The sequence below is a fragment of the Dipodomys merriami genome, unplaced genomic scaffold (genome assembly GCF_024711535.1).
Source record: "Dipodomys merriami isolate MVZ:Mamm:240054 unplaced genomic scaffold, mDipMer1.0.p SCAF_22, whole genome shotgun sequence".
In the NCBI taxonomy this organism is placed as follows: Eukaryota; Metazoa; Chordata; class Mammalia; order Rodentia; family Heteromyidae; genus Dipodomys; species Dipodomys merriami.
The window spans coordinates 15,551,200-15,661,756 of NW_027203604.1; the positions used below are offsets into that span (position 1 = coordinate 15,551,200).

The 110,557-nt window shown below is 48.5% G+C and overlaps 1 protein-coding gene across 1 annotated transcript; it reads right to left on the reverse strand.

Moving 5' to 3' along the window:
- Positions 1–3,637: 3,637 nt before the first annotated feature.
- On the reverse strand, positions 3,638–79,841 carry Gna12 (G protein subunit alpha 12). The gene is made up of 4 exons (XM_070033452.1): positions 79,412–79,841; positions 35,403–35,618; positions 9,359–9,409; positions 3,638–6,526 (listed from the first exon to the last, which is right to left on the reverse strand). The coding sequence occupies exons 1-4, from the start codon at positions 79,712–79,714 to the stop codon at positions 5,957–5,959; spliced, it is 1,140 nt and encodes a 379-aa protein (XP_069889553.1). The 5' UTR covers positions 79,715–79,841; the 3' UTR covers positions 3,638–5,956.
- Between the last annotated feature and the right edge of the window lie 30,716 nt (positions 79,842–110,557).

Here is a 110,557-nt window from a genome sequence, read left to right on the forward strand (position 1 = left end):
TCATGGTGGCAGGCCAGCTGCTGTGCATGTCCCATGGGCAGGGATGGGGGTGTGGGCCTCGGAGGCCGGGCAGGCCCTCCTGGTAAGCTCCCCTCAAGCCCTGGGTCCAACTGGCACCCCCGCTTCTGAAAACTCTGTTCTTCCTGCGCTGCTGTCATTCTGTGGTGGGACATGTATGGGGGTGGGGATCAGTTGTTTGCCCCAGTGCAAGCCCTGTGCCTCTTTGCACCCCATTCTCTGGGCTCCCCAGGGAATGTCTTGGGGAACTGCTTCTTCACCCCCTTTCTGATGTTGGCAGGAAGTGCCTGGTCTCAGCCTGGAGCCACCAGAGTTTCCTCAGCCAGGCACGGAGGCTTCAATGCTACCTGTGGGGATCAGTTCCCAGTTTTGGAGATTCAGAGGCAGAACTGGTTCTTTTATTATTTTGTGTATGTGGTACTGAGAAATCAAGCCCAGGGCCTCATGCATTCTAGGCAAGCATTCTACCACTCAGCTACATTCCCAGCCCTGGGTCTTCTGATTTTTACAAACAAAATTTTGTTTTTTGGTGCCTGGACTGGGGCTTGAACTCAGGGCCTTGTGCTCTTGTTTATTGTTTCCTGCTCATGGCTGGTGCATTATCACCTGAACCAGCCCCCCATTCCAGCATTTTGCTAGTTATCATGGATCTGTCTGCCTAGGCTAGCTTCAAACCATGATCTGTAGATCTCAGCCTCCTGAGTCGTTAGAATTATAGGTGTGAGCTACTGGCACCCCATAGCTGGAACCCACCAGTCTGGTCCCTGTGGGGCTTTGCTTTCAGGGGAACCCAAAGAAATAGCAAACTCATAGCCTCAGGACAATGGGCTGTTAAACACTGCCTCGTGCTGGCGGCCACCAAGCCCGCCTCCTCATAGAGAGCTGCTGGGAGGGCTGCAGGCGGCCGATAGCTATGGCTGACGCCTCTTTCTGGTCCGGCATCCACAGCATCACCTGATCTACCAGAGCCCAAAAATAACCAACGTTTATTTTTGAGCCTGGCTTCCTGGATAAGAGGCAAAGGAAAACAAGCTTAAGTCGGGTTTGTTTTGAAAAGCTATTTCCAAGAACTGGCTGGGGGTCACGTTCCGTTCAGCCCCGCCCTGCCTCCAGTGTTCCCCATGATGGGGAGATGATGGGGGACTGGGGGCCCGGCTGTATGAGGCAGATTCCTACAGGGCCCCCAACAGCCTGGCAAGTCCAACCTCATGCCCTCTCCATATAGACCCCCAGCTTGCAACAAACCATCCAGAAAGGAAATGGACCAAGCTGGGTATGGTGGTGCACTCCTGTAATCCCAGCTACTCGGGAGATGGCAATCAGGAGAGCCCAGGTAAAGTTAGAGATCTCATCTCAAGCAATAAATTGGGTACAGGTTCACACCTATCATCCCAGCTAAGCATGAGACATAAATTGGAGGATCACTGTCCAGGTGAGCCGAGGCAAAAAAACCCTAATTGAAAAATAACTAAAAAGAACTACAGTGTGTGTGTGTGTGTGTGTGACTCAAGTGGTAGAGCACCTGCTTAGAAAGCTTGAAGCTCTGAGTTCAACTTCTGTACTGCCAAGAAAAAAAAATTCTTTTCTGAGGTGAGACCAGGCTTCAGTCACTTCCTGTACCCCTTTGGGAGTGACCCGTGGGGTTTTCTGGTCCCATTGGGGCCTCTAGTGGCCAAGTTGGGTAGTACAGGAGCAGTGGCATCCTGCCTCTGACAGGTCAAAGTGAAGGCTGCTGGGGCTGGCAGGAGCCACTGGGGTGTGAACACAGCTGTCTGTTGCACCCACCTTCCTGTCCTACTCACCCCCACAGTGGTTTTCTGTGGGGCTCTTGAAAGCGCTCATAGACCCCACATCGGAGTGACGCCTGCAGTCAAGGGAGGGTCCTAGGCAGGGCTCCCCAACTGCAGCAAACGCACAGCACCTGCCCAAGACAGGCCTCTGCCTCACCACATGAGCACCATACAGGCAGCTTTCAATAGTCGAGCTCGTACCGTTGGTGGCACCTACCTGTAATCCCAGTATTCGGGAAGCTGAGGCAGGAGGATCAGGAGTTTGAAGCCAGCCTGGGCTACACACTGAGGCATTGTCAAAAAGCATATATATAAGAAAAAAATTGGCCAGGTGCTGGTTGCTCACACCTGTAATCCTAGCTACTCAGAGGCTGAGATCTAAAGATCTTGGTTCAAAGCCAGCCTGGACAGGAAAGTTCATGAAACTCCAATAAACCACCAGAAAACTGGAGTGGCACTATGGCACAAGTGGTAGAGCGCTAGCCTTGAGCTGAAGAGCTGAGGGACAGCGCCCAGACCCAGAGTTCAAGCCCCATGATTGCACTCCCCCCACCCCCCGAAAAAAAATCAATTTCAATCAAGTGAAATTATCTAAATGTAGGCATCTCCTGAATTTGATTTTGATAGAATACATTGTTATTTAATTTTCCTAGAATGCTTAAATATTAATTTTCATTCTCAAACCAAATTAAGGAAAAAGTCATGGATTTTTTTTTTTACTGTAATGCTTAAAATATTGTATTTTCATTCTCAAGATGAATGCCACAAACCAAATTAAGGAAAAATCCATGGAGGAAGAGGTCCACTGAAAACAGATCCATCCGTGAGCTTATCAGTAGGCCTTCCTGTTTGGAAGGTCAGGTTCCTTCCTCTTTGAGTCTGCTCACCCGGGGCTGTCCAGCTCCATGTGGGGCAGGCTTCCGTGCGAGGCCCTGCTTCTTGGCCCTGCTGGCCCCAGAGAAGGGCCTGCTCTGAGCAGCTGCCTCTATGCACCGGTGGACAGGGTGGGAGCTGTCTTGCATGGCCAGCCATGGGGGCGCAGCCTCTACTGGATGCCTCCATGGCCCACCTCTCTGAGGCAGCTTTTGAGGTAGCAACAGGGTTCCCTTCCTCCAGACTGACTTCTGGTTTTCCAGGGGCAAGATGAAAGCTTTCTTGAACAAAAAGTAAAAGCTAAGTGGGGCATCAGTAGCTCATGCTTGTAAATCCTAGCTACTCAAGAGGCTGAGATCTGAGGATTAAAGGTTCGAAGCCAGACTGGGCAGGAAAGTCTATGAAATTCTTATCTCTACCTAAAATTAACTACCCTAAAAGTTGAAAGTAGAAAAAAAATTAGTTTCTTGTTGTTGGTTATGGGCCTTGAAGTGCATTCCTGGGCCTGGGTGCTGTCCCTGAGGTCTTCAGCTCAAGGCGAGCACTCTACCACTTGAGCCATAGCACCACTTCTGGTTTGCTGGTGGTTAACTGAAGAGTCTCCTGGATGTTCCTGCCTGGGCTGGCTTTGAACTGTGATCTTTAGATCTCAGCCTACTGAGTAGCTAGGATTACAGGCGTGAGCCACCGGCGCCGGCATTAGTGTTGGCATTAAATGATGAATGATAAAGAAAACCCAAAGATTTATTTCAACCAACATCCAGAGATGGAAGGTTCTAGAGCCCTTGAGCCAGCCCCTGAAGTCCAGGCTAACATTTGCCAGGTAGAGGAGTGTGCTGGGATCAGCTTCCAGCCTCTGTCCTTGTGAGAACCTTTGTCCTACCACACCCACCTCCCCAGGACTGGGGTATGTCCCGGACCCCCCAAGACAGTCAACCGGAACTCACCAGCGTGTTTGAATATTATTATTATTTTGAACTTGGAGTTAAAACAACCTGACTCATTTTTCTTTTATCAAAGAAGTAGGAAAGTTACAGGAATAGGAACTCTAGAGATCTCTATAAATTATATTACAGAGCTAGGACGCAAAATCTTTGAAATAATTTCTCTACAAACAGAGGAGTTAAAAGTCTAGTTCCGTAACAAACCTCCATGCAGTTCTCAGTTTGAAAGAGTGTAAGGATGAGGAAGAGGTCTTATTTCGAGGAAGTTTATTGTTACACTTTTTGCAATAGAGGCACCCCCCCACCCCGCTTCTCCAACATCACAATAAAAAACAACAACAACAGAGTAACAGTGAAATAAAATAAAAATACAAAAGCCTAAGGCTGAGGAGAAAGGGCTACGATCTATGTGGGGCGAGCTGTAAAGGGTGTTGGCCTAGGTGGTGACAGTTCCCTTCTGCACGGACAATGCTTCTGAGTTCAGGGTTGGGTGTGTCTCAGGACATGGGACAGGGGCCACGCAGGCCCAGCTGTTGGGGCTGTGTCCAGAGGCTGAGCTCAGGACGGGCCTCACCGTTCACCTACCATCTGCTAAGCGGTAGCTGTGCAGCACCCTCAGGAGCATCTGGGTTCGAGAGACTGCCAGAGAGCCAGGGCTCTCGCTCCCTGGCATGGACAGCCCCCACGTCCTTCCAGCAACCTCCAACAGAGCCAGGCAGGCCTGCCCTCAAGGTGGAGGAATAACTGGGCTCATGTTCTTCACCCTAACAGACACTGGGCGAGGAACCTACACTGTGGGCCAGGCTCTGTCCATCCCCGTGCACCCCCTCCAAGAACCCTGGGCAACTTACGTCCTCTGAACCTGGGCCTAGCCACATCCCTTGCACTTGTAACAGCTAGAGGAAACCAGAAGCAGCCAGAGAGGAGTGAAATCACACAGATCCGCGCGCGCGCGGGCCTCAAGCAGGATGCTCCACTGTTTCCTAGTATGCGGCGTGGCCACCAGGCCTGCTCAGAGCCCGCCACCACATTTAGCAACTGCCACGGATTCACGTTTGCCTGCTTGCTGGGGTCAGGTGGGTTAGGTGCAGTATGGCCGGCACAGCCTGGGGAAGCCACCCACACTGTGCTTTGCGGTGTGGAGTCACTGGGGAAAGAGCTAGGCCCTGCACCAGGCTTCTATGGAATGCAGTGTGGCACCTGTGTGCCCTCTGGGCTGGTGGGCATAGACGCAAGCTGAGCTTAGCCAGGCACAGCCTCACTCTGAGCAGGGGCCTGATGGCGCTCCCTCGCCCTGGGTGTGCCACGGGGGTGGGGCAGTCGACCGCAGTCAGGCTTAGGAAATTGGGGAGCAGCTGTGTAAGGCGTTGGTGGGGGGGGACAGTGTGCAGATACTGGGATTTCTCTGGGCTTTTTGGCCACTTGAAAGGCCAGCTGCCAGGGACTCCCTGGGCAGCTGTGGCATGAGGAGTTTGGGGGTGCCTGTGCCAGCTACTCTAGCCCCTGTTTTTCCCCAATGAGGTCGAGGGGCATCTGTAAGGCCACTTGGGTTTTCAGCTTTGCCACTGGGGGAGAAGGATCGAGGAGGAAAAGCACCATGGCAGTAGGCATGGGGACAGACTGACAGCTGCAGCCAGCAGCCACCCTGTCCCTGGTGTCACTGGGCGTGCTGGTGTCACTGGGCATGCTGGTGTCACTGGGCATGCTGGTGTCACTGGGCGTGCTGGTGTCACTGGGCATGCTGGTGTCACTGGGCATGCTGGTGTCACTGGGCATGCTGGTGTCACTGGGCATGCTGGTGTCACTGGGCATGCTGGTGTCACTGGGCATGCTGGTGTCACTGGGCATGCTGGTGTCACTGGGCATGCTGGTGAGGCGGACAAGGCAGGTGCAGGACCCCTACCCTGTCGCCCACAGCGGGGAGTGGGGCCGGTAGGGCCCCTCGGGCACTGGTGTGAAGTGAAAGGCAGCACGGCACGCTCACTCTGGAGGGCGGCGCGGGCACTGGGCTGAGCAGCCCGGGTTCCTCTCAAGCTGTCGAGGCGGCGCTTCGGGGTTGGTGTGCCAGGCCAAGGGGTGTGCGCGCACTCTGTCACTAGAGCGTGTGCGCGCCCCTGCCCTGATGACACGGTGTCAGGAAGGGAGCAGGTGCCTGTGAGAAGCAAGCTAGCTGTTACCAGGTGCTACAGGCTGGAGTTTCAGTAGTTTTGCCGGGCCCCAGATTCAGTAGCTCACGTGACACGACAGTTGCCGGGTCCTGCTGCCCCTGGCTCTCCGGCACGGCCGGGGCGCGGGGTGAGGCCGCGCGGGCAGCACGGCTCCCGCCCCGTCTCACTGCAGCATGATGTCCTTCAGGTTCTCCTGCAGGATGGTGTCCTTCACAGCGTGGAAGACGAAGCGGATGTTCTCCGTGTCGATGGCAGTGGTGAAGTGGTGGAAGAGCGGCTTGCTGCGGTTGCGCCGTTTCCGGTCGAAGCACTGGACCAGGAAGCGCTGCACGTCCTCCAGCCGGTGCGGGTCACCCTGGAAGTCGGGGAAGTGCTTCTGGATGCTCACGCTCCGCACCTTCTCCACCAGCAGGTCCATCTTGTTGAGGAAGAGGATGATGGAGACGTTGAAGAACAGCTTGTTGTTCACGATGGTCTCAAAGATGTTCATGGACTCCACCAGGCGGTTGGTGCGCCGGTCCTCCATAAGCACCTGGTCAAACTCACTGGACGACACCATGAACAGGATGGAGGTGATGCCGTCAAAACACTGGAACCACTTCTGGCGCTGGGACCGCTGCCCACCCACGTCCACCATCTTGAAGGGGATCTTCTTAATGACGAAGTCATGCTCCACGATGCCCTTGGTGGCCTTCCGGGCCAGCAGGATGTCCTGCTTACTGGGGAAGTAGTTCTGGAAAACACAGGGTGAGGGAGGAAGGGCAGGGAGATGGAAGGGGCAGAGGGCAGAGGCCAGGGCAGAGGGAAAGGTGAGAAAAGGTTTGGTTCAACTCTTCCAGGAACTTGAGCCAAATATCCAAAGCAAACTTTGCTTATAGAACTATGCCTTTACCATGACGCAAACAGGAACACTGAGTTCCCTGTTCCCATGGCTGGGCCACGGGGGACCAGGGTCCCTGCTGTCGGTCTCCATGTGAACTCTCACCATTTCTCTTCTGCAGAGGAAATTTGCCCTCCTGCTTGCTACTCTATAGAAAATGTTCTAACTTCCAGGGCCTTACCTTACCTCATACGAAGCTAACTTAGGGTTTGCAATGCTATTTAAACCTAATATGAAATATTTAGTATGTTGGTATTGGAATACTTTTTTATTTTGTTGTTGTTGTTGGTCATAGGGCTTGAACTCTGGGCCTGGGGGCTGTCCCTTAGCTCTTCAGCTCAAAGTAAGTACTCTACCACTTGCGCCACAGTGTCACTTCCAGTTTTCTGGTGGTTAATTGGAGATAAGTCTCACAGACTTTCCTGCCTGGGCTGGCTTTGAACTGTGATCCTCAGATCTCAGCCTCCTAAGTAGGAATACAGGTGTGAGCCATGGGTGCCCAGATGAAATACTTTTTTCTTTTGATGCTGGGAATGGAACTAGGGCCTCCTGTGTGCTAATGACTGAGCCAGGTCCCGGCACTTGGGGAACTCTCAGAGGCTTCCACGACACAAAGTAATCCCAGCTCTCCAGCCACTGTGGTCAGGCTCTGCAAAGTCACCACTGATGCCAGCACTCAACAGAACCTCCCACAGCAATCCAGCCAAACACCAGGGGGACGGAGAGGGGGGAGGGGATGTGGCCTAATGGGCTGGAGCCTGAGGGACATCTCCACCACATTAACAGCCAGGTCTAGACTATGACACCTGATAGCATAAAGGCTTAGTTACTTCAGTCCATCAATGAGGAGAAGGAAAAAGACAGGAGAAACTCACAAATTCAAAGCAGTTTAAGTGACATGGACCAACTGCAGCTTTTGGACCTTATTAGGATATTGATATAAATTCTTAGTACTTTTTTTTGTTGTTGTTGGTCATGGGGCTTGAACCCTGGGCCTGGGTGCTTCCCCTGAGCTCTTATCTCCAGGCTAGTGTTCTATCACTTGAGCTACAGTGCCACTTCTGGTTTTCTGGTGGTTAATTGGAGATAGGAGTCTCACGGACTTTCCTTCCCAGGCTGGCTTTGAACCCTGATCCTCAGATCTCAGCCTTCTGAGTAGCTAGGATTACAGATGTGATACTGGGGTTTGAACACTGCTAGGTAGGCCTCTGCCACTTGATCACTGTTACTGGTTTGTTTTTTTTTAAAGTCAACAAGAAAATATGAGGGCTAGGTGCCGGTGGCATAAGCCTGTAATCCTAGATACCCAGGAGGCTGAGATCTGAGGATCGAAGTTCAAAGCCAGCCCAGGCAGGAAAGTTCATGAGACTCTTATCTCCAATAAACCACCAGAAAACTGGAAGTGGTGCTGTGGCTCAAGTGGCAGAACACTAGCCTTGAGCTGAAGAGCTGAGGGACAGTAACCAGGCCCAGAGTTCAAGCCCCATGACCGACCAAAAAAAAGGAGAAAAGAAAATATGAGGGCTGGAAAGGTGGCTTAGTGCTAGAGTGCTTGCCTTGATGCACGAAGCTCTGGGTTCGATTCCTCAGTACCACATAAACAGAAAAAGCCAGAAGCTGCACTGTGGCTCAAGTGGTAAAGCGCTAGCCTGAGCAAAAATAGGCTCAGGGCAGTGCTCAGGCTCTGAGTTCAAGCCCCAGGACTGGCAAAAAAAAAAAAAAAGAAAAAGAAAAAGAAAAAATGAGGCCATCAAGTAAACTCTTACAAGCAAATGAACATGCTTGTCACTAAGGCACAGTGGCAAATTTCTCAAGAACACACAGGTATTCTGGTTGTGATCTTCAGAGTCTTATCTTCCAAAGATCCACACTAAACGATGGCTATTTTTGTTGTTACTCTTTTTTCTTTTGGTCAGTTGTGGGTCTTGAATTCTGGGCCTGGGCACTGTCCCTGAGCCCTTCAGATCTACCACTTGAACCACAGTGTTACTTCCAGTTTTCTGGAATTAAACATTAGGGTCTCATGGACTTTCTTTCCTGGGCTGGCTTTGAACCACAATCCCTGAGCCCTTCAGATCTACCACTTGAACCACAGTGTTACTTCCAGTTTTCTGGAATTAAACATTAGGGTCTCATGGACTTTCTTTCCTGGGCTGGCTTTGAACCACAATCCTTAGATCTCAGCCTCCTGAGTAGCTAGGATTACAGGTGTACGCCACCAGTGCCTGGCTACTTTTGTTTTTTTAAGACAGGATCTTGCTATGTAGTCCATGTTGGCCTCACACCCTCCATTTTCTTGCCTCAGCCTCCCATGAGCTGGGATGATAGGCATGTGCCACCATGCTTGGCTGTTAAAATATGGTTGATTAGAGGCTGTGGTGAGGGTTGTGTTCCTGGGTGAGGGTGTGGGTAGTCACTGCTGTATGTGGGGTGTCCTTTTGTACAGGCTTGAATTTCCACAGGAACAATTGCAGGAAATCCTCCTCTGACTACAGAACACCTCCATGCCTTCATGGTGGCATGTCTTCCCCATGCTCACAATGGAATCCAGACCCCGGCAGACACCCGACAGAACAGGACGCTCACAGTGATGTGATGGGACCCGGTGGAGCATGTGTGTAGCAGGGGCCCAACACCACAACTTCCCGTCTCTGAAGGCTGAGAGTGGGGGCGGGTCTTACTCACCAGTTGGCCAATCCGGTCCAAGTTGTCCAGGAAGTACTTCACAGACTCACCCTGTGAGAAGACATTTAGAACTCAGTCTTCATAGAAAGAAGAAAATGAAGTAAGAACAGCAGTGTGAATGCAAACTGGAAAGCAGGGTGAAAAGTACGGAGTAGACAGGTCTTTTTTTTTTTTTTTTTTTTTTTGCTGGTCCCGGGGCTTGAACTCAGGGCCTGGGGACTGTCCCTGAGATCCTTTTGCTTAAGGCTAGCACTCTACCACTTGAGCCACAGCTCCACTCCAATTTTTTCTGAATAGTTTATGGGAGATAAAAGTCTCAGGGACTTTTCTGCCTGGGCTGGCTTTGAACTTTGATCCTTAGATCTCAGCTTCCTGAATAGCTAGGATTATAGGTGTGAGCCACCAATGCCCAGTGGATGCATCATTTTTGACAGTAATGGGGTTTGAACTCAGAGCTTTGTGTTTTCCAGGCAAGTATTCCAGAACTTGAGCTATGCCCTATCCCTTCTCACTGTCCAGCCTGGATCATATGATTCTCCTAGTTATGCTTCCTGCGTGGCGGGGATGTCAGATGCATACCACTATACCCAGCTACTGGCTGGGATGGGGGTCTCATCAACTTGCTGCCTGGGCTGGCCTTGAATTCTGACTCTCCTGCTCTGCTGCCTGAGCAGCGGGAATCACAGGTGTGAGCCACGTCTGGCAACACTAGGTTTTTGGCCAGATTACAGCCTATGACTTCCTAAGGAAATGATGAGGGAAGGCAGCAGCCAGCAGCCCCAACTTGGTGTCTCTCTGTTCTGGGAGGCCCAGAGAAGAGCTTCAGGGCAGAATGGAAGCCATGGTCTTGGTTTACGGCATGGGACACAAAGCCCCGTTCAGGCACTGATGATGAATACAAGCCTCTTCATGGTGTGTGAAGTCTGCTCTGGAGTCTGACTTGAGATGGCAGAGGCACTGGGCTGGGGGGTGGTGTCGGGGAAACCCTCACTTCTGGGCAACGGGCTTCATGCAAGCCAGCTGGCTGTAGATGCCACCCTTCCATGCCAGGAGGTCTGGATGCTGAGACAGCTGAGCCTGGCCTCTCGCTGCACCCGTCACCCTGCTCTGCTGCACCCACCCCTCTCCAGGCACAGACAGGAAGCAGCTGGGCGGTGAGGTGCTCTGGGTGGCCCACAGCACACCTGACTTTGCAAGCCCCACTTTGCTGTCCTTGTCTACCTCCTGCCTCTCACCCAGGCCCCAGAAGGCATCCGCAGAGCTCTGAAGAGTCCAGACATGGTCCCTGACACATACTCCCTGAGGCGGCTGGTCACAGGGAATGGGAAAGCCTCAGGATACCAGAAGGGGAACTGTATACTCCTCCAGAGTGGTTCATCCCTCACTGGTGGAGGCTTTACTTCTTTTTGTTTTTTATTGGTCATGGGGCTTGAACTCTGGGCCTGGGCACTGTCCCTCAGCTCTTCAGCTCAAGGCTAGCACTCTACCACTTGAGCCACAGTGCCACTTCCGGTTTTCTGTGGTTTATTGGAGATCAGAGTTTCATACTTTTCCTGCCTGGGCTGGCTTTGCACCTCGATCCTCAGATCTCAGCCTCCTGAGAAGCTAGGATTACAGGCGTGAGCTACCGGTAGCTGGCTGGAGGCTTTACTTTTTTGGGTGCATGCAAATTATTTGCCATCCTACGCCATTTGGCATGGCTGGTGGCCTCAACTCCTCCCAGCCAGGATGCACAGGACGGAAGGAAGAAAATCCCGCTTCACATCAGAGAAGCCTCACCTGAGCCACAGGGCTCCGCAGAGGGGCTGGAGGACAGGGTAGACAGAGCACAGACAATGTTGCTGAGGCATGTCCCAGGCTCTGAGGCCCAGCTTTGGGTTCCCTGGGGCTGGGGCAGAGCTGAGAAGTTCATGACCAGAGAATGAATGATGATGCTTCTACTGCCTGAGGTGGTGGGGCATTCATTTAATCCAGACTTGTTAAAAAGGCCAGGTTTAGCAGGGTACCAATGGCTCATGCCTGTAATCCCAGCTATTCAGAGGAGGCTAAGATCTGAGGAGAGCAGTTCAAAGCCAGCTCATGCAGTAAAGTGTGAGATTCTTTATTTCCAATAATAATAATAATAATAATAATAATAATAATAATAATAAAATCCAGAAGTGGACAGTGGTAGCAAGTGGTAGAGTGCTAGCTTGGAGCAAATGGAGCAAAAAAAGCTCTGGGAGAGCACCCAAGCCCTGCACTCCTGCATGCGTGCGTGCGTGCAAACACACACACACACACAGACCACATTTATGGCTGGGTGTGGTGGATCACTACTGTTAACACACAACTAGGGAGGTTGAGATGGTTATTGGCCAGGGGGATGTTTGTGAGACCTCATCTCAACAGAAAAAGCAGGGTATGGTAGCATGTGCCTATCATGCCAGTTATGGTGGGAAGTATTAACAGGAAGATTATGATCCAAGCCAGCCTGGACAGAAAGTGACACCCACCTGAAAAGTAACTAAAGCTAAAAAGGCTGGGGGTGAGTCTCAAGGGGTGGAGCATCTGCTTAGCAAACTTGAATTTAAATCCCAACAGTCTCAGCACTGGGAAGACTGTGTTGTGTCTCTGGCAGACATGGGGATGTTAACATGAATGAAAGGTTCCTGGTAAAAAGGAAAAACACCCCATGTGCTAAATCAATCTGAGTCCTGTCTGGATGGTTACACTGTGACAGAGCCTAACACAGCTGTGTCCCTGTGTCCAAAAAAATTGTTTCCTTTCCTTTTTGCTGGTATCAGAGTCTCATGTTTTCATTTGACTTTCTGGCTCATGGCTGGTGCTTTACACCATGAACCACAACTCCAGCACTTGCTTTTTTTTCTTAATTGTAAATGGAGTCTTTCTGACTTTTCTGCCCTGAATGGCTCAAACCATGATTCTCTGGACCTAGACTCTGCTAGTATTACAGATGTGAGCCACTAGCGCCCAGCTGAAACAGACTTTTGATTACTCCTGTTGTTTTGGAAAAGAAATCAGTCATAAACAGTAAATCAGCTTGGGCGGCTATAGGCAGCTGGGCTCCCAGTGGCCTCGGCCCACCGCCCTCACCAGCTGCTGAGCTAGCTTGGGGACTGGGAGTGGTAAAGGCGCAGTCTCAAGGACAGCAGGTTCATGGAGGGCTGTGCACCTGTGCCAGGCACAGGCAGATGAAGACCATGGTGACAGGTGGCAGGGCCTCGTCACCAGGCCGTTCACAACAATGACTGTCCTTTGGTGAGCCCTTTCTGGCAGCACCTGTCACCAGCCCCAGTGGCCACATGTCCACCCTGGGCTGGTGGCACTTTCACTGAGCACAGTGTTTTCAAGGCTCACCCAGGTCTGGACCCCTCCCAGCACTTTTCTTCTAACCAGCCCCTATGTATGAAGAGGCCCCCTGGGCACCTGTGGAGTGCTGTGGACAGCCGGGTGCAGCAAGTCTGCATATGTTACCAGTTCCTCTGGGTGCACACTGAGTGGGATGGTGAGTCATAGGGTAATTCTGTACAGCACAGGGGCCATCAAGCCATCTGCATTCCCATCCCCAGTGCCCGCGCTTTGGATTTATCCACATCCTCCTCAGAGAGGTTGTGCATGTGGCCCATAATGCAGCAGTCCTCAGAGCCCGACTTCAGCCCATCCTTCTAGGAGAATGTCATGGAGAGGGAGCACGAGGGGTTGTAACCCTGGTCATAACCACTGGCAGACGCCAACAGGCTTCACTTCTGTGAAGTGGAGCAGAAGTAACTGGATGTCAGTTACAAGACCTGGATGAACACGAGCTTCCTTGGGGTAGACGCTGTTCCCAGTGCCTGTGGCATCGCTTCCTGGCCGTCACAAACCTTGCGAAGGACGATGAAGGCCAAGATGTGGAAGCAATGGGCTCCTCGCTTGACTGCTTAGACACCCAGGTGACAGGGAGGGAACAGTATTTCATGGCGCGTGAAGCCACGGTGGGCCCAGCAGTGTGAGACCCAAGTGCTCTTCAACCAAGCTGTGGGGTTGACATGAGAGTTCACAGTCTCAGCCTGTCTTCTGTAATTGTACAGGATATGGCAAATGTTCACAGTTCACAATCGTTTTCTTTAAAAGCAAGTGATGGTTAGGTATGGTGGCTCATGCCTATGATCCCGGCTAATGAGAGGCAGAGACAGAATCAAGGTTTAAGGCCACAGTCTGGACAAAAAGTTGAGAACACCTCAGACAACAAGCTGGGTCTGGTAGTGTGCACCTGTGACCCCGGCTGTTCAGGAGGCCTGGGGAGGACTGTGGTTCAAGGCCAGCTCAGGGACAAAGCATTACATGAAAACTCACTAGAACCAAAGGGTAGGAGTTGTAGCTCTAGTGACAGAATGCATGACTCTTAAGCACAGGGCTCTGAACTCAAATCCTAGAATGGGGAGGGGAGAGAGAGAGAGAGAGACAGAGACAGAGACAGAGAGAGAGAGAGACAGACAGACAGACAGACAGACAGACACCAAAAGAGACAAAGAGAGCATGTAAGCAGAACACAGGGGAGGGCATTTAGATGCAATCCTATGGCCAGGTACCCCCTCCACTCAAGTCCCAGCCTTTCTCCCAAAGCCCAGGGGCCAGGAGGTTCTTTCAAAAGCCTGGGTTCTAGCTGGGCAGTGAGGGCTCATAAATGTAATGTCAGCTACTCAGGAGGCTGAGATCTGGAGGATTGCTGTTTTGAGGCCAGGCTTGGCAGAAAAGTCTGTGAGGCTCCATCTCCAGTGAACCAGTAAAAAGCTGGGCTGAGGGTGTGGCTCAAGTGGTAGGGCACTAGTTTAGGAAGTGTGGAAGCCTTGAGATTAGCTCTAGTGCTAAAACAACAACAAACTTCAGCCTGGCTCCCCTCACAGTGCGGGGCAGAAGCCAGGGTAGCTTTTGTCACATGACTACAAACACTTTTTTTTTTGGGTCCAGTCGTAGGGCCTGAACTCTGGGTCTGGGCACTGTCCCTCAGCTCTTCAGCTCAAGGCTAGTGCTCTACCACTTGAGCCACAGCGCCGATTCCGGCTTTTTCTGCTTATATGGTGCTGAGGAATCGAACCCAGGGCCTCCTGCATGCAAGGCAAGCACTCTATCACTGAGCCACCTTCCCAGCCTTACAAATGCATGTTAAAAGTAGAAAAGCACCTGGCAAATCCGGGGAAGGTGGGCAATGGAAGCCTATGCTTTTGGTGGGGAAAGCTGGGATATAGCAGGGAGCGAAGCAGAGGAGGAGGTGCGTGGCTGCCTGTTGTCTGCCACTCCTTCCGTTACTCATGGCTCCTGCTGGAGACAGTGAGTTATAGATCATTCAGGATTTCCAAGTAGGACAGAGGTCATTTTCTGTTTTTTGTTTTTTTTTCCAGACAGGCTGGCCTTGAATGCTCAACCTCCTGCCTGAGCTCTGCAGTGCTGGGATCACAGGCCACGTGGATGCCACCGGCATAGCAGGGAGGGCCCCGTGCCACAAGGAAGTGCTCAGGCTAATTCTGTGGCTTCTTTGGGGACCATAGCCCTGTGTCTGCAGAGCCCCGAGCTGGTCTAAGCACGGGTGTTGGCAGCACTGGTGCCACACTGGGAGGGAAGACAAGCAGGTGGCTGATGCTGCCTGGGATGAATGAAAACAGCACAGCACCTCCTCCCAGCCAGCGCTGGCCCCTCCCTCCCTCCTCGCCCAGCATTCTCCAGCCCAAGGACACCGGAAGAACATCACAGTGTCAGATCAGTGAGCAGCAGCATGGTCACCCCCGACAGACCTGTTACTGTCCTGGGAAGACCTCCTAGCCCCTAGTGCTGAGTCCTCCCTCCTTCTCCACAGGGCCTAACTTTCCCTTTTCCACTCCTAATCTGTCCTCTGGGGACCTGGCCACACTCCACCCTGCCCAGGCCCCAGACTTTGCCTTCTGGCTTCACTCTTCAGATGCCAATCCTTACCATAGCTTGGCTCAGGGCTCACTGGGATGGGGTGCCCCTGCCTGGATGTCCCCTGCAGCCGCTCTGTCCTGTCTATAGTCCTGTCTACTGGTGCCACCCCCAGAGACCATGACCCTTTTTAGGAAAGAAACTGCCCCTGTGCTGCTGCTTGGCTGTGGATGAGGACCAGCTTACTGGGCCTCAGTTCCATTTATCCGAGTGGAGTGCCACCCCAACCCACAGAGCTGTGTGCCGGATGAGAGAGGGACTGGCACTCTAGTGATAGCTATCATCACCAGAGCCAGCCGGCAGGGCAGGACAGCAAAACCAGGAGGAAACAGTTATGTGTCGATGGGAAAGAGAAAGCAGGAAGAGGCCAGGCCCGCCTCCCTCCCTCCTGGGGCTGGGCCTCCACCAGCCCCTGCTCGCTGCCATCTCTTCTATTTCTTGTTTTCCTTTTCTGACCTGGTACTGAGGATACAAGCACTCTACTACTTGAGTTGTACACTAGCCCTTTTGTTTTGGGGAGGGAGTCTAACTTTTGTGTCCCTCTGCTTCTTGAGTGAGCTGGAATTACACGTGTAGCTTCCTAGTTACTGGCTCCTTCTCCTCCCCCCCCTCCCCCCATCAGCTGACTGCAGAAGAGGGTTTCATTCTGTCACATCTATATAGGCACACAATATCCTTTGACCAGACCCTGCCTCTGTCACTTTTTAAAGAATTTCTTTATTATTATGGAAGTGATGTACAGAGGGATTACAATTCAATGATCATATTTCCTTTGAACAGTGTTTTCTGTACCCTCATTTTCTTCCATTCCTTCCCTCCTGTCTCCATCCATCAATGGCCAGTGAGCTCCAAGGCTGCACTTTTTTTACCCTTTTCCCCTCAAGTTCTGCCCCTCCCCCCACTCTCCCAAAGAAATACACGTGAATACACTATACATAAGGTAAAGAAGATAGAATCATCAAAAACGAAAAAGTCTTTTGTTTCCCTATCTTGGAGTTCATTTCATTATGTCTATTATTTTAGATAAATATGAAGAGGCATTTAGGCCTCTGTGCCTTTGTGTTTCTCTCCTAAAATTATCCTCTTTTGGTCTCACCACACGTGTGTGAATATCTAGAATCCTGCATAATTTTTCATATCCCAGTACATTTTAGATCTAACTTCTACCTATCAGAGAGAAAATGAGCCGCTTGTCTCTCTGAGCTTGGCTTACCTCACTTACCATGATTTGTTCTAGTTCTATCCATTTCCCTGCAAATGACATTATTTTATTCCTTCTAATGGGTATGTGTAACATTCCATTGTATATAGGTACCATGTTTTTGGATCCACTCATCTATTGTGGGGCATCTGGGCTACTTCCATATCTTGGTTGTTGTGAATAGTGTGGCAATAAACATGGATGTGCAGGTGTCCTTAGCATATCCTGGCTCATGAAGTTCAAGGTAGATGCCTAGGAGTAGTATGGCATTTTCCTCCCCTTTTGACTGTACATTTGAGTTTGTCTTTTATAAATTCTAAGCTGGGCACAGTAGTACTCAGGAAGCAGAATTATAGGATGGAGAGTTCAAGGCTAGCTTGGGCTACAAAGTAGGACCCTGATGTGAGCACTGGTATCACTGGAAATAAAAACCAAAAAGGCTCCTAGCTGCTGGGCACTGAGAGGGAACAAGTATGCACTGACATATTTATGTGCTTTAATCCAAACACAGCATAACGGTCCCCATTTCTGAGCTAAAGAACCCAAAGCTTAGAAAAGAACTTAGCAAAGTCAAATGCAACTAAACTCCTCAGCTCAAACTTGGGCCTTTCACAGTGCACAGGGCTTGAGAGGTGAAAGGCCTTGTTACCATCTCCACTCACAATCTCTACTTACAGGTAAGTCAACTGTACTTCCTACGAGCCAGAGGATAGTCCCAGCAGAGACAGCTGGGCCATGGATGGGGACACAGGCTACTGACTGCAAGGGGGCAGGGTATGTGGCGTCACAAGTGCCCAGGGTAGAGGCACTAAAGGGAAGGCCCGGTGACTTCCCGATTGATGCTGGCAGAGCCTTGTCCTCCTCAAAGGCTGAATGGAAGCTTGCTCAGAACCACTTCTGTCTGCAGCTGGGATGCCATGCCAGGGCAGGGAGGCCACACTGCTTCCTTGTAGAGTCCTGGTGCTGGCCCTCCGGGCTGACACAGCAGCTCATAGGCCAGCGTCCCCAGGACCACCAACTCAGCCACCCCTCTTCCCAGTACTCCCAATGTAATGCAAAAGGAAAAGACTCCTTCCTTCCTCCCTCTCCTTGGAATCCTTTCTCCACACACACACACAAAGCGGGGGAGGGGGGGGAGGAGACCTGTCCCTTTGCTAGAGAGGAGCATCAGGAGCCAGACTCAGCATGTCCTCTGAGCAGGAACCTGGCTCAGTCTCAGTGTTTTTGCTTTGCTGGCTCAGCCCAGCTCAGGAGCCATTACTCTCTTTACCAAGGGAGTCAAGGCATTGTTTGGTGGAGGCTCAGCCCCCTCCACCTGCCAACCTTACTGCTTAAGGTTCTGATACAGGTGCTGCTCTGGGCTGAGGATGGAGCTCTGATCCGTGAGTGCCAAGTGTGGGTGGACTAGACAGGCCCAGGACCTGAAGCCAGCTCAAGGCCAAGGTCTGCAAAGAGCACAACATTTCCCAGAGAGAGGTATCAAAAACAAGATCTGGATGCTGGCTTTGGTGCTTCTGGGTGCTGCTAGTTACTACTATGGGATCATGCCATTACCTCAAAACCTGGCATGCTCCCTGACTGCTCTGAAGGAGAAAAATTAAAAATGACATCAGGGGCTGGGGGTGGGGCTCCAGGGGTGGTGCACCTGCCCAGCCAGCACAAGGCTCAGCTCAAACTTAGTCAAACACAAACATTAATGAACTTCAGACTTAAAAATGACCATACAAAACACACTGGACAAGCAAAACAATGTACCAAGATCCTGGCATGCCACCATAGGAGATGACCTTGACAGGTAACAGCCCGGCAGGATCACCTGTGGAGCAGGCAAAATTCCAAGGCTGAAAGAAAGCGCTTTGCTACTCAAGTAGGATCTCAAACCTACCTCAGCCATCAAGCTTAGGGCTTGTTCCCTGTCTTTCTTGTCCCTAATGGAAAGCTGAATGAGAAGTAACATCCAGCTAGCTTTCTCAGCCCGTGTGTGTGTGTGTGTGTGTGTGTGTGTGTGTGTGTGTGTGTGTGTGTGTGTGTGTGTGTGTGTGTGTGTGTGTGTGTGTGTGTGTGTGTGTGTGTGTGTGTGTGTGTGTGTGTGTGTGTGTGTGTGTGTGTGTGTGTGTGTGTGTGTGTGTGTGTGTGGAATGCTGAGAGCTAGCCCTGAGTGTGTGTGTGTATGTGTGTGTTGGATGTGTGTGTGTGTGTGTGTGTGTTTGTGGGGGGGGAACGCTGAGAGCTAGCCCTGAATGGAACAGCATGGATGCAGACATGGAACCCAGGCTATGTGGGGGGCTCCTGACAACAACACAGGGGGTCTGCCCAGAAGCACCACCAACTACAGCCTTAGCCACCTGCAGCCTGGGCAGTGTGGATCTCCTGCACAATGGCACATTTGAAAAGGCATCAGTAAACTGCTCTGCAAAGCCACCTGTTTTCCAGTATTACAGAGAATTTTGCTTGATAGTTGTTTTTCTGTCGGCTGGTGGTAAGGCTTGAACTTAGGGCCTAAGCACTGTCCTTCAGCTTTTGTGCTCAAGGATAGCACTCTACCACTTTGAGCCACAGGGCCACTTCTGATTTTCTGGTGGTTAATTAGAGATCACAGTCTCATGGACCTTCATGCTGGGGCTGGCTTTAAACAGAGATCCTCAGATCTCAGCCTCCTACGTAGTTAGGATTACAGGTGTAAGCCACCGGCACAGAGAAGTTCTGAATATTTTAAAGCTTACTAAATGAGAACTCATAAAATCTTTGTTTCTTAAAACTCAGTTATTAGTGGGTTAGGGACAATACAATTTAAAAAAAAATCACATTTGTCCCCAAAGCTAGCCAAGTTGTTGTTGTTTTGGAATCAGGGTTTAAAGTCAGGGCTGTGAGTTTGTTAGGCTGTGCTCTACCAGATGAGCCATGCCTTCAGCCTCACAGATCCTGTTTTTTGATTAATGTTACATAAGGAAGAAAGGCAGAAAAACACACTTTACTGTAAAACGAGTAAAAATTCAAATCTTTTATTAATTAATATACTTATCTTTCATTTAAAAAGTTGTAGAGCATTCTTTTTACAAGCTAAAATAACTCTCACCCCACAAGGGGTAAAGTATGACTTAGCTGCAGCAGAAGTAAGAAAATCCTGTCCTATCCTTTCTCCTTTCTCCTCTCTCCTCTTTCTCTCTGTCTCTCTCTCTCTGTCTCTCTCTCTCTGTCTCTCTCTCTCTCTCTCTCACACACACACACACACACACACACACACACACACACACACGAGTGGGAAGCCTCAGACCTCAGACACACTCGAAGGGCCAGGGGCCAGAGGCCAGGCCACTACTGCCCGGCTCCATTCCCAGGGACATTCAGGTCTAGAGACAGAGTGGCTGGGGGGCGAGGCACTGGGGTCAGTGTGGACTTCACTGTGTCCATGGAAATGTTTTAAAAATGAGCTTAGGTGATGTTTGCACAACTTGGTAAATTTACTCAAAGTCCTTGAATTGTACATTAAAAAAAAATCACCTCAAAAGAAACAAGTTTCCATAAACCCCAGTTATTTACTGAAGACCCCCTCCCACTGAGAACTAATCACCTCCAGGCTGGTAGGTCCTGAGCAGCTCCACGCTGGCTCAGGTCTGTGATCTAGTTCAGAGGCTCAGAGCAGGAAAGCTCCAATTAGAAAGCCTGTTCCTGGCCGCTTTCCTCTTTATTAAACCACAGCTATTTACCAAGCGAGCAGCAGGAAGTGGAGTAGACCCACGTGTCAATTAGGGTCCCTAAATGGGGTGATGGGCTTGTCAGGTTCCCACTGACTGTGGGAGCAGGGCCCTCAGAACAAGGCAGGGGCAGCTTTAGCCGAAGTCCAGGGATTCCCAGAGTGGATCCCCAACTGCAGCCATGAAGCCAGGTCTGTCCCCGGAGAGGCCCAGTGCCTGGACAGCCACCTCCTACCGTGTTCCTCAGGGTTTGATTTGTCATCAAACCCCTGTGCCATGGAAGATCTCACTACTATTAAAAGGTAGAGGGAGGGGAACAAACCCAGTTTAGAATGTGCCTATGAGGAGGGGAAATCAGTGTCCTGCTGGAAATGCCCCATCTCCCAGCGCTGGGGTGGAGGACACAGCAAGGCTCAGAAGACAGAGGAGGAGGAGGAGGAGAGAGGGAGGGCCAAAGTCTCAGGGTGGGGGCTGTCTCAGAATGACTCTTGTAAATTCTGTACAAGTTTGAAAGGAAGTTAAAAAAATGAAGAATTACTACTAATGGCATTCGAGAAGCTGAGCATGAATCCGCCCCCAGGAAGGCTGTTAACAGAATTTCAAAAGGCATCAGTCACATGAGCTCTTTTTCTGCCAGACAGGGGAGGAAAGAGTCAGGGCTGTACAGGGAAAACAATTCCTCCCGAAGTGCTTTTCCCACACCAGGTCTCTAGACCTGAAAGCCCCTCCCCCAGATTTCCCCCAGGCTCCTGGGGCCACCAGGCCAGGCAGGCCTCTGCAGCAAGGCCTCCACTGGCCCTCTGCGTGACTGCAGGTTCTGCTGTGTTCAGTGTGGGACTCAGGGATCAAACAGACCCTGTCTGCAGGCCCAGATCCAGCGCTCCTGTAAATACGTCACTGGGCATGCGCAGAGTGGTCCCTCGGGACAGTGGTCCTGTCTAGAAGGCTGGAGGCCACTGCACGGGTGTCTTTCCCCTGAGACCACAGGGACCTAGTGGCAGCTGAGACTGTGGACGGAGGGTGTCTGTTGACTTGCTTGGAACACCCCCCCCCCCCCGCCCGCCCCGCGCCAGACCATCCCAGCAGCAGGAAGGTTCCACAATGACCCCAGAGGAACTCAGCTGAACCTTTCCATGGAGACTGCCCTTGGCTGCCATGTGGGCAGTGGATCTAGTCCTCTTAGGAGACAAGCACCTTAGACTTCAGAAAGTATTCTTTATGTTAAAGCTCTGCCTAGCTGAACACAGTGAGGTGGTTGGAAAAGTGAATCCGATTGCTGAGTCATGAAAAGGAAATGCTTCCTGAATAATTAGGCTCAGCCCCAGAAATCTGGACCCCAGGAAGTGAGATCACTCTTCAGAGCTCTCCCACTATTCGCTTTTTTTTTTTTTTTGGTGGATTGCTGAAGAAGAGAGTCTCACAGACTTTCCTTGCTCAGGCTAGTTTCGAACTGTGATCTCAAATTTTAGCCTCCTGAGTAGCTAGGATTATAGGCACGAGCCACCAGCCCAGCTGGCCTAGATTTTTTTTTTTTTTGTCATGGGGCTTGAACTCTGGGCCTAAGCGCTGTCCCTCAGCTCTTCTGCTCAAGGCTAGCACTCTACCACTTAAGCCACAGTGTCACTTCTGGTTTTCTGGTGGTTTATTGGAGATAAAGTTTTATGGCCTTTCCTGGATGGCTTTGAACTTAGATCCTCAGATCTCAGCCTCCTGAGTAGCTAGGATTATAGGCGTGAGCCACTGGTGCCTGGCTGGCCTAGAGTTCTTGATTGGCTTTTTTTTTTTTGATCAGTTGGTCGTGGGGCTTGAACTCTGGGCCTGGGTGCTGTCCCTGAGCTCTTTAGCTCCAGGCAAGCGCTCTACTGCTTGAGCCACAGGGCTACTTCCAGTTTTCTGCTGGCTTATTGGAGATAAGAGTCTCATGGACTTTCCTTGCCCAGGCTGGCTTTAAACTATGATCCTCAGCTCTCAGCCTCCTGAGTAGCTAGGATTACAGGCATGAGCGACTGGCACCCAACCTTGATTGGCACTTTTTGTTCACAGATCGGCACTATCACTTGAGCTATGCTTCCAGTCTGGTATTTTGCTGGTTAGAGATGGACTATTATGGACTTTTTTTTTTGCCTGGACTGGCTTTGAACTGAGATCCTCTAAGTCTCAAGCCTCGTGAGTAGCTAGGATTACATGGTGTCCAGCAAAATATCAGCAGAGCTTTCTCAGCTTGCTGTTATGAAAAACACTCTCCCAATTAAACAATATTTCCTTTACTGCCACCAACCACTGGTGATTACAAATGGACTGTCTTTGAATTTAAAAACTTCAGTGCAATCATACTGTGACTGGCTTATTCTACCTTGCATCATGCCTTCCAGGTTCAACTGTCACAGGATTCACTAGCCCTCCCTCCCTTCCTTTTCTTACTCTGAGGCATGATCTCACCATGTAGTCCAGGCTTGATTGGAATTCTCCATTCTCTTGCCTTAGCATACAAGTGCTGGGGTTATAGGGATGTGCTACAACACTCTGCTCACTCCCCCCCCCCCCGCCTTTTTTTTTTCCCCACTATATGCCAAGACTACACATATGTTGGTGGACATCTGGGTTCCTTCCACTTTTGGCTACTGGGAATAACAGTGTTGAAAACAGATGCACAAATGATTCCTGAGCTGCTAGTGCATTACCACTCTGCTCCCCTTTCCCTCTCCCTGCCATCTGATAGGTGGGAAGTACATTCTTTCTTCTTTCTTTCCCTCCTCCTCCTCCTCCTCCTCCTCCTCCTCCTCCTCCTCCCCCCCTCCCCCTCTTCTTCTTCTTTGCTGGACCTGGGGCTTTGAACTCAGGGCCTGTGCTCTGTCCCTAAGCCTCTATGCTCAAGGCTAGAGCTCTACCACTTGAACCCACAGCACCACTCCTAGCCTTTTCTTTTTCTTTTTTTTTTTTTTTTTGGGTCTGGTCCTGGGGCCTGAACTCTGGGCCTGGGTGCTGTCCCTCAGCTCTTCAGCTCAAGGCTAGTGCTCTACCACTTGAGCCACAGTGCCACTTCCAGCTTTTTTCTTTTTGCTTATGTGGTGCTGAGGAATCGAACCCAGGGCCTCAGGCATGCAAGGCAAGCGCTCTACCACTGAGCCACCCTTCTAGCCTCCAGCCTTTTCTGTTTATGTGGTCCTTCATGCATGCTTGGCAAGCACTCTACCACTAAGCCACATTCCCAGCCCCATTTCTTCACATTTTAAATCTAAGTTATTCTTCACCTTGGAGGTTGGAACCAATTTTTTTTTGCGGGTTATGTTACTTTTATAAAGTAAAATATTCATAATAAAAACTCTCAATAAAAATGGCTCATGGTGCCATGTAGATAAGATCCAACTCAAGTTACGGGTTGTTGTAGTATTGGGATGACAATAGTCATAGTAAACATAAGACATGAAGTCACTGATGCCCACAGCCTCAACATGTAACAAATAGGCCAGCAGTGTCCCAGTGTGCGCAGCACCCTAGCAGCTGGCTGTGCTCTCTGAAGTACTGCAGCACCCGAGTCACAAGGTGTGCAGCTCAACAGCCTCTGGAACACATCAAGTGCAGAAGTTCCAGCCTGAAATTTGTTTCAATGCAGGGTCATCACACTTCAGAATCATGGGAGGGCTACAGTGAGGAATATTAGCCCATCTGTATGGGTTAAGGATCATGAAGGATTTGGGGATGTCTCAGCATGGTAGAATGCAGAGCTTGTACAGAGCATGCACCAGCCTCTGGTGATTTCTCACCAGAGTAAATGGATGGAAAATAGAATCAGTAAACTGAATGATTAAGATCAAAGGAAGAGATGGATACTGGTGGCTTGTGCCATTAATCCTAGCTACTCAGAAGGCTGAGATCTGAGGATTGTGGTTCAAAGCCAGCCTAGAAATCCAAGAAATTTTTTTTGGTTGTTGTGGGATTTGAACTCAGGGCCTGGGTGCTGTCCTGAACTCTTTTGCTATCACTTTGAGCCACAATGCCACTTCTAGTTTTTGAGTAGTTAATTGGAGCTAAGGGTCTCATGGGAACTTTTCTGCCCAGGTTGGCTTTGAACCACGATCCTCAGATCTCAGCCTCCTGAGTAGCTAGGATTATAGGTGTAAGCCACTGGTGCCCTGCTCCAAAAATTATTTTTTCCAATAATGTAGCAAAAAACCAGAAGTGAAACTGTGGCTCAAGTGGTAGAGTGTTAGCCTTGAGTATAAAAGCTTGGAACAGCACCCAGGTGAGTTCAAGACTCAGTACTGGCATGGATGCATAACCTTGTGTGTGTGCACATGTACGCGCGTGCGTGTGTGTGCGCACACACACACACACACACACAATCACAGGGACACACAGGGGAGGGCAGCTCCTCCCTCTCTGGCCAGCCACAGCCGACAGGACAGGGTGTTGGGTGTCCAGGTTTAACTTAGTAGGCTCAGCCAAATTATTCTTTCTGCTTTTTACTTCACAGCCTCCCTCAGGGTGACTATCACTACCATGAGACTGGGCTGACACCATTGCCTGAGGTGTCCTGGAGACCAGGATGTAGGTCATGGCTCTGATGACTCAGGGGAAGGTAAGGGTAGTGAAGAATGAGGGGAAATCCTGTGAAAGTAAGGCTGACTGCCATCCTTTCCTTACTCAGCAGGGCTCAGGACCACTGCCCAACGTCTCAGAAAGCAGTGCAGGCCAGAGCTCTGTGCTGGCTCTATTAATAAACACAGAACAGCCTGCTTTGTGTGCATGGGAGAGCCCTGGGTACTGGACGCCCTGTGAATTATCCGGACAGCCTGTTCCTTAGCAGCAGCTTGGGAAGACAGCGCCCATTAAACTCTGCCCACAAGGCACTGGCCTGCAAATGGGTAGGTGTGGAGGGGACCCCAGGGCTTCCTTCTGTGGTCCTGCACACCAGCCAGGCCCCCCAAAGATAGGAGCCACATCCTGTAGGGTGGAGGGCTTCTCTTGGCATGAGGAAGTCTGCGCAGCTGGGCTAGGGGCGGTCCCCCGAGCTACAAGAGGCAGATGGCTGTACCACAGCAACAACCTCCTTGCTGAGACCCTGAACACAGGTGGCAGGCGAACCCTGGGAGCCGGTGGGCCACACATGGGCCTTGACAGTAGTGGAGGCTGACCCTCCACTGGGCTTTGCTTGCCTGGGGGAGGAGGGGTGGAGGAGGTTACAATGCTCAGGGTGCCATAAAAAAAATGGAATGGGGGACAGTGCCTGACTCTGGATAGCCATGGTCTAAAATGGCGGGGGGAGGGGGTAGTTCTCACACGCACACACAGAAGAGGACTCTCAAATCCCTCCCCACCAGACATGCCTGGGTCCTGCTGGGACCTGGGATGAGGAGCTGGAGGGTGCTGGGTGACAGCACCAAACCTTGCACTTCCCCACAGGCATAGGCATAGGCACAGGATCAGGGCTGGGAGCAAGGTGGCCTTAGGTTGAGGCTGTAAATACCTTGATGGCAGAGGGTGGGGGCCAGTGCTCTGTCCTATCTGGCAGAAGTGGGGAACAGCGAGAGCAGTGTTCTGTCTGCTGCAGTGTGGAGACAGCCCACAAGTTCTGCACCATGCCCCCGGCCCTGCTGGGATAGAAGGCTCCTGCTAGGTTATATAGCTGCCTGGAAGCTGGACCCACACAGTAGCTGATCCTACCACCTCAAAGGTTGAGAAGATTAGATACAGGAAGAGAATAAAGCACAGAGAATACAGGCTCATGCTTATAATCCTAGCTACTCAGGAGGCTGAGATGGAAGGATTGCAGGTTGCAGCCAGCCCTGACAGGAAAGTCCATGAGACTCTTACCTCCAATTAACCATCTCCCCGCCCCCTCCAAAAACCAAACAAACAAGTTGGAAGTAGAGCTGTTGCTCAAGTAGTAGAGAGCTAACCTTGAGCAAAAGAGCTCAGGGATAGCATCTAGACCCTGAATTCAAGCCCCAGGACCAGCACATGCATGCATGCATGCACGCGCGCACACACGCACACACGCACATACGCACACACACACACACACACACACACACACACACACACACACACACACAAAGGTGAGAGTAAAGGAATGAAAAGATGGCTCATGAAATGGGGAAGATCCACTAACAAATTTTCAGCAGCTTGACAGAGTCTTGGAGCAAGAGGTGCCACAATTTCCTAGCTCGTTGGTATCAGATGCCTGAGGGGTGATTTTGGCTCTGTCCAGAGATGGCTGGGTGATTTTGGCTCAGTCCTGGCTCCAGCTTCATTTTGGGGCTGTGGGAGACAGGCCTGGGGGACATAACTGCTCAGATGAACCACGAGGGTGGGGCCCTTACAGAAGAGGAGGCATCTGGGCTCCCTTCTTTGCTGCCTCCATGGAGGACACAGCGAGGGGTGAGGTGGACGGCCCTCTCAGGAGCCCAGCACCCAGGCTGTGGACCTGTGGTTCCCAGGGCTGAGAGAGAGGAGTTTGTGTTTTCAAGCCAGCCAGCCTGTGGTATTGTGTTATACTTGGTCAGGCTCAGACAGAACACACCAGGGGCAGGGGGTGGGGGATACTACCACTGAGGAAGTGGAAAGGGTCAACATGATCAATTCAGACTTACTTCTCGGTCTTAGATTCACAAGCAAGGAAGCACAAAGTTCATAAAAAGCTTCAAGGTATTCGTGGTGACAGTAGCAGAAATGCTCCTCAGAAGAGGAGGCCCTTCCAAGCCCTTCAGCCAGTTCTTAAATGGCAAATCACAAGTGTGTTGACTGGAGAGGCTCCTCCAGTGAGCCCAGGCCCCGGACCTGTGGTTCTCCAGGGTCTCCATGGGGCCTGCTCAACAGCGAACTCTGGTCTCCCAGAAAACTCAGCAAGAGACTTTAAAAAGAAAAAGGCGTGTCTCACCATAATTTTAAAAAAGGAAGGAAGAAAAAAGTCACAACAAGTTAATAAATCATCTGTTTCATTTGGCTTCAATACAAAATTCTCAGAAAAGCTCTTCTAAGGACAGCCAGACGGGGAAGATTGGACTTTTTCTGGATGCCTCTCTGGCTAGTAGAGTGGCTCAGCTTTCCACAGGCGGCAACCACTTGGGGCCCGCCCAGTTCCCCAGACTCCACCTCCTGGGTTCAATCCACTTTCCTCTACAGCACACTGACTGGAAGGTGCCCACTCAGGCAGCCCTGCGGCTCAGTTCTCCAAGCGCCTCACTCTGGGTCTCAGGGCTCTCCGGCAGGGAAGAAGAAGGCAGGGAATTGGGCCTCCTGTTCTCCCAGCCTAGTGTGGAGCCCACTGGGAAACCAGTGAACACATGCTCTACTCGGCGCATGTGCTGGCAGTGGCCATCACCCAGGATCCCTCATCTGGAAGGAGCCATACAGAAGCAAAAATAAAGAAACAATAATAGGGAGATAGTCCATGGCTCCCTCTTTTGCGTAAAAGGAGGGGGAGGAGGGGTGACATCTAAACCCTTTGCAATTTTTTCCTCCCTCCCTCCCTCCCTCCCTCCCTCCCTCCTTCCTTCCTTCCTCCCTCCCTCCCTCCTTTCCTTCCTTCCTTCCTTCCTTCCTTCCTTCCTTCCTTCCTTCCTTCCTCGCTCCTTCCCCCTCTCTCTTCCTTTCCTTTAGTATCATGGGGCTTGAACTCAGGGCCTGGGAACTGTCCCTGAGCAGTTTTGCTTGCCTACTACCTGAGTCACAGCACCACTTCCAATTTTCTGGTGGTAATTGGAGATAAGAGTCTCATGGACTTCAAACCTCATGCCTTCAAACCTCAATCCTCAGATCTCTGCCTCCTGAATAGCTAGAATTACACATATGAGCCACCAGTGCCTGGCTTACAATTTTCATATTAACAGCAAGAGATTTAAACCTAAGTCTACTTCAGAAATAGCACCTAAAATTAATCATTGTGATTTCAAAATTCTGATTTATACACTGACTTTTAGAATTCATTCTAAAAGGGGAGAGGGATGGAAAGAGGGAGAAAAATGAGGGCGGGAGGTAACAAGTTAGACAAGAACTGTAGGGCTGGGAAGGTTGCTCAGTGGTAGAGTGCTTGCATTGCATTCATGAGGCCCTGGGTTCGATTCCTCAGCACCACATAAGCAGAAAAACTGGGAAGTAGCACTGTTGCTCAAGCGGTAGAGAGCTAGCCTTGAGCTGAAGAGTTGAGGGACAGCGCTCAAGCCCAGAGTTCAGGCCCCACGACCAACAACAACAACAAAAGAAATGTAATCACTACCTTACTTATGTAACTGTAACCCCTCTGTACATCACCTTGACAATAATATTAAAAGAAAATAAAAGAATTCATTCTAAAAGTGTTTTCATGGCCTTTTTTGATTATAAGAGTTTGGCATGTTTTCAGAACAATAAAAACAAAACAACCAGTTACGTGGCTTAAACATACAATCCCAGCTACCCAGGAAGTATACATCAGTAGGATTGAGGTTGGAAGCCAGCCTAGGCAGACACTTAGTGAGATGTGCCCCTCCTGATCATGCTTCATCTCTACCAATATGCCAGGCATGGTGATGCTGGCTGAGGCATAAATGCAGGACTCTATTCAAAAGATAAATAAAAAGGACTGTGGTATAGAGTGATTACCCAGCAAGTGCAAGACTCTGAACCCCAATACTGCCAAAAAATTTTAAAAAGCAAGGAATTTAGAGCTAGTTGAAGTGGTGCGTATCTGTAGTCCCAGCTACTTGGGGGGCTGAGGCAGGAGACTGCTTCGGCCGAAGAGAGCAACCTGGGCAACACAAGGAGACGGTCTCTAAAACACCAAGAGAAATGATTTAGAGAAATCACACTATTATGACTGTAAACATAAACAAAAACATAAAATAAGTGTAAAATAAAAGAGAAGAACTGAGGTGGTTCATATGCACTGGGCATATAAACTCTTCTCTGTTATACCAAACAGGACCTACAGATGCCTGGTGCTCCTTGCTCTGCTTTCTTCTCCTCATCAGTCGCATTGCTAGGGGGTTGGGGCAACATTCTACCTAGTTAGCAGACTCCTCCTCCCTCCCTCCCTCCCTCCTTCCTGGTGGGGTTAGCTTGCTTATTTATTTATTTTTGTCAGTTCGGGGGCTTGAACTCAGGGCCTGGGCAATCTCCCTGAGCTCTTTTGCTCAAGGCTAGTGCTCTACCACTTTGAGTCACAATGCCACTTTCGGTTTTTGAGTGGAGTGGTTAACTAGAAATAAGAGTCTCATGGATGGGCTGGGAAGGTGGCTCAGTGGTAGAGTGCTTGCCTTGCATGCCTGAGGCCCTGGGTTTGATTCCTCAGCACCACATAAGCAGAAAAAGCCAGAAGTGGCACTGTGGCTCAAGTGGTAGAGTGCTAGCCTTGAGCTGAAGAGCTAAGGGACAGAGCACCCAGGCCCAGAGTTCAGACCCCACAACTGACCAAAAAAAAAAAAAAAAAAGAGTCTCATGGAGACTTTTCTTCCTGGGCTGGCTTTGAATTGTGATCCTCAGATCTCAGCCTTCTGAGCAGCTAGGATTTCAGGCCTGAGCCAACAGCACCCAGCTTTGCTTCTTTTTCTTTTACAATCTTACCAATAATCTCTGCATATTCACCTGTTTTCCCTTTTCAGTTCTTATTCTTGCTGTGAATTAGAAAAATATGTTAAGAGAAATGTTCGATTTATCTTATGAAACAGAAACCTGGGTGTTGGTGGTGTATACCTGTAACCTTGGTACTTGGGGAAGTGACAAGAGGATTGCCAGCCTGGGCTTTGTAAGGGGACCCCCTCCCAATAAAAAAAAAACACCTACGGGGCTGGGTAGGTGGCTCAGTGGTAGAGTGCTTGCCTTGCATTCATGAGGCCCTGGGTTCAAATCCTCAGCACCACATAAGCAGAAAAAGCTAGAAGTGGTGCTGTGGCTCAAGTGGTAGAGCTCTCGCCTTGAGCTGAAAGGCTGAGGGACAGTGCCCAGGCCCAGAATTCAGGCCCCATGACTGACAGAAAACAAACAAACAAACAAAAAAACACTCAAACAAACAAAACCCAGCAATCATGAATGTCTTGAAGTGACCTGACAGTCCCCATAAAAAGCCTTGCTCTGTCTACTAGAAGCAACCATTCTCTTGGGACTGGAAATAGCTCCGTACTTTTGTATGTGTTTTATAATCTACATGTGGATTCCTCCACAGTGTAGCTGACCATTCTAAATCTCTATGCGGCCAAATGTACAGAGGAATTCCGTGGCTCACCCTACAGACACAGTACTACTCAGGAATAGCAAGAGGGGGCAGGTGGGGCTGGGACAATATGGGAGAGAATGTTGGAAAGGTAGTATCGATCATGATACACTGTGCATATAAATTGGTATGTTGAATCCAAACCCTCTGGACAACTATTTAAAGATAATAAAGATCATAAAGATTCTCCTGTACAGCTTCCGGAAAGGCAGATAGTTTGGCTTGGCATAGTTAGTTCTCTGATCCATTTGACACTGGGTGAGAATGTGCACTTTCTGTTCGCTTCATAGGACCGTAGTATTCTATTTATCTAATTCTGTTCTGTAATAAGTTTAGTTTCAAAAAGAAATCCTAAGCTAGAGGTATGGCTCAGTGGGAAAGTGCTCATCTAATGAGCATAGGGAATTGAGTTCAAGTTTAACTATTGCAAAAAAAAAATCTTAATATTTGATGGACAAGGTGTTAGTAAACTTTTTCAGTGAAGAGCAGATTGGTTATTATTTTCAGGTTTCTGGGTCATACATAGTTGTTTCTGTTGTATATTCTTTTTTTGTCAAGCCTTTAAAAATGGAAAAGCCATTCTTAGCTTGGGAGCATACAGAAACAGGCCACAGGTCTTAAGAGTCCACGGGCCATAGCTTGCTGACCTCTGACAGGGCCAACCCTCCCACTTCAAACCGCTTCACAAGTAACGCCACAGCATTAGTCCTCAGGGAAACACAAATCAAACCATAATGAGAAAATGGAAGTAAGGCTGGAAGCTTAGATTCCTGGATTCTAAAACTTCCTATAAATTTTTGATTATCACAATAGTGTGGCACTGTGTAAGCATGGACATGAGGCCAATGGAACAGAACCCTGAGTCCAGAAATAGGCCCAAACACCATGGTCAACTGCTTTTTAGAGTTTCATTTTTGGAGGTACTGGGATTTGAATTCAGAGCCTTGTACTTATTGGGCTGGTGCTCTACTGCTGAGCCATGCCCCTGCCCTTTTTGGCACTGGTTACTTTAGAGACAGGATCTCACTTTTTGTGTGGGTACATGTGTGTGCTATTTTATACTTCCTATCATAGCTGGGATAAAAGTTATATACTACCATACCCAACTTCTTCCAATGTACTATCAGCTTAGGCTGGCATGGAACCACAATCCCCTAAATTTCCACAACCCATGTAGCTGGGATGACAAGAGTGTTCTACTGTATTCAGTTATTGGTTGAGAAGGGGTCTTATGTATATGCTTGGTTGGCCTCAAATTATGTTCCTCTCTAGTTTAGCCTCCCAAGTAGCTAAGATTGCAGATGTGAACCACTGGTACTGGTGCCAACTGCTTTTTTTAACAAGGGTGCCAAGACCTTTCAATGGAGAATGAACAGTTAAGCAAACTGCTGCATGAACACATTATCCACATGCCAAATAGGGAATAGAGTAGTCAAGAGCCAGGACAGGGAGGGGAAAGACATAGTCACATAGGGGCTGGCACTAGGGACTTGTCACTGCTCAACAGTGGGGCAGTCTGGGCAGCCCTAGTGCTGTGGGTCTGCTTTCAAGCAGCACTGAGTTAGACAACATGCCTGAGACCCCAGTTTGGACTGATGGGAACTTTCCCAGAAAAGCTGGCAAGTATGGCTGAGACCACAGACTTGCACAAGACAGCAGGGAATGCCCAGACTGACAGCAGAACAGCCAGTCTCCAGAGAGCCATACTTAGTGTTTACACGAATGCAAGTTAGAAAACATCTGCATGACACTATGGAAATGACACTGAAAAATCTGCAGACAGGTCTTGGGATAAGCACCGTGCTCACTGCCCATCAGGTTCAGACTGCATCATGGGGTACTCTGACCAGCAGGATGCTAACCATTTCCTCCAACCCAACCAGCTCAGAGTTTTATTCCCTAAGCCACCAGCAAGCTAAGCAATCAGAGGCTCATTGGTTGCTGCTTCACTGGGTGTCTCCATGCTTAGAAAGGAGGAAGGCTGCTGAGCACATGTCTCCCCTCACCCTGGCTCCTTCTCCAGATGAATCCCTCACTCAGAGCTTCATCAGCCCGCAGCTGTTTTCATATTCTCTTAAAATAGAAAAACACCTTGTGCTTTTGTTGTATGACACAGGGTATCTCTGTGGAGTCTATGCTGATCTGGAACTCAAGATCCTCCTGCCTCAGCTTCTTAAGTGCTGGGATTACAGGCCTGCTTCCTTGCCTTGCTCCCAAACATCTTTGTATCTGTTTCAATTTCCCCTGTAGTTAGATTTTTGTCATGCAAAAGTTCAAAGTGGTTTGTTGTTGTTGTTGTTTTTGTTGTTGGTTGTAGGGTTTCTGCTCACTGTTAGCACTCTACCACTTTGGGCCACAGCTCCATTTCTAGTTTCCTGCCTGGGATGGCTTTGAACCATGATCCTCAGATCTCAGCCTCCTGAGCAGTTAGGATTATAGGTGTGAGCCACTGGTGCCTGGCTCAGTGTTTTTATGATCAAAGCAATTCTTCTTTCCTTCTGGAGCTCTGGCCTTGTTTCCCATGTGGAGTGTTTCATGATCAGGCCCATTACATATCCCTTTCTGTCACTGGCTGAGAGCCTCTCTGCCTTCCAAGGGGATACTCAGGGTCTCACATCATCCAGGATCTGTGTTCATATGCTAACACTGAATTTCCCCTCTCTCCCCAGGAGTGGTTGTGAGAGGTTTGTCGGTCATGGGAGGCCAAAGCCAAAGGCCAGAGCCCAGAGCGGGACATAAGTTTCTCCCTAGCACAGGATCTAAGAATAGCACAGACCTCAGCTTCCTGCTTCTCTGTCCTCAGGCAAGAGCCACCCCATAGTGATGTGGGTGCTCTCCCCCCACTCCAGGGTTGGGCTCAGAAACCAAACAAACTCCTGACTTAGCTGCTCTTAGTTCTTGCACACTTGTCCACTCAGATACCCCCTCCCCCCCACTTACCATGTCTTTCCCAGGCACATGCCTCTAACTCTGAAGGCTCCAGTGCTCTCCTATCAAGTAGAAGACTTGGAGACTTGGTCATAGAACTCTGTAAGCACTTGTGTCCACAGCAGCAAACAAAGAACGCTGAGACTTTTCCTATTGTGAATCACATTCAAAACTGTCACCCGCATACACACGATGAAACCCAAACTAAGACGGTAATTTGGATATTTGAGCATCAGTCCATATTTGGTACAAATTCTTTGCTAATTCTCACATTTCTGGCCCATCCTGTAAGATAAACATGCAAGTAGTTGTATAGATGTGTGTGGGGGTGTAAAAGATGGGACAGACCATCTACCACAGCTACTAAGAAATCAAGAACTAATAGTGACAGAGGTAACACCTGGACAGCTCCCTAGCACTGACAGCTGACTAGCATCAATCTGTAAGGTCCCACACAATACGATGTCTCTTACAGAATATTCTCAACATGAAGAGGTCCTGAAGACAAAGGTGAACTTAACGTGGGGGGCCAGGGTGGTGTGAGGTGCTCTGGTAGACTGCTCTACATCCCAGGGGTGGACCAGACTGTGTCCACATATTAACAAATGACACATGCACGTATTGTTGGAGTGACTACTCAACAGTGGAACGCTTTTGGTAAGCCTCCAGAATTCAATTGGATGCTAGTGGCAGCCTAGACCCTTCATAGGGAAAAGCCTAAATAAACTGTCCAGGATCAGTGACTCTTAGGGGACATAAAGATTGCTGATTCTGGAGGCTGTGAAGCCAGGCAGGGCATGGCTAGAGTCTGCAGCTGTGCTGTGGCTCACACCTCCACTGCAGGGTTATAGTAAGTAGCAGTTATCTCAGCATTTCTCTCTCTCTACGGTGGAATCAGGACAACAATCTCAGTTTCTTCCTGAGATATGGATGGCCAACAGGGAGAAAAGCAATTACCGCAGGAGAGAAGGCTGACCCACACTGCCTTCCAAGTGACTGAGACATACCACATCATACACTCCTGACACAGTGCTTGGGGCAGGTCATGTGTCACTTCCATGACATGACTTCACTCTAATGACAAGAAAACACCACGCAGACCCAGCAGCGACATTCTAAGGAACATCTGGCCAATGATCTGTGAATGTCCAGGTCATGAACAGTAAGAAAAGTCCAAGCAGCTGCCTTTGAAATACAACAGGGAATCCAGGGAAGCCTGGAAGTGGTTTAAATAAGGAGCATGGTTTAATTAACAGCAATGTACCAACAGCTCCTGGTTTTGACCACTGTACTAGGGTTGGTGACGTTGTGGGGACCAGGGTAGAAACTGAACTGAAAGATGAGAAAATGAAACAACTCAGAGGAAAAAATGGGCAAAAAATATAAATAGACATTTCCCAGAAGAGAAAACACACAGTGCCAACAAACAAACTCAGGGCAATGTCAATTAAGCTACACTGATACAGTTAAGAACTGAAGTCTGGAAATGTTGACTGTTCTCCTGGAAGTCGTTTCTACTGTTGGTAGAACCATAACTGGTCCAATTATTTGGGAAATAATTTGAAGATAGACTTTCCATGACCCAGCAGTTAGACACTGAGGCACACATCCTAGAGACCCTCAAACATGAGCACCTGGAGATAAACATGATATATGACAGCTGTCTGGAAAGTAAAACATGGGGGCTGGGTGTGGTCCCTCATCCCATACATGTAATCCTGGCTACATGAGAGTGGAAAGTAGGTAGGAGGATCTCGGTCTGATGATGGCAGAGGCAGAAGTATGAGACCTTATCTGAAAAATAAACTAAATAAAAAAGGCCTGGAAAATGGAGAACCATTTGCTTCTAACTATGGAGAGGACCGCTAAGAGCTCCCAGTTCCTGGATTGCATGGGCCTTGCTCCTCAAACAGAAAAACCAATCCAGCCAGAATGAACCAGGCCTCCTCTCAAACCATTTATGTGGCCCAATTGTCCCCCACTGTGCTCCTGAGCTGGTTGGGGACTACTGGGGTGGGAGCAAATCCCGCCTGCCCGTAGGATTCTAAGGCACGGCTGAGGAAGGTGGAGAGAGGCACAAGGCTCACTCACCAGCTGGAACTCGCTGCGGCGGCTGAAGGCCTCCCTGATCCCTGAGTCCCTCCAGAGAGCGCTCAGGGCAGGCACATAGAGCTGGAAGGTGGCTGGCTCCACGGGCAGCCCCGCTTGGTTCTCAAAGGCCATCAGGAACATCCCGTGCTTTTCATTTTCAGAGTGCTGCCAAGGGATGCCAAGCTTGTCCCGCGCGTCCACGAGCACCCTGGAGCCCTGGAAGGAGAGAGAAGAGGAAGACTCGGTTGTGTTCTGATGTGACATCACACACAGGCATTCCACTCAGCCTTTTGCTCTACTCGAGCCGGGCACCAGGAGGGAACACATCATAGAAAGATGAATGCGGTGACTAGTCCTGTCACTGCTGATACTTTCAGATCTTTTCCCAGTGTAAAGCCAGCCTCCTGAGCCACAGGCAGAGGCCACCTGCAGCACAGGGTGGGGTTATGTCTGCCATGCAACATCCTGTGTGGAGTGGCAGCTGTGCCCATCAGATGGGAACTCCAAAGTCAGCAAGACAGTATCCACAAGTGTTTGGACAGCATCAGTCAACACAATGCAGAGGAAGAGGAGGGGCCTGACAAAGGGCTGGCATATACATCCTCCAGCTGGGAACACTAAGCCTGTTGCTCTTATGTCTTTTCCTGTGATCGAATCCACACGCCACTCACCTGCCTGGGTAGAGTGGACAGCTGCATGGTTTTTAGTGGCTCTTATCCTAAAAATGCCATCCCATCACCTGGGCAGGGCACAGCATCACCTCGGCTGGTAGCAGCTCGGCTGCAGCTTTGGGCCTTAAGGAGTGGTCCCATCCTCTCGCCAGACCTGGGTGATGGTGCTGTCTGGATAGAGGCCCCCTCCCAGCACTCTTGTAGGGATGCAATGACCTTGAGGTGACCTTACCTACTTCTATTCCCCCATAGGCAATGGGAGAAAATACTTGTCAGCCTCATGGCTGTCAAAGGACTCAGGTTTAGAATGCGTAAAGAACACTCAAAACCAAATAGGTCAGTTAGAAAGTGGGCAAAGAACATGAAGAGAGAATTCACAGAGAATGGAACAGCCAGCAAACATGCAGGTAAGAAGTAGTCCTGGTTCCTTTCACTCCCAGTGCACCCATTAAAATAGATAAAGGGCCAGCGGCATGGCTGGGCCACAGAGCACCTGTGTATCAAGTATGAGGCCCTAAATCCTAATCCCAGCTCCACCAAGCAAACAAACTCCAAATAAAAGAGAGTAAACACTAGCAGATAGTAAGTTAAGATAGTTCTCAGTGGCATTATGCTAAATAGAGCCATCCTTGAAAGCCACAGCTTGTTGACAGTGTTAGAATGACAATATTTTAGAGATGGGGAAAGGGATGTGAGCTCAAAGAACAGCCATTCTCATTGAGGTAGTCACACAAATCTTCACAGGATAAAGGGCAGAGAAGTCCCCTCCCCCACTGCCATCCTAATGTCCATTCCTGGGCTTTGCCACTGTACTGCTGTACTGTAATTATGTCCATCATAACTACAGGCATAACTGGAAATCCCTCAAGACTCTTTGCGACTCCCTGTGAACCTATAATTGTTTCAAAATAAAAAGGATTTAGTAAGTCAAATAGCCACCATGACAACGTGTGCCCCAACCATGTGACATGAAAAAGGAGCCACGAGAGGCCCAAGGAAAAAGTGAGAGCAGGAAGAGAGGAGGCTGGACAAAACCCTGCTTGGAGATGGGTTAGGGGAGCTTTCTGTGGTGAGTTGGTGAAAACAGGCCGCGGGGCAGGTCAGAACCCACGCAGGGATGCTGCAGTCTGAATTGGTCTTCTGCTTTCCTCCTCTCTCAGACCAACTCTGCCCCTGGGGCCTTCTTACTTCCCCTCTTTCTTAGACCCGGAAAGGAGAAAAGCAAATAAGACAGTCTCATCTCTGACATTCTAGCATGCATTGGGTAGCATTGGTGGCTTTGGGGAGGTTGCCAGCAAAGTCTCCACTCTGCCCAGGTCAGGAGGAGGACCCCTGTCATTCAGGCAGCTGTAATCCCAAGCCCAGCAAAGGGAATGCTAGTTACCTCCCTGGGGGGGGGGGCAGGCATTTCAGCCTTACCCCCTCCTCCAGCAGGACCTACCACCATCTAGCTGCAATGGGCAGCCCTGGCCATGCAATGAATAGGACAAATAAATCTGCATTTGACCTCTTCTGTCTAGTGCTGTTGCCACACACTAGGGCTTGGCTTCCCAAGCAGTGCTGGCTCACTCATGATGGAATCTATAAGCCCTGAGGAGTCCTATTTTTATCTATAAAGAGACTAAGGCAAGCTGGGCACAGTGGCTCTCACCTGTAATCCTAGCTATTCAGGAGGCTGAGATCTGAGGATTATGGTTCAAAGTCAGTCCAGGCAGGAAAGTCCCTGAGACTCTTATCTCCAATAAACAACCAGAAAACTGGAAGTGGTGCTGCAGCTCAAGTGGTAGAGTACTAGCCTTGAGCTGAAGAGCTCAGAGACAGTGCCCAGTGCCCAGACAGAGCTCTAGTCCCATGAATGACCAAAAAAAAAAAAAAAAAAAGAGAGACTAAGGCAGGGAGTCAAAATGGACTCAAGAGCCAGGAGGCCACTTAAAAAGACTTTTCCTCAGGCATGTTTGCTCAGCCTGTAATCCCAGCACTCAGAAGGCTGAGGCAGGAAGGGCTATACAGCAAGACTCTCTCAATCAACCCGCGCCACCCCCCCCTGCCCCATACACACAGCTTTTCTAACACCGCATTGAAGCAGGCCTTCCCCGGTTACAGGGGTGAACAGAGCTCACACATACATAACCATCAAGTCTAACAGTGGCTGCTTTCCCCTGCACCAGGCCACCTGAGCAAGCTGGAGCCACCCAGCTGACTGGACCCAGCCCCAAAGAAAAGACTCCTTATTTCTCTTGGTCGGAATCCAAGACAGTTTGCAAAACTGTGGGTGAACTCTGAGTCACAGCAGTTAACTTGGAGACCCATTTTCTATTCTCTTCTCCCTTTCCCTTGCAGAAAAGACTATTGAGGAGAATGTCTCTCTTTTGCCCATTTAAATTAATCGCGTCGAGAACTGCTCCCTGCCAAGTTTGTTCTGAAAATCAACACTGGGCTCTGGGGAAGCTTTGTACTTTGCCACATCTCATAAAGTTCCGGGTCCAGGCTTGTCTCCTTTTTTGGGGGGAGGGGGGAGAGCGCATGAGGGAGAGGGATGAACTCTCTGGAGCTTAGTCTTTGGCAATGCTGTGTTTAATGCAGTTCTGCAGAACTGACTGAAGAGAGCTATGAATACCTTAAAAATTTAAGATACTAGTAACAGGCATACTAAGACATCTTGCCTCTTCCAATAAAAAAAGCAGTTTGTTAATATACAAAAGCCGAGAAAATCCTAAAACTCATACACACCTTAAAAAAAAAAAAAAAAAAAGGACAGGTCTGGATGCCAGTGCTTCATGCACAAATCCTAGCTATTCTGGTTGAGAGACCAAGGATCTTGGTTTGAGGCCAATCTCAGAAGAAAACTCTGAGAGACTCCATCTCCAAAATAACCATCAAAAAGTTAGGTTGGAGGCACAGCTCAAGTGGCAGAGCTAACTAGCTAAGCAAGCAAGCAAGCAGAGCAAGTGTGGAGACTGAAGCTTCTTACTTCTTTATTCTCCAGGAAGGAAAAGCCCTGCTTCTAGCACAGTGTGAGTGAAGTCTGAATTTGTTGATAGCACACACTTTATTCAGTTGTGCAAGTACAAAAAGTCAAGCTGTTGGATGACTTCAGCTGAATACAATGTAACACTTTACACTGTTCAAAGAGCATTTTTAGGACAACTAATAAACGCAGCCATTTAAACTTGCAGTCAAAGAACAGATTCCCTGCCTAGTAAGAGTGTAGATTTTGGGGGCTTTTTGGTTTTCCTGGATGAGGACCAAATCCTGCAAATCCTGTTATCTCATTTTGAAATAGATTTTGTTAGTGATGAAAGTAAGTATTCGTAGGGTGGTCACTCCTGACTAAGTTCCCAGAATAAACACTATAGAGAAGCCAGGGCAGCGTCTTGCTGCCCTTCAGGGTGTACGGCCAGGAGAGCGCTCAGGATTCGGATGTCCACTCTAGCACGGAGTGAAATGTGGGGTTAAAACCTCACTAAGCTGAGTTGTTTGCCTCTGGCTGCCAGCCAAGGCAAAGAAATGCTGCCAGAAATGTAAACAGGATACATTTCTGTAAGTTAATGAATGCAGGGAGCCAAGACCCACAGCTCCTCTCGGTTTCTCTCTGGAACTGAAGTGTAGGGCAGAGAGAGAAAGGAGAGCTGGAGCCAGCATTGCCGGTCCCCAGGCTCCTCCCTGTTCACAATGGGACCCTGGAGGGCATCCAAGTCCAGTGGCTGGTGCCCACTGTCACTCTTCCTGGTTGCCTTCTGGGACACGGGCAGTGGTGTTCAGAACAGGCTCAGATTTCCCCAGGAAGCCACCCACACAGGTCCACCAGCAACCATGCCGGGCTGGCCCAGGGCAAAGGAAAGTGCCAGGTATTGGGAGAAGATCCAAGAGGTGGCAGGCTGGCTCCTGCGCTGAGGGGCGTACAAAACTTCTTGTTTCAGCAGCAGGAGGGGCTAGGAGAGAAACCCAGGTGCATTGTGGAGAGCTACAGGGCACAGCCATGCCGAGGGGCGGCCAGAAAATCACTGTGGGTATAAGACTTGTTTAAAGACAAGTTGAGAAGAGCTAATTTGGACTTTCTTGAGTAAGACATGGGGACAAATGAAAGTTTTGGGAAAAGGCAGGATGAGGCCAGAAATCTGGTGGGTGGGGTGAGCCAGCAAAGAAAGGGGAAACATTAAACAGGAGCTCCAGAGCACACAGGGAGTGGCGAGGCGGGTGCAGGGGTGAGTGTCTGGCAAATGTAGCTTTTGGGACAGTGGGAAATCCCAAGAAAAGATCATAGGAAACAGACAAAGCTATGGGCAAAGCTCAAGGTCTTAGCGCAGAAGAGAGGCAAAACTGTCACCATTCACTTAGACTGTCTAGAAATCAAGAGAGAAGGAGAGGGAGAGGAGGGGGAGGGAGGGAGAGAGGGAGTGGGGGAGAAGGGGAGAGGGAGGAGAGAGCAAGAGAGAGAGAGAGAGAGAGAGAGAGAGAGAAAGTCTCTGATTCATTCTAAATTCAGATTTCCAAAACTGGAAATGCAAAATTCTTACTGTTTCAGAACCCAAGACCTGAAATCACCTCTTGAAACCACATATAGGCCAAGTTTTCTGTCTTCTGTCCAGGCTTGTAACTGGTGATTGAACTCAGGCCTCCCACTTGCTAGGCAGGTGCTCACATTTTGTTCTGGCCAGCCTGCACTGCGATCCTCCTTCCTATGTCTCTTGCATAGCTAGGGTTATAGTTGTGAGCTACCACACCTGCCCTTCAGCCTCACAATTCTCTTTAAATGTTTCACTAAATATTATAAAGACAAACACTGGTATGAGGGTAAGTGAAGCCTTCCTATTAAGTCCATAAAACCTAGGAGAAATCTGAGAAGAAACAACCACTATCATTCCAGGGAGAAAAATTCTGCAAACATGGGTAACAGACTTATGTGCTAATTAAGTGTTTTCAAATTCCAGCTTGGATTCCCGCTGTGAGATCATCTGGTAGGCATTTAAAAAAACTGAAACAGAACAGGATGTAATGGGAGGTATATGAATAAACTGCAAAAAGTGATGCACAGAATGCTGCAGGTAACATAGATCTCCATATATAAAGAAAACTAAATCTTGCTGATATGAGCTAACTACATAAACTAATATGCAGGGATGTACCTGTACGTGTGCATGCATATGCTCATGCTCGCTCACACACACACACACACACACACACACACACACTCTCACACACACACATTCCAGGTTCCAATCAACAGAGTGCTTTTCCTGTGGCAGCTGCTAGGGGACTGGCCTGCCTGGTGCCAGCCAGTGGCAGCAAATGCAGCACAAGTGGCTGAGGTCCTGGGTGCACCGACTTGGGAGGAAGTAGGAAGAGTGGGAAGTTGTGAGGAAAGAGCTCCTCTGGGCCCCATCACTAGACCAGCCCATTAGTAGGGGACATGTTGGATGGCTAAGTGAGGCTGGGCCCACGACTACCACACATTTTCTACCACTGGAGAGGTGACGTAGCTGCCAAACTTGGGGCCTTGGTGTACTATGGAAAGCACATGTGCAGGAGAACAAGAGGGAGTGTGTGCACACTCACTGTACAGGACAGGAAAGGGCAGATGGAGAAATGCAAGTTAGCTCAGGGTTGGCCACAGTCTGTCTAGGCTGCTGAGGGAGTGCATCTGGGGAGGAGGCAGCAGAGGGAGAGCAGGAGGTCATGTCCTGGTGCCAGCACCTTGCACACAGCCACCAGCAGGCCTGGAGACCAGAGCCAGGTCTGAGGTGACCTTAAAGAATGTTCTTTACACATAGTAATTAAAGTCTGGAGGCATAAGATACACTGCAAGCCTGGCTAAATTAGAAATTCATGAATTTGGATCCTCCTACTTCAGTCTACTTTCCAAACAGCAAGATACTTCCATCCAGCACCCAGGAGGTGGAGAAAAGAGCTGCAAGCTTGAAGCCAGTCTGGGCTACAAGCAAGACAATGGGAAGGAAGGTGAAAAGAGGGAAGAAAGAAGAGAGGGAGGAAGGAAAGATCCAAATGAAAAACCCACTATCACACCACAAAAAAACCCACTTCCCCTCTACAGTGTTGTATAGGCAGAGTTACAATGTCCCACACTGCTTTGCCCTGGCCTTTGTCTTGAATTTGACATGAATGATTGTCTCCGATAAACCTATTTGGAGCAATGAGCTTTAAAGTCTAGAAGAAGCCAATAGCCAGGATGACAAACCAGCTTGCTCACTCTGCACTCACTGCCTCTAGAATCATGTGTGAGGGCTGGGGCATACATAGCTCAGTGAGAATGCTGGCTTACCAGGGATTAGGTCCTGGGTCTGATCTCTAGCTATACAAAACAAACAAAATTTGGTCGAAAGTTCCAAGCTGACAAGACAACAAACTAGAGAAATGTCTACAGAAGATAAAAATCACCATTGCAGAAAATAAGTCCAATGCTAAGCTGTTCTCCAAATGCACTTGCATGTGTCAGTAAATAATCAGATGAGGCAGACCCTTATGGAGCCATCACCAGCAGCATTTTCAGCAAGGTGGCGAGTTCTCAGCATAAGCAAATGCAGGAGAGCAGCCTCTTGGGTAGTTAAGGAACTGCCTCGCTGCCCTCTTAAAAACTGGCATGCTTTTGGCGATCTCTGCATTTAGGATGGGCTATGACTTGACAAAATCCTGCTCTTGGGCTCTTCACTTCCAGGGACTCAGTTCCTAATTCCTAGTATAGATAGCTAAACACAACACTTAAATTATACTTGATTAGCACTTATACAAGAGCAAAGAGCAAGTCCCTGCAATTTTCAACATCTATGTCAGAATCTGCCCATGTATTTTCTCCTCTTACCCCCACACTTCCTTCTTGAAAGCATGACCAGTGTCCAGTGACTTCTAACATTCCTCATGGCTGTGTGGTAGGCACTGACCCAGAAGTCCAGGCCTCACTCCACGGCAGCTTTGGGAAAGTGACTTCAAGACTCTCTGCAGATCTCTGTGCCTTTGGGCCTGTGACTCCCCTGCTGGCCTGGTATCAGATGGCCTCTTGCCAGGAGGCCCACAGCTGCTGAAGAGTGGCAATAAGTAATCTAGTGCATCTAGGTCTGACCTGCCTCATCCCTTGGCACCTGCCAGACACTCCCAGGCTTTGTCTTGGGTCTGGCTACCAGCCTCTCACCCGAATCACTGCAAATCTCTCATAGTTGTCTAGGGTCTATGCTTGTTCCATCCATTTCACTCTCAAAACCTGCAGCCAGGTCAGTGCTGGTCAGTTCACAGCTCTCCTTTGATCCTCCATCTGACTCAGAGCAAAAGCCCAGGCCCTTGAAAAGGCCCAAAGGTCCCCAAGACCTCATCTGTGACCACTTCCTCCCACTCCCCCATGGCATTCTCCACTATAGCCCTCACCAGCCTTCTTGTTTCTGCCTCAAGGCAGAAACTGCCCTGTACTACTCATTCTATATTTGAAAAAAAGTTAATTGTATAACAGATCCTTTTCATATATATCAAAGGTAAAACAACAACAACAAAACCCAGCCAGGCTGGGCCCCAGTGGTGCACACCTGTTATCATGGTTCAAAGCCTGGGCAGAAAATAACCAGCAATGAACCAACTAGAAGTGTGGTTCAAGTGGTACAGCACCGAAGAAACAAGCATGAAATTCTGAGCTCAAACTTCAATACTGGCAAAAAGGAGAAAAAAGAACTACTGACAACATCTACATCTGCTTTGTTGCTCCTCATAACAGATGCTTCTATGGCTACTAAATGAAGACACTTCAAAGCCATCATGGAACCTGAGGTTCACAGAAGTGACACATGCATCATTCCTGTCAGGAAGCCATCTGACAGATAGGGGAGGGTATTTCTTAGAAAGAAAACCTGCTTGAGCTATCACAGCATAATACTCTAGCCCAGGGATGGGTAGTTTGGAAACAACTGAAATTTTCTTCTTGGTTTAGAGGCCCAAGTCTGAGGCTAAAACCAGCAGGTTGATGAGAGGTGGGGGCTGGCTGCTGGTTCAGAGATGGTGCTTTCTGGCTGTTTTCATGCACTGTGGTGAGTGGAATGTGAGGGTAGATCCCAGAAGGCTTCCTGGGGGTGGTGGCACTGTGGCCACCAGGAACTTTAAAACAGGGCAGGAAGTTTGTTTATAAGAAAATAGGAATCCTACCCTCAAGGACATCACATTTGCTTTTCCTCTGTTATTGTAAGGCATGTGGATTTTTTTTTTTTTTTTTTGACTGTTGCAGGGCTTTAACTCAGGGCCTGGGAGCAGTCCTTGAACTCTTTTGCTCAAGGCTAATGCTTTACCACTTTAAGCCACAGTGCCAATTCTGTTTTTTGGATGGCTAATTGGAGATTAGAGTCTCACGGACTTTCCTGCCCGGGCTGGCTTTGAACTTCAATCCTCAGATTTCAGCCTCCTGAGTAGGCAGGATTACAGGCGTAAGCCACCAGTGCCCAGTTGTTTTTTCTTTTCTTTTGATGCTGTGAATTCATTGCAGGGCCTGGCACTCAAGACAAGTGCTCTACCACTTGAGCCACACCCCCAGATAGTTCTTTTAACTTTTGGTGTGCTTTCCAGGTAGGATTTTGTACTAACCTTGCCAGGGCTGGTTTTGGATTCCTGTTTTACTAACTTGGCCTTTGGAACAGCTGGGATTACAGGTATATACCACTCTCACTGGCTTAGATTACAGTTTTCTTAGCTTGCTTTCTTTTCCTTCTAAAGTGGCCAAAACCCAGTGTTTTGGAAAAATCAGGAGTCTTGATGTCTCTGTTCAACACTGTTCAACCAAAGCCCTCACATGCAGACACCCATCACAAACCTTCAAGGCTGTCTAGATGTTCAGAAAATTTCTACCTCTAAAGATATAGGTGGTAGACAAGTCCAGGTCTTTGACTTTTTTTTGGATGAGTCTCAAGATAAATCCATGTATACAATCAAAAGAACCTAGTGACCTTTCAAATGTAAGAGCATTCCCCAAATAGTAAGGTCACAGCTTGTTTTCTACTTCTAAGATGAAATAGTTTCAAAATGATAAATATTTATAAGCTTTCATGAGACAGAATGCTGCTTCTCAGAAAGCTGATGCTTTTAGGTTTTAAGATACTTAAAAAAATTGAGGTGCTTGAGGTGTGGCTCAAGTGGTAGAGGCCTTGAGTTCAAATCCCAGTGCTGCCAAAAAAAAAAGAAAAGAAAAGAAAAGAGGAGCACATGTCCGCAGCAGACTGCACCAGGCCCAGGGACAGAGGGCATCCTGGGGCTCAGAGGAGCTAAGCAGACATTACTGTCTCTGGAGCAAGCGGCACCGTGGAGGTAGGAACCATGGCATCACTGAACCCTATGGGGGAGAAGCAGGAAACACTGCTGTGCTGGTGAGGTCTGCTGTAGTCACTGAGGCCGCTGTCCTCTCTGCCTGTCTGAAGGGAAGCTAGGTCTCCTCCACTAGGTAGTTGAAAGCCAGAACCATCTCCAACATGGTGGAAGAATGACTCAGCAAGACCCATGGTTTCCCAGCTTCCATCCAATCACGAGCGCCTTCCACACTCACATGTGGAGATAGGGAATCCAAACAGGAGACTTGGGTAGCATGTGACCACCCCTTGACCAATCGGAGCAGGGCCTACCCTAAGAGGGAAGAGGCAAGAGATCCTACATACAATGGCCTTGGGAATTCCCCAGGAAGAGACTGACACCAGGTTCTGAGACTACTCCTTTATAAAGGAGTCCATTTTGCTGTTCCTTTTGCTTTCAAATAAACTTGCTCTGTCTGCTTTAAATACTTTCCTGTCTTTTAATTCTTTAATCAGAGGAGAAAATGCACCTGAACCCTAGATGGTAACATGTCTGTCTGCAGTGGTCCTTGTCTCTAGGCCAGGACACACTGTGATGGCTTGACATGTATGTGACATGGCTGCGCCAGGGTTGAACAAAGGAGCCACATCTCCTGGTTGTGCTAGGAAGTTTCTGCTGGCACTGGGGGTCAATAAAGCACACTGCCCTTCTCAGTGTGTAAGGTATCCTCGAGGGCCAGAATAAAGGGTGGCGGGGGGGCACCCCCTGGGCCCGCAGCCTGAGATCCAGTCTGCCCCAGGCTCCCAGGCCTTGGACGTGGACTGTGTAGCTGGAGATGCAGATCCTGGCTCTGACTAGCTGGTCTCTGTAAGCATGGAGCCAGTTCCTCAAATGAAATCTTTTCTACAGCCCACATCCCTGGAGAAGGCCAGGGACGCGAGTAAGGAGCTGGCCTCCCTGGGCCCAGGGCTCCCACACACTCAGCATGGGCTCCGGCCAGCACTACTTTCCATTGGCTGGGCTTCCTGAGCCCTGCCAGCAGTTAGCTTGAAGAATTCCAATTGCCTGGATTAAAAACAATTAGAGCCCTCTCAACTTTGTCCAAGCTCACAAGTTCAGTCAGTCCCAAAGCACGATTTTGGAGGGATTTCGTCTGCGATCCTAGGGTCTTACTGGAAGGCTTCAGTGAGGCCTGAGCTGAATGTCCAAGTTAAAACTGCCAACTGTGCAAAGACTAGCATCTCATTTCCCGTTGCTGCTTGACTTCTTTGCATGGCACAGAATTTCAGGGTAGGAAATGCAAAGGTACTGTGGTGAGTGTCCCTCCAGACATGAAGTCTGTGTATAAATAGGCCTTGTTGTTTCTCAGCTACAACTGTGTCTCCTCTGCCCAAACAGCACAGGCAATTCTGTCGTGCCTGGCCAGCCTCCTGCTAGGCTGCGTTCTCTAAGGACAGGGCTGGCAACAAGGGCAGTTCCTTCTCTAGTGCTCAAAGGCAGGGACTCTGAACCATGCCAGTGGCTTCTCATATTGTCCCCTGCTTTCTGCACTTTCAGGCTTGGGCCTCCTGTGCCTGAATGACCTAGTCACGGCCCCCTCCCAGGGCTAAGAAGGTCTCCCTGGAGAAACCTTTCTTAGGTCTGCATTCAACCATTGGCTCTTCCACCTAGCCTCGCTCTCCAAGAGATCATATTCCTCTGTTCATCTCCCAGTGCTAGGCACTGGACAGTCAGGAATGGCCTCCACCCCACCTGCATGATTAAAACTGCCCGGTGATTCCTGAACCCCCTGTCTTGTTTTGCCCACTTCTTGAAGAAACCACAATGGAGATCCTTGCCCACATGGTCCCCTGGCTCTGCTTCTCAATTCACCCACTGTGATGACTTCCCAGCTGCTCCCAGAGCCCTGAGAGACAAAGTCTTTCCTTCATGACTGTCCTGTCCATGGCAGCCTGTCTAACCACACCTCCCTGCTTATACATCCTGAGGCCACGTCATATCACCCCTTCCTCCTATCCACTGCGACCTTTTCACAAATCTAAAATAAGCCATGTGGCTTTCCACACCACTCACCGCATCTTGCTTCTAAGCAGCACGGACAGTATCTGCTTGCAACTTGGAGCAGAACCGCACATCTAAGTACACTTTCCAGAGGGGCTCCGGCCGCAGCGCACTGGGGACGTGGGCAGGGACACACAGGGCAGCACTGTCGGACGCCGTGGAGACAGTAAACAAGCTAACCTCGCATCAGACGCTGACAGACCACCAACTATGGCAAGCAATGTGAGGGTCAGCCTGGCTGAGAGCACCACATGCCACTGGACAGAATGTAAATGCAAGGCTGAGCACATCAACTTTTAAAGTAATGCATTGAAAGAGACACCATTTATATAAATACGATTTACAAGTATTTTTTTATTACAAACATGTTTTATATACATGTTTACATATAGCAAATTATATATACACACACACACACACACACAGAGGTAGGGAGAGAGAAAGACAGACAGACAGACACAGAGAGATGGCCAAGTGTAGTAGCTCATGTCTATAATCCCAGCACTGAAGAGGTGAAGTCTGAAAAATTTTAAGTTTGAGGCCAGCCTGGGTTACATAGCAAGACACTTTCTCAAAAAATAAAACCCCGCCCCTGCACTGTGTATGTACACACGTGTATACGACTGTAGTCATATATGCAGTAACAAGTATCAGCGCCATGTGAGTGGCTGCTGTGGGAGGGCACAGCAGCCAAAGCAAGAATGGCAATGAAGCTAAAGCTTGCTGGGCCTCGCTGGCCTCCTGGCCGTGCACAGGCAAGTCGGGCATGTGCCAACTCGGCCCATGCTCAGAGCAGCCGGGAGCAGCAGTTACCACCCCACTTCACAGAGGAGCAATTGAGGCTCAGGGAATGCTGAGACATGTGAGAAGCACTCTAATGACTTCCTGCCCATCTGTGGCTCGGGCCTGACGGAACGGTGAGGTGGTGTGTCTGGACCACCACTGAGCCACGGCCCAGCCAAGGCCCCACTTCTACCCCCACCCACACTCCCACTCAGTGCAGGTGCTCCTTAAAGGCACAGGCCATGGCACTGAATTTCTCTATGGAACCTTGCCAATGGCTTCCCAGCACGCTACATTTTCAATGGAAAATCCTGCCATGTCCACCACTGGCCCTTTGCTCCCAGGCACCACAGTCCCTGTTCCCTCGGCCTGTGGCTGTTAGTCTGTCCCCAGATGTCCATGTTTTGCTCAGCATCCCATCACCAGCAAACTAAGCCCTTTAAAGCCCTACATGAGCCATTTTCTCTCTCTCTCTTTTTTTTTTTTCAGTACTGGGGTTTGGACTCTGTGTTTCCTACTGCTGCCACTCAGCCACTTGAGTCTCACCTTTTCTGCTTTAGTTATTTTTCAGGTAAGGTCTTGCTTTTGGTCTGGGTGGGTTCAAACCACGATCCTCCTGTCTACACTTCCCATAGAGCTGGATTGGAGGAGCTCACCACTACACATCCCTTGTCCTGCTTTGTTTCCCTTCCCTGCACTGTTCTGACAGTGCACGTCTCCACTGACTGTTCATCTCTAACCTCCCACCCGAAGAACATACATTCCATGACAGCAAGGACAGTCTGGCTCCTACTGCCTTCCAATGCTGAGAACATAGGTGGAATGGTGGAATGAATGCCCCTTACCTAAGGCCACAGAGCTGAAGTCAACTCCAGTCCAGACCCTGGTCCCAGTACAAGGAATGGAGGAGGAAGACGTACATAAAGTAAACATTACCACTGCTAACTGTGGTAGTGAACCTTGGTATGCTCATTTCATCCCCCCTCTCCCTTTCCAGGATCTCTTATTGCTTCTCTTCCTTGTTTTCTCTGTTTTTTATCTCATGTCATGGTAAGTTCAGCACATATGAATTAGTACTGTAAAATTTTTTATGCTATGTATTGTAAAAATACTGTACAGAGACGTTACAGTTACATGAGTAAGGTAATGAGTACATTTCCTATCGCGCATCATTACCTCCTCCTTTGTTTTCCCCCACCATCCCTTCCCGCCCCTCCCCAACTCCTCCCTCCCACTCCCCCACCCTCCCAAGTTGGTCACATGTATCCTTATTTCAGCATTTTGTTATTTCCATTCCCCTCCCCAAATTAGAAAAATGTATAATACAAGATGCAGGGCACCAACATCAAATACAGTGTAAACAGGGGTTATACTGTGGGGGAAGAACATTCAAGAGAAACAAAAAATCACATTGTTAAAAACTATAGCAAGAAAGAAAAAACCACTTGTGTCCCTATCTTGGGGTTCATTTCACTTAACATCATCTTATATGGTCATATGTACATAGCTTTTGACCTTTTCTGCTTGTCCTAGATTTATACTAGTTTTTGCAAATAAGGGAAACCATGGGACCTATGCTTCTTTGGGCCTGGCATACTTCACTTAATGATTTTTTTCCAAGTCTTTCCATTTCCTAAAAAATGGGGTGATGTCACTCTTTCTGATGGAGGCATAGAATTCCATTGTGTGTGTGTGTGTATACATATACATATACATATATATATCACAATTTCTTGATCCATTTATCTACTGAGGGGCATCTGGGTTGGCTCTGAATCTTAGCTATGGTAAATAATGCTGCATGCAATAAACATAGTCGTGCTGGTAGCTTTAGTTTAGTCTTGTTTGGGTAAATGCCCAAAAGTGGGATTGCTGGGTCATAGGGGATCTCTATGTAGAGTCTTCTGAGGAACCTCCACACTGCTGCTTTCCAGAGTGGTTGAACAAGTTTACGCTCCCACCAACATTGCAGTAGGGTTCTCTTTTGGCCACATCCCCTCCAGCATCTGCTGTTATTAGTTTTCTTGATTATAGCCATTCTAACTGGGGTAAGGTGAGTACTGTAGTTTTAAATGCATCAGGACACCATCAAATTACTCTTACCCTTTCCATGCAGTTAGTGAAAATCAGTGTGTTGGCCGTGAAGAAGTACACAAAGGCGGTAGGCATGGGAGGGTAGTTCTGGGTGTCACTGACACGCACAATGGCTTCCGGCCAGCATGACGGGTCTGTGGGTTGCTGCCCAGCCTCTCACCAGCAGGTGCTGGCAGCACCCGCCAAGGGTGACAATCAACACCGTCTGTAGACATTGCTGAATGTCTCTCTGGGGAGGAACAGCACCTCGATTGAGAACCATTGGCCCAGAGACTGGACAAGCTGGTTACAGCTTGTAATGGGGAAACTACAGAACAAAATCAAAGGAAAAGCAGGGGAGGGGTGGGGACTCGACCAGCCCTGCCACAGGTTTTGGTTTTTGTCAGTTTGAACTCGGGACCTTGTGCTTGCAAGGCAGGCGCTCTACAGTTGAACCATGACCTCAGCCCTTGCTGTAGGCTTTTATCTACTTTCCTATTCATTTTCTCTGATCAGTCTCATAATGGTGCCACAGGTGGGCTCTGGGCTGTTGGGGTGTGGAGATCTCTCAAGAAGTCTGCTCAACCAAACACTACCTAGGGGTGTAGTGACAAGGTGGCCAGTCAGCTGTGCTTAACCAGGGCGATAGTGTAAGGTGATCTTGTGGTCAGAGAAGACTCCATGTGCATTACAGGTTGGGACGTGCAGGGTCATGTGCTGGCAGGAGGCCTGGGCCCCAGCCAGTGAGGAGGGGTGGCCCACTCCTACAGCTGCAAAGACCTGAATGAATATGAAGGCTGTGTCTGTCCCAGAAACACCTTCATTTCAGCCTCAAGAGACCCAGAGCATCCCACAGAGCATGCTGTGGCCAGACTTCTGATCTAGAAAATGGAGCAAACAAAACATCCTTTGAGTCTATATTGGTGGTAACTTGTTACAGCACCAAGAAAGCCTTGACATGGCAGTAGAGGTGTGTTGTCTAAAAAGTGAGACCTACAACTAATTAAAAGCAGCTCTCTTAAGTGATTTCTTGGACTCCATAATGAAAAAATAAATAGTCAAAATAAAGGGCAAAGGCTGGACACAGTGATTCATGTCTGTAATCCTGCTGAGGCAGGAGGACTGTGAGTTTGAAGCTAGTCTGAGATACAGTGAGACTCTGTCTTAAAAATAACTAAATAGCACAGAAATGGAGGGACAAAGGGTGAACAAATGCAGCAGGGGTACTCACTAGACACTATGTTGAAAATTAACTATACAATTTTTTTTTTTTTTTTGGGTCCGGTCATGGGGCCTGAACTCTGGGCCTGGGCGCTGTCCCTCAGCATTTCAGTTCAAGCCTAGCACTCTACCACTTGAGCCACAGCACCACTTCCGGCTTTTTTCTTTTTGCTAATGTGATGCTGAGGAATCGAACCCAGGGCCTCAGGCATGCAAGGCAAGCACTCTACCACTGAGCCACCTTCCCAGCCCCAATTATACAATTTTTTTTGTGGGGACTAGAGGGAAAAACTACAAGAGAATGAGGAAAGGCGGGGGGGGGGGTATTGTCCAAAAAGAAATGTACTCATTACCTGACTTATATAACTGTAACCTCTCTGTATATCACCTTTATACGAAGGAAACCAAAAGAGTAAATAAATGTAAGCAAAGAACCTGTATTGATATTTCTCCAAAGAAGATGTGAAAAGGGCCACTAAGCACATGACAAAATTGTCAATGCCATTAAGCATCAAGGAAACCAGAAAAAAAAAAAAAAAAAAAAACAGGATTGGGAGTATGACCAAATGGTAGAGTGCCAGCTGAGTAAGCAAGCTGAGATTGCTTGAACTTTGAGTTCAAGCCACATGATGGGCACATATATGTGCACACACATGCGCATGCATGCACATACATAAACAATAAAACAAAAACAAACTCCTATAGTGGCACACTCACTAGCATGGCTAGAGCCAAGTGAAGAAAAAACATGTGTGATTAGAGTACCATACATTTCTGGTGGGAACATAAGGGCTGTAGCCAGTCTGGAAAACTGTGGAGCTCCTTCAAATGATGATTGTGGAGCTACCACACGACCCAGCAATTCTGCTCCTCTGGATGCCTCTGAGGACAGTGGAAGCAGATTCATATGGTAACACGTACAAATCGTTTACAACACAGTATTCTCAACAGCCAAAGGATGCCAACAATCCAAATGTTCACTGTCCATAGCACAGACAAGCAAGATGTGGTTTACAAAATAGGATACCATTCTGCTCTATAAGGAAGATATACTTCTAACAACTTCCACTAAGTATTATAAACTCCTGTGTTGAAGGCATGGTCCCCCCAGGGCTGGGACCTTTGCCAGGTGAAATGGTGAGTGCTACTTCACACTATCTGCCATTCATTGTTTTGGGGGTGATGAAAGTGTTCTAAAATCAACTGTCATGATGGTCACACAACTCTGCAAATCCACTCAGATCCATTGAATGAATACAAACATGGGTTCTAGCTTAATAAAACTGTTATTTCTTCAGAGCTGAAATGAAGTTCCTGCCGTGATGCGAGGAAGGAAAGACAGGAAATCTGCAAGTGATCTGTTTTCCATACCGGTTGCCATCTCCTGGTCAACCAGCCCTGTGCCCTTAGAGAGATGAACTTGCCATAACCTCCTAATCACTATGGACTGACTACAGGACCTCCCCACCCCGGTACTGATGCCGTCCGTAATCGATGCTAAATGATTTCTAGTATTGGAAGCTTCAGAATTCTTGTGATGCTATGCAGAGAGCAGTCATCTTACAAAGTCAGCTAGAAAATCCAGCCACTCCAGCTGTGTCCTGAGCAGACGCCCTCCTCTCCCCTCAATGGGACACAGCAGCTCCCTGTGGCTGGAGGCCCACAGGGATGAGCAGGCGGACCAGAAAGTGCTCCCTTTGGTGGTCACTAGAGTGAGAGATGGGTGTCAGTCTCCAGCTGGCCACAGAGACATGCCCAAGCGCCCTCAGCTCCAGAGACTCAGGAATACAGAGCCGCTTCTATCACTGTATGAATGCCTCTATATAAGGAAACCTTCTTTATTTATTTAATTTTGTGCAAATCCTTCCTAACTCCCTGGGTGGCCCCAGGCAAAACAATTCACCCTGAACAATTTTCCCAATTGCCTAAGAAACTCTACTTTCTGAGCTCTCTGCTCAGGGTCCACCCCCCATGCCTCTACCTTACGTGAGAGTGAAACCCAGGAGCAGGTAAGCGATTTTCCTCCTTTGCCAGGCTGCCAGAAAAGGGTGAGGCGCCAGCCCACAAGCTAGACTCCATTCCGGCTCAGTCTTTCCACCTTTGCATTACTGAACATGGCAGGCCAGTTGTTTACGAGACTATCCATGTAAAATTTGGTTCTCAAGTTCCCTCACACTTTCTTCCTCTGCAAGTATTTATATATCCAACAAACACTTGACTGCCTCTGGTGCCAGCACTGTGCCAGGCCCAGGGACACCAGGGATTAGCCCAGGACCCTAGGACTGACATTCCGATGCCCTGCCCCAAACTATGTAAAACTCAACACACATGTAAACAAGGCTGCTTCGCATTAACACCAATGTTTCCGGACAAACCTAGCTCAGAAATGTGAGAATGAATGTGCTTAATGAGCACTTCAAATCTGTTTTAGAAGCTTTTCTTAGACTGGGGCTCAGTGGTAGATCTCTTGCCGAGCAAGCTCAAGGCCCTAGGTTCGAGTCTCAGCTCTGTAAAACTTAAGACAAAGCAATGAATGAACAAAACCAAACCCTTTTCATGTAAACCTGGCAGTTCTAAAGTGATTGGCAGAGGCAACTCTTCCTTTGAGATGTCTCCTTGGCAGGTTTGTCTGTTTCTTTGTTTGCGCCTCCTGGGCTTTGCTAGGCCAATTTCCTCAGAATTCAAAGATGTACTTGTTGGAACTAGAACCTGCAGACTGGCCAGTCACCGAGAGTGGGAGTCTGGCACATTCTCATCTCCCAAATTTGAGTAATACCTTAGGGGAGTCTTTTTCTCAAGCCCTATAAAAATCAAAGTCAGGGAGCTACAAAAGAGTTAGACAGGAGACACATTCTCAAGCACTTCACCCCCAAGGTGGCTTGCCAGAACCACTCCTGGACACCAGCTAAAGACGCACTCTGGATTTGTCACAGTCCCCTGCCCACACTGTGACCTGGCATTTACTGGAATTCAGTATGCGTGAAGAGAGTAGAGACAATAAGTGTTTTAGGGTGCTATGATTATCAGCCACCACTCTGGCCTTGAGACACTTGGTAACTATTCATACATTTTGTAAAGAAAAAAGCTGGGCTAAGCCGTGTATGGCAGCTTTGTTGTCAGGGCCCTTTCCACACTTGGGGAGCCCCATGAGCTCTCCTCCCTACTTCACACAATTCACAAACAGGGACCCATCTCTTAACTGCAAAGACAAGAACTATTTATATAAAAAAGCTACTTATCAGCTGAGTATGTTGATTCATGCCTTAACTCCAGCTACTTGAGGAAGTTGAGATCAGAAGGACCACAGTTCAAGGTCATGTCTATCAATTAAAAAAATAAAAAAGTTGGGCAGGCCAGCGTGCGCTTCATCTCAGTGACACTGAAGTATAACTAGGAGGATCATCATCCCAGCTGGGCCAGAAGAAAAGCAAGATCCTATTTGAAAAATAAGTAGAGGAAAAAGGGCTGGGAGTGGCCTAAATGTAGATCACCTGCCTAGCAAGTGCAAGGCTCTGAGTTCAATTCCTGGTACTGCGTGGAGGTGGTAGAAAAAGAGAGGCTACATATCTATGTGAAGCACTGATAGCATAACTGTAACCCCTTTGTATATCACCTTTATAATAACAATAAAAAATTACAAAAAAAACCCACAACTGATAGCAGTACGCCCAACTGCCCCCCAACACTACAGCTTGGGCAAACTCACATTCAGAACCTTCTGATGATGTACCTAAATCTGGGCAGGTAACAGAATAGAGTGTGGGAAGCCCTTAGAGACTCTTACACCTATCCTCCGTGTTTCAGCCTTGCTAATAGTAAACTTCTGCAGATTTAGGAAAATAAAGCTGTTTTGGAAGAGGCCAGGCATGATCAGGCCAGGTGAGAAGAAACTCAATCAGTGCCCAGGAAGGGTCTATGGCAAGCTGAGTGGAGAAAACCAAGACGCCATCCTGAGCATCAAAGGGGCCTGGATCCCAGCTGGCTACACAAACAACATGAACAAAGGAAGCAAGATTTAAAAAGCACAGACTAGACATGAATATCTATAAAGGGCAATGGAGTAATACCAGGGCAAAATCACTTAGAGAGCCAAAGTCATGTAATTTTTCATGGTGTATAAAGGTAACAGAAGTAGATGAAGGCTGGAATGGAGCCCTCATCCAACACTGGCCCCAGCCTATCCTCTAAGGATGTCCACTGGGAAACAAATGCACACAGAAAAGAGATGAGGTACCCCCTCTTCCCTCTTCCCAAGTTGCCCCCCAGACCCCAGCAGCCAGAAAGCAGGTACCTTGCTTAAGGCCCAGGTAATGTTTTTGGCAGAAAACAGCCATAGGGAGATGGTCTGAGAAAATATGTGAGGGCTGGTGTACACAGGACAGCAGGGAAGACACAGAGGGGATCAACCTACAGAATGGTGCTGTAGAAAGGGGCTGTAAACAACTAAGACAGCTGAATGAGACTTTCACACTGCCAGAATGTCTGCAAGATGATAATAACAGAACTCTAAAGTCACTGAAGAATTCCATTTCTTTGGTATCTGAGTCCTCAAGTTGCCACTCTGTCTCGGGTAGATAGACGATGGATGGATGGATAACAGATACAGGTAGATAGATGGGTAAGGATCATGTTTTCATAAACAGGAAGGAGTCTTAACAGAAGCAGAACAAAACAAGCATATAAGAAAGTTGCAACACCATTAGGGAAAAACAAATCACAACCATGTGGCTGTAATACAAAGCAGACAACAGCAAGTGTTGGCAAGGATGTGGACACCTTGGGACACTCCTGCAGCACAAATGTGAAATGGAGCAGCTGTTTCGAAGACAGCCTGGCATATCCTCAAATGTTAAACACAGTTAGCCAAGCTTTGGCAGGTTACTCTTAAGACATGAGATACAGTTAAATGCCCCCCTTCCAAAGGCCCAGTTATTGGAGGTTGGGTCCTCAGGCTGTGGTGCTGGTGGCGGTGGGTCTTAAGAGATGGCTCAGGTGAGGTGTGCCCTGGAAGGAAACTGTGGGGCCCAGTCCCTTCTTCTCTTTTTCACTTCCCAGCCAAGAGAGGGGCAGCTTTGTCCCACCATATGCTCCCAACATGTCATGCAACTTACCACAGGCCTAAAGGTAATCTGGTTAAAAGATCATGGATGGAAACCTCCAAACACAAGCCATTACCAACCTTTCTTCTTTATAAAGTGATCATCCTAATCATTTGTAATAGTAATGGAAAGCGACTAACTGTATATACCCAATGAAATGAAAGCATCTGTTCATACAAAATAGCATCTATGCACGAATATTCCTTACAGCATTATTCATAATAGTCACAGTGGAAATCACTCAATGGTCCATCAATGGATAAACAAAATGTGGCAAAGCTATCCAATGGGAATACCATTTGGTTATAAAAAGAAGTGAGGAATGGATACATGCTACAATGCAAATAGACTCTACACACATGCTAAAGAGATCAGGAAGACTACAAGCCCCAAACAAGGAGAAACATTTCTCCATGTCATGTCTAAAATACATAATAAGCTCTCAAAATTAAACAATAAATAGGAAAAAGATCTGAATAGGCAATTCATTGAAGAAGACTTATAGATGGTAAATAAACATATGAAGAAATGCTCAGTGTCCTATGTTTTCAGGACATTTCACATTGGATTATATTAAACAATGAAGTTGGGCATGGTGCCATATGCCAGTGCTTCAAGTTATTTGTGAACCTGAGGAAGATCACAAATGTGAGACCTAAATGAGCAACCTAACAAGACCCTCTCTCAAAATAAAATTAAAGAGAGACTTGGGAGCATGGTTCAAGTGGTAGAGCCCTTGTCTTGCATGGGAGAGGCACTGGGTTCAAATCCCAGTACTGCCTAAGAAAATGAAAAAGGATGAGGATCATAGTAGAGTGCTTTACACGAGTGAGATTCTGGGTTTGATCTCCAGCAAGGGAAAAAGAAAAAGAAAGAAGAGAAAACCAACAAGAATGAGATGTACCACTATATGCCTATTAGAATGGTAAAATCTAAAACTGACAGAAATTAAAGAAACTAAACAACATGAAAGTTAAATGCTGATTGGGACATGGAGCATCAAGAGCTCCTGATGAAACTAAGCATATTCTTTCTTTGGATTCCACAGTATGCTCCAAGTAAGACAAAACTCTGTCTTGTCTGTACTAAAACTTGGACACAAGTGTTTATATCAGGCTTATCTGTAAGTGCCCAAACTTGAAAGCAACCAAGATGTTCTTCAGCAGGTAAATGAAAATGGTCCCATGTAAAGCTATTTATGATTCAGAGATAAGAAGAAATAATTAGGTTGGGCACATGGCTTATACCTGTATTCTTGGCTACGCAGGAAGCAAAGACTGGAAAGATTGGGGTTTGAGGCCAGCCCAGGAAAAAAAAGAGAAGGTCCATCTCAAACAAAGCTGTGTGTAGTGGTGTATATCTGCCATCCCAGTTATGTGGAAGCGTTAAGCAGAAGGAACCACAAACATAAGACCCTATTTGAAAAATAAAATAAAAAGGGCTAGAGATGTGACTCAAGGGACAGAGCACATAGCAGAGCAAGTTCAAACCCAGTAGAACCAAAACAAACCAAAAAAAAAAAAAAAAAGAAGAAAGAAAAGAAAAGAATAACCAAATCAGGAAATAAAGAGGAAACTGAATTATATATGGGAAGTGAAAGCCGCAATCATGGGAAAGGGTCTATATCTTATCTTCCGGAAAAGGTCAACTCAGGAGACAGTAAAGGCTCAGCCATTTACCAAGAGCAGGAGTGGGCGATGGCCAGTTGGGAGAGGGTACTTGGGGGAGGGGGGAGTGGCCAGGTAGAGCACAGCAGGTGTGTGTTTTAGAGCTATGGAATTTCCACACAGCACAGCCACACCAGCAAATTGAGTTCCAACAGAGCAAGTTACGGTCCTCTGCAGTGGCTTGCTGATGACAAGCATCACACACACTGCAGATGTTACTAGAAGGGAAATGGCCAGGCAGGGACAGGGAATGTGGGATCTTGGGCAAGCTACCAAGAACTAAGACAAGTTTCCAATTAAAAAAAATGCTGAAGATGTTGTGGTCTGCTTGGCAAATATTTACACATTCTGGAAATATTCAAGATTACAAAAACTCTAAAGCAAGACTCAAACCAGGAATTAAGTTAAGACACCTATAATTTAAAATGAAAATTTCCGGGTAACTGCAGAAGAACTGCTGTGGGGGAAAGGGCAGGGTTTTTTTTGTTGTTGTTGTTTGTTTATTTGTTTGTTTTACGGTATTAGAAACTGAAGCCAGAGCCTGCAGCTTGCTAAGCAAGGGTTCTACCTCAGAAGACATACCAGAGTTCTTTTGTTTTTATTTTGCTTTTGCCTGTTTTGCCCCCAGTGGCCTCCAATACATGATTCTCCTGCCTACAACCTCTAGAGTAGCTGGGATTAAAGCAGTATACTACCACTCCCAACTTGGAGAAAAAGTTTTGACCACTAGGAATAGTTCAATAATATTCCTAGGGGGTTCATACCATAAAATTGCTGTCATTAATGCATTAATGCAGTTTTCATTATTGAAAATGTGTTTTAGCTAGCCACTGGTGGCTCATGTCTGTAATTCTAGCTACTCAAAAGGCCAAGATCTAAGGATCAAGGTTCACAGTTTGCCCAGGCAGAAAAGTCCATGAGACTCTATTTCTAATTAACCAGCAAAAACTTGGACTAGAGGCATGGCTCAAGGATAGAGCACCAGCTGTAAGTGAACACCTCAGTGAAAGTGAGGCCCTTGAGTTAAGCCAGGTATTTGCACAAAAGGGTAAGAGCAAGAGTGAGAGAATATATTAAAAAAAAAATCACAAGTCCTAGTTGGGTGCTGGTGGCTCACATCTGTAAACTTAGCTTAGAAGGCTGAGATTTGAGGATCGTGATTCAAAGCAAATTCTGTGAGATTCCTATCTCCAATAAACTACTCAAGCCATAATTAAAGGTATAGCTCAAGTGTTAGAGCACTAGCCTTGAGCAAAAGAGCTCAGAGACAGCAACTGGCAAGACAGTTACTGGCACCCCTCCCCCAATACACCCACCCACTCACACCCCCTCCTGCCCCCATAAGTCCTGTGGGGTAAACGCCTGCAATCCCAGCTACCCAAGAGTTGGAGGCAGGAGGATTTCAAGTTCTAGGCCAGTCTGGGCTCTACAGTGAGTCCCTACCTCAATAAACAAATAAAATGAGTAGATCTATATAACTGTACAGCAGCAGACATAAACACTTTCTAGGTATGGTTACATGCACACATACAAGAGGATTGTAGTACTTGAGCCACTGTACACAGGTGTGTCCATGAGTGTGTATGGGACCTGCATGATGTCCTCCATGAGGCTGGGTGTGGCCCCGCTCACTAGTGGTAGTCACCCACTATGCTGGGGTGAAAAACTCTTGCAGGAAGCATCAAGGCCCTTCACACTCTCTCATGCCTTGAGGATGGAACCTGCACAGCTCAGCAGTCCACTCTCATCAAGTCCCCACAGGAAAAATCATCAGGAAGAGCTGGCTCTCCATTTGTTATCTGAAACAGAAGCCTAGCTGTCTCTTGCCTGACCAGTGAGGCTGCCACTGTTGACACACAGGGACTTGTGTGAGCAGGGGCTGAGAACTGTGCAGATGCACTTGAGGCAGTGTGGGAGACATAGGGTACCTCACCATGCATCCGTGATGCAGCTGGTAGGAAGGCAGGGCTGTTCACACTGGGTAACGCTACAGGGGTGTGGGGTTAACAGCAGGAAGAGAACAGCATACAGTAATGCTCTGCTCAGAGGGGCACTTTGTGGGCAGCTGTACCCCTTCGCCCACTGCCCATCAGCCTGTCTGCCACAGTGAGGTACAAAGTGCAGAGACTGGCACGTCATTGCCTAGAAGTCTATTTCCACTGAGAGAGAGGTGAGGCGGGGCAGCCTTTAGCAAGCAAAGGCAACTCCTGGCCCTGGGGGAGCGGGGTGGGTCTCAGGACAGTGACGTCAGGTGTATACTCAGCCTGAAGTCCAGCTGTTCTGCAGACCCTACCTCCACAGCCCACAGGGTGGATCAATCGTCATGAGGAGGGGACACGCCCCCTCCCAGCCTCATTTCCTGTCTCTGGCCTTCCCTGACAGCTCTCTGTGCCTGATGTCTGGTTGGTCCCTGGCCTGGTGGGCTCTGTACAGCCATGAGCTGTCTTCTGCGTTCCCAGTGGTGTCTGTACAATGAAAGGTGCACTTGGCAATCTACCTCTGCCCTAGTTTGCCTTTCACTCTGCTCTGCTTTTCAACTCTTTGGTGTGCTATTTTTACCATAAACCCTCTTCTGTACCCCCTACCCCTCTCTACTCCTCTAGTTGCCCTGTGGTTTATTTTTAACTTTCCTGTGCTTAGCTGTCCAGCACTCCTCTCTTTTCAGAAGTGCTGTCCCTTGCTTGCTCATGCCATGTCCATGTCCACGTCCTGTGTTCAGGGAAGAGCTGGTATGTGACACACAGTGCTAGGTTCAACTAGCGCTCAGGAAGGAGGCAAGGAGAGCTAGGCCTGGGAAGAACCCAGGATGTGTGGGACCCTCCTCACCACCGGATACCTCCCTAGGCCTGAGTGGGGGCCAGGCCCCGGGCTCTGCACATGGCTATGTGCTCTGACGTCAGCTGGCTCTCGGCCCCTGCCAACACCCCTTGCTTCTCCAGTCTTTCCCTGGGCTTTTAGTCCAGATCCCTGCATGTGCTTCCGCTTGGACCAGAGGTCACCAGGGAGAGGGTTCAGGAGGGCGCTGACACTCTGCTTGGTCTCAGTGTTCATGTTCAGACCACTCTGGGTTTTCTTCCGTTGTTCCCAAGATTACAATGTGGCAGTAAAACCAGAGTCAGATAGACAGAGATAAAAATATGGGTTTTCTATCACAGAGCTGGCTTGCCAGCACAGGTGGGCGCCCACAAGTGAGGCAGCCCTAGGAAGAAATGAGACCACATAAAACACGTGTGGTGGTGCACACCTGCAATCCTAGAACTCAGGAGGATGACACAGAAGGATCATGAGTTCAGAATTAGCCTGGGCTAAATAGTGAGACCCTGTCTCAAAAAGAAGAGCTGGCACAGTGGGTCAAGACTGTAATCTTAGCTAGTTGGAGGGCAGAGATATATAGGGGTGGTCTCAGTCGGAGGTCATTAGAAGTTTGTGAGATCTTGTCCTAGCTAGACTAGCTGCAGTAGTGCAGGCAAGATGGGTAAGCACAAACAAGAAGACTTCAGGGCCAGCCTAGCCTGGACACAAAGTGAGACCCTACCTTGAAAATACCTAAGGCCTTGGCCTGGAAGTGTAGCTCAGGGATAGAGTGCCTGCTCCTCAAGTGTGAGGCACTGAGTTCAATCCCCTGTACCTCCAAGGCAGAAGGAGGGGAGGGAGGGAGGGAGCAGGGATGGACAAATACATGCTCCCTGTGAGCAGGCCGCTGGAGGACAGCGGGACAGGGTGCTGAGCCTACCTGCTCACTTTACCTGCAAAGCTCTCCAGGCCAGCAGCTTCCTCTCTCCATGATGAGGGGACTAGGGCTGGGGCTGTGTCAAAAGTGGCCTAAGAGTATTTGCCTAGCAAGCAGGAGGGCCTGAATTCAAACTCCAGTACCACCAAAAACAAACAACCAAGGCCCCCCCCCCCAAACAAAGAAGGAAATCCCACACTCCCACCAGAAGCTGTTTTCCTCATGGGCCTCTGTTGTGTCCACTTTACAGCAGTGCCCAGCACATGGCACTGGTTGATGGCCTGCAGCGATCATTTTTAATGAGACATCTAGGGCTGGGAATGTGGCTCAGTGGTACAGCGCTTGCCTAGCAAGCATGAAGCCCTGGGTTTGATCCCTCAGTACCACATACACAGAAAAGCTGGAAGCGGCGTTGTGGCTCAAGTGGTGGAGTGCTAGCCTTGAACAAAGGAAGCTGAGGGACAGTGCCCAGGCCCTGAGTTCAAGCCCCAGGAGTGACAAAAGAAAAGAAACAAAAAAAAATTAATGAGACATCTGCTGGCCACTGGCATGTGTGGATACCCCTGGTGCTGTCTTATTGCTCAGTAGTGCACTGAATGGACCCTGGTAACAAGTTCAATCAATGACCAAGTTGTCATTTCTCCTTCCTAATTAGTTGTAATTTCTCCTTCCCCAGGAAGTGACCCACCCTGTTCCACATCAGGTCAATGTTCTCTCCCCCCCCCTCTTTTTTTTTTTTTTTCTTGTCCAGTCGTAGGGCCTGAACTCTGGGCCTGGGCGCTGTCCCTCAGCTCTTCAGCTCAAGGCTAGCGCTCTACCACTTGAGCCACACCGCCACTTCCGGCTTTTTTCTTTTTGCTTATGTGGTGCTGAGGAATCGAACCCAGGGCCTCAGGCATGCAAGGCAAGCGCTCTACCACTGAGCCACCTTCCCAGCCCAACCCCCCCCCCTTTTGCCAGTCCTGGGGCTTGAACTCAGGCCTGAGCACTGTCCCTGAGCTTCTTTTGCTCAAGGCTAGCATTCTACCACTTGAGCCACAGCACCACTTCCGGCCTTTTCTGTTTATGTGGTATTTAGGAATCGAACCTAGGGCTTCATGCATGCCAGGAAAGCAGTCTACCACTAAGCCACATTCCCAGCCCCACCCATTTCTTTTTGAGACAGGATCTCAACTATGTACCCTAGGGTAGCCTTGAACTCTTTTTTTTTGTGTATGTGTGTCCGGTTGTGGGGCCTGAACTCTGGGCCTGGGCACTGTCCCTCAGCTCTTCAGCTCAAGGCTAGCGCTCTACCACTTGAGCCACAGTACCACTTCCGGCTTTTTTTTTTTTTGCTTATGTGGTACTGAGGAATCGAACCCAGGGCCTCATGTATGCAAGGCAAGTGCTCTACCACTGAGCCACCTTCCCAGCCCCAGCCTTGAACTCTTAATCCTCCTGCTTCAACCTCACAAGTACTGGGGTTCCAGGCATGTGTTACCGAATTTGGCTCCTCCATACTTCGTCAGCCGAGTTTTCAACCTATATCTACCTCATCAAGCCATTAGGACCATTTCCTTGTCCCAGTCTAAGATTAAAATTATAGAACTTCATTTTTTGGAAAAAAACATGTAACTGGTCATAAAAATGTAAACACTGACTGGTTACCTTGTAGGTGCCAAGAATTGTAGCTGTAAAACAGCCTGGCCTCAGGAGGCTGAGGCAGGAGGATAGTGAATTGAGACCAGCTGGTCTCTGAAGAGACCCTTTCTAAACACACAGATGGAAAATCCTGGCAAGGATTTTTAACCCTCAATGTGCAGCAGCTGATCCCAGAAGTGAGGGAGTTTAGGGACTCTCTTTCTTCCTTTCTTCTGGAACACCACATCTTGTTCACGAGGACAAGCCCAACTTCATCTTAGCTGTGACTGCACTCTGTGGCCCTGGCTCTCTCTCTGTGTGTGTGTGTGTGTGTGTGTGTGTGTGTGTGTGTGTGTGTGTGTGTCTGTCTGTCTGTCTGTCTGTCTGTCTGTCTGTATGTGGTGTGTGTGTGTGTGTGTGTGTGTGTGTGTGTGTGTGTGTGTGTGGTGTGTGGTGTGTGTATGTGTGTGTGTCTTACTCTGGCCATGCGTACTATCCTGCATGTACTAGGATGGGATTTCCTGGGGCGGTAAGGCACTGGCCCCAGGAAATGGCCGACTAGTCTGGACACGTGTCACAGTGCCTTGTGGATGAACTGATTGGCCCTTAGCTGGGCTGGGGCTTTCCAGCCTGAAAGTGACCTTCAATGGATGCACTTTTAAATGCACAAATTAACTGAAAGTGGGATAAAGGCTGGGTACCAGTCCCCCACTTAACATCAGTACCCTTTGATGGGAACCATTCCCTCCTGAAGTCACTTTGCAAATCTCCCAGGAAGGGGAAGACTCATGGATAAGTGCCTTGTGACAAAAGGCAAACAGCTTCAGCTATCAATGCTTCTTATCATCTTGAGGCAAAAGGCCATACTGCCCTGAGGAGAGGGGCGGGAGCTGGGGAGACCAGTGTAGCTCCAGTGCCTGACTCACTCCTGCTCCTCTCCAGGGTGGAGAGATAGCAACATCTACTCCTCCCAGGACAAAGCCTGAGATAAGGGCCAGTCAGGCCACACTTGTGACCTGGGACTGCACTACCTCTCTACAGTTTTCTCACCCCATCCCCAGTACTCCCTGTTTAACCTGAGGCCACTGAAGATGCCCTGAAGCACTGGCTCCCCAAGGCTGCCATGGATAAATCTCCTTCCTTGTCCTTCACTGAGTCTCTGAGTCTCTTTATTTGGCTGATGGGGACAAGTGGCTGGACCTGCCATGTGGAAGTCCGGGAGCTTGATCCTGGCGTGTTAACCCTGGCTTGTGACTGCCCCTGCCCTGCCTCCCCTGTCCACAGAGAAGCCGCCAGGGCTCCAGTTCCCCAGGGTGAGGCTCTCCCCCTCTCTGCCCCTGGCCTCAGGGCAGGTCTCCATGGAACTCAGCAGCTCCCCAGTCTTCTTGGTCACAGCAGGCACTTGGGGACTCATGGCATTGCACCAGGCCAGGTACTGGACTGCTCTCAAGATACTGACATTAACCTCAACTGTAGATGCTACAGGGCAAGGCAACAAAACTGGCGCCAAAGCTCTAAGAGGAGACAGCAAGAGGCCCAGAGAGCTAGCAGCCACTGCTGCTGTAGGAGCAGAGGTCAGGGTGTCACCTCCCCCAGGCCGTGTGCAGCAGCACATGTGTCTCCCCCGACCCCTCTCAGAGACCAACAGGACAGGTATGCCTGAGCATGCATCCTCATCTTTTTTTTTTTTTTGTCGGTTGTGGGGCTTGAACTCTGGGCCTGGGCGCTGACCCTCAGCTCTTCAGCTCAAGGCGAGCGCTCTACCACTTGAGCTACAGCGCCACTTCCGTTTTTCTGGTGGTTTAATGGAGATAGGAGTCTCACGGTCTCTCCTGCCCGGGCTGGCTTTGAACCGCGATCCTCAGATCTCAGCCTCCTGAGTAGCTAGGATTACAGGCGTGAGCCACCAGCGCCCGGCTTGCATCCTCATCTTGATTCAAGTTCTCCCCTCTCTCCTCCCCCTCCTGTGTTTAGCCAGGCACCCAGGTCCAACATGGGCAAAAGAAACACAGGCACCATCAATCCCACAGGTAGACTCACGCTGGGGGCAACTAGCTGACACCTAAATAGTAACTTTGCTCAAGAACACCTGATACTTTGGTTGAAACACAAACCAAAGACAATAGGCAGAAAGAGCATGCCTGTCTTCAGCGGTGGCACTGCCCCTCGGGGATCCCAGGTGAAACCCCAGGTGCATTCCACATTAGCATCTTGGGATGGATGATCGCCTGCCCTCTAATTACATCTCTAGATAAGCCTGAAGTTGTAATCTCAGCTCCATTTAAAAGTGATATGATGCCCGGATCTACTCTCAGCTATACAATAACAAAATAATTATGAGCTGTCAACGGCACATTAGGCAACAGCAAGCAGAGCTGTACTCCAACCCGTGCATGACAGACAAATGCAGGTCTGACCTGCTCCCCTTCCATGATGTGGTGACAGTAATTCCATGTAAACTGCAGGGCGTGGTGAGGCCAGACCAGTCATTTATGGCGCTGAATCCCCAACAATGGACAGAGCTGGTCTCCGGTGGTGGTGGTGTTTTTTTCAACTGGTGGAAAAAGATGCTTTTGTTTTCTGGTATTACAAAAGGACCAACCATGTGTGTCCAAGTATAAAAGTAAATTTGCTTACTTAAGTGCAATTTGCCAGCAAGGCAATAAAAACCCAACTGTGCTCCAGACCCCAGAAGCAGAACTGTGCTGCTGCTCAGAGTAAACACAGCAAAGCACCCACCCTGAAGGGGGAACTAGCTAATCTTTCTTTTCTCCTCTCCTCTCCCATTCTTTCCTTCCCTGACAGTACTAGAATTTGAACTCAGGACTTCAAATTTGTTAGGCAGATGCTGTTCCACTTGAACCATGATTCACAGTCCTTATTTTTTCTTTAGTTATTTTTCTTGTCTTTTGCTTGGGACCATAATTCTACTCTATACCTCCTTTGTTGAAGTAAGGAGGTGGGGTCTGGCTGGTGCCATATTGGCCACATGGTGCATGGTAGGGTCTGGCATCTTGTCTTCATGCTGGGGAAAGAAAACCACCTGCCTCTTAGGTGATGGGCTTGCAGGGGCAGGCACCTGGCTGATAGGTTACTGAATGTGTCAGTCCAGTGCCTGGGACTGGGAATTTCCTGAGGATCTGCCCCCTGCATGGTTAGGCACAGACCAGCCTAGCTGCCATAATGCCATGCCACGTGGATCTCTGTGATCGTGTCCTGTGCCCTGTGTTCTGGCTCGTCTCCAATCATCATGGCATCCCAATTTAGCTCTCCATCAGAGCTGAATTGGATTGTTGGTATTGTCAGTATTGTTTTGTTCTTTCTTTCCTCTTTAGCCTGTTTCCTGGCTGTGTTATATCTATTTGTGTGCTGCAGGCCCTTTGTAACAACTGGCTGCCTGCAGCCTGCTAACTGTATAATAAAGACCCCAATATTCTATATTTCAAGATGTGGCTTCTGGGATGATTCACCTTACAACAGTGTAACTGGGATTACAGGTGTGAGCTACCATACCCAACCCTAAGAGTTATTCCTGAATCCAAAAAACAAGAACTCTTGCAGGCCAAGAGCTTCAAAGTACTTAAAAATACTGATCAGCAATGCAAACTCCTCAAAGTCCTAAGCATTTTAGCAGAAAATTCCAGAAAACAAAAACAAATCATTCAAAAAATTTAAGAAAAAAAAATGTCCCCTAGCTTCACCCAAACTTAGCTATTTTACAGTGAGTTTTCAACTTGCAGACCCCAGGCCTCTGTAGGGTGTGCGCATGTATGATTTGGAGGAGACAGCTAAGAGCTTTTGGCTCCAGTGACTGCATAGTGGGCACCACACTCCCCTCACTCCTGGGGATGAGAAGGGTCCACCTATGAGACTCTATGCAATGCACAGCATTGCAATGGTTTTGCCACTGTGTCTTCCTCCACCTGCTGGAATTTTCCTGAGCCTTTGAAGGCCAGCTCTAACACTTCCTGTACAAAGCCTTTTGGAGGGCTGGGCCTCCTTCCTCCCTCTGAATCACAGGCTGCCTCCACCCCACATTTAACAAACTGATGGTACTGGTGTCCCCTCTGTTGTCTCCAAGGGTGACTGACACCTGAGGAGGTGGGGCTGGGCCGTGTGCACTACCTGCTCCCTCAAGCCCCCGTGGCACCTAGCAGAGAACTCTATGTATTTTGTTGAATATAATCCCTCTGTTTCAGTATTAACAAGAAACCGGCCCTCTGATCATTGAATTCTACAAGAAGTTTCTGGAGTCAGCCACACATAAACACATAAGACAGGTCCTTGTTGGAGCAGCTGTGGATGGAGGATGGGTTGTTTGTACAACCCAGAGCCTTTGAGCTGCGTCTCTGCTTCTAACTGTGTGTGAAATTCAGTGACTAGACAGGCTCTTGGGGACTCAGGGTGTGGCTCAATGGTAGAGTGCCTGCCTAGCAAGCTCTGAACCTAACCAACCTCTTGAAATGGAAGGAACTGCACACAGACAGGATTGTTGAACCTCTGGAGCCAATCACAGTGGGGCTCAGTGTCCCCCAGGCTGAGCTATCCACTATCATGAAGCGCTCTTCCAGGCTCTAGAACCCCAAATCCATGAACCTTAAGGAAGTCCATTTAGGAAGACAGGGAATTACTGGGATTATTTACAGCAAGTCAAATAACAACCACCTTCAAATACTTAATTGCTGGGTTGGGGGAAATGACATCAGAGACATCGAATGCTCCCATTCCTGCACATCTGGGACCCAGAAGGAAGCACCTCCACCTGGAAGCAAAGCAAAAGGCCAGGATGGAGGAGACTACTGGTTCTATGAGGACAGAGAGGCCCTGTCCCCAAACACTGATGGTAACAGAAACACCACTAGCAAGTAGGGAGGAGGGCGGGAAGGCAGGCTGCCGGAGGACCCCCGGGGCTGGAGGAAGGATGCTGTGGGGAGTCCCCAGGCCTGTGTGTCCCTGGGCCCCCTATCCACACAGACCCGGCTGCTGAGGAAGCCACAGGGGCTTGTACGAGAGCTCAATGCCCAGCCTGTCCCTTGGCAGGGGGAGAGTGATGGATGACAGATGCCCCTGTTGCAAATGTTCACCCTGCTCCAGCCAGACATCAAAGAAGAAGCATATGTGCCACACCAGGGCTATCAATGGAGTTCTGGGACTCTGACTTTCTACCATCTCCCTGCCCTGAGCAAGCAGGTGGGGTAGAAAGCCAGGGAGGATCTGACCAACCACTCTAGAAGATGCAGGGGGCTCCAACTCCCCAGGTAGTGTCAGGGGGTTCAGAGGGGAATTGCACCTCCTGCTCCCCCAGGACCAAGCCTGGACTACAAAGTAAGACCTTGTATCAAAAAAAAAATGCAATGAAACCTCCCCCATCTCAAGAATTAACTAATGCGGGGCTGGGAAGGTAGCTCAGTGGTACAACGCTTGCCTTGCATTCATGAGGCCCTGTGTTCGATTCCTCAGCAGAAAAAAAGCCAGAAGTGGTGCTGTGGCTCAAGTGGTAGAACACTAGCCTTGAGCTCAACAGCTGAGGGACAGCACCCAGACCCACAGTTCAGGCCCCATGACTGACCCCCCCTCCAAAAAAAAAGAATTAACTAATGCCTGAAAACTCCTCAAATGTGGCAAAGTAAGGCAGCCAGAGAAAAATACAGCATTAATTCACAAAGAATAACAAGCGGACTGACATTCGCTGCTTATCTGAAACCAGGGAGGCCAGAAGACAGCGGCATGTTTTTCACATATGGAAAGTGTCACCTGCCAACCCTACAGCTGTTCAGGTATGGTGGGTCATACCTGTAATCCTAGCATTCAAGAGGCTGAGGCTTGAGGATGCATTTGACAGTAGCCTATGCTACAGAGGCCCTATCTACAAACAAAGGCAGGCTAAAAGTAAAAAGATGGACTGCAGGTCTGAAAACAGAACAATGGAACCTGTTGAATTGTTTGAAGAGGGGAGGGGTCAGGCAGAGTAACAGAGGTGGGGAGATTGGTCCAGATGCATTGTTTACATGTGCAGAAATGTCACAATGAGCCCTTCTCTTTAATATATGCTAATAACAAATTTAAAAGAAAAGAAAATGGACGGGCACACTAGTTATCATGAAAGACACCAGAGAAAACTCAAAGTGAATACATGAAAATATCTTTTAAGGTAGCCTTGGGGCAGAGAATTACAGGCCATTCTCATTTGCTATAGTTCAATGTATGAAATTTTGTCTTTAGGATGGTGCAAAGCAGACTTTCCTGGGTTAATGAAATGTGGCAAGGTGTCTCTGGTGATGCAGGGCAGGAAGGGCCTTGAGCTGCAGCTTCTACTTAGCCACACAGATCACAGGTAAAAATCCACCCAATACTCCATAGCGCTGGATGTCTTGGGAGTTAGGTGGATAGTGCAGGCATGTTCAACTTAGAATATTTTCACTATGCAACAGGTCTACTGGGACCAATTCCCATTGTTAAGTTAAAGAACATCTGTAAAGACAGAGGGCCGTTACAAAATGACAAAGGTCCATCTACCAGGTATAGGTAACAATCCTAAATACACAATAGCTTCAAAACACATGTAGGAAAGGTTGATAGCACCAAGGATGAGGTCAAGTTGGTGATTACAGGTGGGTGCTTTCACATCTTCTCTCAGCAAGACAGGATACACTATCTCCAACTAATGGCCTCCACTACAGCCCAATACTCTAGTAAACACAACAACAGTTTTCTCACCACATGGGACAACAAAAAAATGTACAACAAATTGATCATATTCTGGGCAAAAAACAGACAGTAATCTTAAAAGAACTGAAATTGAGAGCAGAAAGATAACAGGAAAATCCCTGAAAACTCACAATGTAGTTACAAAAATAATCCATAGGTCAAAAAAACCATCTCAAGAGAAACAGAAAATATACAAAACTGAATAAAAATAAAAACACAATATATCAAAATATGTGGACATGGCTAAAGCAGTACAGAAATTTTTAGCACTTAAAAAGTTTATATTAGGAGGGCTGGGAAGGTGGCTCAGTGGTAGAGCGCTTGCCTTGCATGCCTGAGGCCCTGGGTTCGATTCCTCAGTACCACATAAGCAAAAAGAAAAAAAAAGCCAGAAGTGGTGCTGTGGCTCAAGAGGTAGAGCGCTAGCCTTGAGCTGAAGAGCTGAGGGACAGCGCCCAGGCCCAGAGTTCAGGCTGCACGGCCAGACCCCCTCCCCCCCAAAAAAAGTTTATATTAGGGCTGAGAAAATAGGTTGGTGGTATAGTGCTTGCCTAGCATGCATGAAGTCTTGGGTTCAACTCCTCAGTACCACGTACACAGAAAAAGTCAGAAGTGGTGCTGTGGTTCAAGTGGTAGAATGCTAGCTTTGAGCAAAAGAAGCTCAGGGACAGTGCTCAGGCCCTGAGTTCAAGCCCCAGGACTGGCAAAAAAAAAAAGTTTATATCAGAAAAGAGGACAATAAAAATAAGGGCTGAGGATGCAGCTCAGTGGTGGAGGGCATGCAAGGTCCTGGGTTCCACTCCCAGAATCACAAGAAATAAAACCAACAAGATAAATGTGTCATAAATATGAATAAAACAATTAACTAAAACATAATAACAGTTAAGTAAAATAAATAATATATAAATAATTGAAGGCAGAAATAAAATTGAAAACAGAAAAACCACAAAGGAGAAAAAAAAATCAATGAACTAAGAATCCGATTGTTTTAGGTTAGGCTGAGAGGGAAGAAGAGGATGACCAATAATACTTCGAGAGTCTAACAAAGGCAGAAAGAAGATACAAACAGTAGATGCCGGGAGCAAGGCAGGCAGAGGTAATACACCCTTGCTCAACATAGTAACACTGGAAGTTTTGGCCATTGTAGTAAAGCAAGAAAAAGAAGTAACAGGCTGCCCAGAGTGGGCTTGTGGCTCTGGTGGTGAGTGGCCACAGATTCTCAGTTTAAACTCCAGTTCCACCAGTTAAAAAAAAAAAAAAGAAGCCACCGGCTCACCAGTGTAATCAGGAAGCTGAGATCTGAGGTTTGTGGTTCAAAGTCAACCCAGACAGAAAAATCCCATGAGGTTCCTATCTTTAACAACCAAAAAGCCAAAATGGAATTGTGGCTCAAGCGGTAGAGCACTAGCCTTGAGCAAAAAAGTTATCCAGACGCTGAGTTCAAGCCCCATGACATACATACATGTGCGCCCCCCCCCACCCCCACGAATCCTATTGTCCCTACTTGCAGACAAGTCTCAGGAAATGACAAGGGATGCACAGGAAACCTCATGGCCATTGTGCTTAGCAAGGTCAGGGATGCAGGACCAAGACACAATCAATCACATTGTTCTCACTAACAATGAGCGTGGAAATTGAAAGCAAAAGTGCACTATCAGTCACAGGGGCTTTGGTGCACACTGGGTGAGACCCAGAAGATCCACAAGCTGCAGAGTGGAAAAGGCTGGTGGATACAAGAAACTCCAGATTACAAGAAAGATATCATGCCCAGAGTTGAGAAAATTCAACACCCTGAGGAAGAACGCCAGTGTTCTCCGAGTTCTTCCACAGCTCACAGCAAGTCACAGCTCTGCCAAAATTGTATGGACAGAAGCCCATGATCACTACAGCAAGTGTGTGAAGGACAGAGTAACGTGGGGAAGTCATTTCTGAGGTTTAAGCTCATCCACACAGCTGTAGCCATGCTATGAGCTAGTATTATGGCACAGACAGAGGGATGAATGGAACAGAAAAGAGAGCTCAGGACACAACAATGCATCCTTTAAATAAAGTTATCTCAAAACAAGCCAAATACTTAAATGTAAGACAGAAAAACGATAATACTTTTGTCAGAGAGGAGAGAAGAGAGACGGGAGAGAGAGAGGAGAGACAGGGAGAGAAAGAGGAAAGACAGGGAAGAGAAAGAGAGAAACAGGAGGAGGAGGAGCAGGAGGAGAAGGAGGAGGAAAGAAATGAGAATGAATCTTTGGGATCTAGGACTAAGCATACAGTACTCCCTTTTAGAAACAGTATGTGTAAATCACATACAAGACAAAGGACTAGTATCTAGTATACATAAGGAACTCCCCTAACTCAACAATAAAACACAAGCAACCTAATTAGAAGGAACCTCAATTAGAAGGAACATTTTACTGAAGGAGATAAATGGATAGCAAATAAATCCATGAAAACACATGCACATGAAAACAAGAAGTTGGGGGGGGAGAATTGGGGGGGAAGGCTGGGAAGGGATGTGAAGGGTAAACAAAGGAGGAGGCTGCAATGCTTGATAAGAAATGTACTCATTATCTTGCCCATGTAATTGTAACTCCTCTGTACAGTATGTTCACAAAAAATAAAAATAAAAATAAAGAAAACAAGAAGTTACCAGGACATACTTATAGTACGAAGACTGACATCATGAAGCACAGCTGAGGATACAAAGAAGCTGTCTCTCTCAAACACTGTTGCTGAGACCTAGAATGGTGCGACCACCCGTGAAACAGCCCCACAGATTCTCATAAACCTCAGGTCAACATTCAACCCAGTAATTGTAGACTGGGGATTTTCATCCTCAACACTGGAAAACTTATGTGCATACAGAACCAAGTAGAAGAATGAGAAGAGATTCTTCAAAATGGGCACAAGTTGGGAACAATCACTGCTCCAGTACCCAGTTAAGCCAGGAGCTGGTGGTTCATGCCTGTAATCGGAGGCTAAGATCTGAGGATCGCAGTTCAAAGCCAGTCTGGGCAGGAAAGTCTGTGAGACTCTTATCTCTAATAAACCATCAGAAAACCAGAAGTGGTGCTGTGGTAGAGTGCTTGTCTTGAGCCGAAGACTGAAGGACAGTGCCCAGGCTCAGATTCAAGCCCCACAACTGACAAAAAAAAAAAAAAAAGAGTGCCAAGTTAAAGGGTGAACTAGCTGGCATAAAAAGGGCAGGAGTTACTGATAGAGGTAACAGATACACAGAGTCTCCAGGGAATTCAGCTGAGTGATTAAAAAGTCAATTTTTAATTTTTTTGCTGGACGTGGGGCCTGAACTGTGGGCCTGGGCGCTGTCCCTCAGCTCTTCAGCTCAAGGCTTGAGCTCTACCACTTGAGCCACAGCACCACTTCCAGCTTTTTCTGCTTATGTGGTGCTGAGGACTCGAACCCAGGGCCTTGTGCATGCAAGGCAAGCACTCTGCCACTGAGCTACCTTCCCAGCCCTAAAAAGTCAATTTTAAAAGATTACATTCCGCATGAGTTATTTTATATAACACTCTTTGTTTGTTTTAGTTGGTTGGTTTTTTTTCAGCCTTGCTATACCACTTAGGCTAGCCTCAAACTTGCTTTGAAGTCCAGATTAGCCTGGAACTCACAATCTTCCTGCCTCAGTCTCCCAAGTACAGGATTACAAGTATATATCATCACATGTAGCTGTAGCTTCAATATATGTGTGTGTATGTGTGCGAATATAATTTTTTTTTTGTCATGGGGCTTGAACTCTGGGCTTGGGCACTGTCCTGTCCGGGCTGGCTTTGAACCGCAATCCTCAGATCAGAATGTACACTTATACAACCACTTTGGAAAGCAGTCTGGAGGGTCCTCAGAAAGCTAAATATTGACCTCCCTTATCACTCCTGAGTAGCTAGGATTACAGGTGTGAGCCACTGGCGCCCACGAATATAATTTTTTGTGCTGGTCCTGGGCTTGAACTCAGGGAGTAGGTGCTTTCCCTGAGGTTTTTTTTTTTTTTTGGTCAGTTGTGGGGCTTGAACTCAGGGCTTGGATGCTGTCCCTAAACTCTTTTCGTTCAAGGCTAGTTCTCTATCACTCTGAGCCATAGTATCACTTCTGGTTTTTGAGTAGTTAATTGGAGGTAAGAGTCTCATAGGGACATTTCTTCCTGGGCTGGCTTCAAACTGTGATCCTCAGATCTCAGCCTCCTAAGTAGCTAGGATAACAGGTATGAGTCTCTGATACCTGCTGGATGTTCTTTTTTTTTTTTTTTTTTTTTTTGGTCTTTTCTTTTTTGGTACTGGGGATCGAACCCAGGATGTTGCAGTAGCTGCTAGACAAGTGCTTTGCCACTGAGCTACAATCCAGCCCTGGATGATATTCTTGAAATGACAAAATGCTAGGACTAGAGAATGGAATACCAGGGCTGGGAAGAAAGCAGAGAATAGCTGCAGAAGAGTGGTTTGTAGACTTTTATGTGATGATGGAAATGTCTCTTCACTTCATCGAGGTCAGTACTTTCCATTTTTTCTGTACTGGTACTGGGGCTTGAACTCAAAGACTCATGCTTTTACTTGGCTTTTTCAGTCAAGGCTGGTGCTCTACCACTTGAGCCACACCTCTCTCTCTATATTTTTTTGTTGGTCAACTGGAGTCTCTTGGATTTGTCCTCTGAGCAGGTTGTTTCTAAGATCTCAGCCTCTGAGTAGCTAGGATGACAGGCATGAGGCACCATGGCTGGTTCCACTACTTATGCATTTTTATAAGATATCAACACGTAATAGATGTGGAAGGACAGTATGTGTGATCTCTGGGTTTCTGTTACAAGTACAACTACCTTAAATGTTTAAAAGGAGGTCTAGGCAGAGTAGGAGAGACACTTGAACTTATAAGCACAGGAAGGAACTTCCTGAACAGAGTCCCAAGGTCACAACAAATTGGAGAGAGACTCGACAAATGGGACTACCTTAAAATAAAAAGCTTCTGCATAGCTAAAGCTATCGCAACAAAGCTAGAAAGACAACCAACTAACTGGGAAAAAATATTTACCAGCAATATATCAGACAAGGAGTTAATATCCAGTATATACAGGGAACTCAAGAAACTAATCCCTCCCAAACCTAACAAACCAATTACTAAATGGGCAAGGGAACTAAAGAGACACTTCTCAGATGAAGAAATAAAAATGGCAAAGAAACACATGAGGAAATGTTCCCCATCCATGGTTGTGAAGGAAATGCAAATAAAGACAACCCTGAGATACCACCTTACCCCAGTCAGAATGGCCCACATCCACAAGTTAGTCAACGACAAATGCTGGAGGGGATGTGGAGAAAGAGGAACCCTATTACACTGCTGATGGCAATGTACACTTATACAACCACTTTGGAAAGCAGTCTGGAGGGTCCTTAGAAAGCTAAATATTGACCTCCCTTACGACCCAGCCATACCACTTCTAGGCATCTATCCTGAACAATAGGAACCAATATACAAGGACACATGTACCTCCATGTTTATTGCAGCAATGTTCCACAATAGCCAGGATATGGAAACAACCCAGATGCCCCACCACAGATGAATGGATCCAAAAATTGTGGTATCTATACACAATGGAATATTATGCAGCCATTAGAAATGACAAAATAGGGCTGGGAAGGTGGCTCAGTGGTAGAGTGCTTGCCTTACATGCTCGAGGTCCTGGGTTCGATTTCTCAGCACCACATAAGCAAAAAAGAAAAAAGCCGGAAGTGGCGCTGTGGCTCAAGTGGTTGAGTGCTAGCCTTGAGCTATAAGAGCTGAGGGACAGCGCCCAGGCCCAGAGTTCAGGCCCCATGACCCGACCCAAAAAAAAAAAAAAAAAAAAAAGAAATGACAAAATAATGGCATTTGCAGGGAAATGGATGGAGCTAGAAGGAATCATGTTGAGTGAGGTAAGCCAAGAGCAAAGAGACAAAAGGTACATGGTCTCCCTGATAAGTGGATGCTAAATCCAAAATGTTAGGTGATATGACAAAATTAACAGGACTTAAAAAACAAAGAACTTCTACTCATCTGGTCAAACCACTACTAAATAACCCCATGCTGCTGATCACATGTATGGTGTATGTGTGTAGGCCATTATATGTTATAGACTGTGATAGACTATTTGCTCCAGGAAAGTTAGAATGAGTTTGTGACTTTAAATGAGCATCACTATTCCACAATACTGTGAAATTTGGGAAATTATGTAATCACTTAATCACACACACACAAAAAAAAGCCCACCAGAAAACTAGAAGTGGCGCTATGGCTCAAGTGGTAGAGCATGAGCCTTGAGCTGAATTGCTCAGGGACAGCTCCCAGGCCTAGAGCTCAAGCCTCACGACTGACAAAAAAAAAAAAAAAAAAATCTTTCATGTGATTGTTTCTAACATATTTATAAGATTATGTCTTTGTTGCTTTGTATGTCCCTCCCCCATGGTATAACCCCTGCTTTCACTATATATGATGTTGGTATATGTGGAGGGGAAGGGAAAAAACAAATCGTTAAAACAGATACAGGAGGACCCATTGCAACAATGAGATGTACAAGTGGTTATGTGGAAACGAACTTTACAACTTTGGTGGGGGGGGGGGGAGAGGAGGATGCGAAGGGATGGGAAGGAAAAACAAAGGAGGAGGCTACAATGCTTGGTAAGAAATGTACTCATTATCTTACCCATGTAATTGTAACCCCTCTGTACAGTATTTTCACAATAAAAATATAAGTTTATAAAAAAATAAAAATAAAAGGGGGTCTAGGGACATGGTTTGAGTGGGAGGCCGCAGCATCAGCCTCAAAAGAGAGGGAGGTGGGATGAAGGGTGTAGCTGCGCAGTAAAGCACTTAGTACCTAACAAGTGTAAGGCACTAAGTTTGAGCCTCAGCACCACAAAAAGAAGAAACGGCCCAGTTTGGTTTCCAGCTTAGTGGGCACCAGAGCTTACTAATGAGGTCACTGACCTTGAGTAGATTTGAAACTTCAGGTTCTTCATTTCCCTATTGGCCAACTGGAGATATGAAAATTCAGTGCCATTTAGGAAAAGGTCTGGACAGCACAAAGTACTTTCAAAATAGCCCTTTACACAAATCTCTATATAAGTATCATTCTGAACAGAATTATTCAGATGTCCACAGTAATTTACTTAAAAAATGTCCAGAGCAATTTACTTTTTAAAAAATCTTCTTTTCCAAAGCGATCTGGCCAAATAAAAACAAGGCTCAGGGAGAGTTTTGGTTTAAAACTAAAACATGAGTTTCTCACCAATTATTGAAACACATAACAGATAAAGTGAGTTTTACACAAATTTTTTAATGTAGGATTATACTTAGAGGCGGGAGAGGGAAGGAGGGAGGAAAAGTGAATATAGCTAATAAATCTTGTTTCTATTGATAGGCAAGCTACTAAAAGCTTATGTTTATAATGCATGGGGAAAAGGTTAGGGCATTTAGACAAGAGATCTGTATTTTTAAATACTTGTTTTCTAAATATTTTTTCTCCTGAGTTGAAAGGGAGAGCGAGCCAGACAAATCTGTCAAGACCAGGAAAGCCGCAAAATTCGAATCAGGCTCTGGGATCAGGCAGTTGGGCCATAGGCTTGAAGCCACATCAGTCACACTTTCCCCCAGAAGATGAGGGGAGTGTGGAAACAGCCCTTTCAGCCCCAGTTGAGTTGCCTAAGGCACCTTGTCATTCAAGTTCCTAAGCATTTGGCCAGAGCCTGACTTACCCACAGGCTTGGACAGGTGAAAAGGATGGCCATGGTTTTATCATTCCAATTGTTTTTTTTTTCCTCTTCATAATCCCAAGGGAACCTATTTCTGTTCAAATGAAACATTTTAGAAACAAAACTGTAGCCTTGGGGGAACCTGCCTGGAATTCTGGCACTCAGGGTTCCGGCATGACCCCAGGGACCCAGCAAGACTGCCCTGCCACTTCCTTATGGTTACGAGTGAAACTTCCCAGATGGGTTTATCCGACTCTTGGCTAAATTTAAAATCCCCCCTGGCACCATAAAATCTAGTCTCCAGGCAGGTTTTCTGGTATGAGACTTCTCTCCACCCCTGGCTGACACAACTTTTCTCAGACCCGTAATTTGGTATCTCCAAAAAAGGGTTTGGGAAAAAGTGAGGGGGTGGGGGCCAGGAGGGAGGACAGATAAGAAACTCCTTTCCCCTCCTTTCTCTTCCTCCTCTTTCTTTGTGGCCCTTTTGGAACATGCTCACACAAGTGTGACCCTGGGCCTCAGATTGTCAATACTAGGGTGTTTCACACTATAAAAGCAGAGAGACAGAGCTTGGAGAAGTAACCTGTTTGCATCTGATTCACACGGATAATGCAACAATGGGGAATATACAGCCACTGAAGGGTTATTTGTTGGGTAGATTGTTAGTTCTCAATTTTTAGGCTTCATAATGACATTGTGAATTATGTTCTTAAAAAGGAACGCTTTAATCTTGTATCCACATATACCAAAATGTCTCCTAACCCCAGTGGAGCGTCTGGGCCGATACCAGGTCAGGGGTGAAGGAGTTTGGGACCCAAGTGATGACGGTTGGAAGGCGGGAGGTGGGTCCTTGAGGGTTCCTCTCTGTCTTTCCCATTTTTGCACATGTCTGAAATTAAGACTGGTGGCTTTCCCCCCTCTAGCCGACACAGCTCTTAGGAGCTAGCTCCCAGGCGGGCAGGGCAAGTTGGGCACCCTCACCCTACGCAGTTGCTTGGCAAAGGAGCACTATCACCGCGATGGCGCGTCCAGGGGTGGCGGGGATGGGGTGTTTCTCCAGCACGAAGACACCTCCAGAAGCTGGGTCGGCTCCCACCTGCACAGCCCCCAAGCACCAGAGACGGCAATGCCATCAGACCCACCGGGAGGCGCCGGGGGGCCACGCTGCCGGCGTCCCCGAAGCTGACCCCTCGGAGACCGCACCCGGCACCGGGCGGCAGGGACGGATGGACAATGGGCCGAGGCAGGCCCGTGAGTGGCAGCGCGCGGGGACAAAGGGGGCGGGCCGGGACCCCGGCTCGGGCGTGCGGGGTGACCCGCGCACACCCCCCCCACCGGACACAGGTGTGCGGGCGGGGGCGGGGCCGCCCGGTGCTCACCTTGAGGATGTTGTCGAAGATGGTGTCGCGGAACTCCAGCAGCGCCTTCTGGTCGAACTCGCGGCCGTGGATGATCCGCATCTGCTTCAGGAAGGTGGACTTGCCGCTCTCGCCCGCGCCCAGCAGCAGGATCTTGACCAGGCGGCGCACGGCGCGGCGCTCCCGGGCCAGCAGCGCGTCGATGTCGCGGCTGCGCCGTCGGGCCTCGCGCTCCGCGTCGCGCGCCGCGCCCGCCCTGCGCTCGCGGGCCCCGGCCTCGGCCGGCAGCAGGCAGCGGCTGAGGGTCCGCACTACCCCGGACATGGCCCCTCAGGCCGCGGCCGCACCCCACGGGGGCCCGCGCGCCATGGACGCCCCCGCCGGCACGGGCGAGCCGGGCCAGGCGCCGCCCCGCCCGCCGCTCCCTCAGGCCGCGTCCGCCGCCGCCGCCGCCGCCGCCGCCGCCGCCGCCCCGAGGCCCGCACTCGCTCCGCCGCGGCTCGGCCGGCAGAGGGGCGGGGGACGGAGGGGAGGGGGGTGAGCCAGGGCGCGGCGGGCGGGGCGGTGCCGCGTGAGTGCCCGCGGATTGGGCCAGCGGCTTTCCGTTCGGCCAGTAGAGTTTTTCTATTGGTCTAGCTCGAGTTGTAGGGCGGGCTCTTCTGCCACCCTCGGGGCGGGGTCGGTGCCGAAAGAGGCGGGATCTTTGTTGTGGAGTTGCTTCTCATTGGATATCCGGGAGAGGTTCTTTCTTTCAGAATGAAAGGGAGGCGGGGTCGCTGGAGAGGTGGAGCGGCCGTCCGCCATGACCAATTATAATTGTCCCAAGAGCGCGTCCATCACGATGAACGGACATGGGATTGGAGAATTCACGTTACGGGGTGTGGCCAGAAGTGCCAGGTGTACAGAAAGCTGCTCGCTTGGTTCCCAGGTTGGGTCAGCCTGTGAAGACCAGGATCTTCCCGGAGTCCACAGGGACGTGGCCGGAAAGCTAGGAAACACCAACGAGATTCAGCTGCTTTTGTTGTGTTGAAGGAGAACGCTTTTCCTCATCTTATTTTTCCTTTCAAAAACACTGGAGGGGGATAGGCCATACATTTTAAACAAATGAATCTTTGAGGGTTGCATGAACCTCCTGAGAGGCTTTTTAAAAAAGCGAACTAGCAGGGTGCCGGTGCTCACCTGTAATCCTAGCCACTCAGGAGGCTGAGATTTGAGGATCGCGGTTCAAAGCCAGCCCGGGCAAGAAAGTACGAGAGACTCTTCAATAAACCACTAGACAACCGGAAGTGGCTCTGTGGTTCAGGTGGTAGAGCGCTTGCCTTGAGCTGAAGAGCTGAGGGATAGTGCCCAGGCCCTGAGTTCAAGAGCTCCCCTCTCCAGCAAGAGAGCTAATCACCAAAACTCTTCCCCCAAGACAGTCTTATATAACATAGTGATGGGAGTCTGGAGTTTTAGGGCCTGAGTTAAAAAAGCACCACTTGATCACTGTACCATTTGTTTAATAATAATAATAATAAACTATAAAATTTTATAGTATAAAATTTTACACAGCTTCCCTTTCTTTTCTAAGTTTCTGTTCCAATGACTCTGAAGATATGAACTGAGCATATGACCTGTAAAGCAGCATTGTGCCAGCCCCAAATATATTCTTGATTATGTCAGCTGATCTTATGTAGAGTCTCTTTTGAGGGGGAGGTACAGGGATTTGAACTCAGGGCCTTACACATGTTAGATAGGCAATCTACTACTTCCCCCGTCCCCCAGCCCTGATGTTATTAGATTCTTAATCTGTCCCAGATCTATTGAAGCTGAATCCTGACCCTGCTGCCACCCCCCCCCCACAAGTTGCTCAGCTGATTGATTAGATTGAGTAACCAGAATCTTGATGATTATCTTGTCCCTTATCTTCTGTGACTGTGGACAGGTGAATACAATGAAGACTAGCAGAGAAAACAAACAAAACAAAACAAAACTGACCTAAGGCCATGCAAAGCCTGGTTTAATTTTGCTTTTTTACTATAGCATTCTGGTTCTAATTTGGAGTGTGGCCAATTAAAAGAACAATTAATGCATGTGATTCCATTAAATTTTATAGATAGTTTTTGCATAATCATGAAAACAACAGGTCCTAGGGACATGGGAGGGAGTGTGGCACAGTGGTAGAGTGACAGCCTAGAAAGTATGAGGCCACTGGGTTCAAAGCCCAGTATGGCCAATAAATAATGAAAAAAATTGCAGCCTACACACATACACACATATACACACACATATGCGCACATGTCTCTGTGTGTGTGTGTGTGTGTGTGTGTGTGTGTGTGTGTGTGTGTATACTGAGGCTTAAACTCAGGGCCTGGGAACTATCCTAAGAGTTTTTGCTTAGGGCTGGCACTCTATCATTTGAGCCACAACTCTAGTTGCAGCTTTTTTACTGGTTAACTGGAGATAAGTATCTCACAGACTTTCCAAGTTGGTTTCAAATTATAATTCTCAGATCTCAGCCTTCTAAGTAACTAGGATCAAAGGCATGAGCATCAACTCCTGACTACCACAAATAAATTTACACATTCATCAAATCACTGAAAGTAGAGACTAAAATCTCAACTATATAACAATGATATTCGAGGATTTAACTCAAAGATGTAAAACCTCATAGTACCTTAAATACTTACTAGTCAGTCATTATTTACATAAAAGCATAGGTACAAATGCTGTAACCCATGTAATGAGATTGTATGTTACAAATCAATGCATTATCCAGTATATCTGTGAAAAGAGATTAAAAAGAAAGTCTGGTGCTGAGGGATGTATTTCAATCAGTAGAATACTTGCCTAGCATTCACAAAACCCTGGTTCAATCCCCAGTATTTTGGAAATGAAAGCCTCCTACAGAAAGACAAACTCCAGTACAGTATATTATAGTATTATACTAAAAGTGAAATGAAGAGCTTAAAGAAGGTAATGTTTCTTAGACAAAAAACAAATAGGGAAATCTAAGCCAGTAAAGAAATGACTGATGGGGCACTGGTGGCTCACATCTGTAAATCCTAGCTACTCAGGAAGCTGAATCTAGCGGTCTGTAGTTGAAGACCAGCTCAAAACAGAAGAGTCTACAAGAATCTCTTTTCAAAATAACCAGCAAAAACTGGGGCTGGAGGTGTGGCTCAAGAGGTAGAGCACCAGCTGAGCAAAACTTAAAAAAAAAAAAAGGAAACCAAAACAAAACAAAACAAAAGAAACATGGAACTCAGACCAGAATCTCTTCTTTATTCAGTTGAAAAAAAAATTAAGAAGTAATTCAACAGGAAAGTTTCAGCAAATAGTCCTGACAACATTTACAAATAGCTTTACATCTTTATAAATAACTTGATGCCTGCATTTAATCATTAAATATTTTAAAGGGTCACTTACGGTTTTTGAGTGACAGGTTATGGCATTTTTATGGGAGAAATTACAGGCTGTGAGTGGTATCTAAAGTGGAAATTGATGAGGCCTCTGGACACCTCCTTTATATTTATCAAGGGGCTAACATGCTTGAAATAACTGAGTGACCTCCATACCGAATAGTAATCTCATAATTACACCTTACATTTATGTGGCAGCCTACCATTTTTAAACTGTTTCCACACCCCTGATCGGGTCTCATCTTTCTTTTGTGTGGCACTGGGAGGGACGAGAGGCTAATGTGGCTACAAGAGCAGAATTAAGTCCCAGGCTGGATACTAAATTGCAGAACCTGGACAGGTCATGCAGCCTGACTCAGACATTGTCCAGCTATCAAGTGAGCTGGGAGGAGAAAGCTTAGAAACTTGACTCCACCATCTAGTTCTATGTGACCTTGACAGAGTCACTCTTGACATCTCTGAGACTTAGTTTCCTCATCTGCAAAGATAAATGTTAAGTAAGTAGACTGCTCTAGCTCAGAGCCCAACACTTAATACACACTAAGTTGACACGTTACTGTTATTGTGAAGCTTTGGGAAACAGACACTACACATTAAAATAATAATGATGTGGTGAGGAATCTGTAAGTCCAATACATCATATGACATTAAAAATGAAAACCCAAGGCGGGGTGCCAGGGGCTCACATCTGTAATCTAGCTACTTGGGAAGCTGAGATGTGAGAATTGCAACTCAAAAGCCAGCCAGGACTGGAAAGTCTGTGAGACTTTTTTTTCCCAATTAACCACCAAAGAGCCAGAAGTGGAATGTGGCTCAAATAGTAGAGCACCACTTTGAGTGGTAAAGCTAATGAACAGCATACAGGCCTTGAGTTCAAGCCCCAGTACGGCCACAAAAACAAAACAAAAAACCTCAAGGGACTGAAAGAGTTGCTGTTTAGTATGTGGAAGGCCTTGGGTTTAATCCTCAGCCCCAAGAAACAAAATGAAACAAGCACAGTGATGCAAGTCTACAGCCCAGCTACTCCAGAAACCAAGGCAGGAGGGTTCCTTGAACCCAAGCAAAGGGAGTTTTTGTAAGAAGAGATCACTGCCAGCGCACAAAGGGCTGACCACAGGAGGACACGGGAAGACTGTATCTCATGTATCACCTCATGGGGACATAGATTTCTGGAGTTTTCTTTGGGTTGGGGGACGGTACTGGGAATTGAACTTACTAGGCAGTGCCAGCTCTACCATGTGAGCCACGCCCCTACCATGTGAGCCACGCCCACATCCAGACCACGCCCCCGTTGCCGAGCCACGCCTCTACAGCGAAGCCTCGCTCCTCCCACTGGAGCCACGCCCTCAAGTCTTTGCTTTATTTATTAGAAAACTTCTTGCACTTTGGCTGGGGGCTGGCCTGGGCCTATGATCTTCTTACTTCTGTCTCCCACCGAACTGGGACTCCTCATCCCCTGAATTTCTGTATATATATATTTGCAAAGATACTGTACAAAGGGATTACAGTTGAATTTCTTGTTTTAAGGCAACCAGTCTGCATTGATGTGTTATGACCAATCAGCTGACGAATACAATGTACTTCAGGAAGAAGGAAAACAGTATCAAGAGGAAGGTCTGGGCTGGGTTCTATGTCTTACCTGTAATTCTATCTACTCCGAAGTCGAGATCTGAGGACTCTTGATTAAAGCAGAAGAGTCTGAGAGAAGTCACCTCCAGCAGAATGTGGAGCTGGGAAGTGGCTCAATGATAGAACAACAGCTAGATAGAGCAAACAGAGTGAATGGGAGGCCCTGAGTTCAAACCCTGGCACCACCCGCTCCAAAAATAATAAAAAGGAGATCTGAGATACATATAGAAATTGTTAGGATGTTGTGAATATATAATTAATCCTTACAAATGACTATATTAACACCAATAATTATTTTACTTTTCAAAATTAAGGAAGGAAGCCATCAACATGTTTAAAATCTCTGAATTGTTTAAGACAAGGGAATATTTTTATTAACATTAAACTTTAATTTAATACATTCAAATAGCTAAGATAAACACAGAAGGAAGAGAAATAGAGTATGTAGTTCCACTCTATCACAGGGAAGTGAAGAAAAAAAATGCAATGTACAATAGGGTCAGGGGGTTGGTTTGTGGTATAACATTTGCTGAGCATATGTAGGGCCCTGGGCTCAATCTTTTTTTTTTTTTTTTGTCAGTTGTGGGTCCTGAACTCTGGGCCTGGGCGCTGTCCCTCAGCTAGGATTACAAGTATAAGCCACCACAAAATAGTTTTTTTTTTAATATAAAAGAATGACTAAATATAAAAAGAGTAATTTTAGCTGGGTGCCAGTGGCTCATGCCTGTAATCTTAGCTACTCAGGAGGCTAAGATCTGAGAATCACAGGCAGGAACATCCGTGAGACTTATTTCCAATTAACCACCAGAAAACTGGAAATGGTGCTGTGGCTCAAGTGGTAGAGCACTCGCCTTGAGCTGAAGAGCTTCAGGGACAGCGCCCAGGCCCAGAGTTCAAGATCCACAATGGATTAAAAAAAAAAAAAAGGAGTAATTTTTTTTCTTCTTGCCCAGACATTGCTTTTATTCCTCAAAGATTATGTATAAAATATATGTGGCACATATTAATAGTATCTAATCAGTTACAGTGCAAAGTACATTTTTTATTTTTATTTTTTCAAATTCTTTATTGTGATTAAGTGATTACATAATTTCCCAAATTTCACAGTATTGTGGGATAGTGATGCTTAGTTAAAGTCACTAACACATTCTAACTTTCATGGGTGGGGAAAATTGTCTATCATGGTCTATAACATTTATGATTTCTATGAGCTTTTCAATACAGTTATTTCTTCCACATTGGGCGATATGTACATTTCTCTTGTTTTGTATAGCATCAGTTGTTCCCTCTTTCCCACTTGTTCCCATCACTGCCATTGAGTTGCTTAGTTCATTTTGATCAATGTCCAGTGCAGCTGATGGGTCCTGCTGTTGTATGTTTTTCCCTGATTCCCTCTAGTTCTGTGTCGTCCTCCTGGTTTCCCTCCGGTGTGCACATATATACCATACATGTGATCAGCAGCATGGGGTTATTTAGTAGTGATTCGACCAGATGAATGGAAGTCCTTTGTTTCTTAAGTCTTGTTAATTTTGTCATATCACCTTACGTTTTGGATTTAACATCCACTTATCAGGGAGACCATGTACCATTTGTCTCTTTGCTCTTGGCTTACCTCACTCAACATGATTTCTTCTAGCTCCATCCATTTCTCTGAAAATGCCATTATTTTGTCATTTCTAATGGCTGCATAATATTCCATTGTGTATAGATACCACAATTTTTGGATCCATTCATCTGTGGTGGGGCATCTGGGTTGTTTCCATATCCTGGCTATTGTGAACAGTGCTGCAATAAACATGGAGGTGCATGTGTCTTTGTATACTGGTTCCTGTTGTTCAGGATAGATGCCTAGAAGTGGTATGGCTGGGTCATAAGGGAGGTCAATATTTAGCTTTCTGAGGACCCTCCAGACTGCTTTCCAAAGTGGTTGTATAAGTGTACATTGCCACCAGCAGTGTAATAGGGTTCTTCTTTCTCTGCATCCCCTCCAGCATTTGTTGTTGGCTGACTTGTGGATGTGGGCCATTCTGACTGGGGTAAGGTAATATCTCAGGGTTGTCTTTATTTGCATTTCCTTCACAACCAGGGATGGGGAACATTTCCTTATGTGTTTCTTTGCCATTTTTATTAGTCTCTCTTTAGTTCCCTTGCCCATTTAGTAATTGGTTTGTTAGGTTTGGGAGGGATTAGTTTCTTGAGTTCCCTGTATACACTGGATATTAACCCCTTGTCTGATATATTGCTGGGAAATATTTTTTCCCAGTTAGTTGGTTGTCTTTCTAGCTTGGTTGCTATAGCAAAAAGGAGTAATTTTATACAGTAAAAGGCATGACTTATTACTAAGCAATGACAATTCTTTTTTTATGTTTAGAAGATAGGAGATTTTATTTTATTTTAAAATTTTTATTGTAAAGGTGATGTACAGAGGGGCTAGAATTAAAGCTCTGACAATTCTAAACTTGTATACACCAAGTAACACAGCCCCAAATATAAGGCAACATGGCAGAATATCAGGAGAGATTGAAAAATTTATCATCATTGCTGAGTGTGCAGTGCATGCATGGTGTAAGTTTAAGCCCAAGTACTAGCACAAGAAAAAAGCATTAACAGAAGGATACTTTTTTTTGGGGGGGGGTCCTGTCATGGGCCTGAACTCTGGGCCTGGGCGCTGTCCCTCAGTTCTTCAGCTCAAGGCTAGCGTGCTACCACTTGAGCCACAGCGCCACCTCTGGCTTTTTTTTCCCTGCTTATGTGGTGCTGAGGAATCAAACCAAGGGCCTCATGCATGCAAGGCAAGTACTCTACCACTGAGCCACCTCCCCAGCCCCAGAAGGATACTTTTAAGAAATTCTATATTTCTAGGTAAACACATCAAGTAAATACACAATGTAAAGAAAATTTAATGTATTTCAAACTGAACAATAATGAGATGAAATGAAAGTGTCAAAATATACATTATAGCTTGAGATAATAACTCAATGGTAAATCACTTGCCCATATTACAAAAAAAAAATTCCAAAGTAAGAATAATGAGCTAAGCATTCAAAAGAAGGAGTTAGGAAAAGAGAAAAATAGACCTTTAGAAGGAAGAAAGAAACCAGGTATGATACAGATGGCTAGAATCCCAGCACTCAGGAGGCTAAAGCAGGAAAATCGTAAGTTTGAGGCCAGCCTGTGAGTAACAGCCTTGTGAGTTCCAGGCCAGCCTGGGTTATGCATTGAGACTCTGTTTCCCAAAAATTAAGTAAACAAAGTACAAAGCAATAATATGGCTTGTGTGGCTTGCTTGGCCCCATGTATCCTAAGGAGGCCCTGGGTCCATAAAGGAACAGAGGCTCTGGCAGCTAATGTGAGTCAACAGAGCCCAGATCAACCCAGCCTTGATCAGCTGATTCACAGCCCAAATCAAGGACACACAAAGTGTTTGAAGCCATTGAGTTTAGAACAGTTTGTTATGCAGCATTGCTATGGTAATCACTGACTGATTCAAAATTCCTCACTCAATTTTCTCACCTGCAAAATACAAAAGACTTGCTGGGTGCCATGATTCTTGTCTGTAATCCTAGCTACTGAGGAGGTAGAGATGGAGAGTCTCATGGCTCAAAGCCAACCTGGTCAAAAAGATTTAAAAAAAAATTGAGATCCCATTTCAATCAACCCAATTTCATAGGAAATATAAATAGGAGGATCATGATTCAGGCTGGCCTGGGCACAAATGTGAAATTTTATTTTAAAAAAACCACTAAAAGCAAAAAGGGTAGGGGGGCATGGCTCAAGTGACAGCATACCTGTCAAGCACAGGGCCCCCAGCTCAAACTCCAGTTCTACCCCCAACTCCCCCAAAAGCAAAAACCTTGAGTCAAAGTTCTAGCTCCATGTGGACCTGGAGACTTCGCAGACGTTGGGGCAGGAACACCCCAGGGCCATTCTCCTCCTCCTGCCTGCTCCAGCCATGGAGGGAGGAAACCGCAGAAGATCAACTTGCAAAGCGGATAGGCACCCAGGGCCCAGTCCCTGTGGGGTACCATTGGTTTGTGTCTTGGTCTGTTTTGTGCTGCTATCACAGAATCCTTGAGTCTGGGTAATTTATAAAGAACAGCAATTTGCTTCTAACAGTCTTGGAAGCTGAGAGGCCCAAGAGGCATTGGGAAGATTTTTCTTGCTGTGTCCTCACAAGGTGAGACTTTGGAGCAAAAATGAACTGTCCATTCATTCTACTTGTGAAGGCAGATTCCCCCTTGGCTTATTACTATGGATGGATCCCACTTCCCAGCCTTGTTGCCCTGGTGATGAAACATCACTGTGAGATGTGAAGGGGACAGCCAGGCTCCAAGGACCCCAGCTGATGTCACTGTATTGAAGATGAGTGGTCTTAGGTCATCCTGCCAAGAGCGCATGTCAGAACCAGAGCACGTGGTAAGACTTTCAGAGGAATCCCATCAATGGAAGCCAGACCCCAATAGAAGCCATAATTCAGTGGAAGCCAGAATCCAGTGGAAAGCCAGAGCTCAATGAAGGCCATAACTCCATAGAAACCAGAGCTCTTGGGGCTTGGAATGTGGCTTAGTGGTAGAGCGCTTGCTTAGGATGCATGAAGCCCTGGTTTGATTCCTTAGTACCACATAAGCAGAAAAAGCCAGAAGTGGGGCTGTGGCTCAAGTGTTAGAGTGCTAACAAAAGAAGCTCAAGGACAGTGCTCAAGTCCTGAGTTCAAGACCAGGGCTGGCAAAACAAAAACCAAACTTATACCTCCCTTCCCCCCCCCCCCCCCCCGCCCCAGATCTCTGGAAGCTCAGATTCAATGAGATCCACAGGAGACCTCGAATGGAAGACCTTTAACCATGCACAGCCAGAGCTCCAGGGAACACGGAGGGATGGTTTTCAACAGTGGGCATCTGGAATGGAAGGGCCCAAGCGAGAACACAGCAGAGTGATCTCAGGATGCCTGAAGGCTTGGTCCAAATGACCCATAGACACAGATGCTCCGCCATCTAGATGGCCAGTGGCTTCGCAGCTGGTGAGAGCCACCGTCTCTGCACTTCTATTCCTGATATGAAGCAAGATCCCTGCTGCTGGCTGTCCCAAACCTCATGCAAAGGCCTATGACACTTGTGTTGGGGATGGAGCCTTGGGCCTTGCACTGAGCCAAGTGCTGGTAGCTCACACCTGTAATCCTAGCTACACAGGAAGCTGAATCTGAGGATTGCTGTTCACAGCCTGGGCAGGAAAGTCCCTGAGACTCTTATCTTTAATTAAGCAACAAAAAAGTCGGCAGTGAAGCTATGGCTCAAGTGGTAGAGAGCCTTGAGCTCTAAAGCTCAGAATCAGCACCCAGGGACTGAGTTCAAGCCCCAGGACCAGCACAAAAAAGTAAAAAAAAGAGATTGATTTTAGGGAACTGGCTCATGGTGGAAACTAGAGATTCATGGTTTGTTTGTTTGTTGGTTGGTTGGTTGATTGGTTGGTTTTTTGTTTTTTCTTGGTCATGGGTCTTGAACTCAGGGCCTGGGTGCTGTCCCTGAGCTCTTCAGCTCAAGGCTAGCGTTCTACCTCTTTGAGCTACAACACCACTTCCGGTTTTCTGGTGGTTCACTGGAGATGAGTCTCATAGATTTTCCTGCCCAAGCTGGCTTTGAACCGTGATCCTCGGATCTCATTCTCCTGAGTAGCTAGGATTACAGGCGTGAGCCACCAGCACTGGGCTTGGAGATTCATGTTTATGGTGTGGGGCGGCAGGTTGGAGACCTGGAGAGCATATGTTGCTGATCAAGCTCAAAAGCGTCGGCTGCAGGCGGCTGCCGCTTAGGGGAGGTCAGTCTGTCCTCAGCAGGCCTTCCACTGACCAGATGACAGAACCTACACAGCCATGCAATGTTTCATTCCAGGTCTGCTAATTGAAATATTAATTATATCCAAAATCACCCTCTCTGAAATACATCCGGGCACTGTGACCCAGCTAAGTCGACATCTAAAATCAATTGCTTGTCTCCATCCGAGACAAACTTTCTGGCTCACAAGTAGCATTATGGAATTATTCTACAAGAACATAGAGCGGTCTCTGGTGCTACAGCCTAGACCAGAGCCACTGGCTGTCCAGATCTGCTGTCTGGTTCTCAATACTGTTCTTAATTCTCATAAGGGAACTTCTACTTCCTAAGGGAGTTGAGGTCAAGTGAGTAGAACCCCCGCTCCCAACAGGGAAGTGCATTTGGGGAGTGGGGCGCAAGGGTAGAACCAATGCTTACCGTCTGTCTGGAAGGCCCTGGTTCCATTCCCAGCACCAAAAACCACCACAGGACAGAAACAAATAGAGAAGTGTCAGGGCATGAGTCCCAGGTCTCACGGCCAGCTCTTCCTCACAAGTGTGCTGACGTAGGGAAGGGGAGACATTATCCAAAAAAGAAATTTTCGCACTCTACCCGACTTATGTAACTGCAACTTCTCTATACATTATCTTTGTAATAAGAAAATTTTTTAAGTGCTGATTTTGGGGGCAGATAATCAGTTAGCAAGACAGCAAGTGTAACCCCAAATGTGTCTGCAAGCACCCTGCAGATTCCCAGTACCCAGTTCCCCAAGTGTCAAAAACCCACTCTAATGAGAGCCAGACTCTCAAAACCCTACAAACTAGGCACCCATCCACCTATCTACCCAGGAACCAAGTTGAGTGTCGTGGTACATATCTGTAATCCCAGTGGCTCAGGAGGTAGAGTGGTAGGCCCAAGGTCCCAGGCCAGCAGGGCAAAAACGCAAGATCCCTTATTTAAAAAATAACTAAACCCAGTAAATCTAATCTAATCTAATCTATCCATCCATCCACCTATTTTTTCATCCACCCACTCATCCACCCATCCATCTGTCCACCAACCTATCCATCTACCCTTCATTCATCCCCACCCACTTATGCACCCATTCACCTATTCTTTCAGCTGGAGGGAGACCACTTGAGCCTAGAATAGTGAAAGTCACATGGATTAATGCCCATTAGGACTGCAATGTCATTTTTTGGGACAGTGCAGAATGAAAACACAGAACTTCTTGTTTAAAAGTCTCCAGAACTGTTCCAACACAGTGGTGTATGCCTGGCACCCCAGAAACTTGCAAGGCAGAAATCAGGAGGGCCAAAGTTTGAGCCTAACCCTGGAAAAAAGTGACCAAAATCTCATTCCAATAACCACCTTGGGTGTAGTGGTACATGCATATAATCCCAATGACTTGGGAGGAGGAAGTAGGAGGCTCAAGATCCTAAGTCTGCTGGGCAAAAAAATGCAAGACCACCCTACTCTGAAAAGTATCTAAAGTAAAAGGGATCGGGGTGCAGTTCAAGTTGGGGTGGGTTTGCCTAGGAATGCCCTGAGTTCAAACTCTAGTGCTGTTAAAACAATTTCAGAATTGCAAGGGCCTGGGCCCCTCCAGGCATGGGGGCCAAGCTGGGCACAGAAGCCATGCCAGCAGCCTGGTCCTGGCTGGGCCCTCCCTGCGGCCTGCAAGCTCCCCAGGCAGAGAATAACCAGCCCTTGGTGACGGCAGGCTTGGCCAGGAGGCCTCTGTGCCTCGCCCTCCCCACCCCCCACCTCCTGGGATGATCGTGCTGCACTGGACACTCTGATCTCCGCAGGAACACACAGGAAACCATGGCGTTCTCCCCCGCCAGTGACTCATTCATGTTTGGCCTTGCCCTCTCTAATCATGGCTTCCTGTCCCTTTCCTTGTGGCCTGGCTCTAAAGGCCCGTCTGGTTGACTCTAAAATGTCCACCTCAGATCCAACTTCATTTTGTCCTGTCCAGCCAGCCCAGGGGAGGGGAAGGGGGTGTGGAGAAGGAGGAGGAGGAAGAGGAGGAGGAGTGTACCACAGGGAGGAGGATGGGGAGAGGGAGGAGAAAGCAACCCCTGTGGCTCTGTGGTGTGCCTTTGGTCACCATACTGCCCAAGGTGGCTTCTGTGGTTTAGAATCCGAGCCTGGGTGCAGTCTCTGGTCTCCAGAACCCCTGTCCTGCCCAGTCTCCTGATTTCTCCTGGTGCCTCCTCTTGGTCATATATCCCAGAGTGGGGTGAGAGGAGTAGAAGGGAAGGGGATGATGGGTAACATGTGACCCCCTCTAATCCTTGTGGGGACAACAGGAAGAGGTCCACTGGACAGGATAAGACGTAGCAAGACACATCGAACTTAGGCTTGATCCCCAGCACTGCAAAAACCAAGTGTACAGAGAAGCCAGGCGTCAGTGGCTCACGCCTGTAATCCCAGCTCCTCAGATCTGAGGATTTTGGATTGAAGCTAGTCCAGGCAGAAAACTCTGTGAGACTATTATCTCCAATGTGATCATCAAAAAGCTGGAAGAAGAGCTGTGGTTCACGGGGTAGAACGTCAGCTCAGGGACAGCACTCAGACCCTGAGTTCAAGCCCTGGTAAAACAAAACAAAACAAGCAAAAAGTGTACAGATAATATCAAGGTTGTATGTGACAATTCTGCTCATGGAGTTTCAAGGAAGGCTTCACGGAAGAGGTGACCTTTGGATTTAGTTAAAATGGACTTGTCATTTAGTTAAAATGGATTTGACAAAATAAGGAGGCAGAGAGGAGACTGCAGCTAGAGGAAATGGCTTGTGCCAAGGCCCTGAGGCACAGGTACTACCTATAGATTAGGACTTCCTGGGGTTTCCTGAGGCTGCTCACCTCTGAGCTTGGCTTCCACCTTTGTCTAGAGAGAGCACCCTGGGTTGGGGAAATGAGGCATCTCAGAAATCCTGGAAGACAGGACATGAAATTCCACCTGTGACCACCAGGTGTCGCTCATCTCACACACAGCAGCCATGGTTGGGCTCTGTGGAGTTTGGTTCAGGACAGAGACACAGATGAACTGTCCCAGAGGCCTAGTTCTCTGCCCCTGGATTTCATCAAGGCAGGTGTGGCCTGCACCGTGGTGCTCCCTCCCCAGCTCTGGGCAGCAGTGGCAGGATAATGTCAGGAGAGGGATGTTTCCATCAGTCAGTAGGCCCTATCACACCCTCCCAACCCCCAGCTTTAGCCTTGGTCCCCCTAGGAAAGCAGGCTGCTGGTGGTCAGGGATTTCTCCTTCTGGGCAGAGAGAAGCCAAGTCATTTCCTTCCTGGTTCTGACCAACCCTAGAGAAAACCTCCTTGGCTTCCAGTAGGATCTGGTTGCTAGCACTCTGAGACTCCCAGTGTCCTTTGTCCTGGAGGGGCCGTGGTACTCAGAAGTTTGTACGCATTTATGGCTTTGGCAGGCACTGGTCACTCTTCTATGGCCTCCAGGAAGGACACTGGCCTGATGTCCCGCTGCACAGCCTGCTGGATGTCCTTATGACCTCCTGTCGGTCATCCCCAGGGTCTCCAGGGGTCATGGGAGACGTGGGGATTGTCCTTCCTGTCTCTAGGCTAGCTGTCTTGTGCTAGCGTCATGGGCCCTCGGCTATCCCATTTCCCTGGGCACCATCCGTCCCCAGTGCCAGCAGGCTCTGCTGCTGCTTTCTTCCCACTGGCACCCCTGCCCAGTACTCACCTTGGCTCTCCTCCCCCTCTCTGCAGCTGGAAGGTTCTGGCTGAGTCTGGGGTGGGGAGCAGTAGCTCTCTACATCTTACTCTCCTTTCCTTCTTATTTTCTCTTCCTTTTTGAGAGACCAGGGTCTCACTAGGTAGCCCAGGTGTTCTCTGGAACATGAGATCTTCCTGTCTCTGCCTCCCAAGTGCTGAGATTGCAGGCATGTGTCACCACGCCCAGTTCTTCTGGGTTGTTTATTCCTGAAAATTTCCATCATGTATGTTTGGAGCAAGGTTGACTGGGGACAAGAAACCTCTCACAGTAAGGTGTGCTCCTGTGTTCTCATTACAGAGGTCAGAAAAAGAAAGGCCCAGGGAAGAAGAAAGGGCAATACTGTCCGTTCTGCTTTTGCCTGGCCATTGCCCACTGGCAGGTCTGCTGAGGAACGTCTATTTCTCATGCTACTATGGAGGCTCCTCCTGCCTCCCCACAGGGAATGACACACATGGCCACCCAGCACACACGCACACTCATGACTTTGATAAAGGCTGTGTGATTGGTAAGAGCTGGGATGTTGGTAAATAGCAGGTCTTGATAAGGAAGGGGGAATCATAAATAGTGGATCTCTGCAGCTATGCCAGGTCCCTTCCATCCTCTAGAAGTCTCTCAACCAGCCTGGCTTCCAACAGAAATGCTCTTTTTCTTCTCAGTTTCAGAGTCCAGAAATGTGAAATCAGCTCTCAGCAGGTGTGTCCTTCCACTAAAGGCCCTTGGGGAGAAGCTTCCTGTCCCTCCTGGCCTCCTGTAGCCCCTGGCAGCCTTGAACTGCCAGTGGAGATCAGCCACGTTTGCACCAGAGAAGATGGCAAATGCTTTGTGTGCCCAGCTTCTGTCACTGTGACTTAAATATCTGAGATCATCCAGTTAAAGAGAGGAAAGGTTTCAATTGTTTCAATTCATGGTGGCTTTTAGTCCTGTGGCTTTGGGCCTGTGGTGGCTCCATCTCCGTACACCATGGTTGAGCACTCAGTGATGGAGGCCTGTTCACCTCATGGCAGCCAGGAAGCAAAAGCGAGGAAGAGGAAGGACCCACAATCCCCTGCAAGGACACCCTCCCCATGACTTAGCTTCCTTCCCCTAGGTCCTACCAAGACCTCACTACCAGTACTAGAGCTGCAGGCTAGAAGGGCAGTCTTCAATACTTGGCCTTTTGAGGGTCACTTCCAAATCCCAGTACTCTTTTGTCCCCTCATTTATCATCTCTCTGGACAGTGTTACCTCTCGGCATTCTTGCCTGGCCAGTGGATGGACCGAGCATGCTCTGTGTTAAGTAACATGCCCAGTGGGCAATGTTGCAGGTGACTTCTGGCCTTGGTGGAGGAAACATGTGCAGAGCACTAAGCGCATCGATGACCTGGGGCCCGGTGAGGGGATACTCAGGATAGCCAGACAATCCCTACCTGAGGCCTGGGTTGCCCATAAAAGTGGCTCACCAGAGCCACACAGACAGGCCTGGCCAAAGGGCACAGGGTTTTACTGTGAAAGGAAGCTGGGAGAGCTGGTGATTTATGGTGACCGTGGAAGCCCGGACAGCGGTGCTGCGGACAGGAGGAAGATGGAGGAGGGCTGGCAGGATGCTGCTGGAATGAACGATCTGCATTTCATTGAGACTCGCGTGCTGGAGTCCTCACGGCCTGAGATTAAATAGCCCGTCGCCTGAATGCAGAGAAGCGGAAATAAATCAGCCTTTACTGCAAGCAGGGTGGCAGCGAGTTAATTAGGAAAGGGAAAAAAATACATTTCAACTCACAAAAAACCAAGCAGAGGGGCAGTGCCTTGGCCCCCCCCTCACTCCAGAAGACGCGTAGGGCCTGCAGGGGTCACCCTTGGAAGTGCCAGGGCCCCAGGATGCCCGTGCCTTGCCTTGGGGAGCAGAGCAGGGCCTGTCTGGGCCCTACCAGATGGGCAGGGTCCTGACCTTCCAGGGTCTCTGGAATTTTCGTCGTGACTAGGGTCACATTCAGTTGATCCAGGCTTCTGTCTCAGCCTGTCAGGATGTCCCTCCTGCCCCTGTCCCTTCTCTACCACCTGGGCTTCTGGCTCCCTCTCTGCCATTGTGTATGTTGGGTCTCACTTGGAACCCCTTCTCTACTTTCTCCTTGTACCTGACCAGCCCGCTCTGCTTCCAGCCTGCCTCTGCCTAAACTCTCAGGGAATGCGTCTTAAGCAGTGGATGAAGGACTTCCTCTCTTCCCTGCCTGGAAGAGGGCCTGAATGTGATGAGAGATCGACCAAGCCTTCAAAGTGGTGAGGCCACACCCCATCCTTCGTAGAGATGATGAGACCATGCCCCCATCATTCATGAATTTCTTTTCCTTCTCCTTTATCTTTTCTTCTTTTCTTTTTCTTTTTCTGTAATTCACGGAGCTTGGGCTCAGGATGTGGGCGTTGTCCCTGAGCTTTTTTGCTCAAGGCTAGCACTCTACCAACTTGGAGACATAGCTCCACTTCCGGTTTTCTGGTGGTTAATTGGAGATAAGAGTCTTAAGGGACTTTCTTGCCCAGGCTGGCTTCCAACCAAGATCCTCATATCTCAGCCTCCTGAGTAGCTAGGATTACAGACTCGAGCTACCGGCGTCTGGCTTTATTCATGGATTTCTAAGGATGGGGGTAGAGAGGAGTGATCACGAGGCACCAATGTCAGGTGCTGAGGGCAGCGGGTGAAGCTCAGGGCTGTCCTAAAGGAGGTTAGGAGTCTGGAGTGGTTTACTCTGTAAGTGATCATCATATTTGCAGAGAAAGATCCTCTGGACACAGGAAGGAGCGTGGACTTTGGAGGAGGTGACTCACACAGGAGAAAAACTTGCTGTGTCCAGCAGAAGGGAGGGGGATGGCCTGCACTCATGTGTGTGTGTGTGTGTGTGTGTGTGTGTGTGTGTGTGTGTGATGCCATGGGGGAAAAGACAGGACTGAGGGATGTGCTCAGGCTTGAATTCTCCTACTTGTGTCCCTGGATAGCTGGGATTATATCTGGCTTGTTGATTGAGATGGCATCTCACTAACCCTTAATTCTGGGTTGGTCTGAAACCTCAATTCCTCAAGTTCCGAACTTCAGAGAAGCGGAACCTGAGCCACTGGGCCCTGGGTGGGGCCCTTTCTTCAGAGTCTGCCAGGCTGCAGCTACAGCCAGCCCTGCATCTGAGTCCCTTGTGATGGTGCCTGGGAATTGCTTGTAGCCCTTAGGGATACATAAGCAGGCGTTACCAAATACCAGTTAGCAAAGGGGAGGGAACGCATGAAGTGGGGAGGGGTGTCCTTTGATTGCTTAGGTTCTGAAAACCCCTTTACACTATAGGGAAGAGCAGCCTGCCTGCTTCACAGGGTCAAGACACACAAGTGGCTTGGTAAGAGGCTGGCTGATGCGGCTTGGGGCTGTTTCTGGACACGACCCACCTCGGTGGCCTGGCTCATGGCCCCTCTCCCTTCTTTGAGCTCTGGCTAATTCCTGTGAATTGCTCTGTGGCCCCGCCCCCAAGACCAGCCAAAGCGGGCTCAGAGCTCAGAGAGTCTGGGCTTGATCACCCAGTCTTAAGTGAAGAGCAGCCCTGAGCAGCTGCAAGTCAGATCCTGTGTGGACAGATAGCTGAGCTTTCCTCCCTGGACCAGCTGCTGACATCTGATGCCCAGATCGGGGGCATGGAAACTTCTAGGTGCAGCCAGATGTCCTACAGAGAAAGTAAATCTAAAACAAACAAAAAAACAAAACCCCCCAATCAACAAACACCTTTGTGGATCCTAGGCTGACTGTGAAATCTCCATTTGCAGATGTGTTTTCTATGTTTCGTGCATGCATCATGCATGCCGCTTCACACTTGGTTTCTTCTGTCTGTGAGGGATGCAGGGAGCCGTCTTGCTATCTAATCAGCCAGAGTCCATGGATTTCTCTACTCATTTCCAAGACGCGTATTCTTCTTTTGTGATTTTGGGTGATCGTGGACACTGCTATCTGGACCCCAGGGAATATTTCTGTGATACAGAGGCTTAGGATGTCCAGGCTGGGCCTCCACACCGCCCCTGTGTGCCTCCGGCTTGGGATGTCAGTATTCACGCTTTCTCAGAGTTCAAGGCACCAGCGTTGGACAGGTGACACAGCCAAGCTGGGCTGATTGCAGGTGTCCTGCCTGGGTAAGGGTAGTTTGGTGGTCTGAGGGCTGCCCTGAGCCTGGCCAGCCAGAGGACAATGCCCAACTCTGGAGAACAACAAGCCCTTCCCTGGGCTGTCAGGCGCAAGGATTAGGTGCGGAATAATGCAGTCCCGGATCAAACCTGCAGCTGTAACTCAGGCCGCAGACACTGCCAGCCCCATAAATTTCCCCGGAAAGTGCAGCTTTAGCAGTTTGTGGACAAGAATAGGGGGAGGCCGGGTGAATTACAGCCTCGGGAGGTGGCAGGGGGCCCCTGCCCACCATTGTTAGCCCAGCCAGCGATTGATTACTTGCTGGCTCTAATGAAATTGAATTTTAATTTATTTCCAGACCACGGGGTGGGGGGGGAGATCGTACTAAGGAAAGGTGGGCTTGGCCTCTGGAGGGGGCTCATTATGTAAGGGGAAAGTGCAGGTAAGTCCTATGGGATGGAAAAAAGGGTCGACTACCTCTAAGGGACTCTAGAACCCCAATGTTCCAAGGTCTTGGCAGCTGTGGGCTTTGAGCATATATATATATATTATATATATATTATATATATATTTTTTTAATAAAGGTGTAACCTTGTAGGAACCCATGGAAGACGGTCTCTACTCTTCTTTTTGGGTCTTGGAAACTCTGCCAGATAAAATGAGATGTCGGTGGAAGGTAAAGGATGATGATTCTTGGGGCTCATTGGGGGAGCCTCAGTTTTTAACCCTTCTAGTTGTCTTCCCTAAATGATCTATTGAAAACACCCCCCCAGCTCACTGTCACTGTTGAATATCAATATCTATCTATCTATCTATCTATCTATCTATCTATCTATCTATCTATCTATCTATCTATCTATCTATCTATCTATCTATCCATCCATCCATCCATCCATCCATCCATCCATCCATCCATCCATCTATCTATCTATCTATCTATCTATCTATCTATCTATCTATCTATCTATCTATCTATCTATCTATCTATCTACCTACCTACCTATCTATGTCTATAATTTATCATTTACTTATCTATCTTTTTAACTGGGTTTTTTTTGGGGGGGGTGTCTGGTAGTGGGGCCTGAACTCTGGGCCTGGGCGCTGTCCCTCAGCTCTTCAGCTCAAGGCTAGCAATCTACCATTTGAGCCACAGCGCCACTTCCAGCTTTTTTCTTTTTGCTCATGTGGTGAACCCAGGGCCTCCTGCGCTCTACCACTGAGCCACTTTCCCAGCCCTTTAACTGAAGTCTTAACTAAAGATTTGCTATGCAAATACTCAAGAGACTACCTTTACTTTATAAGCCACGCCCCAATGCTGGGGCCACGCCCACCACACAAGACTGGCCTCTATTCTTGAACCACGTACCTGCAACTCAAGCCACACCCCACACTTGAGCCACGTGCACCCCTGTACCCTATTGTTCAAGCCACCACACTTTCTATATTCGAACCACACCTCTAGCACTTGAGTCACGCCTTTGGTCTCCTTTTGCAACGGTTTTTTTTCCTAAAAAAAAAAAGTTATTGTAAAGGTGATGTCCAGAGGGGTGACAGTTATGTAAGTCAGGTAATGAGTAGATTTCTTTTTGAGCACTGTCACCTCTTCCCTCTTTTTTCTCCCGGTTTTTCCCTCCTGATCCTCCAACCCCACAAGTCGTGTGGTTCATTTTCAACATAGTGTCTGATGCGTTATCACTGCTGCATTCGTTTACCCTTTGTCTCGCCATTTCTGTGCCCTCCTTTCCCCTTCCCCACACAGATTAGTTTACATACAAGGCAAAAGGTACAGAAAGCAAAAACAGTGGCGAAGGAGAATAAACAAGAAGCGACATAGCATAAAACCTCTTGTTTCCATTTTCTTGGGAGTTCATTCAACAGACATCACTTTATAGGATCATATGCCCACAGCTACTCAGCCATTGGGGTCCTCTCCTTGGGTCTTACTGTGGGAATGGTTATTTTCAAGGTGGGGTCTTACTTTATGCCTGGGCTGGCGTAAGTTGTGATCTTCTTACTTATTCCCGGCCACCTGGGAGATGACGGCACACACCACTACACCCAGCCATTGGTTGAGATGGAGTCCCAACAACTTTTATGTCCCAGGCTGATCTTCAACCACAGTCGCTCAGTTTCTGCCTGCACAAGTAGCTAGGATTATAGGCTTGAGGCACCACACCCAAGTGTGCTGTTGCCATGGCTTTCCAAGGGCTTTCTTAGCCTGGGGTGCATCTAATGTGTTGCTTACTGGCTCAGCCCTCCAGTGCTCCCTCTGGCAGACCCCGGGTCCACCTGCCAGGGCTCAAATGTCCTGGCTCCAAATCCCAGCTACACATTTCCTGGCAAATTTCTTTCTCAGCCTCAGTTTCCTTTTGGGGACATCAGAGATGCGGGAGCACCTACCTGCCAGGGCATCTTTGGAGCTGGAGGAGGTGTGTGTTAGCACCACCCCCTTAGTGGAAATGAGCTAGGGTGCTGGGCAGAGGAAGGTCATCTGAGGGTCAGCTGAGAAGAGGGGCTGGGACACGGCGGCATCCTAGAACAGGGGTCTGGGCTAAGTTGCCAGGCTTTCCCTGAGCACGCTCAGAGGGACAGAGGGGAGGGCATTAGCCTGCAAGGCGGGGAGGGGAAGAGGGTGCTAGAGGCCACCCCTGGGGCTGTGTTTTGCCCACCAGGGGGAGGTAGGTGCTCCTCATGGCTTTGTTAGGGCTTCCTGGACCTTTAAGACACGTGACCTCAGCTGCAGGTGCTCACTAGGAAAACAGGGCTCTCCTGGCACCTGGGGACCTCTTCCCACCCCCCACATCCTGCCTGCCTTCCCCCAGTAGAACCAGCATCAGCTGGGGGTGGTGAGTGTTTGCTGCGGCTTGGATCTGTCAGGTCAAGCCATTGGTTTCCATGCTGGGTGTGCACAGGGCAGACATGAGGCAGAGACCACGCTGGAGACATCTTTGGAAACCACTAGAAATCTTCAGCTCACCTGCTTTGGGTCAATGTAGAATTTGAACTCAGGACCTTGCATGTGATCCAATGCCCCTCAGCCTTTTCTCATTTATTTATTTTTCAGATAGGGTCTTTTGCCTGAGGCTGGCCTTGGCCTAAAATCCTCCTCCCTCTGTCTCCCTCGTATCTGGGATCACCATCATGCCTAACTTTTTGGTTGAGATGAAGGTCTTGTTACCGTTTTTTTTTTTCCTTGAGCTTGCCCCCTATTTCTGTAGGTAGAGAGTGGGATTATTGGCATGAGCCACTGTGCCTGGCTTTAGATGTCACCTTTTGATTTGACAGGCCCAGATAGGCACAGACCCATGTCTGAGCTCATACAACACGTGAACGGGAGAGCTGGGACCATCCACAGGCATGGTCTCTGAAGAGCTTTTGCTGGGTATTCCAGGTGGGCCTGCAACTCACGATCCTGCTGCCTCAGTCTCCCAAGTGCTGGGATGACAGGGACGCACCACCATGCCCAGCCTGAACAATGGAGCTTTGATGGATTCTGTGGCCCTGGGTCAGGACTGGTGGGTAGCTGCGAATGGGACATGACACAGCAGGTGGAGAGGCAGAAAGTCCCCCCTTCAGAACCACCAGTCCTGAAAAGGGTCCGAATGTCCTATGTGTCCCTGGCTCCCTAGGACAGAATCCTGTCGTCTGGCTGTATGAGGTTCCAATGCCGCTGGCAGCAGCTTCTTCCTCTGAACTTGGTGGCGTGGTTGGTGAAGAGCTGCTCCCTGTGCACTGCCCTAGTGGTGGCGGGGTTGGGGGCACTTTGAGATTTGGTTTGTTGGCACAACTTTTATTGACCTTAGATTACCCTCAGGGGCTGGTAATGGACTCCAGCCTTGCTTTCTGATGGTTAATTGGCGTTAGAGTCTCAGTTTTTCTGCCTGGGCTGGCCTCAAACTGCAATCCTCCAGATCTCTGCCTTCTGAGGGACTAAGATTACAGATGTGTAAGCCACCTTGCCCCACCCCTGCTGTTTTGCAGAAGGAAAAAAAAATCAGTTTGCCCAGTTTGCACACTGGGATCTGGGTGGTGGCCTGTATGCGACATGTGTTGCCCATCGGCTTAATCTTGTGGAGGTTTCTGGGGGGTGAGTGGGCTTGTGAAGGTGGGTCTTGGGGGCTGGAGGTGCACAGCTGGCCGCAGTCTAAAGGGAGGGACAGGAAGAGGGTGATGGGAAGGTGACCCCTGTCAGTCAGAGCCTGGAGAGGACCATCACCCATAGTGCTAAGGCAGATGGAGGAAAGTTGAGGTGGGGTCTCCAGGAAGTCTCAGAGGACATAGGCCCTTTTCTCCTAGTAACTTGATACTCCATGGTATAGTGTGAGCAGGCACACTAGTGCACCCTGCCAAACATGTGTGTGTGTTTGTGTGAGGGAGACAGACAGAGAGAGAGACAGAGAGAGAGGGACAGAGACAGAGAGAGAGGGACAGAGACAGACAGAGAGAGAGAGAGAGAGAGAGAGAGAGAGGACAAGTACACGCTTAACCATACCCAGAGACACAGGCACTGCAGGGTGCAGGAAGGCCTGGCCACCACAAGAGGGGGCTAGAGGCCTTCCCAGGCGGTACTCTGCACAGACACACAGACACAGACACAGACACAGACATAGACACAGACACAGACACACACACACACACGAACGCGCGCGCGCACACACACACACACACACACACACACAAGGAAAGAAAAAAAAAAAAAGAAAAGAAAAATCCCTGGGAAATTCTAGCAGTTGATGGTAATACCAGCCGACAACGGCTGTAAATCCTGTAGGCCAATGATAGTAATAATAAAGTAGGAAGACATCAGGCCAGATAAGAGCTGTGTAATACATCTCTCCCCGCACCCCTACACCAACCAGGCCCCTTCTGTAGGTATGAGGGCATGGGACATTCCTTCACCAACCCACCCCCTTCCCAAACTTCTCTCTGTGGCTCAGGTGTGGGGGACGGGCTTGACAAAGCATACTTCCCCAGGTGACAGTCTTCTCCAGACTGTGATCCTCAGGACCTTGTTTCTGCAGATGTCTGCGTGTGGCCCATCCAATCCCTTTGGGTCTGTGGGAGGACTGTGGGGATTCAGTCTCTGCTTGGGGGGTCCCCTCCCACTCCGCTGACATCCTTGGACCCTAAGAAGCAGGACCAACAGAGTAGTCTGCAGGTGTACCATCAAGGGTGGGCAGCAGCGGGCATGTCTGTGTGTCTGTGCCAGGGTTGATTTGTAGGGCAAGGGATTTCCAAGGGCAGGAAATGCCCAGTGATTTCAAGGCTGAGCTCTGGGCCAGGCCTCCAGGCTCCGCTTGGGTTGGGGGCCCTGGCATTCTGGGTGGTTTGGAGTGCCAGGTAGGTAGCCTGCCCCTGACATGTCCTGGGAGGGCTGGGTAGCCATATAAGCTGAGAGTCACGTGACTTGGATTCTTGAAAGATCCTTCAAAAGGACCAAACATAGAGAATTCAGGGGCTTGTAAATTTATTTTTCTCTGGCAGTTCTAGGATTTGAACTTCACACTTGCTAGGCAGGTGCTCTACCACCTGAGCTATACCTCCCACCTCTTTTTGCTTTAGGCTATATATATTATATAAGCCATATATAAAATATATATAACCTATACATATATAACATATGTATTATATAATATGTATTATATATAAGTATATATATATATGTAACCTATATATATATTTAAAGATAAAGTTTTGGAGGTTTTTGTCCCAAGCTGTCCATGAACCTTGACCTTCCCAATCTCTGCCTTCCTAACTGGAATCACAGACATAACTCACTGCACGTGGTTTGTTGGTTGAGCTAGGTGTGTGTGTGTGTGCGTGTGTCTCACTTAACTTTTTTCTGGGCTGGATTTGAACTACCAACTTTCCCGTCCCCACACGGAGATGATAAGAGAGTGAACTAGGCCTGTGAAGTTTGACTGCAAAAAGAAAAAAAAAATGCCATCTGTTTCCCATAACTTTGAATTAAAGTTAGCCTTTCCTTCCATGGGGAATGGAGCCCAGAAATGAGGGGGTGTCAGGCAGTACCTGGGGTTCGGTCACAGTTAGAAGCATGGAAGCTTCCGTCCCTTGCCTCCTGCATGTCACAGGTGATCGGAAATACTGTCCATGCTCATGGCAGCTTTGAAGCAACGCCAGCTGTTTGGCCAGCTCTCTGGAGCTTGAGTCTTGTGATTCAATACACTCATGAATAAGCCCCAAATGACCAGACGATGAATTTACTCTTTACATATTTGGAGAATGGTGTATCTACCATGTTGATTTCCTTTGCAGTTCTATGGGATTTATTTTATGCATGTTAAAATATTATTTTGGAAGGTGTGTGTGTGTGTGTGTGTGTGTGTGTATGTGTGTGTGTGTGTGCGTGTGTGTGTGTGTGTGTGTGTGTGTGTGTAGGATGGAGGGCTGTCCCTGCACTTTTAGAAAGCTTAGAAGTTCAGCTGGGCATGGTGGCTCACACCTGTAATCTCAGCCAGGCAGGTAGAGATTGGGAGGATTGAGGTTTGAGGGCAGCCAAAGCAAAATGTTTGCAAGGAAGCCTCTCTTCCCCAATCTCAATGAATCCAAAGCGATTCCCATTGTCATCTCTGGGATTTCCATGTCACAAGGGTCTCTCAGTCCAGAGGGAATCCACGCTGTGAGGGCCAGGGCAGGTGAGCACGGCTGGACTGGGCTGTCCCGCACCAGGATGCCCTATGTCCACCCCACTGGCAATCCTGATCAGGGCTGTTTGGAGGAGCTGAGGGCTTCTATCTGTCCTCTTCCTTCCTCTTCCCCCTCTCCCCCCCCCCCACGCCCCACCTGTCTCACAAGCCTCGGGGCAGGCTTGGCTCCTGGCACTGACAGACCAGAAGAAGAAGGGAAGTAGTTCCTGTGTTAGGTTCATTTCCCGCCACCCAGCCAGTGTGGAAACGTTCAATACAATTTTGAGCCAAGCACTGGGAGCTTCAAAGCAGCCAACCCCAGGCACGTGAAGTGCCATAGCCCTGCACCCCCTTCCCCTCCCCACCTGTGCACCCCCTTCCGGGTGCAGCTGTTACCCCACTGCAGCCAGCCCGGCTCCCTGGCACTGTGGCAGCCATGCACTAAGGAGGAAGACAGCAGTTCAGACACACCAGGCTTTGGGGGCATCAGGGAGAGAAGGAGAGGTTTGGGCGGGACCTCAGACAGACTAGCCCCTTGGTGCGGGGGTCAGTGGGGGGCTCACAGGGGACCTGCTTGCATCTGAGTGCGGTGCTTCCGCTGTGTGCCCCTTGCTTGACCTTGACCTTGAGGCCTGACCCCTCCGGGACTGTGTCCAGGGAGTCAGCTAGGAGACCTCCGAGCCCCCATCTCCCCCCTCACCTTCCCATCTCAGCGGCTTGCTCCTTGCCCAGAGACCTCTCCCTTCAGAGCCTCAGTTTCCCCATCTATGAACCGAGGGTGAGGCTGGCCGTGGGAATGGACAGGTGCCAGGTTTGGACATGGGGGTGGATGGGTTTTGGACCAGGAGGGCGGTGCGCAGCCCGCTGGGTCCCAGCGCAGGGGACCGGGCTGGCCGGGAGGGTCAGCCTGGGGCCCCGCAGGTGCAGCAGGGCCGCGCAGGAGGGACAGCTCTGAGGGTAGCTTTCTGCTGCTTGGCTCTAATGAAGACACAATTCCCCGGGACGCTTGCTTGGCTCAGAAGAAAACTTGAGACAGCAATGGAGGACCGCGGAAGGGCGCCAGGCCTCCCAGCCCTCCGGTGCCTTCCCTCAGCTGCCAGCAAGTGACTTCATCCCCTCTGTTGTTCTAGATTTTTCTTTCTCCTCCTTTCCTCAGCGTCTTGGGGGCTGAGGCCTGAGAGAATGAAAGCAGCTATAAGAAAAGCCCAGATTCCAGAATGGGGGAAGGGCTTGAGGGCAGGGGTGCCTGGCTCCAGGACCTCCATTCTGAGAATGGCTGGGCCCCCCAGCCAGTGGAGCGCACAGGCCGGGGCACCACCCCAGGGTGAGGACTGGGGAGTGGGGTGCGTGGAGAGGCTGGCAGGAGTCGCCGGGGCCTGAGCAGCAAGGATGCTGGGCCTCCATTGTTCTACTGCAGCCTGCTTCGCCCCATTGCCCTGGGCAACAGCCTGTCCCCAGGCCACAGAAGGGCAGAGGACAGATACCACCATGGCACCAGAGCCCTAAGGGCCAATCCAGGAGCCCAAATTTGCTACCTCAGCCAATCTGTGGTGAGTCCCAGCTTAGTAGCTGTGTGACATTGGTCAGGTTACTTAACCTTGCCTGAGCCTCAATTTGTTGCACCTGTATAAAACAGAGAAGAGGCCTGTGTATGGTGGTACATGCCTGTAATCCCAGCACTTGGGAGACAGAGGCAGGAAGATTATGAGTTCCAAGCCAGCATGGGCTATAGATCAAGACTCTAGTTCACATAGCCAACCAAGTAAGCAGCAAACAACCACTAAACAAACTAAATAAAACAACCCAAATGAGGACAGCAGAGAATCCTGGGAAAAAGTAAAATTGCATTTTACTAGGTGTTTAGGAGAAAAAAAAAATCATTGTAGCTGGGCGCTGGTGGCTCACATCTTTAATCCTAGCTTCTCAGGAGGCTGATATCTGAGGATCATGGTTTGAAGCCAGCGTGGGCAAAAAAGTCCCCGTGAGGCTTATCTCCACTAAACACTCAAAACCTGGAAGTGACGCTGTGGCTCAAGTGGTAGAGCTAGCCTTGGGCACACAAAGGCTCAGGGCCAGTGCCCAGCCCTTGAGTTCAAGCCTCACAACTGACCAAAAAATCATTGTAGATATGTGCCCAATCCAAGAGCCATGGTTTGAAGACGTTTGGGAATTATGGCACTGCTTAGGAGACTGAGAAAACTGCATTTTCTCCCGACACAAGGTCACTCCTGCAGGCTGGATGTGGGTCTGGCAGTGAGCTCTGAGGCGGGTGCCCCGTCAGCAGCCTGCTACAGGCTCCAGGCCCGCCAAGGCTTCTGGGCTCACTGTGCAGGCACCAAACCCCAGTGAGCACCCGGCAACCTGGGCAGCCACCAGTGTTCAAACCCAGCCTCAAAGGGAGTTGCACACAGGAGCTGTGACAAATCAGAGCTGTAGCTACAGCCATGCTGGAGTCTATGTTGGCTGGGATTTGAACTCAGGACTTGACCATTGCCAGGCAAAATGCTCTACCACCTGAGGTATGTCCTGACTCTTTCATTTTCAGTTTTTATTTCATATAGCATCTAGCACTTTGATCTCGCCTGATCTTCCTACCTCTGCCTCCCGTGTGAGCCGGGATTATAGGCATGCGCTGCCAGGCTCGGCACTCATTCTTTTGAGATCGCTTTCTCAAGCACTGACCCATCTCCACCCTGTTCGTCCAGGTTCTATATAAACTGCAGGTCTGGTTGTTTCATTTGGTTTTGTTTTGTTGGTTATGGGGCTTGAACTCTGGGAGGCCTGGTTGTTTTTGCCCGGCAAACTGGAGGACTCAAGTTAAAGACATAAATATAAATAAATCAGCAATCCTCTTATCCGGGACTCATTTCCGGCCATGTCCGCCCCCTTGGCACAGTTTCTAAGTGGCAAGCTCCGTGACTCGGTGTGTTGGAAATTTAGTATTTAACTCCAGGCTCCCAAATGGTGGGGGCAGGTCTTCCAGCCAGCACCTCCGAGCTCAGTGCTTTATCTTGCCTTAAATAGCCAGCACCGCCCGAAACTCCACAGCCAGCGCTCGGCAGACCCAGGATCCAGTTTCTTTCCTGGGGCTGTTTGGAAAAATGATACCTCGGTGCTAAGAGGCTCCTGCTGGGGTGCTGGCTTTGCTAAGAGACCAGACAGATCAAAGGTAGCACACACACACACACACACACACACACACACACACACACACACACACACACACACACACACACACACACACACACACACACACACACACACACACACACACACACACACACACACACACAGGATGAGATTCTTTATGAACCTAGTTCTTTCACTATTCATATCTTGATTATGTGGCAAAAACCTAGCAGAAAATGGACCCCACGGTATTTGAAATGAGATGCCCCCCCCCTCTGTTGAGAATTTGCTGCAGGCTATAAAGTAAGGGAGGCCAGGAACAGCCACTTAACTAGAGATAAAAATTTATTTCTGTCGCAAAGAAATCTGAGCGGCAGGATGTCCTGGGCTCGCAAATGTCACCAAAGGCGCTAACTCCTATCTTTCTGCCTTTGTGCTTGTCTCCGAATTCCAACATGACTGCTCCAGCTCCAGCCATCTTATCTGTGTTCCAACCAGCCAGCTGAAGGGAGAGGCAATTTGTTTGCTTCCCCCTCCCCCTCCCCCCCCCCCCCCCCCCCCCCGTCGCCTCCATATATTGGCTTCTATTTTCTTTTCTTTTTCTTTTTGTGTGTTGGCACCAGGGCTTGAATACAAAGCCTTAAGCTCTTGCATTGCTCATGGCTGGTGTTCCACCACTTGAGCCACACCTCCAGCCTGGCATTTTGAGGCTTAACTGGATATGGAGGCTTGAGGACTTCTTTGCCTGGGCTGGACTTGCACACAATCTTTCCTTTCTTCCCTTCCCCTTCCTTACTCTATCTTTCCTTCCTTTTCTTTACTTTCTTTTGTTTACTAGGCAGGTACCCTACCACTGAAGCACTACCTCCTGAAACTTCTTTTGCTTTTAGTTTTTTTTGGGGGGAAGGGAAAGGTCTTCCATTGTTGCCTGAACAGGCCTTGAACAACAATCCTCTTGATTTCTGCTGAGTAGTTGGGATTACAGGCATGACACACTGTGCCTGGCTGGCTTATGCTTGTATTGATTAGCCCTCGCTGCAAGGGCCATTTAGACGTGCACACAGATTCCAGAATAATATCTGTGGAGGGAGAAGCCTGGCATGGTGTGTGTGGCTCGCTGTGGGTGAGTCTGTACTTGGCAAGTTCACATTGAACAGGGAAGGAGATGTCTCTACCGCAGTAGGGCCTTTGCCCTCCCAGATCCCCTAGAGGACCCCACGCAGCAGGACCCTCTGAGCTGAGGGTAGAGATGACAATGTGGGGGGGGCTGGCACAGGATGGTACTTCCTGGGGCTAGTGTCATTACTGTCCTAGCCAGCTGCTCCCTTGGAGCCCTGAGAAAAGCAGGAAGAGCAGTGGTGGATCAGTTGGGAGAAAAAGTGAAGCGGGAGAAACAGGAACCAGAAATTCTGCTGTGACATCACTTGGCGCTCTGTTTTCACACTCCCTGGCTGAGCTGCAATACACAGAGCGCAGCGGCTGGGTGTGGTGGATCCTACCTGTAATCCCAGCTACTCAGGAGGTTGAGGTCAAGAAGATGAAGGTTGAAAGGTATCCTGGATAGAAAAGCTCTAGAGGGTCTGTCTCAAAACTTAGCCAGCAAAAAGCTGAGCGGAAGCCTTGGCTCAAGTAGTAGAGCACCAGCTGTGAGAAAGTGGGAGGGCCCTGAGCTCAAACTCTAGGACCAGAAAAAAAACAAAAAAAGGTTGCTATGCTGGGAGACATCAGCAAGAATATTGTAAAGAAAGACAGTGATAATCATCTGAGAACATGATTCCTTTCTTGCTGGGTGCTGGTGGCTCCCACCTGTAATTCCAACTACTCAGGAAGCTGAGATCTTAGGATCACGGTTTGCAGCCATATTGGGCAGGAAAGTTCATGTGACTCTTGTGTCCAAATCACCAGCAAAAATCCAGAAGTGGAGCTGTGGCTCAAGTGGTAGAACACTAGCCCTGAACAAAAAAGGTCAGGAACAGTGCCCAGGCCTTGAGTTCAAGCCCCAGGATGGACATACAACAACCACCAAGATTCCTCTCACCGCAGAAGTGTTCACAAAGGGAAAAACAAGTGAATCTTAAGGAAAGCCCCCTGCTTCAAAGGGGCACTGTAATCAACGAGTAAGTGTTTGGAAGGAGGCTCAGGACTCAGCATTTCAGATCCCAACACCCTTTGTTGACAGGACTCCACAGCTCTCGGCTCCACTGCTGATTCAAAGCCACGAGGCAGCAAGAATGAGCAAAGCCACTAAGAGAGTAAACTCGATCACAGTGCCTTATCCACACGCATGGAAATAGCACAAAGCAATTCTTCTGGGCGATTAACAGATGCTCATGAAAATGTTTAGACACACCAGAATGAATCAGGCCTATCCAGAAAGAAGGGGGCATGGACCCTAAGGTGAGTTCAAACCAAACTCCACCCCAATTTCCCAGTATCTACGGCTCTGATGTCAGAGCCCTTTTCTTATGCACCTGTCTTCCCGTGCCAGCGTCCGGGGCTGGGTGTATACCACCTTTCTTTCTTTTGCTGATAAAAACTTCGCTGGATGCCGGGCGCTGGTGGCTCACGCCTGTAATCCTAGCTACTCAGGAGGCTGAGATCTGAGGATCGCGGTTCAAAGCCAGCCCGGGCAGGAGAGACCGTGAGACTCCTATCTCCAATAAACCACCAGAAAACCGGAAGTG

Bases quoted from the DNA above. Each gene is read 5' to 3' on its own strand.
- Gna12 (XM_070033452.1), bottom strand. From the start codon at position 79,714: ATGTCCGGGGTAGTGCGGACCCTCAGCCGCTGCCTGCTGCCGGCCGAG. The intron at 35,619-79,411 runs GTGAGCACCGGG...CTCTCCTTCCAG, and splicing joins TCTTCGACAACATCCTCAAG to GGCTCCAGGGTGCTCGTGGA. The intron at 6,527-9,358 runs GTGAGTAAGACC...TGTGTTTTCCAG, and splicing joins TGGACCGGATTGGCCAACTG to AACTACTTCCCCAGTAAGCA.